At 39.1% G+C, this 144,179-nt stretch overlaps 1 protein-coding gene across 5 annotated transcripts; it reads left to right on the top strand.

The window, feature by feature from the left end:
- The first annotated feature begins 41,335 nt into the window (after window positions 1-41,335).
- Window positions 41,336-137,894, top strand: Homer1 (homer scaffold protein 1). 5 transcript variants are annotated; one of them, XM_038322660.1, is made up of 11 exons: window positions 41,336-42,516; window positions 63,617-63,735; window positions 75,170-75,326; window positions 82,453-82,584; window positions 83,775-83,867; window positions 92,888-93,027; window positions 123,410-123,445; window positions 124,739-124,895; window positions 126,783-126,893; window positions 127,628-127,708; window positions 135,709-137,894. In XM_038322660.1, the coding sequence occupies exons 4-11, from the start codon at window positions 82,483-82,485 to the stop codon at window positions 135,895-135,897; spliced, it is 909 nt and encodes a 302-aa protein (XP_038178588.1). In that variant the 5' UTR covers window positions 41,336-42,516; window positions 63,617-63,735; window positions 75,170-75,326; window positions 82,453-82,482; the 3' UTR covers window positions 135,898-137,894. The 5 variants fall into 5 exon arrangements, with proteins under 5 accessions (XP_038178588.1, XP_038178585.1, XP_038178586.1 ...); XM_038322657.1 differs by lacking the exon at window positions 63,617-63,735; XM_038322659.1 differs by lacking the exons at window positions 41,336-42,516; window positions 63,617-63,735 and adding an exon at window positions 74,679-74,758.
- Window positions 137,895-144,179: the final 6,285 nt, after the last annotated feature.

Here is a 144,179-nt window from a genome sequence, read left to right as displayed (position 1 = left end):
CAGCTATTGGCTGTTCAGATCTTTATTAGACCAGTCAGGTGTTTTAGACAGGCAAAAAAAGTAACACAGCTTCACAGAGTTAAACGAATGCAACATAAAAAAAATGCAACACATCTTTGCATCATTAAACCAACATTCCACAACATAAAAGAATGTAGCACACCTTTGACATGGCACAATATATGTGTGTGTGCATGCTCATATGTGTGCAGGCCTACACATGAGTGGAAGCCAGGCATCAGTGTTGAGTGGCTCCCTGAATCACTTTTCGCTTCACTTGAGACAAAATCTTTCACTGATCCTGGGCCTTAGCTGATTTGTCTAGACTACATGGCTGGGCAACCCCTCCCACCCCTTGCCGTGATCCTGTCTCTGTTTCCCCAGGCTACTGCACCCCACACAGGTACGGGGACCCAAACTCAGGTCCTCACATTTGCACAGCAAGCACTCTGCAACTCCAGCATTAATTTCTTTCCTGCTTAGTAAGACAGACTTTTAAAGTGGTGCCTGCCATCCTTCCTCCTCTTTCTTCTAAAAGGTGTTTGCGGTATGTTAAAACAGGCAGGAAGACTTTTATTTTTATTTGTTTTTTTTGATATTTATTGAGTTCTACATTTTTCTGCAGGAAGACTTTTAAACAATCTGTTCTAGAGTTAGCAAGCAGCTACCACACTTCTATTAGCGCTAGACACTGGGAACACCGTGTAACAAAGTGAAGCACCACAACATGCTCTCTGGCACTTACCTCTGGCGGAGAAAATGACTAGCGGTGATGTGGCGTGGGGAAAGGTGCGACGTTATCCGAAAGAAATGAAACAGGCAGAACGGGAAGCAGGGACTGCAAGGTTAATAAAGTGGGGAGGCAGGCTGAGTCTTCCGGAATGGCTTCATCCTTTCTCTTCTTGATTTAAAAGCGAGAGACATGTCAATTTATAATCCTCCCACTCTGAAAAGGTGAAGTACTGTTTTTAATTCCTTTTCATCTTCTCTAGCCCTCATTAGCGATGTTACTGCAGATCTAGCTTTGCCAGAAAAGAGAAGAAAATCCTAAACACATTTTGAGTTTTGCTGCCCTTCCTGCAGCTGCCTCAGCTCATGAGCGACATTTTCCTTCCTGGGTGGACTGACAATCAAGCACCATGACATGATCCCGGGGGTCGATGACTGCACAAAACCAAGTGTCTGCCAGAGCACGCAGGGCATGGGAACTCTACCCTCTGCATTTGCTCATGTAGGACTAATGCTCAAAGCTCTCAGAGGCTGCTGCCCTTCAGATACAGCAGATAACAACTGAGTGTTCGTGAAATCTCTGGTGGGTCCTCGTGTTGCTGTTCGTCTTCCTTGAGCATCATCTTGCTAACCACAAATCTATAGGTCATCACTTTGATTTCTAGTCAGCCAAACCGGTGCAGTGGCACTGCACTGGCTGTCCCCTGGTTGTCTTTGGAAATCCTGGTTGTCTGGACCTCTGTTCCAAGTAAATTTTGGGGTATAGGCCCAGACCTCAGGAATCTCAAGTGCGCCTGCTCTCTGCCTGTGCTTCCTACAGTTCTGCTCCCGTTGTCTTCCTTCTTGTTTGCCTTTTCTTTTCTTTCTCATTGGTTCACTTAAAATTTTAAACAAAGGCACATCAGTTTTTTTTAAAAGCTCCATTTATACAAGAGATTCATGGGTGAAGTTCAGATACAAGAACACCTGAACTTCAGCCATGAGCCCTTAGCAGCTTCCAGGCCAGCACTTCAGAGATTCTCTCAGGCTTCCGGTGGGTTTGTTACTTCTATAAGCCTCATCTTTTGCCCTGCTCCATTAACAATTACACTAGATCTGCTCTTTCCTTGTACTTCTTATCCCTTCTTGTCTGTTTTAGCTGGAGTCCAGATGGCAGAGCCTGTTAGGACTGGGTGGCCCTGTTGGTGGCCAGCCCTGGCTGTTTGCAGCCTGTGATGCAAGGCAGATCCGGTTACTCAGAGAGTGTCCACTCATCACTTCTGTGGCTGTGGCTCTCCGGGGCCTCATCTCACACTGCCAGGTGGCTGCTCTCCACAGCTGGGGCTACCCTTAGGGTCAGCTGCAAGGAAGCATGCTTTGACCTTCAGAATGGCCCCTAGGCTTCCTGTCTAATAGGCTAATCATAGCATCCAAGTGTGCTTCTGGTACATAAGACATCTTACCATATGGTGCCGTTCCCTTTTCTCATCTTACTTCCCACCATCGCTATCACAGTTCTGCTTACACACACACACACACACACTCACACACACACACACACTCACACACACACACCTATGGCTGCTTTTGTGCTCTAAGGGCATAACTGAGAAGCTGTGACATAGACCTCATGGGTCACAGAAGCAGAACTATTTCCCTCTTTAGAAAAAGTAGGATGATCCCTGCTCTGGAAGAGTCCAGTCATCGTGCTCCAGCAGAAAGACAGTGTAAGCCATACAGCTGATTTTACAGTTGGTGATAGAGCTCAGGCTTTATTGGGAACAGTGCAGTCTGTACAAGGCTTGCTGCCTGTGCATAAGGACCTGAATTTGATTAAAAAAAAAAAAACAGGCACCATGTTGTACTCACCCACAATTCCAGTCCTGGGGAGAGACAGGAGTGTTTCAAAGAGAGAAGCCCCTTGTTGTCCTGGCCACCTGGCTAGCTCAGTCAGTAGAGCATGAAACTCTTAATCTCAGGGTAGTGGGTTTGAGCCCCATGTTGGGTGCCAATTGTTGCAAGGAGTGAGGCCCCTTGTTTGTCCCAGCCACCCGGCTAGCTTACACCCAAAATGACCACATAGAAACTGTATTAATTTAAACATTGCTTGGCCCATTAGCTCTAACTTCTTATTGGCTGACTCTTACATTTTTATTTAGCCCATTTCTATTAATCTGTGTATTGCCATGTGGCAGTGGCTTACTGGAGATTTTAACTGGAATCCATTTTAGGCGAAGGATCCATGTCTTCTCCCTGACTCTTCTTTCTTCCTCCCAGCGTCCAGTTCTGTTTTCCCCACCTACCTAAGTTCTGCCCTATTAACTAGGCCAAGGCAGTTTCTTTATTCATTATCTAATGAAAGCAACACACAAACAGAAGGACCTCCTACACCAATGGACCCCTGAGACTTGCTGGCCAGCTACTCTAGTCAAATTTGTGCATTCTGGGATCACTGACAGACCTTGTCTCAAAGGAAAAGGAGAGAACTGGAAAGTTGACTCAGATGTTAACAGCACTTGCCATTGTTGCAAGGACCCTGACTTGGTTCCCAGCAACCACAATGCATCTCACAACCCCCCTGCAACTCCAGTTCTAGGGGATCTGACACCTCTTCTGACCTCCAAAGGCACCAGGCACACATGTAGTGCACATACATACATAGAGGCAAAACACTCATATGCATAAAACATATCTAATTTTTAATTTTTATTGAAAATAATATTTTCAGACAGTAGTTACCAATCAAGAGAGATAACCAATATTAATTTCTGGCCTTCACACATATGTGCATGCATACCCACACACACTGGCACACACATATGCACATATATACACATATCCAGATAATGATACATTTGTTAGTAACTACATTTAAAAAGAAATTAAGCAGACACAAACAATGCTTTATTTAACCCAGTGTGTCCAAGTTGTTATTGCAATATGTGATGCCGAGAACAGGTAGTGAGTGAGGCATTTTACATTCCATTGCACCGACGGGTCTTTGGATTCCTACCTACCTTTGACCTTTGACCATTTGGAGTAGCTCCATTCTGTGTTCAGCAGATACATGTGTGCTAAAGGCTTTGCCACTGGCCAATTCTAGATCAAACCCTTATCTATACTTGAAGATATGATCTGGAGATGTCTAGTTTCAAGCAACACGCTAGGACTCTCTGACCTTAGTGACAGTGTCTTCCAGCTCATCACAGTGTATTCATGGAGGAGACACAGTAAGACAGAGTTTCTAATTCTGCACAGGTTGCATGACCCTGGGATATCGCTTTGCTTCTCAAGAGTTCATTTCTACATCTCTAGAATAAAATCACAGGACTGGATGACTTTAAGCTGGAATGTCACTGAGACTCAAACAGGCTGACTTATAACTCAGCGCACACTAGTTACTTCACCTAACAATCTGGTTCCTAACAAGCTAAGGTCAAGTATGAATTTCAAGGTCACTCTTGTGCCACCATAACTTGAAAGTTTTTAGAGGTGAGAAGTTGTGATAGTCCCTCCAAATCCATATGGTAGTACTACATTTGGCACAGAGTGTTCAGAACATTATTGCTGTATTCCCAGGACATTCTGAAGATGGCCCGAGAAGGCCACTGTTGAGCAGGGAAAGAAGGAAGAGACTGGCATCTGTTGGGCAGCAGAATAGCTTCCTCTAATGTTATATGAAGTCCGACACACTGACATCAGTCAGCACACCCTGCAGTCACCAAGCCTCAAAATCCTGTTCCTAAGGAGTTCGGGGTGAATACTGAAATAACAGCCTGGGTATATAGTTAAATAAAACAAGTTACTAACATTATTTTTCTATTTCTTTTCATCTTTAAAATGCAGCTACTGGCAAATTTAAAGTCATTTATATGCACTTGTATTATCTAGCAACAGGGACACAGGGAATGGGGAGGAAATGGACCTAGCAACACAGCAGTGGGCAGTTAGGAGACTAGGGACTGTAATCAAGATGAAATGATCAAATTTTCATCTTGTAAGTAGAAAATGCTATGATAAAATCAATATCTTTATTAAGCTTGTCCTGTGATTTACAAATCTTGAAGAAACAGCAGTGTAGGTGAAAAGCAAAATCGAAGCTGTCAGGAACTGAAGCTTTTGGGCAGAGTTTGCCTATGATTACTGTGTTCACTTTTGACCCATTCCATCTCCTGCCCCCTCCTCATAACAAGATCAGTTCTTGTCTTCAGGAACAAAGATCATAGTAAGGGGTGAGAGGTATATGCTGTGGACACAAGTCAGATCTCAGTAGGAGCCCTTTGTCCTTCTGGATAAGATTATATGGCTCACATACAAGTTGATGCCCCATTTCTCCTCTATGCAAAGCAGGCAATTAGGACACAATGGTTTGAAGATAAAATAAGGCAACATACAGAAAAGTTCTTAAGTAGAGCAGGTATCACATGCTACATTCTAAGGTAATCCAGACTATTATTCCCATTCTGAAAAAAGATTCAAGAAGCAGAAGTGTACTGTGCCCATGGCTGCCATCAGAGCTGGTCTATTGTGTTTATGAATATATTGCTGCTATAAATTAAATTAAAAATATTTATAAGAGTACAACTCTAAATCATTCTTGTGGAGGGGAGAAGCAGGGCCACTTGTTCATCCCGGCCACCCAGAACCAAAATGATCACATAGAAACTGTGTTAATTAAATCACCGCTTGGCCCATTAGCTCTGGCTTCTTATTGGCTAACTCTTAATCTTAATTTAACCCATTTCTACTAATCTGTATATCACCACAAGGTTGTGGCCTACCAGCCAAGTTTCAGCACATCTATCTCTGGCTGTGGCTCCATGGTTTCTCTCTAACTCCACCTTCCTCCTTCCATGCTATAGGCTAAGCCTTTCTTTATTCATTAACCATAAAAACACATAGACAGAAGGACTTCTCATACCATTCTTGCTGTGCCACCAAATCCTCCTTGTCAGTAATGCCTCAAGATCAGTGGCTGGGCACCTAGGCATGATGGTGGCACGTCTCCTGGAGCATCCTGCCCAGGCATTTTGCTTTTGCTACTTGATAGTTACACCTTTCAGGACTCTAAACCTGAGATTGTTTATGGAAGCTTGTGTGTTGTTGAGTGTGTGCGTGCACATGCAAGCATGCATGTGAAGGCCAGAGGTTGATGTTATCATTCTTCAACTGCCACTCCTTCTTATTTTTTGGGAAACGGTCTCTCACAGAACCTGGAGCTCACTGATTTGATATCAAGCCACAACATCCTCCTGTTTCCAGCATGGGGATGACAGGTACATGCTGCCATGCCTGGCCTTTTCACATGGGAGCTGGGGAGCAAACTCAAGTCCCTATGTTTTCAGAACAGGCACTCTCGATTGAGCCATCTCCCCATATTCCTCTACAGTGTGAATGGGAGGATGGGGAAAGCGTGGGTGAATGGGATGGTTGGGATACAGGAAGGGTGGATATGGGAGCAGGGAAGTATATATCTTAATTAAGGGAGCCATTTTAGGGTTGGCAAGAGACTTGACTCTAGAGGGGTTCCCAGGTATCCAGGGAGATGCCCCCAGCTAGTTCCTTGGGCAACTGAGGAGAGGGAGCCGGAAAAGGCCAGATCATATAGTCATACAGATGAATATCTTGCATATCACCATAGAACCTTCATCTGGCGATGGATGGAGATAGAGACAGAGCCACACATTGGTGCACCGGACTGAGCTCCCAAGATCCAACTGAGGAGCAGAAGGAGGGAGAACATGAGCAAGGAAGTCAGGACTGCGAGGGGTGCTCCCACCCACCAAGATGGTGGGGCTGATCTAATAGGAGCTCACCAAGGCTAGCTGGACTGGGACTGAAAAAGCACGGGATAAAACCAGACTCCCGGAACCTGGCGGACAATGAGGGCTGCTGAGAAGCCAAGGACAATGGCACTGGATTTGGCTCCAACTACACATTCTGGCTTTGGTGGGGCCTAGCCTGTTTGGATGCTCACCTTCCTAGACCTGGATGGAGTGGGGGAGGAACTTGGACTTCCCTCAGGGCAGGGAACCCTTACTGCTCTTCGGACAGGAGAGGGAGGGGGAGTGTGGGGGAAGGGGGAGGCAAATGGGAGGTGGGGAGGAGGCGGAAATTTTTAATAATACATAAAAAAATAAAGCTATCAAACATGACAAAAAAAGAAAGTGGTTTTGTTCACCTTCCGTCGCCCTGGGAAAATGCATTAGAATTTAACTGGCTTCTAGTTTATATCCTACGTGGGAAACTTGCCTTCCAGGATCAGGTGACTTTGTGAAACAGCTTCTTCATCTGTTCAGACGAAAAATTATAAGTGGCTTAGATTTATTTGTTTTGTACCTTAAAAGACCATGTGACTGAAGCTCGATCCCTAGTGTGATAGTACCTTTTAAAATCTGGAAACTATTTGAAGGTCATTAGGCCAATGGGGATTTATCCTTATGAATGGACTAATGCTGTCTCACAGGAGTGGGTCAGATCTCCCAGGCTGGATTAGCTCCCACGAAAATGGGCATTATAAACAAGTAGTTCTGGCCTCTCTCAATCTCTTTGCCTGTGCTTCTGCCATATGATGCCATTTACCTTGTTTTGATATGGTCAAGCAGATGGGGTTGCTCAATCTTGATTTTTAAGGCTCTAATATTATGGGCTACATAAACCACATTTCTTTGTAAAATATAAGCCTGAGATGTGTGGTGATGGCGCACGCCTTTAATCCCAGCAATTGGGAGGTGGAGGCAGGTGGATCTCTGTGAGTTCGAGGCAAGCATGGTCTACAAGAGCTAGTTCCAGGCTAGGCTTCAAAGATGCAGAGAAACCCTGTCTTGAAAAACCAAAAATTGAAAAACAAATAAAATTAAAAAATGTAAGCTTCGGGTATTTTTTTTTATAGAAACACAAAATAGACTTGAAGCCAAAACAGGTGGGTTCTCTTCCTCTTGATTCATCCACCGTGTTTGCTGTTCCCTCTGGGACAGACTCAGCTCAGCGTATCTTTAGAATCATTGACTGGAGACCAAGGTAATGATCCTGGAAGTTCTTCTTGGCACCTTTCTCAGGGAAAAAAAAGTCAGATCCTTCAATAAAGTAGTTTGATTTTGACCCAGCTATCTGCTATATTTGAACTAGGCAGTTGTCATTTGCCCTATAATTTAAATGTTTCAAAAATTATAATAACATCTAACATTTAATAGCTTTTAAAAGCACTACTAGTGTGTTTTGTTAGCTCACTTAGTTTTACTACCCACTGTGCAGAGCGCACACTGCTAGTTCATTATTCTTATTTACAGACAAGGAAAACAAAGGGCAAAGAGGTTGAGTAACTGCCCTAGATAACACAGAATGTAAATAGTGGAGCCTGGGCCAGAACCTACCTAGGTGTCTAGGCCAGAATCTATGGCCTCATTTCCCCGCGTCACTGTGGGGAACATGACAGCATTCAAATCAAGAAAGGCCTTGTTTTTTTTTTAACCAACTTCTTGATGAAATTGCAAACATGCAGATCTTAAAGTCTGTCTTATTAAAATTATTTGGTGGTAACTGATTGTTATACTAAGCTGAAAGAGTTTGAATCCAGAGTCTCCCCCAGCAGCCCGTGTTCTGAAGGCTTGTGCTGCTATTGGGAAAGAGTGGAACCTTTAGGAGATGGGGCTCAGTGAAAAAAAAAAAAAAAGGTCATTGGCGGTGTGCCCTTGAAGGGAACTCTGGTCTTCTTCCCCTCTTTTGTGCCTCCAGGCCATGCTGAGGTAAACCGACCTCCTTTGCTGTGTACTACCCTACCACGGCATATGAACCTAAAGCCATGGGGCCAGATCACCGTGGTCTAGAATAGGAACTAAAACAAATCCTTTATCTTCATATGTCATCTCGAGTATTTTTCAAAGCAAAACAGAGTTAACACATACAGGAATGTGGGTTCTTTTCAGGGCTTTAATTATTAGTTCTCTGGAAAAAAGTGTTGTGGAATTAGAGTATATTTTATTTATGAACAAAGAATAAGGAAAACAAGATCCAGTGTGTAGTCTTAATGTAAGGATAAAACATATTTCTTAAATTAAAATGAGAAGGCCAGCAAGACAGCTCAGTACGGCTGTGTAGTCCTGACAGCCTGAGTTCAAGTGTGAGCCCCAGAATCCACACGGAGATGAAGAGAATTCATTCCATGAGGTTTTCTTCTGACCTCCACACATACACCATGTCATACACATGCCAACACATATATGTTGTACTGCAGGCATCTCTGGATCCGAGCTGCGCTCACTCACTTGGCAGGAATACCTGAACACGGAATCTGTGTTTTGTTCCTGTGTGCATTTCCGCATTAAGGTCAATAAACAACAAGTATTTGTCAGACTGTGTTTCAAGAGAAACATTCATATTTAAATGAATTTATTTTATTTGAAGTTTCCTTATAGTTGATCAGGCATGCTTAACATGAAAGAAAGTCCGAGAGGCGCACAATCACTGACACCTTTATTTATTTATTTGTTTGTTTGTTTGTTTGTTTAGTGATTTTGAGACAGAATCTCACTATGTAGACCAGGCTGGTTTTGAACTCACAGAGATCCACTGACTTCTGACCCCCAAGGGCTAGGACTAAATAAATGTACCACCCTGCCTGGAAATAACTATTTTTTAAAGAATTCATATTTGAAATACTAAGTGCACAAAAATATGTAATCATTTAGCTGTATTTATTCCAGAGAATTATAGTCTTTAGAGAATGGAATATCTGTGACCCATTATAACACTTATAACTGTGATGCTACTTACATTTATTTTTCATTCATCCTAAAATCTTCTGGGATCTAAGTTTTTATGAGTTTCATGAAATTGACATTTGATTTCTTTTTTACTATTTGACTCATATCTTATGTATTATAATTATAAAACACATAATAGCATTTTGTTTTCTATTTCCTGTCATTTCTGTCATTATGGTTTGTATGAAGAGAAAAACACTGTTTATACTATAAGAATAATGAGATACACACATACTAGATTTTAGCTGAAAAGTGAAGGGTAAAAAACTACAACTCAAACTCAACTGCATTTAGAAACAGCTTAAATCTCACCATTAAAGTAAGATAAAAGCAAAGATACGTGACATTATCTTTTGATTAAAATTCACTGGGAACTGATAAAATTCTAACATGCTATAGGGCTCCTAGGAATCAATATTATCAATCAAGTTTCTAAACCCCAAATTTATGCAATTTCTGCCACTGACTACTTACTAAGCCTAATTAAAACAGTATTGAAGCTTATGCTATTTTAAATAATTTCCTGATTTTTTTTTTACAAGTTCTTTTTACCTCCCATGCTCATGGAATGGCAGAGTCAACAGTTGAAAACAGCTTTATTACAAAAGCAACCTACAGATTCAATGCACTCTCCATCAAAACCCAATCACATTTTTCACAAAACTAGAAAAAAAAGTCTAGAATTTCATATAGAAGGACGAAATACCCCAACTAGCCAAAGCAATCCTGAGTAAAAAGAAACAATGTTGGAAATATTGTAATACTTTATTTCAAATTAAATTACAGAGCTGTAGTAAACAAAAAAGTAAAAAGAAAAAACTTTGTGTCTTGTGTAGACACAAAGACTTGTAGATGCAATAGAACAGAAGATGCAGAAATGAATGAACACAACCACGAGCAGCAACTTTGAAAAAGGCTTGTGCGTGTGTGTGTGTGTGTGTGTGTGTGTGTGCGCGTGCGTGCGTGCGTGCGTGCGTGCGTGCGTGAGTGCGTGCGTGAGTGCTTCAACAAATAATGCTAGGCTAACTGGAGATCTCTATGTAGAATGATGAAACTAGGTCTCTCTCACACCTGTACAAAAAAATCAATTCAAAATGAAATAAAGTCCTTGGTAATGTTAAGACCTGAAACTCTAAAACTGCTAAGGGAAAACAGTTCAAGTTATAGGCATAAGCAGAGCCTGTCTGAAAAGGATGCCACCAGTCAGGAAATAACCTAAAGAACTGACGGATGGGATGCCATGGAGTCAAAACAGCTCTGCCCAGCAAAGGGAACAAGCAAAGCACGTAGAATGGAAAAGATCTCTCCAGCAGTGTAACTGACAAATGTTAATCTCTACAACATACAGATACTAAAAAATCCTTAAACGTTCAATCAGCAAGTATGAAAATCAATTAAATAGTCTCAAAAGACAAGGTACAAATGGTCAATCGATACATGGAAAAGTATTCGACATCCTCAGCTACCGAGAAAATGAGTGAAAACGATACTGAGAGCCCGGCACAGAGGTGCAAACCTGTAATCCCAGCACTAGGGAGTCGAGAGCAGAAGGACCAAACTTTTCCTATTTGGTGTAGGCAAATGACCAGTGGGAGGAGGGGGGTGTGATGGTATAGATACACAAAAATATTAACCATAATTAAACTCATTGTTTTGTACTATAACTAAAGATAGTAAGAGCTTAGTTCACTAGAGTATTTTGGAATCAAGGTTTGGAAACTGTCGTTCTTTGACCTATTCAAATTAGAAACATCTTGGTGTTCACAATCTATTATAAACACAACAGACTCTGAACCAGAGATTCTCTAGGCACAACCAGGAACCAATGGTAAATATTGAACAGAGAATAGAAACCTGTTTTTCTATCTCAGTCTTTATTGTTTCCAGAAGGGATATCATTTAGTTCACCAGTATTCACCCTGGATCCCCACAAGATAATGCCGCAAGGGACACGATAGACTTATATAATCCCACATTTAAATTCCCAAGGGCTCTTTATATTGTGAACGCTTATCACGCTTATCAATAACGGGCGTGTGGAGCCTATTGAACAAGCTCAAACAACCGGAAAGCCACAAGATGCCAACAGCCTTTCTGATGTTACTTCAGGCTTGAGTTAATAATATAGAGCAAAACTTTCCCACAAATATAATAGCTTTTTCTTTCATATGCTTCCTTTGAAGTGGAAAAAACCTGTAGTTTTGTGTTACTGTCTTGGTTTTTGTTTGTGTGTTTGAGATGGAGTCTAACAGGTTAATCTCCTGTGCTCATCGTCCCAACTCTATATCTGCAGTGTAGAGACTACAGGCATGTGACACTGTGCCTGGCTCACTTACTTAAAATTTATTTATTATTTTTATTTTTATGTATGTGTGTTTGTGAACCACGTGCATGCCCAATTCAGAGTCCAGAAGAAGATGTGAGATGCCCTAGAATTGGGGTTATGGATGGTTGTGAGCCACCTGGTGGGTGCTGGGAACCAAAGCCCGGACCTCTGGAAGAGCAGCCAACGCTGTTAACTGCTGAGCCATCTCTCTAGCCCACTTTGCTTTCTGTTTTGTTTTGTTCCTGTCCTTTAATATTCTGGTAGAAAGTTCATTTTACATATGACTAGGTAGTGGCATAATATATAGCTTTAATAACCTCCTAGTTTTTTCTCCCCACATATACATATATAAATATCAGCATTTTAACAAGTATGAGACCAGATGAAGGATATCAGGTAAAGGAAAAATACTCACTCCCCTTTGAAATGGCTCTTTTTTTGTTTGTTTGTTTGTTTGTTTGTTTTTCGAGACAGAGTTTATTCTGTGTAGCCCTGGCTGTCCTGGAACTCACTTTGTAGACCAGGCTGGTCTCCAACTCACAAAGATCTGCCTGCCTCTGCCTCTCGAGTACTAGGATTGAAGGCATACATCACCACCTCCCGATTTTGAAATGTTTTAACACCTCTTGTGGAAACAGTCCACACCTTTTGGGCTTTACTCTCAACAGTAAATACCAACTCTGGTCATTACCAGTACTTCCTTTGTGCAAGTCAAGTTGATCTTGTTAATTATGTTCAAGCCATTGTTACTTATTCTTCTCTGGGGTTTGGAGTGCATTCAACAAACATGTGAACTTTTTGATTTATTGGTCACAAACAAAGGCTAAAATCTCACAGGAGGATAAAACTCATCTTTTTTGCGGCTTATGTTTGGAGGGAGAGTTGCTTCAGCCCTGCGGAGAATCGGCCTTATTTTGCACTTACTTCCTGGTGCTTCAGAGCACTGAGAACAGTTTTGAGTCATTTTTTTTCAAGCCCAACAATTCCAAACCAACTTCAGCAAGCAGAACTAAAACTTCATTTGGCTTTAACAACTCAAATCTTCAATATTTCTTTCCTAGTTTTTCAGAGTCAATCAACCTGCTCATTAATGAGCTTGCGATTTGTTTGAAGTGTTTTAGTCACATAAAACTTTGATATGGTATGTTTATTAATGTAGTGTAAGCTCATTATTTAAAAATTAAGGCAGGGCTTAGATGGTAAATAAAGGGGCGTGCTGCTCAAGCCTGGAGATCTGAGTTTGATCCCTGGAACCCGTGTAAAGTTGAAAGGAGAGAACTGACTCCACAGAGCTGTCCTCTGACTTCCATACATAGACTGTGGTGCACACACACACACACACACACACACACCATGTACATGTGCATACACAATAAATAACAAAATTTAAATTAAAAAGAAAATTTAAATGCCAAAAATCTGTAGGAAAATTAAACTCTTACACGGACAGCCATTGTTAAGCATAAAATATGTCAGCGGTGGTGGTGCACGCCCTTAATCCCAGCACTCGGGAGGCAAAGGCAGGAAGATTTCTGTGAGTTTGAGGCCAGCCTGGTCTACAAGAGCTAGTTCCATGACAGGCTCCAAAGCTACAGATAAACCCTGTCTCAAAAAACCAAAAACCAAAAAGAAAAAAAAATAGTATGATTAGATATGGTTGCACATACCTTTAATACTAGCAGTTGGGAGATGGAGGCAGGAGGATCTCTGAGTTCAAGGCCAGCCTGGTCTACAGTCAAGTTCCAGGACAGCCAGGGCTGTTTCACAGAGAAACCCTGTCTCAAAAAACAAAAACAAACAGAAAGAATGAAATAGTATTATTTCCTGAATGTTTTCCTGAGGTCTATCACATGTCAATACAAAGATAATTTGTTCATCCAGTAGCTCATTGGCCATCACAGACAGGTCTTGGAAATCATACATTATAGGCTTTTTGTTACATATTATGACTATCATTTAATATCTCTGTCATCTCTCTATGTTAGTGTTTATAAAGTTTATTTCATTCTTAGGATTAGCCACATAAAATTCTGTGATATATATGTATCATAATTCACTTAAACAAATTATATCTGGGTTTGTTTTGCTTCACCATACCGAAGTTTCAGTGACTATTTTTAAAACATAACTGTATACAGATACAGTTGGGAGCCAGTGCACTTAATCATTTTAAGAAATAATGGGCCAACACCATGGCTCAGAAGGCATAAGGCTTGCTGCCAAACCTGACAACCTGAGTTCAATGCCCTGCAATATGGTAGAAGGTGAGAACTAACTCTCACAAGTTGTCCTTTGATGTTCATGTGTGCTCATACACACACCTACACAAATGCAATACATGATAGTATATATAATTAATTTTTTTAAATATACAATGGAATGATACTATCTGATTGTAATTCTTATTTACATTTCAGCTCACTATGGGAGGAGAGCAACTTTGTAACAAATGACATTTCAAAAATCTTACTAATACTTTTAGTTCTTAAAGATAAACGCATTTTTATACAATTTGAGATATTGCCCTACAAAAGACCCTCCAACACGTTCTATTTACGAATCACTGAAAGACAGTAACCATTCCTTGAGCAGCATGCAGCTTTTCAGTTTACAAAGCACCTTTGCATAATTATCTCCTCTGTTTCTCACATTGGTGGGATGCATATAGGATAGTTTCATAGAAACAAATGGTGCTGATTCGGAAACTCACACTGCTTGGAGTAATTATTTAGCAAGTAGACCCTTTGTTCTGCTAACTCGGGACTCAAGACTACTGGTCTGAAAGAAGTGCTAGTTCATGCTGGTGCTTTACGTGGAAAGCACTCGTGTGTCGCTTCAATAACTGCGGCTGCTAATCTGCTATCCCGTCTTCAGGCATTTTTATTTAGTTCTTTGATATCTAGAGATTAGACTCACCAGGCATTTATTAGCAAAGTGCCTCAGTAATTGTGGCTCTCCTGAACAAAGCATTTAAAAGACATTTATGCAGCAGCTCTTAATGGGTGAGTTTCAGTCCTACTTTTCCTCATTTGGAATTGGAAGATCAGACAGAAATAGGGTGAAAGACCTCAGGATGTAGCACCAACCCAGGGGGCTTTAACGATTAGAAATCCCTATCTGCCCGCAGCATTATTTCTTATCCCAAGGAATTTCCCTTTACGGAGTGCCTATAATGGCTGGTGTAGTCTTCCTTCATTTCCCACAGTGCTCAGAGGAAGCAAGCGCCTGCTCAGGGAGAGGAAATCAATGTTGTGCTGTCTTCCCTTTGGGGGAGAGGAAACATCTGAATGGTATGACTGTTGCCATAACTGCAACCTTCAGTTGGCTCATTAACAGACCTACCCCATCCTTGATTTACACTGAGAGTGTACTTCAGAACTTCCTCTTTCATACATCTATTGCAGCAACAAGGGTCTCAAAAATCAGCTCTGAAATTCCACAGGATCCTGTCTCCTGTCGAAGCACTGTATGTTAAATATGTCCATAATTTTTTAGTCAACTATGACTTTGCTGAGTGGCTACATTAATGCTTAAAACAAAGCTTGAAACTCTGGCGTTCTGTCAGCATGGCTACAGGAGGGTGCTCTGTTGGGGAATACTGGTTTAAGACGTCTTACATTTGTTTGTGCTGTGGGCTGTTTGCCTAATGATGTAAAGATTGCTGCATCCTTATGTTGTATTTGTTTAACTCATGAAGTTGTGTTACTTTACCTGTCTAAAACACCTGATTGGTCTAATAAAAAGCAGAACAGCCAATAGCTAGGCAGGAGAAAGGGATAGGTGGAGCTGTCAGGCAGAGAGAATACATAGAAGTCTAGGTGAGAGAGAGAAGAAGAAGAGAGAGAGACAGAGACAGAGACAGAGACAGAGACAGAAAAACCAAGCAGCGAGAAAAGGAGGAGAGGAGGACACCAGGTGCCAGTCATCCAGTCACTCAGGCAACCACAAGTTAGAAAGAAAGAACAATATATAGAATAAAGAAAGAACAATATAAGCCGGGCGGTGGTGGCGCACGCCTTTAATCCCAGCACTCAGGAGGCAGAGGCAGGCGGATCTCTGAGTTCGAGGCCAGCCTGGTCTACAAGAGCTAGTTCCAGGACAGGCTCTAGAAACTAAAGGGAAACCCTGTCTCGAAAAAAACAAAACAAAACAAAAAAAAGAAAGAAAGAACAATATATAGAATAAAGAAAGGTAAAAAGCCCAGAGACAAAATGTAAATAAAGAGAAATGGGATAATTTAAGTTAGAAAAGTTGGCTAGAAACAAGCCAAGGCATTCATAAGTAAGAATAAGTCTCCATGTTTTTATTTGGAAGCTGGGTGGCAGGCCCCCCCAAAGAGTTAAAAAAACAAAACACCGCTACTGTGATCTGCCCTTGTCCTACTTTCCCAGTATTATTCGGTACAGGTCAAAGTGTCCCTTCCTTAACCTGTGTAATTGTTAACTCCTTTTCACATATATGGTTTTTTTTTATATCGTTGCTCCCCTCCTTAAGCCCTCCTCTTTTGTACATCTGAATTCTAATCAAGTTTGAAGAACGGGCCCTCAAATAGCACAAAAGCCTTCCTGCATATGACATCCGTGCTGTATGTATGTCTGCAGAGTGCAACCCTCTCCTCACATCCTAATGTCTTTCCATTTCCAATTGTAGTTGAATCATCAAAGGAATAAGGTTGAGAATCAAGCTTTTTAAATCTTCTTTTGTTTTGTTTTGGTTTGGATTGGATTGGTTTGGTTTTAGAGACAGGGTCTCTCCCTGTGTAGCCCTAGCTGTCCTGGAACTCACTCTGTAGACCAGGCTGGTGTCAAACTCACAGAGATTCGCCTGCCTCTGCCTCCAGAGCGCTGGGATTAAAGTCATGTGCCACCGTGCCCACTTGAGAATCAAGCTTTTAATACAGTGATTGTATTGAGTCGAGACAATCACAGTAGGCATAAGTTAGTGTATGTTTTTCCCATGCTGCCATCCCTAGAGCTTTGCCTCTGAACCAAGTGGGGGAAATGTACAGCTTAGTGAAGCTGGGTTTTATTTACTGCACACCAAGTCTACAAAACACCACCGACAGAAAAGTCAGCAGCAGTTGCCTGGGTTCTTGCTCTAGCAGTACATGGGAATGGTAGATAGTTCCAGACTGGTCAACACCTTCCTCTGGCAGGACAGATAATTTGACCTTTCGTATATAAGAATGACTTCTTGGTCCCCATGACATTTGTATACTACAGGACACACTTCCCAGGGTCAGCATTCATGGTGGAGACTTCAGCAGTACTTTCTAGTTCAGAGTGATCTACTTAGCAATTCTAATAAGCAAAAACACTTCTGATTCAAGAAGCTCTTTTACAATGACAAGAAGTAGCCGTAGGTGGGCGGTGGTGGCACACACCTTTAATACCAGTAGGGAGGCAGAGGCAGGCTGATCTTCGTGCGTTCAAGGTCAACCTGATCTACCGAGTGAGTTCCAGGACGTCCAGGGCTACAGGGAAACTCTGTCTCGACCCCCGCCCCTGTCCCATTACAAGAAGCATGTCATATCCTGAGAGTGAGCATTTCCTGTGACGAGTTTATCTCACGTCACACCTGGCTCGTTCCGTGGCCCACCTTACCTGACTTAAAATTCGAGGTTTCACGTCCCATGTTAATGTTTAACGTGTTAATGATCATAAACCTCAAGGATGGAGAATGATGCAAGTGGCTTGCACCTCTCATGGCTCCTAGTATCATTCGTGGTATAGCACAAGATGCTAAATATGTTTTCACTGGCTGATGCCACAGTTGTCTCCCAAATGGAGTTTTTGAGTTCCAGTTCAATAGGTTTTTAAGTAAGAAATGGTGAATCAATGGAATTTACAGGAGAAAAAAAATAAAATCCATTCTATGTAGTTTGAAAGAAGAGACTTAAATGAAATGGCCATACAAATAAATGCGCCTCTGCAAGGGTAAGAAAACAGAAAATTCATGGTAACTTACCCAAGGGCAAACCATAAAAGGAGAACCCTAATTTCACCTGAGGTTGAAGAAAAAGAAAGAAAATAGAACCCAAAGGGGCACAATGGTGAGCACCTATGGGCATAGCCCCTAGGAGACGGACAGCTTTGTGGCTTACATGGTGAGTTCCAGGCCAGAGACCCTGTATTAAAAATAGAAAACAACAAAACTCCAGTGAAATTAAAAAAAAAAAAAAGACAGAGAGAATGAAAGGAAGAACAAAAGCCAATGGAGTCAGGAAAACCCAGTAAGGACTAGCAGGAAGTGGAATGGAAGAATTGACACAGCTACGGGAGAAAGGAGGAGCCAAAGCCAGAGCGTGAGAGATTCTCATCTGCACCTTCAGATCACCCATGTGCTCCTGCTCAAAAACAGCCCTAGAGAATGAGCCAGCAAATTCCAGCGTTAGAACGTTGGGGGAGGGGGTAATGAAGACATGGTGGAGGGAATAGGAGTTGGGAGGACACGTGGGGAGCACGGAAGACAAGGTGGCGGGGAATAGGAATAGGGAGGACACGGGTAGGGCTGGACAGGATTGGAACGGTAGCTAGCACAGTGTCCATTATAAATGGAGACCAAGAGAAAAGGGCTGAAATCATTAAAGGAACAGGAGATGCCAGGAAACCCAAAAATCACGTGAGTGAACTAAAATCTAAGCGAGTTTAGATCTCGACATGGTGTTAATTTTCTTCATTAAATCTCTCTGAATTTAAAGAATGTTCTGTTTTGGTCAATGATTTTGTTTTCTAGCATTAAGCCTGGGAATGAATATGCATATCCATCACTCAACACAATGAATGAGATCTGTTGATGGACATAGTTATCATCATACCCAGATGTGGGGGCTAGCCCACTACTGAGCATCTCCATTTTATTTTGTTTTTGTTTTAATTTTTTTGTTTGGGCTCTGTAAATATTCATTTAATAATCCTATTATTTTAATAAATAATTTTATTAATTTTTTAATTAATTCAATAAATAAATAATTTTTATATTTGTCATTATAGCTTCATGCCATTGGTGACCATGTAGGGGCAGCAAATATTTACAGAAATAGAATCACAGAACTAAAGTACATGAAGGCCTTGTGATCTGCTGTGTTCTTGAACAAATAAATACACAGGCCCTCACAGGTAAGTTCTCTTTGTCGGGGAGCTAGCTATGGCAGAGCAACACCAGAAAACTCAGCATCCAAACTCAGTTACCCAGACACCTAGAAATGCCTGGTCTATTTCTTGCTAAGTAGCAGAGTGGTTAAAGTCAAAGCTTTGCAGTTAGGTGGATGGAGGCTCAAATCTAGCTGGCCCTTAGGCAAAGGACAGTTTCCCACTGATCCTCCATTTCTTCCCTTATACACAGGGATGATAACACTGTAGGTGGGAATGCAAAATGTCCAACTACTTTGTTCAACAGCTTGGCAGTTTCTTGAAATGCTGAGCACACCTCTACACGTGATCCGCCGTTTCACTTTGTAGCATTACACAAGACACAATGAAATGCATATTCCTACAGAGATGCACACATGAACGTTCACAGCAGCATTGTCTATGATAATTCCAAACTCAGGGTCACTAGCTGCTCACCACCAGATTGGCGGAGAGAGAAATCATGGCAAATCCATATAATGGAAAAGTTAATGGCCGACTGTGCAGTAGTATGAATGGATCCTAGCAACTATGTCGAGTGAAGCAAACTCTACGAAGGATATTTGGTATGAGTCTACCTGCACAAAACTCTAGAGAATACAGTTTAATCCACAGAGACAGAAAGTAGACCATGGTTACCTGGGGGTAAGAAACTTTAAAATAAACAAAATTAAATACAAGGTGATTATATAACATCTATCCTGTTAGGAAAATGCACATAAACTATTTAGCATAATGTTTGGCATGTAGTAGCCATCCAATAAATACAAGGTATCACATGCTGATTACAATATTGTTTTACTTTTCTCTTAGAAAAATATTAGTCATGGAAGATGTTTAATGAAATGTATTAGAAAAGCACAATGCAGGGAACATCAAACCGAGACTTATGTAAAGCAAAGAGGCAAAGCAGAAAAGGGAGGAGCTACAGGAAAGAGCAGAGGAAAGGGTGCACAGAGCTGGCAGGGTAAAGGAAAGGTGCACGGGACTAGCAGGGCAAAACAGCTGTTTTCTCCCCGTCTTCACTAAAGAGGTGTAGTTTTTACTTTCAAATTACACACTTCATAAAATTAATAGGTTTTTCCTGCAGTTTTACACATAAATTTTCATTTGATTCACAGAAATGGATATTATTGTATCCAATAAAAAGTTGAAACTATCTGAACATCACAAAGCACTTGACAGTGTTAAGGGAATCTATTTCTTATGATTGAATAGGAAGAGGTACTCACGACCTATTTAATATTCCAGAAAAAGAGGAGTCGCGTAACTTGATATATCTAGGTTTAAATACGTATATTTCAAAGACAAAACAGCAAATGCTTGGACAAGCTGTTAGGGGAAACTCTCTAGTGGGCTGAGAGGTCACCGACCTGAATTCTAAGAGAAGACATGCAGGGACGGCTGTGGAGGCTCGCAGAAGCATTACAGAGCGCTGGGCAGATAACTGAACCTGTAATTAAAGGGCAGGGTCACTGAAAAATATGCAAACAGGCTACGAGGGGAAGGACCCTTAGCAGGTGAGAGAAGTTTATACAGAAATACCATGAGCACCTGGGGAAATAATGACCATTACGGCAAAGAAAGGTGAAATTTATGAATGAAAGACCTCCCCAACCCCAATACTCGGGAAGTGGAAGCAGGAGAGTCAAGATCATTTTTAGCTACAAAGTAAATTCAAGGTCAGCCTGGGTCACATGAAACCCTGTACCAAACAAAACAAACCAAGGCCTCATATGTAAAGGTATTTCCTACTGCTAAATACGATATTTTAAAAACTATGTCATCATTGAAGTGACAATATTTAAACAATATCGAGAGGAAACTGGATTAAGAGGAAAGATATAAAGTATACAAAAAAAGCTTAATTTGAAGAACTATGGAAAACGGCATTCAGAGGTCTCTCTCTGCTGGGACATGTGGATTTAAAACTTCTGCATGTAATCTGGGAGACAGAACACCAGGTACGCTGTTTAGTGCTGACTGTCAGCATCTGGGTATCCCCGTGAGGACTATCTAGTTTAGGTTAACTGAGGTGGGAGGACCCACCTTAACTGTGGGTGGTGCCACTCTACCGACTGGGGTCCTGGATGAAATAAAAAGAATAAAATGAGCTGAACACTGGCATTCCTCTTCATTGGCTCCTGACTATGGATGGGATGTGAGCAGCTGCATGCCAGGACTTCCCTGCCAGGATGGACCACGTCCTTGGACACTGAGCAAAATAAATTCTCCCTTTCTTTTTTTTTTTTCTCATGGTTTATTATTTTTTTTTATATTTAAAAATTTCCATCTCCTTCCCTCCTCCTACCCCCTCCCTCCGCTCCTCCTCCCCCTTCCCTCCCCTCCTTCTCCCCTTTCCCTCCCCTTCCCTCCACCCATACCTCCCCACCCAAATTCTCCCTTTCTGAACATGATTCTTGTCATGTACTTTGTCTTAGCAACAAGAAAAGAAACTAATTCACTAAGTTTACAAATTATCTTAGAAAATGCCAACAACAGCAACGAGAGGAGGAAATCATTGATTTGGGCAGGTAGCTCAGGAGGGTTGCCCCCCTTTTCAGGTGAGAAGACCTTGGAGAGATGCTGCTAGCTATAGGGAAACAATACAGAGTAGAAGGCTCCATGTAGTTGAAACCTCAATGTTCGTTCATTTTAAACTAGGTGGCAGAGGGCTAAGGATAGAAGTGGCCCAGTTTCTCACTGGATCTATACTGGAGGGTGTTTCATCATTCTAAAGAAGTCTTCCTGTAGGAGTTGGGTGGGCAGAACTATGAATATAGACTTTCTCCTTGAGGGTAGCTGTTTTGTGAAGATTGGCTAAACATCTTAGGTGACCTAGTAAACTTAGCTTTGCATTTTGAGAAAGGGTCTTGCTATGTAGCTCTTACTAACCACAAATTTGACAGCCCAGACTAACTTTAAACTCACCATCCACCAGCCTTTGCCCCGACAGCTGGGACTACAGGCTACCTCATAATGTACTCTTTAGCAGCCTCTTAACCCCTGGGTGATCTTTGAAGCTAATTTTGAGTTCTGCAAAGGTCTCTGAAAGATGATACAGCTTGTGAGCGAGGAAGTGAATTCTTAGCAGGCCAGGAATTTCCCTCAGCACCTATGCGACAAATAAATACAAGGTCAAGGAAATTCAGCACAGACACAAGAGACTGGACTATAGTGGTGTGGAGAATTCAGATTACTGAGGGAGAAGTGTAAGATTTTCCACTGGGATGTTACAGGGCCTTTCGTGCTTTCCTTCTGTGCTCTGTAAAAAGCTCACAAGGCCTGGAGGCCTCAAAGGAAAAGAATGCGTTTTTGAAGCATTTTAAAAGTCTGTTTCCTGCCTCTTTAGCCATCCTTCTTGCTTTTGAGGTAGTGGGGCTGGAGTCTAGGTCATCTCACATGCTAGGCAAGTTCTAGACCTCTGGGCTACTCTCTTTACCCTGACAATTGTTCTAAAGCAGGCGACCGAGGTAAAGCTAACGGGAGTGCATGGAGAGCTGTTTCACATCAGTAAAAACACAAAACCACACCAGAAAATGACAGTTAACTTTCAAATACAAAGAGCAAGTGCATAAACACCCAGGGTTTACATTTCACTTAATTATTACAGTGAGCCCCACAGGTACCATCGTTATTAAACACATATTAGTATCTGGGAAACGGAGGGTCACAGATATTAAATAATGTGTTCAGTGTTACCTGGCTGTACTAGGGGAATTCAAACTCAAAAAATCTGCCAGTCTTCACCTTCCATGTTCTTTAGTTTTTTTTTTTTTGGTTTTTTTTTTTTGTTTTTTTTTCTCTGTATATCAGCTCTGGCTAACCTGGAACTTGCTCTGTAGATCAGGCTGGTCTTGAACCCACAGAGAGCCACCTGTCTCCTTCCCAAGTTCTGGGAAAAGGCTTGGGTCACCACGGCTCAACCTCCATGCTCTTCCTGTCCCCGTTTGGTGTAACCGTTCTTAGAGTTCATGGCAGTATTTGGATGGTGATGTTACTAACATAACAAAAGGCAGCTTCTCTGAAACACCTTTTCATCTTCACCATTAATCATCATCTCTACTTTAGAAATGTTTTATCTTATTCGTCACACGGCACACCTTGGCCTTGTTAGTACAACCTCCACTATTACAGATTATAAGAATTCTTTCCTACAGGGACATGCTGCTGAATGTCATGACTGTTCATGTGTTGGGGCTGGTGATTTCAAAGAAATTTGCTTGTGGTGCCCACTCAATTGCATTTTTGAGTAGGTTATAAATCTAGTTAAAACCAATAAAAATATAATTTAAGGATGTTTCAAAAGCAATATCTCATGCCACAGAAGTCTCAAATCCTTTCTTTTCTTCTCTCTCCTTGCCCAGTACAGAAAAGATTCTGATAAAACATACTTTTACCTTTAAAGATAATCGTCCTAATAATTAGAAAAATAATACACCATCACTTGAAAAAATTTAAATATAAAGATATAAAGAAAAATCAAAAATTACATCATCTCAAGATAAAATATGATGAACACTCTAACTTTCTTCCTTTAAATGTATGCAACAAAAATATTAACTCTGGGGGCTGGAGAGATGGCTCAGTGGTTAAGAGCACTGACTGCTCTTCCAGAGGACCCGAATTCAATTCCCAGCACCCACATGGCAGCTCACAGTCATCTGTAACTCCACCCTCCCCAGGATTACATCAATACACATAAAATTAAAAAAAAAATGTTGACTGCTTTGTTTTAAAGTGTGGTGAAGGAATTTCAATAAATTATAAATACATATTACTATAAGATACTCACGTTAAAATTTCAAATGTGTTTTTATTAAATTTAATGCAGTTCTCCACATAGTAATTATGAGAGGCTATGATAACAAGGAAAACTTTATTTATTGAGTTGAAACATATACTGAGAATTATATATTGAAGTTTTAATGTTTGTATACTTAACTTGATTTTTGTTTACAATAATAGTCACTATGTAATAATCAAATTATATATAAAAAATAAAAATATGTGATATTCTTTGAATGCCTCCACATGCTAGGCACTATTCTAAGGATTTTGCTGCTACCAACTCACTAACTTCTTCCAACAATGGCATAAGACAGGGACTATTATTTATCACCCCTTTAACAGATAAGAAAATGTGACCTCAAGAGGCTAATTTAATTGGAGGCTTGGTTTACCAAGGCAAAGAATAATTGTGGACTAAGATGTCTTTGTTTGTTCACTGGGTTATTTTAATAGTTATAATGGTTTAAATAAGAATGGCCCCACAGGCTCAAATATTTGCATGCTTAGTCATCAGGAAGTGGTGCTGTTTGAAAGAATTAGAAGGATTAGGAAGGTGGCCTTGTTGGAGGAAGTGTGTCACTGGGGGTGAACTTTGAGGTTTCAAAAGCCCACCCAAGGCCAGCATCTTTCCATAACCCCTGCCTGAACATCAGGATGTGACTCTCAGCTATTGCACCAGCGCCATGTGTGCCGCCATGTTCCCTGCCATGATGATGATGGACTAATCCTCTGAAAATGTAAGCAAACCCCCAAATGAAATGCTTTCTTTTATAAGAGCTGCCCTGGCCATGGTGTGTCTTCACAGCATTAGAACAGTGACTAACACAGTGGGCAAACGAAGATGACTAATTAGAACTTTGTCATGGAAATACGGTAGAGGGGCAAAGAATGAATAGATGCCGGTATTTCCGGGAAGAGAAGGATAGCCTCAGATGATGTTCTTGTGGACTGAGAATGAGGATGAGCCCTTGAACTGATGGGCATGTTGGTCAATCTGCATCAGAGACATGCACTTACTAAATAGATAACAGAGCTGCTATCTAAGTCCAGGGAGGGCATCACCAGAGCCCACACTTTACTGCCACCTCAATCTACTCCTAGGAATTGCAAAGGAAAAGGGCATTGAAAAGAAAGTAAAAGTCTTCCTGCTCTACAACCCAGTGCTAACAGATGCCATTATATTGGTAAATACCTTTTATACCCTCTTTTAAGGCAGGGTTTCCATAGAGCCAATAAGCTTGGTAGACTGCCATGTGATCCTCCTGAAACCAGAAACCACAGAAGACATGTGAAGAACCACCTTGATGGCATCTCTTATTTGCCTCCCAGTGTTTTCAGAAAATGTGTAAGACTATCTCTCATCTCCTGGATTCTGAGGAGGTTGACTGAGGGTTTTTCTTTTCACTCTTCAAAACAAGTATTTGAACTATCCAGAATTAGGTCAAATTTCACATACTAAAGGCAGAGTCCTCCACAAGATTTCCCTCATTTCAAGTACTGGCTCAAGATCAGGGGATCCTACACAAAAGTCATTTTTTATTAAATAGCTACAAATTTAAGGAGTCCTCATACTTTACAATTCACTGTAAGGACTTACAGAATTCAGGAACATCTAAACTCAAGATTACAGCTTTATTTTAAAAAGATACAAGTCAGGGTTAGGAAGATGCTCTATCAAAAGCACCATGTAAAGGTGGAAGGACAAAGCCAACCCAATAAAGTTGTCCCTCTAATTGTCATGCATGTGCTGAGACACACATGGCCCCCCCACACTTATGAAATAATAGTGAAGGTGAAAAAAATCAAACAAAAGATACAAGTTAGGGTAACTGTGGTCTTCTCCTCCCAGCACAACACTGCCTGTGTGTGTTCTCCTCCCAGCACAGCACTGCCTGTGTGTGTTCTCCTCCCAGCACAGCACTGCCTGTGTTCTCCTCCCAGCACACTACCATCTACATTCCTGCAGTATTTGACACTTCAAGTACATCATTGAATAATGAATGGCCAATCAAAGACGTTCACCTGAGTCTCAGTGTCTGGAGGCTTTATTAGGGATACTACATAGGGATGACTGATTGACCACATGACCCAAAAAACACTGTATCAGTTACTCTTCTTGGCGTTGTGATCAAACACCTGATAGAGAAGCAACTTAAAGAAGGAAATGACCACTTTAGTTCACAGTTTGTGGGGGCATTACCGCAGGGAAGGTACTGAGGCAGACAGCTCCCCATCAGTAGGAGAATGCAGCGGCTGTGCACACCTATCTGGGTGGATTGTGAGGTAGAGAGAAGGCTGGAGTGCATCTGGGACATAAAACCTCAAGGCCTGGCCCTTAGTGATCCACATCCTCAAGCTGGACCTCACTTTCTAAAGTTCCATAACATCACATAACAGTGCCACTGCCTGGAAACCCAGGGTTTAAACAGAAAGGACATTTCATATTCAATTAATAAGACTCCATCCTTGACCTCCATAGCCTCATGGCCATTTCATAATGTAAAATTCATTCTGTCTAACTTCAAAAGTATTATAGTCTTTCAGTGCTGATGTTGTTCCAAAGTCCCTTCTTAGACACAAATTATAGCCTTAGTTCAAAGTACCTGTGAAATCAAAGTTACATGCTTTCAATAAAAATTAGCACAGAATATCCAAATTTCAAAAGAAATGTGGATATAGCAAAGGAAATTAGACCAAAGCAAGACCAACCTCATCAAGACACTCATCAAACTCTGCAGCTCCAGATGTCTAACATCTGGAGCTCATTGTGAAATATCTGTGCTCCAAAAAGCTTTGGTATCCCCTCTCCAGTTGTGTTGGCTGCAGCACATGTGGCCTCTCTCTTGGACTGCCTGAACGTTTTGAAATTTCCAGTGCCCTGGATCTCAATTACAACTGGGGTTCAACCTCCACAGCTTCACACTCAGGAACCCAACCCTGCTACATAATTGTTGGGCTGCAGTGGTTTTCTGGGATCCTGGTAAAGACTCCATGATCCCTCTACTCTTGTGTCTTGCACGACTGCACAACCAGCATATGTGGATAGTGCCAAATACCACTGCTGGGTTGTAGCCTAGCTCTACTGGATTGCAGCTACAGAGGCCTCTATGTGCCTTCTTGCCAAAATTCCTTTCCAGGGGAAGACATAAACAGTGCCTTCCTCTTTTCCTAAGGTCACAGCAACAAACCAAGGCATGATTCCATCAAAGTTCACTCTGGGCTAAGTTTATTGGACCTCCCTAGAAAGCATAGTAGAGAGGTTACTTAGGGGTGTGAGTGGTCCTCCCCCAACAGCCACATCTGAAAAGCTTTATGCAGCAGGGATGAGGAACTCCTCATACCGCACAGACGGAGCATGTCTTCCCTATGCTAGTCTTCCCCAGCCTCTGTACGCTCCAGCACCTCCCCCAGGACACATGCGGAGTTGCCAGGTTGTAGGAGCAGCTGGATACTCAAGTAAAACTTGAGTGGGCCCCTCTCTCTATGTGGCGGTTTAAACTTTCAGCAAGTCCAGCTGGTATGATCGTTTGCAAGGGGCACACAGCTGAATGCTTCAAGATGGCAGTTGTTTAGCTCAGAGGATGGTCACTCATAACAGCCTACAAGGCTGAGTCTGTGAAATTACTTCCCTAGGAGGCCCAGATAAATCAGAAAACACTGCGTCTGTTTTCAAATGAAAAATTTCCAAATGGATTTGTACTGTTATGTCTAGGAGTTCTCAGAGGTTAGGGTGTTGTCCTCAGCCATCTTTCTATGGTCCAAGTGTTCAGTTTGAGGCTTCTTCTTAGTTGCACTACTCCCTTTAAGAATTACTTCTGCTTTGTCTGGTCTTGTTTGTCCATTCTGTCTGTGACTATAACCACATTCAATGTCCTTGCCAAACTATGTTTTTCATATTTTTTTTTTGTTCTTTCTGCTGTTTCACTGTAAATCTGGGTAAAAGCAGTGAGCAATAACAATGCCACAACCTGAATGTTATGCTGTTCTGAAATTTCCTCTAATGAACAATGTAGTCCATGACTCTTTAATTCAACCTCATTCAGAATTTCAAGGCATCCATAGAATTCAGCCAGCGTCTTTGCCAGCATACAACGTAAAGAGCCACCAGCTCAATTCTAGGTGAAGTCCTTGTTCCTGTTTAAAATCTGAGGAGCCCAACCTTTACTGTCCATATCCCCATCAACATTCTGGTCTTCCATATCAGAATTGCCCATTAAGCTGCACCTTCAAACTCACATCCTTCCTGTAAACCAGTTCTGGAGGCATCTGAACATGATGGTCAAGTTTATCATAGCAATGACCCTGTTATTAGCATCATATTCTATTGCCATTACTTTTCTTCGGAAGGACCAAATATCTGGGAAGGGCCAACCTAAAGGAAGAAGGATTTACTGTTGCTTACAGTTTGAAGGGATAGAGTTTATGATAGGGAAGGGATGGCAATTCTGTGGCATAGGGTGTAGCAGGTTTTCTTGGACTGTCAGCCCCCAAATCATGACTTATTATTAATTATGAATGCTCGGCCTTAGTTTAGGTTTGCCCCACTAGCTCTTATACTTAATGTAACCTCTTTTCATTTATGTTTTTCCTCAGAGTTTTTTTTTTTTTAAACCTTTCTTTCCTTCTGTATGTCCTACTTTCCTGCTTCTTCTGTGTCTGTCTGTCTGGCAGTTGTCTGGCCACATGTGTCTCTTTCTTTCTCCTTATTCTCTCTCAAGCCTAGATTCCTCCTCCTACTTATTCTCTCTGCCCTGCCTATCCCTCTTCTGCCTAGCTATTGGCTGGCCATTCAGCTTTTTATTAGACTAATCAGGTGCCTTAGGCAGGCAAGGAAACAGCAGCACATCTTTACATAGTTAAGCAAATGCAGCATAAACAAATGCAGCACACCTTTGCATAGTTAAAGCAATATTCCACAACAATAGGGAGCTTAAGACAGCTGCTTGTTCACATCTGGGTAGATTAGGGGTTAAAGAAAGGACAGCACATAGAGTTGGGGTATAAAGTGGCTTCATGACCCACTTAATTCAGCTAGGCTTAACTTTCTAAAGGTTCAACAAACTTCCCAACCAGCAACAAAATAAATGTTCCAGTGGATGAGCCTATAGGGGACAATTCACATTCAAACAACAACAATCATCAAAAATAATAAAGGCGCTTCTACATCTTGGGAATTCTAGAGATTTTGTTTCCCTTCCAGGAGCTAGGAACAAAGGCCAGCCAAACTCTATATTAAATGATATTTTCTCTTACTGTTAGCTATAATTGTAGTCTATTAAACTGCTCAGTTGCAGCGTGGAATTGGCTCCTTAGCAACAGGGCATTGTCACTGAGTCCCTTTTGTTTCTGTACAGTCCAATAGGACAAGGGACATGACAACTTTGCTGTGCTTTCTTTTGTTAGCTCTATAAATAATAAATTGTCTGAGGTTTTAGAAGGGTTTATTGTTTCTCAATCAGCCAAATACGTTGGCCTTTCTTGGCTTGTCATTTATAGAAATAAGAAAGATTTCAAAGGGACAAGTGAGGGAAAGTAAATCATTCACTTTGTCTTAGAAATTTGACTTTTAGGGGCACAAAAATGGAAGCTGGCATGGTGGTAGGGGTTTATGAATCCCAGATCTTAGAAGGATGAAACATAAGGATTACAAGTGAGGCTCCTACAGTAAGTTCTAGACTAGCCTGGGTTACTCTGTCTCAAAAAAAATAAAACTAAAAAATAAAGTCAAGGAGATAAATAAATAAACAAAACCATGCAAATGAACCTCTTCAGCAGGCTATATATGATACACAAGCATGGAAGAAAGTGGCAGAAGTTGTAATTGGCTATGGCCAATAATGCTAGTGGAAAGGATGATTTCTTGGAAGAATAAAATACAGAGAAGCTAATAAGAAGGGACTCTTGTGTTTGTTCAGACTTGTCACAAAATCTCTTAATAAAAATGAATTTAGGGGTGTTATATTCGGCTTCTTCTCTGATGAAAGTATCTCTCCTATGCCATCCAAACAAAGTCTTACTAGTTGTTGCTTCAGTGAATCTAAAATGGAAGAGATAGCCAGTCATTCCAAGTCAGCTGATTCTATTGATATAATCATTTTTGGATTCTTTCTCATATTGAGTTGAAGCATGCCTTCTAATAATCTTTGCTATTGATCTGTCACTGTTTCATGGCGTATGTATTCACACAGCTATTAGCTATGCTTTGTGACAGACCTTCTGTGAAGTCAACCAATTAAACACCTGCTTCCATCCATGTTCACATGCTTCCATCCATGCTCACATGCTTCCATCCATGCTCACATGCTTCCATCCATGCTCACATGCTTCCATCCATGCTCACATGCTTCCATCCATGCTCACAGGGCCTCGCCTTGGTACTCGCCACTTCATTCTGCTATCTCATCAGCATCTCTCATAAAACAGAATATACAGCTCCAATTTCATCAGTGAGGAGCACAATGAGATTATTGTTTCTAATAAAATAGGTCATATCATTTTATTCCTTTTATAAATGTATTTTGTAAACTTATAATGTTTTCTTCAAACAATAGTATGAGGGAGAAAGGAAATTGGAATGCACATTAATGTCTCATTCTATTGTAGTATAATTGAATTTTGAACATCTATTTGAGTTGGAATCTGGATTTCAGTAGTCAGCATGGCCTCAAACTTGTAATCCTTCTGCCTCCCAAGTTCCATATATGCATTTTTCTTTTTCCTGTGTGCGTGTGTGTGTGTGTGCCTGTGAACTGCGTGTAGGTCATAGTGCATGTGTATATATATGCATATGGAAGTCAGAAGTTGAATTTTCCCTCAATCACTTCCACCTTATTACTATTTTGTTTGTTTCTTGTTTCTGGAGACAGGGTATGATTATGCAGCCCTGGTTGCCTGGGACTCTCTATGTAGACCATGCTGGCCTTGAACTCACAGAGATCTCCCTGCCTCTGTCTTGCAAGTGCTGGTAGTAAGGGCACATACCATCATTCCCAATTTTTCACCTTATTCTTTAGGACAGGGTCTTCCACTATTCCTGGAGACTGCAGATTCAGGTGGACAGTCTGGCCAAAGAAATCCAAAAGACCCTTCCACCTTTGCCTCCCCAGCACTGGGACTGTAAGCACAGGCCGACTTGCTCAATGTTTGATATGGATGAGGGGATTAAATGAAGGTCCCAAACTATGCACTTTACCCACTGGGCTAGCTTTCCAGGCTTATATCACATGTATCTTTAATAACATTTAAAACAATTTGGTTCAGTTTTAGGTTACTAAAATAATTCATGCTCACTGTAAAAAAAAATTCAAGCAATACAAATAGTATTAAGGAAAGAATAGAAAAACAAAACAAGAAACTTAATTTCTAACTCTCAAATCTATATTCACACAGCCCAAAGGTGACCACGATTTGCTGTCCATCCAGAATTTCCTCCTGTATTAGGCCTCTTTCCACATCCGCACTCAGGATCTACCTTACTTTTTCGGATGGCGGCATTGTGTTTTATTGCAATGGTTGTGGCATCGTTTAGTTAGCCAGTTCTATATAGATGGAGAAACAGTTAAATCCTTTTTCATTTTAAAGCAGTACAAGAAAATCTTTGCGCATGTTGCTTTGAACACTGAAGAAAATACATCTGTAAGATAAATTCCTTGAAGTAGACCCGCTGTGTCAAGCTTTACCTATCTTCAAAGGCATATCAATTTATGTTCCTATGGTGTGGATAAGCTTGTCTTCCCATGTGCTGAACTAGAAAATAACCATTTTCTGATGACTGGCAAATGGAATATAATGTGGTCTGACTGTCTTCTATCTTTCCCTCCAGATTCACCCTGCGCTCTTTCTTCCTTACCCAGGATGACAGTCACAGGCACTGCCTGTAGCTTCCTGCCTGTCAGCTTTAAGAGGGAACAGAGAGAGGATTGGGTAATAAGGTGGACTGACCACTTGCCAGCTCTCTGTGTGGTGGCTGTGACTCCTAGGCACACACACAGCTGCTCAGGAAGCCTTCTTTGTCTCTGCGTCTCAGGCACTGCTTTCCTTCCCTGACCTTCTGGGCACAGAGAGGGTGGTCTGTCTTCCTGCCCTCTCTGTTTTTACCACCTATCCCATCTTTGAAAAGGGCAGTGTTCTTGGCAAGCTCTCCTCAAAGTACCCAATTTTCGTTCTCTGACTCCTGGAACTTCCGTCTCCTAACTTTCCCTCAGCTATGGATGACCACACTTCTAACTCCGGGGCTCTAGCTACTCCAGATTCTGTTGCTTCTCTAAATGGTTGAGAGACCTGTTACAATTATGTTCTTCTTAAGGATAGCAGAAAATCATTCATTCAGCATATAACAACGTACTGAGCACCCATTATGTGATAGACATTGTCTTGTTATAGGCTCTGAAGAGGAGATGCAGGGTTCCTCAGAGTGAGGGGTGTGGTTAGGGTGTGTGTGTGTTGAATGTGTTTCTGGTGCACACACACACACACACACACACACACACACACATGCATGTGGAAGGCAGAGGTTGACATGAGATACCTTCTTCTATCACTCCACATTTTAAAAATGATTAATTTTATGCATATGGGTATTTTGTCTGCATGTATGTCTATGCACCATGTGTGTGCCTGCCTGGTGCCTGTGGAGGTCAGAAGAAAGGTGGATCCCCTAGGACTGGAGTTACAGACAGTTGTGAGCTGCCATGTGGGTGATGGGACTAGAACCAGAGAGTCCTGTGAGAAAGCAGTCAGTGCTCTGAACTCCTGAGTTCATCTCTCCAGCCAACCCCATTTGTTTATTTTTAAGGCAGGGTCTCTCACTTAATCTGAAACTCAACCAATTGGATAGACTAGCTGGCTGGCGAGTCACTGACATATGCCTGTCTCCACTTCCCCGTGCTAGGATTACAGGGGCACATTGCCAAGCCTGATTTACATCCATGCTGGGTATCCAAACTCAAGACTTCAAGCTTGTGCAGTAAGCATTTTAGTGACTGAGCCATCTCCCCAGCCCTGTTTTCATCTCGAGATGTGTCTGTTCATTTCATTTGCCCATTTATTGATTGGGTCATTAGTGTCTTGGTCTATTTTTCGATGTGTCTTTCCAGATTCTAGCTATTAAGCTATCAGATGTATAGCAGGCTCTCCAGGCTGCCTCTTCAAGCGCATGCTTGTTTCCAAGTTTGTGCATCCCATTTATCAGTCATTGCTATTGTTCCCTGAGCTGTCAGAGCTATCTTTGGGAAGCCCTGGTTGTGCCTGTATCCCGAAGATCCTTCCTAGCTGCAGTTTCAGGCCTTGCACAAGGTCTTTAACACATCTTGAATTTATTTTTTACAGGTGAGAGACAGAAATATAGCTTCATTCTTCTACATGTGGATATCGTTTTTCTAAAACCACTTGTTAAAGAGGCTGTCTTTTCTCCAATCACTGTGTGTTTTGGCAATTCTGTCCAAAATTGATTGGCTGTAGTTGTGTAGATTTACTTTGGGGCACCCTATTCTATTCCATCGGTCTATGTGTTTTTGTTCCAATACTGTTATTTTTGTGGCCATGGCTCAGCATTATAATTTAAAATTTATTATTTTGATACCTCCAACATTGGTATTTCTTTCTCAGAAATCCTTTTTACTATTTGGGGTCTTTAGTGAGTGCTCTGTCATGAAACTTAGGATTGCTTTTTCTTTTCTTTTTCTTTCTTTCTTTCTTTCTTTTTTTTTTTTTTTTTTTGGTTTGTTTCTCTGTAGCTTTGCAGCCTGTCCTGGAACTAGCTCTTGTAGACCAGGCTGGCCTCTGCTTCCCAAGTGCTGGGATCAAAGGTGTGTGCCGCCACTGCCCAGTGGGATTGATTCTTCCAGTTCTGTAAAGAATGTCTTTGGAATTTGATGGGGATTGCATTGGATTTACATTTTGGTAAGAGAGCTACTTTCGCAATATTAATTGTGCAACTCCACAAATGAAAGAGGTCTTTCCAGTTTTAGTATCATTTATCCATGTTTTTCTTCAGTGTTTTGAAGTTTTCATTGTGAGACTGGAGAGATGACTCAGTGGGTAAGAGCATTTGCTGTGAAAACAAGAAACCCAAGTCAAATTTCTAGGCCCCAAGTAAAAGCTGGGGATGCCATTTGTGCCTGAAGTCCAGTGTTGGTCAGTAAAGACAATCAGATGATGACCCAAATGATGAGCTTCAGGTTCAGTGAGATAGTCTCCTCGCATGCACACATGTGCACTCCCAACACAAACGTGTGCATACATCATGCACCTAACAAACTCATAAGAGACGGTGACATCTTCATTTTGCAAGCTTTTCATATCATTAGCTTGTTTTATTCCTAGGTATTTCTTATAAACGTGTGGTTGGCTTGTTCAACAGGCACTGACCCTCTGCTTCGCTGCAAGATGTCTAATTTTGTTCATACGATACACAGATCCAGGGATGAAAGAAATATATCTAACCTAGTCATGAAAATCCTGTTCCAAATCGTGAAAACAGGCATAGGTATATATATCCAGTTCTGACTAAGAAGACATAAAAGAGAATTTGGCGGCAACACCGTGAAAGGTAATTTTCCCTCCTTTCTTTTTTTTTTCCTCCTCCTTTCTCTCTTTATATGCTCCTTGTCTGGAAAGGAAGTCTGGAAATGCACCAATCTGACAAATATGAGATAATAAGCCAGATTTAGAAGACAACATGGGAAGACAGCAATGTGAGGGACAGTAAAGATACCAACAACACCGTGGACCTTTCAAGTCCACTGCAGGATGACCTACCCCCAGATCTCCCATATGCAAATAAACAAGAGCAAACACAATGTGTTCCTAGCGCATCACCAGTATTTGGACTTTGTGTTTCTTGCAACTGATAAATCAGTCCACATACTGGGAAGTGGTCTTCAACTTAACAGAGGAAACAGGGACCACAGTCATGTACTTTCTCTTCAGATAAGACATGAAATCCAGATTTCCTTCTAAGTATTAAGTGGTATTAGCAGATACTTGATCAACAGAGGAAATATGCTTTAATCAAATAAAAACATGATAAAAACAATTTATCATTAAAATAACAGATGTTGTGATGATCAATGTTAGGTGTAAACTTGATGGGTTAAGGGACACCTAGAGAACTGGTAAATCATTATTTATGGCATATATATTAAGGCATATATATTTTAGTAAGACCACTAATTTAAATATGAGTCTCTTTATAATTTTTATATTTTTTTATTTTACTAAAATCACCAGGCACCATATTTTTTAAAAATTTCTTTATTGAATTTTTGAGGGTTTCACATCATGCATCCCAATTATGTTCACCTCCCAATCCCCCATATCTCCCCTCATCCCTGGTGTGCTGCCCCCCCCCCCCACGAAAACAAAACAAGGTAATCAAGCAAGCAAACAAAAGTAACAACAAAGAAACCCCAATAAACCAAAACAGAACAAAAACCACACCAGGAACAGAAAAATCTCTGCATTCCTCTCCTGCCTCTCCATCACTTCTTCATTTGTCCTGGTGGCACTGGAGGCTTCAGTGTGTCATATAGTATACCTCTCTGTCCCATCAGCTTGACTGAAGGATGTTCATTGCAATGAGCCATGGGTCTGGTTCAAGGCCTCCGGTTTTTGGCACACCATCCTCACTGGGTCCTCACCAGAGCTCCTCTGGGATAGCCCGTGGCCACTCGAATCTTAAGAGATCTTGCGGGTATCGTTCCACAGGATCAGTCCCTTCATGACCTCCATCAGGACCCAGATGGGGTAGATGCTAGGGTGGGTCAAGCCAAGGACCAGTTGAGTCTGGGTGTTAGCCAGGCAGGTCAGAGAGTCACTGGGGACACCTGACTTGAATGTAGTGGTGCAGTCAACTCTCTTACATGCATGCCCTCAGGGTAGGTTCACCCTCTCCTATGCTGAGGGGTGAGGGACCCTCTCTCCCGAGCACAGGGGCCAGCTCTCCCAGGACAGCAGACAGGGCTGGCTCAGCATAGTCCTCTGATTTCACCTGTCATGATTCCTAAGGCCTTCTGAGGTGACATGGGCTGGCGATAGATATTAACATAGACCCCAGCTGTGGCTTGACCATGGACCCAGACATGGTCCTTAGCAGCAGCCTGGGCTGGGAGGACATCCTGGCTCTGGGTGGAAGGAATGGGCACTCAGGTGGGAATGGTTCTGGCAGTCGTGTGGCTGCCGGACATCACCAAGACCTCAGGTTGCAGCTCCAACCACCAGGCATCATCTAATATGTGTATGGTCTGAGTAGAAGAAAAAGACAGAGGGAAGAATGCTCTTCTACACTAGAGTCTGGACAATCATCCCCTACCTGGAGACATCAGGATGACAGTTTCTCGGGAGTTTAAATCCGGCCTGAGTGGCGCTATTGGTGTCTCTGGTTCTCAGGTCTTTTCTGCTGAAAATGAATCATTGTGTCAGCCCCTTGCGCAGATCGGGACTTTATGGTTTCCATGAACTATGAGCCAAATCCTATAACAAGTGTCTCAGGTCATCCATCATCTGTCTGTATGTGTGTATATACCCTATTGATTCTGCTTCTCTAGAGAACACTGATTGCACTGTAATATTTAGAGCAATTACTATCTGAACCAGATTAAAATAAATTATTAACTCTTGAAATATTAAAATGGGGAGAGTTTTTTGGACCATTTGTGAGGAAGAGAGCTTTTTTTGTTGTTGTTTTGTTTTTTCAAGGCAGGGTTACCTCTGTATCTTTGGAGCCTGTCCTGGAACTAGCTCTTGTAGACCCAAGCTGGCCTTGAACTCACAGAGAACCGCCTGCCTCTGCCTCCCGAGTGCTGGGATTAAAGGCCTGGGATTTAAATCTGCCCAGCTTGAGGGAGAGAGCCTTTAACATAGCTCTCTCTAGGTATTGTTTCTGTCAGCTCCAGGCACGTCAGAGTCTTCCCCAATTCCAAGCAGCTTCAGCCTCATTTCTCTGAAAAGAAGGCAATTTCTTTTTACAAGCGTGGCTGTCCCGAATACCTTGGGTGCTGTTTTTATCCTAGCTGGCACCCACCAAGAGTCACGAAATGAGGTAGCTCATTTAGAATATTTTCCTCATGGTTGTTCTGTTTCCCCATTCAGGAAAAAGATTATTGGTTACCATGGCGATCAGCTTCCACAGCATTCCATGCTAAGTAACTAGACAGGTGCAGCTTTACTCTACATTCTTTACTGTAGGTCCCTGAAGATCGCCATGGTTTCCCAGCCTGCTCTCTGTGGCTGCTGCTTTAAATGTCCAACAAAACAAAGTCAAGCCAGATCATTTTTGAAAGGCACTATATCCCATGAATGTTAAAAAAAAATAAACAGACTGCACATCAATTTCCTGTAATTGTGGGGTTATTATGATCAATTCCTCTATTGTAGTCAGGTACCTAACTGAAAACCTTCTGGAACCTTCCTTTTCAAGCCTAGGATTGTATTTCTCTGACCATACTTGGAAAATCAGCAATGAGATTACAATAAAATCAAAGCACGGGGAATGCCATGAGATTACTTGCCATGCTCTACAACATAGCTTTCTGGTGGGTAATTATTAACTCTCTCTCCCTCGACAACTCACAAACTGCTCTAAAGAACAAAAACTAAGTATGGACGCTCTCAGATTCATAACTGTCTGAAGACTTCACCTTGGAGGAAAAGGGAAACACCTATATTCCCACTCTTGAGCTGCTTTATACTAATTTAATCGAGAGTCCTTTGAAAAGACTTTTCAACTACCCTAGTCCTATTGAGAACGAGACTGGTAACAATAATAAAAGATGGCTTTACACAAGCCAATTCGACTTAATGATGGCTTTGGTGTGCTAAATCATGGAGCATGTGGACTGAGACGTTTAGCATCCACTAGAAAAAATTTCCAATTTTTATTCTTTTCTTAACATTACTTGTAGCCTTTGCTGGTTAGTTTCTTAATAATCATCTGTCTTGAGCTAGTGGGATTTCTATGTACCATCTATGTATTATGTCTGCTTGTGACTTTATTTGAAGTGGCAGTGGCGCTTTGTGATTAAAAATAGGATACTCCAAAGGGATTTGCTATTACCTAATGTTAGTCAATTAAAAATAAATTCTGGCTTTAACTCCTTTTTTCTGCATTTTTTTCTAGCTCATGAATGACTTTTCATTAAAAAAGACCCATTTCATGACACAGCTATGAACATCCCATTGGAGGCTACCATCTCCTGCTAAGGGCATGGAAGTAAACTCAGAAACTGAAACAGATGCCTTCGCCCACAGATTCTAAAATCAGAGGGTATTCATAAACCGCCCCACAAATCTGAGAGCAGGGTGGGAAACAGGAACTGTTAAAACCTGAAATGTTACTGAAGTACTTTCTTCCTCTTCCGGCGAGAGAAATGCGTTCCTTTCTAGGAAGTTCAGTACTTACTTAACAGATCCATAAATTAGAATTGGAATTCATGGCATAACAGCTCATTTAGGGGAAAAGATAGTTACTAATAGATGAAAAGCACTATAATGGTTCTCCAATGCCTCTCAAAACTGTACAGGAATTGTAACAAAGTAGGGGGGGAAAGGCACTTATTTTTCTGATGACATGTTTCATATCACATGTTTCAAGGTTTTACTTACAGCTTTGGTTACATACATACATATTATATACATACAAGTACTTCTTGGTATGTGAATCACACACAAATGGGAAAGAAAAGAATTGGCCAACTGTAGTGAGAATTGACTAGAAGAAGCTGAAATGATCACATACATTTTGAGTAATTATATCACTGTGAACCCTCAGATTTATTTACAAAAAAGTTGCTCTCTATCAGCTGACAAGAGGTAGCTGTGAGGACACCCCGCCCCTGTGAGAAACAGACACTGAGGAAGGGCCCATATGCTAAAGCACAGAAGCAGCTGACTGATGTCTCAGCAGGTGGGTAACAATCAGTTTGGTAAAGAATACAAACAGGAGGAAGTTGTAATCATAAGCGTAAATGAGGTGTTTGAAAATGGCAAAATAAGAGTTAATTAACACCAAGAGAAAGACCCAGAAAGGGAAAATTAGTTCAGAAGAAAATGGTTTTTAAAGGTTTTTGTTGTTGTTGTTTTAGCATTTTAGAGAGTAATAACAATTTGCATTCTAACTTGCAGGGATCAATGATGACGGTATTTGAATAATGGCATTATCATTGCTTTAGTATTTTATCTTTAAGTAAAAAATTCAATTTGTCTGAAATGTACCAGTTTCTATCAGTATGATGACAATACATATCAGACAAACTGGCAAGCAGATATTTGTTTTTCATTAATCTTTCATCATAATGTTTAAGAAACCAATAACCCTTTGTTAGCACACAAGTGTAGGTTCAGAGTTGAGATCCCCAGCATCCACATAACTGCTGAGGAGGATGGTATCCTACCTGTAGCTCCAGTACTGGAAAGGCAGAGACCAGACACTCAGAGTATGCTGACTACTTAGATTAGCCCTACTGATGAGCTGAGTTCACTTGAGAAAGATCCTCCCTCAATCAGTAAGGTGGACAGCAATCGAGGAAGACCCTGACATTAAACCTATGGCCTCCACTCTTGTCATGCATACATGTGCTAGCACACACATACATACACTTGCACGCACACACATAACAAATATATACTTGTGTAAGAAAACAGAGCTTTTAATATTTCAAACTTAAAGCAAGATCATAATTTTATAATGTGAAGAAAAGTGACCATGTAGTCTGATAAGTTACAAACTGGTCCTAACAGTTTTTGCTGGTGTTTTTAAATCTTGGGTTCCAAACTCAAGCAAGAAAATGTCAATTGTCAATGCAGAACAAACAAAACAACAACAAACAAACCAAAATTGTTGTTCCTTAATTCAGAATCATGTGTAAACATTAAAAACGTATTAAAAACCACATGTAGTAGGAAAGCATGTCACACTCCTGTAACTGCACACTCAGAGGGGACTGGGAGTTCAAGGTCAGTCTGGGCTAAATACTGAGACACCATCTCAATCAAACAAAAACCACTACTCCCGGCAGAGTCTATAGAACTTTAGCTGATTTTATTTTGAACTGCATTGGTATTGATTTATAATTTTTCTAAGGACAGCTTCATGGTTTGGAAATACTATTATGTCCTGAATTTTCCAGGTCACTTCAGGTTTTGAATATTCTGTTTAATGTCAAATGACTTTAGTTTGTAAAATATGGTCACTGAATTTCTAGAGTTACTGTCATAAAAGTAAAGTAGTAAAGGCCTTTAGCAGTGTGTAGCAATTCTATTTCTGGGCTATGATTGTCGAGTTAAATCAAAGTTAAGTTCAGCCTGTGAATCTACCTAATAAAAGGGTCTCTTAGAATAATGAGGCCATTTTAAAACTTTATGATTTTAAAAACACGGTTTTCACATATATAGCTATAAAGTTATGTATGGCTAATCATCCTTTCTATATAGAAAATGAGAACGTACTTGAGAGTTATTGTGCTAATGTATGTTTCTGTTAATTAAAAAGGATTGGGTGACAGGCCTTTGTTTCCAGACTGTAATTGATATTCTTAGTAGGTCAGAACTGAAGGGATTTATTGGCATTTGCGAAACTGCAAAACGATAATTATCTGAGGGATCTAAGTTTTACTTTAAGGAATTTGATTCATTATGCCATGCAGAACCATGGCTATGTTGCGAACGGCAACATTTAGAACATTTGGGAACTCCCCTCAGCTTTAATTACTATCCTTTGTAACAGGAGGTTTGTTCCTAACTCCACTTTTTTTTTTTTTTTTTTTTTAAAGAAGTTCATGCCATCAGGAGGCGGGAAGTTCAGAATGGTTATTTTTGACTCCTAAAATTAACGGTGATTTTCCCCAAGTCTACCAGTAGTGATCACTCTCCCTCCCACGTTTCCCTGCAGGTTGGGATGTGAGCAGCCTGGGGATGCTGCGGCGAACCCACTGGGAGAGGGAGACAGGACATTACCGGCGACACTTCGGCACGGTTGGTATGAGTGATTCACTCGCGTTTGGCACATTTGTGCCAAGGAAACCTCCTTCCGCCGCATTCTCTGAGCTCTCCTCCTACTTTCTCCAGCGCTTTAGCCTTTAAGGAGAAGCGAGAGCAGGTGGGCACACAGCCGCTCGCCCAGCCCTCCACCCTCTGCTCCTTTCCCTAATTTAGCAGTACTTCCGGCCGCGTGACATCATCCCCCGCACAGAGTGACGTGAGCGGAGGGTGACGTGTGTGCGGCGAGGAGCGCGCTGACGTTGCTATTTAAAGGTCCTCCAGCGGGGAGGATGGAGACACTGCGCGAGCACCCGGCGTGCGGAGCGGAAGAGGCCGTAGCGCTCCCGAGCTAGCGCAGGAGCCGAGCGCGCGCAGCCCGCCCGCCGCCGGCCGCTAGGGGAGGGGAAGGAATAAGGGACGGACCGACGGACCGTCCGGCTAATCCCCTCCGGGCCTGTCCCTCCCCGCCCTGCTCCGAGCCCGGGCCCCGCCTCCGCCGCGCCCCACCTCCTCCGCCGGCCTGCGGCGGCGGCGGCGCTCCGCCCCTCGAGCCGGGAGGGCCGCGCTCCCGGCCCCGCCCCGCCCCGCCCCCTCTCCCGCTCGCCTGCCGTGCTCGCCTCACGCCGGCGGCGCGGACCGGGAAGCGGCACCCTAGGCTGCGCTCGGTTCGGAGGCGCTCTGTGGAGGCTGTGGCAGCGACGGGCGCCAGGCCGCCCCGGGGCCGGCGGAGGCGGCCGCTGAGGGGAGCGTGAAGAGGCAGCGGCGGCCCGGGGAATGTGAGGCGGCACGGAGCGGGAGAGACGAGCCGGGGTGGGAGCGCGAGCCGCGGCTGCCGTGCCTCGGACGAGCCGCGTGCCTCTCTCGCCTCAGCGCGCGGCCGCCAGGAGCTGGGGGCTGGGTGCCGGGGACCGCGCGGGGCTGGGTTCTCTGATTCATTCATTCTCCGCCGTCTGAAGCCCGAGGCCGCCGGTGCTGCGAGGAGAGGCGGGAAGAGGGGGCGGCCGCGAGCGGGGCTCCATTGTGCTCGGCGGGGGCCGGGAAACCGAGGGAGGTGGGCTTGGGCCCCCTGCGCTGCTCCCCGGCGGCCGCTGCGCCCCCAGCTAAGCGCCAGCCTGGAAATGGCTCCGCTGATGCTCTTGGAGAGAACGAATCGATCCTTCCCAGCCTTCTCTGCCTGCTCTCCACCTCCTCTCTGCTCCGAGTCTTAGGAGGACGAACATTGAAAGGACGGATTCCGATGTGGTGTGCCGTGCACATCGCGAGCGGCCGGGCTTTGCACTTCGAGATTTTTTCTATATGATTTTTTTTTTTTTTAATGTCAGCGAAGGGAGACAGGGGCATTGCTGCCTCTAGGATTTTTTATTAAAGTGCACGTCGCGTTGGTTTGCACGCTCCACCCCTAGGGACCTGGTGTGGTGAAATTTGAACCCACCGCCTTAGCCCTGAGAAGGCCGAGTTACCTGGCTCCCTGGAGTGGCGAGGGGGACGTGAGCGAAATGACCAGCGAACTCGTTTTTTATAAGACTCGGTGAAGCTGGATTTTGTGTTTTCCTTCATGCACATATGGATTTTGTGGAGTAGTTGAGTGCTGTATTCTCCGCGCAACCTTTTCAAATTCCAAATAAGCAAATGTTTGAACGTTTTGGTATCGGCGCGAGTGAAATCCTTTTGCCGACAAGAACTAACTGAACAGTCAGCATCGTTGAGTTACCTCCGGAAAAGATCTCGGGGGTTGAAAAGCAACTGCAAAATAACAGACGGAGAAAATTCCTTGGAAGTTATTTTTGTAGAAACTTCAGAGCAAGTTTTCATTGGGCAAAATGGGGTAAGGATTTTGTGCTTATCACAGCTTTAAATCTGTTTGTGCGTGTGTGCTGCTGAGCGGTGGGGGTGGCTGCTTTTAAATTCTCTCCCTTGCTCAACGGGTTCTACTTTAAAATAGAGATTATATTTGTGTTGTTGTAGAGCGACGCCAGAGGTCCTAATTAGAACGTGTAATGTTGTTTGTTACAGTCTTATTAATGATCTGTATGAAGAGAATGCACTGGTCTACCCTGTACCTCTTCATTGGTCAAACCGCTGTGTAGGTTACCAAAATCTTGCCATCTTAGGTTTGGTTGACCTGGTATCGTTTGAAGAGAAGAGTTGCATTCTTCCAGGACTTTGTAGAAATAATCAGTTGCACAAAGGGACGATTGTAATGAGTAGTTAGACTACAGTCCTTGAAACCGATCCCTCGTAAGTTGTTGCCCTCGTTGTGCCCGGTGTTTTATCCTTGAACACCCGAAGCTGAATGTACAGCGTTAGCTTACTGGGCATTTAAACGAAAATCTCCGCGTCTCACTATTGCGGTCTCCACAGTGTGGTCGCTGGAGAGAGCAAGCTTTTGATTAAAGGGACTTGTTCACTTTTTCTGCTTTTCTCTTTTAAGCTCAGACCTTTAGCTTGTGTCAGCAGTGTCAGATTTACATCCTCAACATAAGCCAGCCGAGAGTGCCTTTTCCAAACTTTTAATTCTAAATACTGCAGCTTAATAAAATGCGAGGAGCTCCTCTTTATTTAAGCTGGAAATCCGTGTTACGGGAGTGGTGATCTATTCATTTCTTTAGGGAATTGTTAGTGCTGTCTCTGAATTCTTCCCGTGGTCGAATTAATATCGATAAATATGTAGTTCAGGGACAAGGTTTGGAATGATGGATTTTTGAAATTCATTGTGACGGCTTATTAGGAGCACACACTTTAAAGTTCTTGTAGTTTCTTTTTGTTCTGGCAGTTAAAATTTGAAGTTTATTAGCTTATACAACTTTGAAAATGTAGAACACGTGTCACAGGAGTCCTTCCTCAGATATTAATTATGGATTGATAATTACATTTTTTAATACTTAAATGACAAGGATAAGAATGTAATTAAAATACCTTGCTCTATTTCTGGTGCTGCTAGTAGCTTAAATTGCTTAACCTTTATGGACTGTATTCTTATCTGTAAAATAAGGAGTATAAATCAACCTGTAAAAATGATTTTTTTCTCCTTTCCTTGACTTTTTTCTTCTAAACTGTTGAAACACTTATGCTAGAAAATAATGGTGTTTGAAAATGTTTTGAATTGGTTGCACCAATTTTAAATGAGAAAATACGAAAAAGAATATTAATATTGGCTTCCCTTGATTATATGTAGCTCCACGTTTAAAATGTGTTGTTAAGTCTTGTTGGAGTATCACGTGCACTCGAAGCTACACACAAAATCAAGTGGCAGTTTTTCATCAAGAAGACTGAATTTTCCAGACTGGAGTGGCAGCAGCATGAAGAGAGTCAGTTTTCTGTGTCTCTCATATTACATGAATGTCCACTGTTTTACCAAGTGAAGACTGAGATTAATTTAATACTAAAGGAGATTAGTGTTTGAAATATGACTCTAAGCTACCTACATGAAACACATTTAGACACTTAGCATAATTTGTTTATAAACAACTCACTAGCCTTTCTGTTAGAAGTATTTTAAGGGGCTGGAGAGATGGCTCAGGGGTTAAGAGCTCTTGTGCTCTTTCAGAGGACCTGGGTTTAATTCCCAGCACCCACATGGTGGTTCACAACCCTCTGTCCCAGATCTGATACCGTTCTTTGATCACTGCAGATGCCAGGCTTGCAAGTGGTGCACATACACACACACACACACAAACACACACACACACACACACACACACACAGGCAAAACACTGAAACACATAAACTAAAATTTAAAAAAGGAGTAAAACAATATTTTAAAAATGACTGTAATAGAGTCCTGATTGGTGAGTAATATAATTTGAGTTTGTGCCTCCAAAATTTTTTAGGTGCCAAAACTTCATGGCCAATGTGATGATAACTAGTATTAAGAGATCTAGAAAGAAGGGATGGAGATGTGCTCAGCAGTTAAGAGCACTTACTTTTATTTTCCCCACAATCTGTATTTGGGAATGTGGCCCTTTCTTATTGAGGGTGATTTGGCTTATCTGCACTGTTGAAAGAGAAAGGGTTGGTAGAAGTAAACAAGAATGTCCTACAGCAAAGGCATCTGCCGAAGTGTCTACCCTTTGTAAGTGAATAAGCATAGCCATCTGGGCCTTTTTGAAACAGAAGTTAGTATTATATGACCTTTAAAGTTTTCCCAGGCAGTCCTAAATTACCTTACTTAGACGAATATCCAAAATTTCATGTGGTTAAGGAAGTTTATGTATTACAGATGGATTTTTGATGAATGTTATGATTTACATTAGCTTTAATTGTGGGTTACAATTAAGGGGTAAAGGAATTATTTTCTTAAACTAAAATAAATGATTAGGCAGGAAAAAATGACTCCTGTAATACTAGTTTATGAACTGTGGAAAAGGAAAAGAACAGCTGAAACCAACAGTTGGCAGAGTCTGTCAAAGTTGCACGCACTGTTTTTAATTGGAGTGAGGTCAGCTCAAGGATGGCTGTGTAAAAATAGGTATGGCAGACACCTTACAAATAAAGACAATTGTATGTGTGAAGTGAAGCCCATGAAAAGCTTGAGTCTCAATGAGCAATGCCTGTAAGGTTGTGCACCCCAGGCATACCATAATGTTCTTAGTGAGTCTGGAACTCTTTCAGAACACTGGAGAAGGCAACTGATAACAAGCCACTCCAGCCAGTTATTTTGAGCTACTTTTTGTTTTTACTTAGTGCAGTAGTGCCTGACTTTATTAAGAGTTAGTTACATACAGAATGGGAGTTTCCCTACTAATGGGTGATGAGACTTTTGTTTGTTTTTCTGATGTCTACCTTACTTTTCAAACTTTGAGCCTTTTCTTCTTGCCGTGAACTCTTAAAGGAAAAGAATGGAAATGGGCACTGCTACATTGTTACCTGGAGTCTTTCTTTGCTGAAGGATGAGAAACTGAGTCTTGTTTTACTTAAGGCTCTAGGGGTGGTAGCAAACACAAGGAAATGTTGATCTGCCTGTCACAATAGCAGTGCACTTTGTAAAGGTAACCGTCTGACCTTTCCTAACAATTTAAGTCCTTAGTTCTTTGTTAATTTTACCAAAGGTTCAGCACCAATTATATGGCATGTACTCAGCTGAGTACTGTTGAAGAGTCAGTGAAGTGTACTTCTTCCCTAAAGGAGTTGGTAGTTTAGAAGTGGGGAAGCCTGGTTAAAGTAGATGTGAGATGATGAAAGAGCACACAGTATGTGTGTGTGAGGGGACGTGTGCTGCTGTAGGAAGGATAACACGACTTTGGAGCCGGTGATATTAAATACTAAAAGGTGAGTTCAGGTAGGCCTTGTAGATAAATGGGAGAGTGTTTAGATAGAACAGTGATGGACAGAACCACTGCATAAAAGCCTTACTCGCATGGACTCCTTTGGATATAGAGTGAGTCTCCAGAACTTTATCCAGAATCATGTGAGCCAATGAAAGCTGGACTGTGCAATAGACTGGGCTTGAAAACTCAAGAGATATGACCCAGCCTGATGTGGCGTGCTGTACACATCTAGTCCTTGGAAAGCTGAGGCAGGAGGATCTGGAGTTTGAGGCCAGCCTGGGCTATAGGAAGAACCTACCTAAAAAACAAACAAAAACAAAACAAAACAAAACAAGAAAAAGACAAATTTAAAAATATACCCTGGCAGCATACATTTTTATGCTGTGATATTTAAAATGATAAAAACACAAAATAATATTCTTACTTTATTTGATGCAGTCTGATAGTTTCTATTCAGTTATATTTCATTTAATTTTCAAGAAGTGATAGTGAAGATCAACTACTTAGATTTAATAAGCCCGTGGTAGCAGCTGGCAATTTGAAAAAACATTGTTCTTGGTGGTCTGATAGGAACCATTTCGGGACTGTAGAAACACTAAGGTAAAACAATGAACTCTGCTGGGTAAAGGATGTGAATAATGGAACAGCCTGGGAAGTTCCAGCGTGGAGAGGGAGTGGTTGAGAAATGTGTCATGGCCAAAAGAGTCAGGCTGTGGAACTGGGGGTTTTCAGGTACAGAGGTAGTAATGTGGGAAACTGCAATGTGTGCTCAGAGAGGAGTGGGCACTCAGACTCAGGGGAGCGGTGAGTGAATGCATTGGAGTGTTAACAAGAGAACTGTCCTTGTTCTTACCTTGCTGGCTTATGTTACTGACAGTCAAGATTAAAAGGCATTAACATCTCAAAAGATCAAATCTCTGTTCTGCCATTTGAGTTTTCTCTTTGTCTTGGATATTGCTAATGGAATAGAAGAACAGGAAAATGAATCCCAAATATTTAGTATTATCTGGAATCGTCAGTTCCTACTATAAGGTTTAAGTGACTGTTTTAAGTAGCCCTCGTATGTTTGGGTAGGACCTGTCTAGTCAAATGTAATGTGCAGGCTTTTGTTTGTGTTGTTTGTTTTTAATATCTTACGATTTGCTCACACACTTTGTTGTGACAGTGCAATTTACAAGATACATTATGTTGTTGAAGAAACAAGATTTTCCTGGGGGTCAGAAAGACTTTTATTTTTTTCTTAAATGAGTGATTTTAAGGTATGTAAAGAGTATTATAAGAGTTCAAGTTAATTACAGAAGAATTTGTATGTAATAAGGTAATTTTAGGTAGGCTTAATCTGTGTACAAGACTTGAGAACAAAACAAAAAAATGAGATCTGTTTTTCCTTGAGACATAGGACCTTGCTAAGTAACTGATTGGCTATCACAGGGTACTGGCATTACAGGTGTGTAAAACCACATCCTGTAAAGCCTCTAACCCTTCCTGAATGGTATTATAGGAGTATAGATGAAACTCAACAGCAAAAACCCAGTCAACAGTATATGAATAAAATTGTGTATCTAGAATCTTTCTTTAAGGTCAAAAAATCTTAAAATTTACAGTACATTTTCTCCTTATTTCAACACCCTCCTCCTTTCCTTCCTCTTCTCTCCCTCTCTCTCTTCTCAAGCCTCCTTCTGTATGAGAGAGGTTTATCATGTGGCCTGGGACTTGTGATCCCTACTTTGAGTGTTAGGAGCGTGCTACTGCCCTCACTTGACTTTATGTTCTTAATTTAGCAGTTCATACTTATCAGTAGCCTTCCCTGTCCTTGTAAATCACGTGTGGTGGTCGATTTTGTGTTCCCAAGTGTCCAAGGAAGGAGGGGGGGAGAGCACGGGACTAACTCTTGTTCCTTGTTTTTGTTTCTTAAAGTTTTGAGAAAAGAGGATGGAGTAATTGGCATATATCTTTTTAATAGTTTGACTTTTTCTTTTACTTTAATTTTATTTTTTTATCTTTTTTTTAAACTTTCCAGACATCTATAAGAATGGATCTTAAATCCATTATGGCCTTTGTATAGCAAAAATAATTTTTAACTCATAAAACTGAATTTTATTTATACTTTTCTCTTTAATGTAGGCTGATCAATTTTTTCTCATTGTTTTTCATTAGAAATTAAAATTGTTTGTGAAATCTAGAAAATGTCTAATCATTCTTTTATCCTTATATGGTCAACCCTTGCAGTTTTTCCAGCTTTTGAAAAGTCATCTTAATCTCTGTGAAAACTAATATTACTATAAAATTAACTCTGCCCAAGGAGTATCTTTTTGTGAATGTGTGTGTGTTTGTAGTGTGTGTTTTTATGTATGTATGTTTGCACATATTCAGGAAGGGTGTGTGTTCGGGTGCAGGTAGTTGTGTGTTAGTGTGTTTGTGGAGGCCTGAGATTGATATCGGTGTCTTTCTCGATAGCTCTCCACCTTAGACTGTAGCAGGGTCCCTTGCTGAACCTGGAGCTTGTAGTCCAGCTAGCCCACTTGCTTTGGGGATTCCCTGTCTACTTGTTCCTTCCCAGGTTCTGGGATTATCCCACCCACCTGGTTTTTACGTGGTTTCTGGGGACTCAACATCACACTGGGCTTCACATTTGCTAGGCAAGCCTTTAACCCACGGAGCCATCTCTCTAGCTCTGGATATTTTCTTTCAGTATTCTGTAAAACATGAAGAGCTCTTTCACATTCTTTGAAATGAAAGGGTTAGTACCAAGTCCTAAAACAGAAAGGTTGTGAAAACTGACAGCTTTTTGTAAAACTGCCAAACAAGAATTAGAATGGAAATGAAATCAAAAGCTGTGTTTTAGGATCATGGATAACATGCAGTTTTCATTACTGTATAGAGGTAGTTAAAGTCATTGTTACCATGTCTTCAGTCTAATGGCATATCTGGATCCACGTGGCCACACACTGCAGCGTCCAAAAGACCGTGAAAGAGCTTGCCCTTGACTTTATCGTAGAAGGACTTGTTCCTAGTTCCACATTGTTTTTAGTTGTTGAGTCTTAATAAAATAGTGCTCAAACATCCTGGAAGTATAGCTCAGCAAGCTGAGTCCTGGACGCAGGAGACAGGGCGACGGGAGCCTTAGCTCTGACAGGTATTTTCATGACTAAAAGTGCTCTGTGCTTCACAATGAGTTTGTGACACCGCACCATACTGTAAAATCAGCTGAAAGAATTTGAGTGAATTAAGTCCCATTTTTAGTATACAGAAAAATCCCAATTTCTAGTAATTTGGATATGTCAGTTATTTTTTTTTTTTTAATGTAGGTAGATTGTTAGATTCTTTTTTGTGCTTAAGTATGCCTCAGGTTTACTTGGGAACTTATTGCTTTCCTGTTTTAAATGTTTGTGAGAAGTCTCAGGGTTATTCTGTAAGGTATCTCTGTGATTTGGAGTTTTCATCTCTGGTACTTTCAGTTTTTCCTATTAGGCTCTTAATAATGATCACTAGTAAATTATCTTGAATGGAATTAACTATCAAAGATCTCAATATTTCAACTTAGAAAATATTACCGTGTCCTCCAATATTCCTAAACTTAGGAAGTTACTTTGACCTACCATCCCTTTAGGTTTTTGTATGCTGCTTTCTTGTGTGTTCTCTTGTAAAATGCTGTTGTTTCCTATCTGACTCTGCTGTTTCAAATGTCTGTCTTCTGAATTTTAACATAGAAATGTGAGTGGTTTGCTTAATTGTCCTGCCAGCTTCCATCATACTTAATAAGGAATCTACCTACTCTCAGCATTAACCAGGGATCACTGTATAGGTTCAACTGAGAAGAGCTAGGCATGGTGTTACACACCTTTAGCTCCAACACTAAAGAGGCACATCTCTGAGTTCAAGGCCAGCCTGGTCTATAGAGCAAGTTCCAGGAGAACAAAGAGAAACCTTTACTCAAAACAAAAACAAAAAAACTGAGTGAAAAGACTCTCGTCATCCTTTAACCCAACTTTCTTAAGATGTGCTGTTGATTAAAAAAAGCAAAAATAGTTCTAGATCTTGCAGGATGCCCATTTATCTTCTCTGCTGATAATAATAGATATTATTTTGTTAAATCTTTGACAAGTTCATGCATGTATGCTATGTATTCTGAATATATTCACCCCGTTGCCCTCTCCTGTATCCTCCCTTCCCAACTAATTTCCTCCTGCTTTCATGTGTTATTTGTGTGTGTGTTCCTGCACATAAAAGCGTGTAGGTAGTCAGTGCTGCTGTGTGTTCATTCTTGATGAGATTGCCCTTGTCATATCTAGGAAGCAGCATTTTGTAGGACTCCTATCCTCTAGACGGTGATTCTCAACCTTTCTAATGCTGTTTATGTTGTGGTGACCCCGCAACCATAAAGTTATTTTTGTTGCTATTTCATAATTTTAATTTTGCTACTGTTATGAATCCTAATACAAATATTTTTGGAAATAAGGGTTTGTCAAAGGTGTCACAACCCATAGGTTGAGAACCACCTTTCTAGCACTGACCACTGTTTTTGCTTCTCTTTCTTCGATGTTTCCTGAGTTTTGGAGGGGATGATGTAGATGTCCAGTTAAGCGTTGAGCATTCAACAGTCGTTTATTTTCAGCATTTGACCAGTTAAGAATCTCTGTGTTGAAAGCCAGCCACTTTAAAAGGAAGCTTCTCTGGCCAAGGTGGATTGCAGTGTTAATCTAAGGCTATAACTACAAACATTTAGAATGCAGTTTGGTTACGTATCTATTTAGCTTAATATAAGTAAGCTACAGAATTGTAATTGTGGCTTTTCATTTTTTATTTTGTTAACATTAAATATATGTGTATGCATTACTATTTCAATGTTAATGTAGGGTAAAGATACTAATGACATCTATATAATGACTGTCTAATTTTATTTTGTGACAAATTAGAGTATTCTGATAAATCAGTATTTAATCCATAGGTGAAGTTACAGGCTTTTAATGTGGCAGGAAGCTAGTCCAAAGAATATTTTCAAAGATGGTAGAGTTTGCCATGATGCAAAAGTATATAATGGAGCTAGAGAGGTGACTCAGTGGTCAAGAGCATTAACTGCTCTTCCAAGAGGGTCTGGGTTCTATTCCCAGCACCTACATGGCAGCTCACAGCCATCTATAACTCCAGTTCAGGGATCTCATGTTTTCTTCTGGCCTCTGGGCACCAGGCATGCACGTAGTACACAAACACGCATGCAGGCAAACACATAACAAAATACAAAATATACAAGTTTATTTTGGGGATCACATACATAAAGTGTGTGTGTTGTGTGTGAGTGTGTATGTATGTGTACAAAAAAAAGGAAAAAGATGAGAAAGAGACTTTAAAGCGCTGCCATGTTTCTGGGAAGACCAATTGTGAAAGTTGTCTTTCTGAATTGCTTAATTTCTCTAAAATGAGTACATTTAAGTTTTAATGTTTTCTCTTGAGATTTAAGAATAAAGGTATTTAAACAATGTTAATAGCTATAGTATAATACTACCACACCCAGTAACTGTTCATACATACAGTTTTATAGGCATTTGTATCAGTTTTAGCTTCTACATGTAAAATCTTAGTTCATTATTTTCAAGATTGACTAAAGAAGTAGTTACTGTACTTGTCCAGCAAAAACTGCTTTAAATGTAAGGATTATTGGCAGTTATCAGAATCTTAATGCTATCTGCATCTTTATGGGGAAAAGCTCTAAAGGAATATTTGACTAATGGAACGTTCTACAACTGTGAAATGATAGAGCATGTGTTGAACTTGGAGCCGCTGAGAGCTCTTAGTTCAGGGAACCTAAATGGATGCTCAGTGATTACTTGGAAAACTGTTTTTAATACTTCATAATTTTTCTAAAACATTCAAATTTAGTACAAGCTTGGTTATTGGTAGATTCCTTATGCATGTCTCTTGTCATCCTTTAAGATGATGAAAACCCTGCATTTTACTTTTATTGTATTTAAATCTGATAAGTTTTGACATCATTACATGTTTGCTGTAGTATTTACACTGTTAACTTTTAATTGAAATTTTTATAAGCTAACCCTCCTTTTAGTTATTGGGCACTTCAGTCTCTGGAATACTTATGCAGAAAGAATCTGCGTCTCTGAAGATCTGTCTGATGAGGGGGAAAGGGACACTTGAGATGTCATTTTGGAACATTTCCCCTGTGCTTAAAAGTACAGACCTACACGTTGAGGGTCAGGATATAGCATATTGCTGCTCCTGAAAGACGTGGTCTCTCTGTTACTTGATTTTCTAGCTTGTAAGGAAAAGCTGGCCTCTACTGTACCAGATTAAAATTTGTCATTATTCTTTAAAAAAAAAAAAAAAACCTTTTATTTCATGTGTATGAATGCCTGGCTTCATGCATGCATGCACACCACACACTTGCCTGTGGAGGCCAGAAGAGGGATCCTTTGTTACAGACTGTTGTGAGCTGCCATGTGGATTTTGGTAAACAAATCCTCGGGTCTTCTAAGAGCAACACATGCTCTTAAGTGCTGAGCCATCTCTCTAGCCCCCAGGTTTGTTTTGGAATTACCTCCTCCTAAACTCTAATACAGTCATTAGTTCTTCAGAACATGTGATGGTGTAAGGTAAAAGGAGTAGAGATTAGCGAGGACTATGAGAAAGTGAAGGGAACATATACTTCCTAAACACATTGTTTTTAAAATCTTCTAGTCAAGGAAAGATATCTATAGCCTGATCTTTTATTTATTCTGCAAGCCTCCCCCTTTTATTAAAGCAATTGTGATATTTTAGCTAGGTCATACACAGTTTTGAAATGCATTGCCTCTTGGCTACAGCAGGAAGAAGACTAGATCATAGTATGATGCTGGGAGAAATTAATAAAGATTAGTTGTTCTCAATTGTAAGCCCATATCAGCACCACCTAGAGAGCTTGTTAAAAAGAAAACACAGATTGCTGGGTTTCCTTTACCCTCAGATTTTTATTCAGTGGGTCTGAGTGGGCTCACTAATTGTTCTAATGAGTTTGCAATGAGGCTGCTGCTGGTGTAGACACCTTACTGAGGGATGCCGCATTGCACCAGTGAAACTCACAAAAGTGAAAACTTTTGTCTATTCAGAAAGCTTACCTGATTCCTAAAGTGTCTGTCTCCCAGTCCCTCCCAGGCTCTTTCCTTAGGCATGATCCACACACTTTAAAGTTAGAAAAACCATGATACAAACTGGGGGCAGGAACACCTGGTTTAGCTGCCGACCTATTCTTTATAAGCTAGAAGATCCAGGACAGCCAGAAACTGATCCCTATGAACCTGATTGTTTTTAGCCACCCTAACCAGGTATGACAATTTCCTATTCAAGGTTTTTGCTTTCTGGCATTTTTAATGTATTGTTATTAAAACTTCTTGAGATGGCATTGACTTCTGACGTTTTCTGCATTAGGAGGAAATATGATTTCATTATAAATTACTGATTTTGATTAGTTTTAAGTTGTGTGTCATAAATATTAGGCTTATTGTTGTGTGACTAACTAGCAAGATTTTACTGGCTTAAAACACCAGTAATTTTTATTTAGAATTTTTGTGGGCCAAGAGTCTAGGCATTGACAATTAACTGAATCTTCCTCATAAGGCAATCCAGGTGGAAGCTAGGCTTGGGATGATAGACATTTTCTCTTGTATTCCTGTAGTTTTCAACAGAATTAATTTCTTTGCTTGCTGTGTCTTTCAAACCTGTCAAGGAGAATCTTTTGATTGGCCATTTGCCTGCATAGATCCAGACCACTTAGGATAATAATCTTCTTTTTGATTAATTCATGGTCAGCAAATTTGTGTTTATTATTTGTGTGCACCCCCTACTCAGGTTCACCCACTCTCTAAAGCAGTGGTTCTCAACCCTCCCTTTAATACAGTTCTTCATGTTGTGGAGACTCCCCCCAACACACACCATAAAATTACTTTCATTGATATTTCATAACTGTAATTTTGCTTATGAATCATAATGTAAATATCTGTGTTTTACAGTGGTCTTAGGCAACCCCTGTGAAAGGGTCCTTTGACATCCTCCCCTCAGGTTTATGGAGAAAGTGTCCATCAGGGAATGGCCTTGGAGGCCATCTTAAAATTGGCACATCATACCCAGTACCCATGGTTCTTTTTTCCAAGTCTTTAACATTTAAGAATAGCCTTCTGTATTTCTACTCCAAACGAACTGGTACTCTATGCATCCCAGATCTTCCCTTACAGTTTTATTTCATTTACTGGGTACTATGCCTTTTGTATTTTAACAACACATCCTTCTACAGTATAATTTCCTGTGAAGGGCTAGATAGAATACAAATTTTTTCAGATGCTATATTATATGTGTGAAATTGTTCTCTCCTAGTTGTTGAGGGTCTTATATAGAAAAACAACTTTCTCTTACTTTTCTCAAGTCCTGCACTTACTCTGTTCTATCCAGTTTTCAGTGCTGTTGAAACTTGATTGTTTCTCTTCTTGTTTCTTGATGTGTGGTGCTGATGCTCCGGGCCTTCGTGATGATAGTTCATGGGGCGTTTTTCCTGAATGCTGTTGTTTATTCATCCGTTCATTTGCAGTTCTGTGGATTAACCCAGGGCCTCCCACAGGCTAGGCAAGTGCTCTGCTCCTGAGCTGTATGCCCAGCTCCGCTGTTTGGTTTTACTTTTTAATCATTTGTTCTTTAGTATTTTAGTGGGCAACTCACCTCCCTAAATTTGCAGAGTTCCTTATATTTTTAAGGAATAATTTCCCTCCCTTTCTCCCTACTTCCCAAGCCAAGGTCTTACTCGGTAGCCAATGCTTTAAACTATCCTGCCTCAGCTTTCTGAGTGCTGGGATTACAGCTATGTTCTGCCATGCCTGACTAGAAATATTTTCTTGCCCATTTTCTCTTTGCTCTTTATGAACTGCCTGTTTGTTGGATGGTAGACTTCATTCTTGCATGCTCTTTTAATTTCTTTAAAGAAGATTAATTGCATACACATACCTCATAGCATTCTGAGAAAAGGTAAGTGTATTTCCCATTACATTCATGGGGAGAGGGTTTTTGTTTTATTTTTAGGGGAGCTGGTTCCATTTGTAGCCTTTTTTCTTAATGCACCCGTTTCAAGTACTGCTCCTGTTTGTGGGAAAGGTAGTTGATGTTAGGGCTGAGGTAGAGATCCCGTTGCTCTCTATTGAAATTTCAGCCCACCCCCAGTTTTAAGTCCCACACCTTCCACTCTTTGCAGTCACCTTGCTTCTGCTCTGACCTGCAGTTGCTCACTTAGCTCTCTTTTTGCTAATATTTTCACACTTCTTGTTTTGCCAACTCAGGTACTAAATAATTTGTTTTCCATATTCGAAAATTTTACTTTCTGTTCTTTGATATTATAGATTTATACCTTCTTTTTACTTCACTTTAACTTGAATGGAATTTTTAAAAAGGAAGATAAATGTGTGTCATTAATTTACCATGTTTGATCAGCCTTTGGGTCTTGAATTTATATAAGGCATCTTTCAGAATGTGTTGATAGTATTAATTAATTGTCTGGAGTTTGACTAACTCTAAAATCTCTGACTAACATCTGAAAACTCAAGCCTAATTTAAGTACATTTTAAAATTAAAAACTTAAAATTGGGGGATGGAGTGATGGCTTCGTGGTTAAAAGCACTTGTTGATCTTTCAGAGGTTCTCTTTCAGTGGACCTGGGTTCGATTCACAGCACCCACATGGTGGCTCACAACCAGCTACAACTCCCCAGCAGATTCAGGGGATCCAGTGCCCTCTTCTGGCCTCCTTGAGTACCAGACACACATGGTACATGGACATATTTGAAGACGAAACACTGATACATATAAGTAAAATAAAAATAATTTAGAGAGAGAAAGAACATACACCACCATGCTTGACTATTTAAAACAAAACAAAAACTAAAAACAGCCATCAGCATTAGAGTAACTTGTTCTCCCTACTGTGCTAGACAAACTGAAGTTCAGGTTGCCCTCAACGCCCTTGTTTTTTTTTTTTTGGATTTATTTGTTATGTATACAGTGTTCTGTCTGCATGTATACCTGCAGGCCAGAAGAGGGCACCAGATCTCATTACAGGTGGTTGTGAGCCACCATGCGGTTGCTGGGAATTGAACTCAGGACCTCTGGAAAAGCAGTCAGTGCTCTTAACCTCTGAGCCATCTCTCCAGCCCCTCCCTGAGTGCTTGTTAAAAAAACAAAAAGCACTTAGTTTATGTCATGAGCCATGCTAGGCACTGGCAATACAAGGAGGAGTAGATAGGCATGTAAACAAAAACTCTTATTGCTATGATTTAAAAACTGCAAGAGGTTTACACTGAGTTTGGGCATGCAGAAAAGGAAGTTTCTTGGATGGTCAGGTGTTTCATATAGCCAGCTAAGGTTGAGTTGAGACTTAACACACAAACATAAATTGGAGGAAGATGTGAATAAGACGGTTAGGACATTTTAGGTGGGAAGATAGTGTGGGTAGTTTCAGAGTATAAGGATTCTTGTTAGAAAGGAAAGGTGGGTAAGAGAGATGTGAGCAGCAGGCTATCTGGGGCCAGTTCCTGACTGTCATGTTAAGAGGATTGTACGTTTCCCTTAGGCTAGTGGTTTTCATGTATTTTTTATGTGCCCATATCCATAAAAGATTTGAAGCATTTTTCTTCATACATATGTATTTATAAATTATATGTCCTATGTGTGTGTATATTTATATAAGCACATTTTGTGTAATAGGCACATAACTTTTGTAATAGGCATATTTATATATAATAAAATATAAAAGTAGACATGAAAGGAGGGGAAAACTGAAGCTACTGCTCTGAGTGATGGTGACCAGTAGAACAGTTTCCAATGTTATTACCAGCCTTGCATTTTAGATTTGCCATTCAGACTACAGTGTGGGGAAGTGTTATATTTGAGAGAGGATATGTGTATAAGAAGTAACTGGGATCGAAAGATACTTAAATTTAATTCCAAAGTAGGTTCATTGCCACAGTTTAGTCAGGAATAATTGTTTGAATTAAAACACTACCCTAGGGCATGGACTCAAGAGATTTAAGTGGTGATTGTCTTTTAGAGTTGACATAAACTAGATAGATTTGGAGACTAGGGGAATAAAGAAGTTGACTTTTGTAACCATGAATTGAGGAGTGAGGCAAGTTTACATTGGAAAGAGGTGGTGATTGACTAAAAGTTGATGTATATGGTCATCTGCATTGGGGATATCTTATAATTGGTTATTCAGGTCTGATATTTAGTAAAAGCAGAACTTGGCTAGGAACTGAGTTTTGGGAATCATTAGAATATATAAGTATTGGTTGATGCTATGAATGTGGATGAGCTCATTCAGGGTATTTATAGAAAAGAACAGGCTAGGCTTCTCTGGGAATCATTTTAGGAGTAGGCAGAAGAGCTGAGAGAACGTCAGGTAAAAGCACATGTCACACAGATTAAGAAAATGAGCTTGAAGAAAGGAGTACCTGGGACCAGATGAGCAGAATGACCAAGTGAGGTAAGGGGTGTCGGTGAATTTGAATTAGGTTTTTAAAGGCTTTACCTTTTCACTCTTTGCAGCCTACACTGGAAACCAAACTGCTGCAGAGTGAGGGAGCAGGATGAAACAGATTAGAAACGTAGATGTCTACTTGAAGGAAATGTATTTGGGGGCTAGTAAGATGGCTGTGATAAGGGCACTCACATAAGGGCCCAAGTTCAGAACCTCAACATCATGTGAAAATGGTTAGAGACTTGTAACCTCACTAGGTTATAGCTGAAGTTAGGAGGGTCCCTGGGCTTGCTGGCTAACAGCTGGTTCCAGGTTCAGTGAGAGACCCATCTCAAATAAACCAGAACATGAAAGAGCAGAACACCTACCAAGCACTCATTCTCTCTCCCTCACAAGAATATCTGTGAAATATATTCAAAATTCTCTAAGGTTCAGGAACTTGAATTTTGTCCACAAAAATATGAACAAACATTCTGTGAGGAGAAATAACTAACAGGAGATATTTTAAAAATAATAAATGGATAATTGTTGAAGGTGGGGCAGGATGTGATGTGGCACATGGGTGACGTGGTTAGCAGTAAGAGAGATGGAAGTCATGGCTATATTGTTTGTACCCTGAAGGATAGGAGACACTTGGGAGCTTTTTAGTTCGTCGACTCCTTTTTTTTCAATTTGTTTACTGGTTCATCTAACCTATAATGTGTCAGGCACTGTTCTAAATATATGAGATCCATCTCAGCAAAGCTTGGCCTTTATGACTGTTATGTTCTAGTCACTAGAATCTAGTGAATGAACAGTGACACAGCCATCTTCTGAGTGTAGAGAATGTGGTTACTTAAAGAGCCTTGGAAAGGCGGAAAATGGGAGCGATTGCCAGCCATGACCATGACCAGGGCCCAAGTGAGCTGTGAAGTTTTGAGGTCTTTGAAAGCAGTCTAAATGTAGGTAACTGCTGTGCCAAGTAGGTGGAAGAACTTTCATGGTTTCCGTTCTATTAAAACATGAAAGGACTCTGTCTAATTTTTTTTTAGTGTTCTGTTCAGGTTTTTTGTTTTGATTTGTGTTTTGAGACAGGGTCTTAGTCTTGTAACTGGGTGGCCTGAAATTTGCTGTGTAGATGAGGCTGGTCTCAAACTCAATAGAAATCTGCCTGCCTCTCTCCCCCAGTTTCTGGGTTAAAGGTATGGGCTACCACACCTGGCCTCAGTTCCATCTTAACATTTTCCCTTTAGTTGCCTGTTTTCTTCTTAGAGCCATTCTGTAATCTTGGAAGATAAACTTCATAAAAAATAGTCTGCTGGAAAAAGCATCAATCCCTTCTTTTCCTCCCTTCCTCTTTCCTATTCTCCCTGTAACTGGAAATAGGCTCTTTTTGGATAGTTGAAGCTGCCCCCACTCTGTGGTCCAGGCTGGCCTTGAATTCATATTCCTCCTGCCTCAACCTTCTAGATGCTGGGATTACTGGTGTGCATCAGCATGCCTGACTCAGATAGCTGACTTGCCCTTTCCATACTTTTCAGACATCAAACCTATAGTCCGTTTTCTACTTCTGTAGTGTTCTGTTCATGACAGGACAACTTGAGCTGGTTCTTTAAATGTTTATGTTAAGAAGCATGGTAGAAAAGAAATATTCAATTGCTTTTTAAAACTTTAAATAATAATGATGACAATATAATATAGGAACCAAAATAATGTAAAGTTTTTCTTTTTTTTTTTTTTTTTTTTTTTTTTTTTGGTTTTTCGAGACAGGGTTTCCCTGTAGTTTCTAGAGCCTGTCCTGGAACTAGCTCTTGTAGACCAGGCTGCCCTCGAACTCAGAGATCCGCCTGCCTCTGCCTCCCGAGTGCTGGGATTAAAGGCGTGCGCCACCACCGCCCGGCCAAAATAATGTAAAGTAAAAGCTACCACACATTTTGAGATTTTTAAAAAAATTTTTTCTTTGGTTTTTCGAGACAGGGTTTCCCTTTGTAACAGCCCTAGAGCTGTCCTGGAACTAGCTCTGTAGACCAGGCTGGCCTCGAACTCACTGAGATCCACCTGCCTCTGCCTCCCAAGTGTTGGGATTAAAGGTGTGCGCCACCACTATTTGACGATTTTAAAAGAAAAATTTAACAAATAATTACACACAATCTGCATAGACACAGAGGAAACAAAAATGCATATGGCCCTACCCTTATGGAGTTTACGGTCTAGAGGTGGAGGCAGGCATTATGATTAATGTTTGCAAGATATATTTCTATTTTTTTTAACTTACATGTGTCTATATTTTAAATGGTTTTACCATAAGTGTCATAGTTTTATTTAGGTAATAAATAATTACAATATAACCATTTGATAATCTCTGCCTTTTTACTGGAATATTTAGATTGTTTACATTTAATTTGATTGGGATTTACTTTATAATCTTTAGGTTTTTTGTTTCCTCTCTGCTTTATTTTAGATTTCTTAAATGATTGTTTTTACCTTTTCTGTTATTATTTGATAGTTATTTAGTTTTTTATCAGTTTTATTTTTATTTATATGTATATGGAGGGTGTGCAGGTGTGTGGAGACCAGAAGAGGACGTTGGGACCTCTAAAGCTAGAGCTATATGTGGATGAGGGCCACCTATCTTGAGTGCTAAGATCCATAACTCTGGTCTTCTGGAAGAGCTGGAAGTGTCCATGCATATGGAGGCAGAGGTTAACATCAAGTTAACATCAGTTGTTGTCCACAGTTTTGAGATAGGATCTCTTATTGAACCTGGAGCTTACCAATTGGCTAGAATGGCTGGGCCAGCAAGCCCAAGAGTTCTTTCTGGCTCTGCACTCTCAGTGCTGCTGTTACAGGTGTGCACTGCTGTACTTAGCTTTTGTAAAATGTGGGAACTTTGAACTTAGGTCCTCATGGCTGTGGTGGTTTGAATGAGAATAACCCTCATATACTCAAATATTTAAATACTTTATCCTCAGTTGGTATAACTGTTTGGAAAGAATTAGGTGTGGCCTTTGTGTTACTGGAGATGGCGTTTGAAATTTCAAAAGTCAGAGAGTGTCTCAGTTTCTCTCTCTTTCTCTGCCTTATGCATGTAGATCAGGATCAAAGTCTATATGTCTGCCTGTCTCCTGCCATGCTCCCCACCATGATGATCATGGACTCCCCTCTGAAACTGTGAGGCATCAAATTAAATGCTTGTTTTATAAGTTACACTTGCTATGGTGTCTCTCTACAGCCTTAGGATAGTAACTAAGGCATGTGGTATGTTCTTAGTTACTTAGTTACCAAACCATATTCTCAACCTCTACAGTTTTTTTTTAAATCTGGAAAAAAATTAAATGTGTTATTTAACTGGTACATAAGACACCAAAGTTACACATTATTAAAATAAATTCTTAAAAATGTTTAATATTAAAATACTAAAATGATATTTTAGTGTATTTCTTGTATGATTAGGTTAATGAGAAGGGGAAATGCATTTGCATGTAAGGTTTAGCATATGTATAGCATATATGTATAGCATATCTGTCTATGATTGGTTGAAATCATAATGGGAAACCTATGGATGTGGAAGGCCTACTTCATAGCACCATTCTTCCTTTGTGCTATTGTTGTATGTTTTATCTCTGTTAGTGTTATGAGCCCTACATTAATATTGTTATTTTTACTTCAGCTGTTATCTTTTAAAGAGATCTTTAAAATAAAAAAATTTCACGTATCTTAGTTACTTTTCTTTTGCTGTGAAGCAACATAACTTACAAAAGAGTTTATCAGGTTTGTTTACAGGTTCAAAGTTAGTCCATGACTGTCATGGTGGCCACAGGCATGGTGCTGGAGCAGGAGCAGTAACAGTAGCTGAGAGCTTCCATGTTGAGATAACGACCATGATACAGAGAGAAGAAAAGCCAGCTGGAAAGAAACCTCAAAGCTTTCCACCAGTGACACACCTCCTCCAACAAAGCCTTACCTTTTAATCCTTCCCACATCATTCACCAACTAGGAAGTAAGCATTTGAACATAGAAGCCTATGGAGCATTCTCATTCAAACCACCACACTCCATTCCCTGGCCCTCATAGGCCTGTAGCCTATCATAATACAAAATGCATGTAGTCTTTCCCAGTCTCAATACTGTTTAAAAGTTTCAACTTCTCAATTGGACATGGTGATGCACAACTTAATCCCAGTACTTGAAGGCAGAGGCAGGTGGATCTCTGTGAGTTTGAGGCCAGCCTAGTCTACAGAGTGTTCAGGACATCCAGGACTACACAGAGAAACACTGTCTTGAAAAACCAAAAAATAAAAATAGGTCCAAAGTTTCATTGAGAATCAAGGCAATCTCTCAACTGTAGCCCCCTGTAAACCCAAAAGAAAAATATATACTTCTGACATACAGTGGCACATGTATATCATCATCCCAAAAGAAAGAAATGAGGGCATAATGAGGAAATACCAGACTAAAGCAAGATGAAAACCCAACAGGGCAAACTCCAAATCCTGTAATTTCATGTCTAATGGCAAATGCCCTTCTAGTTTTGCTGACTGCAACACACTTCTTTCTCTTGGGCAACAAATGATGCTCACGTGGACAACTGCATCCACATAAAGCCAGAGAGAGCTTGGGAAGTAATTCTAGACAGAAAAGCTTGTCATTGTGACTAACAATACCAGCAATAGTAGATGTTAATAAATGTGTATGGAGGAATGAATAAGATGCTTCCATGTTTCATATTTAAAGATTATCACCTAGGAAAGTTCATTTTCATTGGGGTGGTTGAAACTGCTGGGAAAGGGCCTCATAAAGAAGTTTGACTTACTCAGTTCATAATTGTCTTTGCTGGAATGTTGTTGGCAGACATGTGATAACCCAATAATATAGCTTCAGTTACTGTGTAGGCTTTTTAAAAGTTACTTAAGGCCGGGCGGTGGTGGCGCACGCCTTTAATCCCAGCACTCGGGAGGCAGAGGCAGGCGGATCTCTGAGTTCGAGGCCAGCCTGGTCTACAAGAGCTAGTTCCAGGACAGGCTCTAGAAACTACAGGGAAACCCTGTCTCGAAAAACCAAAAAAAAAAAAAAAAAGTTACTTAAGTTTCATAAGATCTGTGTTAAGAACAGGAGTCTTATCTTATTGAGATTTCTATATGTTGATCTTTGAAATGCAAAATTTGATATCTAGTCCAAAGTGTCCCATATCTGCTTCAGCTGTTGGTTGGATTTCATAACATGACAGGAGGAATATGCAAATTTGACTAAAAATTAGCTTTATATATGTGGTAATACTTTGTAATTTTCCCATCACTTTTTCCTACTTTGATTTTATTTCTTCCTGGCGAAAACAACAATTTACCCTTCCAGCATTTATTGACTACCACTGCCTCCCCCTGGGCAAGGCATAGGTTTGGTGATAGCAGTGAACTCAGGATTCTACTATAATTCTTCCACTCAGTGATTCAGTATATGGCTCTAGCACCAGACTGTAGTGAATATCGGTGATTCAGTATGCCCAGCTAATTACATACCCTTTTCATCCATAGGTACCTCATCTTCAAATGGGGGGTGGTGATAGTAGCTGTTCACAAAGGTTGAGAAGATTATTGCAAATGGTGTTCAGAATCATGTGTGTTCAGAGGACAGACTCTGGAAATTGTTCATTGTGACCACAGATTTTACCACATCTTGTAAATATAGGCTTTTGTCTTTAGGCTTCAGAGCAGCATATTTAAGTGTTTCAGCTTGCATTATCTGATTTGTGACTTCCCTCTGGCATAAATGATTGAAGTTACTGAACAGTGTCTTGTGTGCATCTTGATTTATAAGATGAATAGGGTTGAGATGCCACTTAATTCCAACTGCAAAAGGTTAAAACTATCCAGATTTTCCTGTAACTATTAACCTTTTTGGTTCATTGTCTGGTACATAAGCCCTTCAGTTTTTATTATATTAGGTCTTTGACCTTTATTACACAGAATTAGTTTCTGCAGAAAAATTTTGATATTTTTTAAACAAGTATTACAAAACTGGAGAGTTGAAAGTAGAGTGTTGAGTCTGGGTGTTGTGCCAGTACTTGGGAAGTAGAGGCAAGATGATGGGGAGTTCTCGGTCATCTTCAGTAATAACCCTGGGACATGGCAACATACTAGTGGCTGCATCCATGATGGAAGTTTATGGGTCCTTTCTTATACAGGTACCCATATGTAACTGCTGTGATTTCATGATGGCATGAAATGCATGGCAGTGTCATCCAGAAGACATTTTATAGCATCTCTTCCCTGTCCCGGGGCTCTTCACATTCTTTCCACTTTGGTAACTCAGCGTTCAATAGTCACTCATTCTTGGCATAGTTGCTATTTCTTCATTAACTAATATCCCCTGGAAAAAGAAGCTACAATACTGACTTTTCGGACAAGATGCACCCCCTGGTGTAATAGTGGCATGACTATTGTTGGGGGTAAACAACTTTTTTCTTTTTGGATTTGAGGTCTGCTCAGCAAAAGGAATTAATGCCTGGCCCTGCAAACCTGGTCGAAAGTCCATGGCTAGCAGGTCATAGGCTTTAAGATGAAACTTACCATTGCTGTGCTGCTAAACAGATGTGTTATCAAACCGTCTTCTAAATATTATTGTTTATACTCAAAAATTAGTGCTGTTCTCAGCCTTGGTCAGAGAAGTTTCCATAGCACCCTCCTGGATGATGAAAGCCAGCCCTCAGAAATGAAGCTTTATTTCTCTGTGTCCTGCAGCCTAAAGGTGTGCTCTTCAGCTATAGGGTCCTGCCACTCAGTTCTAGCTGGCAGTCAGGTCAGTGTCATACAATACAATAGTGTGTATTGTTAGGGTCCCTGGGGTCCTTGGCCTACCACAAATGGGGAGGTATTTTATACTTGGCACTTGGATTTTTTCTTTAATAATATATGTCTTCTGGGAACAACATTATCCATCTGTGCAGGATAATTAAATCCATAATCTTAAACTTTTTTCACTAGCTTACAGAATATTAAGTTTCCATGTGGCTTTTTCATATATCTTTAGTTAGGTTAACTCCCACTACACACACACACACACACACACACACACACACACACACACACACACTTCACTTCCTTCTTTCCCCAAGCCCATTCCCACTTAAACCTTCCTAACTTAGTATTTCCTACTTTGCTTCCATATCGCTGTATTCTACTATTTTCCTGTTTAACCCCCTTCTTGTGGCCCCTTTCTGGAACTTTCTTATATTAAGTATAGGGTCTTGTTTGTAACCTCAGAATGGCTTTAAATATTCAGGAGGCATGGGCTGGAGAGATAGCTCAGAGGTTAAGAGCATTGCCTGCTCTTCCAAAGGTCCTGAGTTCAATTCCCAGCAACCACATGGTGGCTCACAACCATCTGTAATGGGGTCTGGTGCCCTCTTCTGGCCTGCAGGCATACACACAGACAGAATATTGTATACATAATAAATAAATAAATATTTAAAAAAAAAATATTCAGGAGGCTGCCTTAGCCAGCCCTTTGAGTACTGGATTTATAGGCCAGTACTCCCATGTCCTCCTGAGAACTAAAAGTCTTACTTTAGTGAATGGTTCTTATCCATTTCTATTCTGTAGTGGTAAAGAATTTAAGTTTTCAAAAACTTTGAACAGTTTGCATGCTATTAAATAAACACTTCAAAATTCCTCATCTGATAATCAAGAATGAATTAAAAACATTTGTAAAAAGAAAGTTTGTACTGAACATGTATAGTTCTTGTCAGAATTATAACTACAACATTTTTTTTTTTTTTTTTTTTTTTTTTTTTTTTTTTTTTTTTGGTTTTTCGAGACAGGGTTTCTCTGTGGCTTTGGAGCCTGTCCTGGAACTAGCTCTTGTAGACCAGGCTGGTCTCGAACTCACAGAGATCCGCCTGCCTCTGCCTCCCGAGTGCTGGGATTAAAGGCGTGCGCCACCACCGCCCGGCTAACTACAACATTTTAATTATGTTTCATTTGTAGTCTGTATTATAAGCAATCTAAAGATAAGGTATTTGGGAGGGTTGTGTTGGGGCTGGATGCAAATATTATACCACTTTATATACAGGACTTTGGATTTTTTACCCATGAGGGTCCTGGAGTCAATCTTCTGTGGATACAGAGAGACAACTTTAATAGCAGAAAAGTGAATACATTTAATACTGGAAATAGCATGGTGTCATTTTGTAGACTTTGCATTCTTCACCATATCCTGTCCCCTTTATAATGAAACAGTCTTTAATGTGCTGCAGTGTGTGATTGTTGTAGCATGCTGTGATTTGTACTGCTGTTCATCGCACCTTCATTGTTTAATTACGCCTTCTTCATTTTAATAATTTACTTTTCTCAAGTGTTCCAAAAGGACACTGAACTGAGACTTAAGAGTTCTTTTTGAATAATTTTGTCACAAGGTAAAATTTAAGTGTAGATATTGCCACTTTATTTAGTCTCCAGAGTATGGCTTTTATGTATCTAAAAATAACTTTTTTAAATGGTTGGATGAGATAACATCAATTGGGGTTTGGATAATATTTATTTAAATGTTCTAGAATACCTGCCAGGCACAAAGGCTTTAGTAGAATTGATGCTTTTCCTTATAAATTCGTTAAACAAGTGTCTGCACTTAGTTAGATCATCATCTTGTACACTGTGTTCACTTGAGAGCTGGTCTGAAAACCCTCTCTGGTTATAGATGATTGCCTTGCTTTCTTTCTTCTTAGGTGGTTGGTTTTCTTTCTGCTGATGGCATCTCTTAGGGTGAGCTCGCAGGTTTATAGTTAGCTAGAAAAGTAGCTGTAGACTTATTGTGGGGTAGTTTAGTGCTAGCTTTTTATACACGATGAATATAATTCTGAGCTGATAAAATTGATTGGAAAGGCTTACATCAGTGGAGATTTGGGGGCTGATTTCTTTTGAAAAGAAAGAAGCATTTTATAGGTAAGAGTGTCTTCAAGTCTATTTTCTTGATGAATCAAATATCCTGGAGCTATATAGTATTTTTAACTGGTACTAATTTTAAAAATTAAGGCATTTCATATTCTGTCAAGCCTAAAGTTTCATAGCTCAGATTTACTTTTATGTTTGTGTGAATGTATATATGTGTATATATGTACATGTGTATGAATATGTATGCATATGTATACATATACATGATCACAAAAACAGCATTCACAGTTTTTAAATACAGATAAATAAATTGGATTGAAATTGTTTGTTGAACCATGTTTTGATTTGATGAGTCAAATTACTTGTAATCTCACCACCGAGAAGTCTTTAAGCATTTTGGACTTATTTTATTCACTTACTAAGTATTTTCCATATGCCTGATATATCAGTATTTAAGTTGCTGGAGCACAGTAATTAAAACAAACAAAATTCTCTTATTTGAGAAAGACGAAGGAGTTATGATTTTTTAATATAGATGTTGAAAGGTCATATCTTAGCAAAGACCTCAAGGAGACATAAGAAGATGCTGGGAGGATCTGAGGGAAAAGAGCACTTTAAGCAAAGTCCTTTAGATAGGTGGTGGGGGGTGTGTATGTATGTGCATTGAAGGATGGGGTTGGTGTGTCTAAAACATCAAGAGGGCAAATGCTTCTAAAGCCAAAGAGGACAAGGAGCAAATGAAGTTAAAGGGTATGGTAGTTTGGGAAGGCCTGGGAGGTATGACCTTGAAGGCGATGTGTCATTTGAGGTGGGCTTTGAGCTTTTAAAAGAAAGCAAACTCTCTCTGCCTGTTTCTTGTGAGTCAGATGCAAGCTCTAAGCTATAGCTCTAGCGCCATGCCTGCCTGCCTGCCTGGCTATTCTGTGCTTTTCACTATGATGGAAGCTCACCCTCTCAAACTGTAAGCATCCCAATTAAATGCTTTCTTTTTTATGTTGTCTTCGTTATGATGTCTCTTTACAACAATAGAACAGTAACCAAGACAAAGTAGGAGCTGGAGCCACATCCAATGAGGGTTCTTCCTCCTAGCAGCATATGAGAATCACCTTGGAAACTTACAGATCATTCACTGGTGCTGTGCTGAAGGGAGGCTGGTTTCTGTTGTGCAGCCAGAGTTGAGAAACAGTAGCGAAACATCACTAGGCTACATTAGGAAGGAGATGTTGAAGCTGATGAAGAGTTTGGAGGAATTTTCCTACTGTCTCTGATTTTCTTGTTTTAAAACCATATGTATTAGGAAATTTCCCAGACATAGAAAAGTAGCTACTAACTCTTTTTCAATAGCCATCTGCATGTTACCATATTTGCTGACTTTATTTTTTTAACATTTTTATTTATTTATTTTTATTTTATGTGCACATTAGTCTGTGTGAAGATGTCAGATCCTCTGGAACTGGGATTATAGAAAGTTGTGAGCTGCCAAGAGGGTGTTGGGAATTGAACCTGGGTCCTCTGGAAGAGCAGCCAGTACTCTTAACCACTGAACCATCTCTCCAGCCCCCTGCTGACTTTATTTTGTCCCTTCTCCCAACCTTTTTCCTCTATAATATTTTAATGGCTAGTTTGGTTTTTACAAGGATCATTCTTGTTTCTGGGCTAAGAGAAATAAGAGACAGACAAGGCTTAAAAAATTCTCCCTCCCTCCCTCCCTCCCTCCGTTCCTTCCTTTCAGTCATGCAGACACAACATGCTATATTCATGTATTATGAACTACTTTTATTTATTATATTGAACATTTATATCATTGACTACTCTGAACCTCATGTTATAGTTAAATACTACATTAGAATGTGCCTAAGTTATTCTTAAACTATGAAACATTTTTAACTCATACCCTTTTGTATTAAGCCATGGTGATAGACCATGTCTTAGGGTTTCTGTTGCTGTATTTTATTAATACTTGACCAAAAGCAACTTGGGGAAGAAGGAGTTTATTTCATGTTAGAGCTTGTAGTCCATTATCCAGGGAAGGCAGGAATCTGGAGGCAAGAAATGAAGCAGGGCTTCCTCTCTTACTTAATTACTTAATCAGCTTGATTGCTTAAAGCACACAGGACTACCAGTCTAGGGGGTGGGGAGCACCACCTACAGTGAGCTGAACCTTCCCACATCCGTCATCAGAGTCTACCACAGGCTTGCCCATAGGCCTGTCTGTCAGACATTTTCTCAGTTGAGGTTTCCTTTTCTCAAATGACTTAACTTGTGTCAAGTTGACATAAAACTAACTTCTACAGATCTCTTAAATAAGTCTGTGCATATCTCTGTGATTAGTTACATAATATAAACTACCTGAATAAAATTACTTTGTCAAAGGGTGCATACAGAAATCTTTGTAGACCAGGCTGGCCTTGAACTCACAGAGATCTGCTTGTCTCTGCCTCCTGAGTACTGGGTTTAAAGGCATGTGCCACTACCGCCTGAGACTCTAAGGGCTTTGAAATATATAGACTCTACACCCACTGACTGCTTCTGCAAGGGTCAGTTTCCCTTAACTCTCACTGACATTGAATTTTGTCCAGTGTTTGTTTTTAAATCCTGTTTTGATAGGTGCAAAGGTAACTTGAGACTTCACTTGCAGTTTTTTGATTGCTAATAAGATAGACTTGAATTTTCTCTTACATACATTAAAAATAATATCAGTTGCTGGCTGTGTGACTTTAAGTCATGTAGGACCCTTGTTTTTATCTTGTACACTTGCTTCATAAGCTACTCATGAATATTAAAGCATTTTTAAAATTGAGACTCTTAAGCTTTTTTTGCCCACGGTTCATAGTTTTTTGTAACCAGAGTTTCATGGAACAACACATATCCCCTTATGAAGTCTGAATTATTTTGTGAGTTTATGTTCATATTCATTTTAATAAATGCTTTACTGACTGTTATTGATCACAACCTTCTGGTTGTGGCCTAGAGTTTGCAAAGCAGTGCTCTGAGTTATGTCCTCCTGGGTCTTTATCCATTGGGATCACTCCAGTATCTCAGAATTCAGCTTTCCTTTAGGGCAGTAAAGCTGAGCAGGGAGAAGGCCCCAGACCTGCCTTGCTGTATACATTTGAGTTTCTATGATGCCATACTAACTGAGCCATTAACATGAGTGTTGGGAGATATAATATATTTGAGAAGAAATAATACAGTACAAGAATTATATTTGCAGACTCCATAACTGAGAAATATCATTAATAAAGGAATTTCACCTATGATTTTGTTGCTTTAAAATATAACAACATTTGCTTTTAATATAGCCCCCTTTAAGCAGAGAAAAAGAATGAGAACTGGGTAATATAGGAAGTTATTGTTGGGGTTTTTGTCCTGCCCGGTTTCCGAAGTTGTTAGGTCCCAAAGAAATCACACAGAGGTCTACACTAACTATAAACTGATTGGCCCATTAGCTCAGGCTTCTAATTAACTCTTATATTAGCCCATTATTCTAGTATATGTTAGCCACATGGCTCGGTAACTTTTTCAGCGAGGCAGTCACATCTTGCTTCTTCTGTGGCTGGGCCCACAACTGCGTCCTCTTCCCAGAATTCTCCTGTTCTCATTGACCCACCTCTACTTCCTGTCTGGTTGTCTCGCCTATACTTCCTGCCTGGCTACTGGCCAATCAACGTTTACTTAAAATATAATTGACAGAATACAGACCATTGTCCCACACCAGGAAGTAGGATGTTAAGGATGTGTGGCTGCCTTATATAAAGTACCAGATGTTCACTGTGGACTTGCAGTGAATGAGGATGGAGTAGTGCTGGGCATTATTTGAAAACTACTTGGTAGTATCCCTAATCAGTAGTACAAATGTGTTTTTACTCTTGATGTGTAGGTTAAATATGTTTTGCCTAAAAGAATTTTCTTAGACTGAATAGGTTGAACATTTTAGATGGCTAAGGTAAAAACTTCAGGCATTTGCCACTCTCCCACTGTTCCACATTGAAAAAATTTAGAGAAATGTTACAAAGTTTACTATATAAAAATAAAAACTATGTTTTATGTTGAAGAAACAATTTATCTTTCTTGGGAAAAGAGCAGAGTATATCTTTTGTACCTACAGTGGTTCTCAGCCTGTGGGTCAGGACCCGCTTGGGAGTGACAAATTAGATATCATGCATATCAGATATTTACTTTGCAATTCGTAACAGTAGCAAATTACAGTTAGGAAGTGGCAATGAAATAATTTTATGGGAGTCACTACAGCATGAGGAACTATAATTAAGGATCATAGCATTAGGAAGGTTGAGAACCAATGCTACATTGCCTTTTTAAAATAGTTGCCACCAAATTAGAATAATAAGTAACTCAGCCCTACTCTGGTGAGTATTGATCTTAATTACTGTCTTTATAATAAATATAGTTAATACTGGACATATGAGATATTTCCATAAATATGGTCTGACGTCATGTTTTTAAAATTTTTTTAAGAGAATGTTCCTTAAATAAACCACAGTCAAACGCATAATAATAGGAATTGTTATGTGGTACTTTTTTCTTGATTTGTACAAGAAACACCAAATTTTTTAGTCAATATTTTGGTTAAGTGTGTTGGGGTAGGGGAGGGAAAGGAATTGAGATTTGGTGCTATAGTTAAGCAGTTTCTATTAGGAAAATTGGAAAGATAAATCTTTTTAGAAATGTCAGTGCTTGTGCTCCTGCTTGACCGAGGCTGCAGTGCCGCTTCAGTGGTACAGACCTGTGAGCAAGTAATGCACATAGCATCCGCCCACGCCTTGATGCACCCTGCATCAAGTTTTAATCTCAACAGTACCATTCTTCTCTTGCCACATCAGATGAAGTCCAAACTAGAAGTTTTGTTCTGTTATTTTACTCTAATCAAGTGGGGTGTTTTAGTCAGGTGTGTGTGCCTTTTGTGCTTCAGTCATGCTGTCAGGCTGCTCTAAATGCCTGCCCCTTTACTCCTCCTTGACTCCCTGTGAATAATAGAAACACCTTTGTGTCAGGTCCTCTAAGTCCATTGGACTCTAAGGTCCTAAAAATTGTCAGTCACTCGCTCTTTGGTAGTCTTTGAAAATGTTCCCTAAAGCAGCATTTTCTCAAGTTACATAAATGTAGCTTTTCTACAATGACATTTTTAAAGTACTTCTGCAAGGTAAAAAAAAAAAAAATCAGTAATAGTTAGAGGATTATAAATAAAAATCGTCAGTTCTCTGTGCCACACCCTCCTTCATCCAGCCCCATCGTAAGGGACAGCTGCTTTTAAGAACCCAGTCTTGCACAGCTCTTACTCGACTGTGTCCTGGTTAATAGTTTTGAATGTTAAATCTCTGTGATAGAAAAATGAACTGGGAGTAGACTGTGGCAGCACTCCACATTCTCCTTTCTACTCTTTCCTCCTTCCTCTCCACTAATCTCAGTACAGTTATAACTTGAGCTATCGAGTTCTACTACAGTTTTAAACAGGGCAAATCGTGTGTACTGTGGAGTGCTTAAGAAGATAATGTTCATTATCTTCTTAAGAAGATAATGTTCATTATCTTCTTAAGCACTGTTCAGCTGTTAGTCTGTAGCTAGCTAGGCTGGAGTTGTGCAGGACCAGTAATCATATTGGGGCAGACAGGTGAAAACAAGTTCCGGTAGCTCATTTGTACATTAACCTCTTCCATTCCTATTTGTGTGGTATTTTAAGTAGCAGCTATTTCACTTAGGAAACCTGTTTGATCACAGCAGAAGCCTGCAGCTAGGCTGACTCATTTCTTTAGTTCACAATCAAGGAACTAGATTCTTTGATTTCCCATGTACTATTAACTAAGAATGTTGCCCCTATGTTCAGTTGTATCTCCATTAGAGTGTTAGGATGGCTTCTTCAGGTATAGTTGTTATGTGCAGTGTTTAAGACAAGATTCTTTTTTATATGTTATCTCTTGGTGCACACTCATAGAAACCTCCAGCAAATTACTGAGCAATTTCATTGACCAGAATCATTGCTTCAGAGATCCATTTATAGACCAACTTATAGCAAGAATGGAATTACAGAGGCAGATAATATATCTGAGGTTTGTTAGGGAGGAACTAGAAGGATAATTAGTGGATAGTCAGTCGATAGTGTCTTAATGGTCAAATTCTTAGTGGAAAGTATTAGCAACGATATTTCCAGTAACCAGGCCACTTTCTTTTGAAAAATATAGTAGAAAAGGAGTTATTTGAAGTTAAAAATCTTCTTTATATCTTTGAGTGTCAATTAGTACTTAAATATCTGAAAAGGATGTTTGTAATGTAGGCACTAAAGGTAGACTAAGAAACACCATTTCTCTTCAGTTTGATTGTAATTATTGAGCCTACACTTTTGTACTTTTTTGGAGCAAAGCTTTATCGAGTAAGTGCAATATTTGCAAAAGTATAGATTTCGGTAGTCATCTTAAAGAGCATTAATTATCATTGGTACATTTTAAAGTAAGGCTAGTCAAATGACAAATGTGGACTTTTTCTAAATCTAAATTTCAGTAGCCCCTGGAAAGTGCTGTTTCGTTCATTCTTTTATGTGCTCGTTTCTTAATGCACAGATGTTTGAGATCTAGATATAATAATTGTCAACTCTAGTGAATTTGAATAAGACTCGTTTTTCTAACAGAATTCCGATTTTTTAAAAACTTTCTCCCCCTCAGTTGTCTTCTACTTCCAGGTTCCCATGTTTGTATTTAAAGTTTTAGAATCTATCACTGAATATAGAAGTGTAACTAGTGGTTAAGAGCACTGACTGTGCTTCCACAGAACCCAGGTTCCATTCTCCGCACCCACATGGCAGCTCACAACTGTCTGTAACGCTAGTTCCAGGGGATCTTATGCCCTCATACAGACATACAGGCAAACACCAATGCATAAGAAATAAAAATAAATCATAAAATTACATTAAAAAAGAAGTGTAACAGAATTTTAGCTCTGTAACAACATTATATAGAATTTTAAAATTATTTTATACTAGCTTCCTAAAGTAATTTAGTGAACCAACAGAAAAACACCCCAGTAAGCTGTTCTTATTAATATAACATATACAGTGCTTTCAACCCTTGCTGTCTCATTACAGAGTATAGCAAATTATCAAGAACCCTAGGCTTATCTCTAGGATTGACACTTTGTGTATGTATGTGTGTGAATCTGTTTGTGCATATATAGTTTTGCTTTTCTAAGTTAGTTTAAAACATTTCATAGTGAGTCTGTTTGCTATTTAATTTGAGGTTGATGCTGTTTCTTAGAATGGTTGCTTTGAGTTTTCTTAACAATTAACTTAAGAAATAATACTGTAGTCATTATTAAGTAAATCCTCAATTTTGTATTTTCTGTCTATATATGTATTTTCTAGTGACCATTATTATAACATTAATAGCAATGTCAAATACCAAGGCCAATTTTATTTTTATAGTCTGTTCTATAGTCTGTCCTACTTGTCACCTAGAAATAGTTAATTAACAAGCACTGAAGCTTTGCTCCTAGGGAATATAATATCATGTTCCTATAAGCCTCTGATCACATGTTTATAAAGCAGTTAGTGCATACCATTGTTTCATGTGCATTTTCTTCATGTGTTTAGTTATTCATAATGTTTGCAGCTCAGTTTGGTCTTGAATTTACAAGATAATCCATGCTTCCCAAATGCTAGGATTGTAGGTATACCGCACTATACCCAGCTAATGTGTGATTCCATTATCAGTGTCTTAACATTGAACATGTGACCAATTATAGCATGAATTGTGCCTGAGTTAAGCTTATCTAACACATTTTTTTTTCATAAGGCACATTAACTTGCATTTATGAGTATATAAAACTTAGGAACACTTCAGCATTATACTGAGAGGCCATTTTAAGCAGTGAATCTATAATAGCACAGCAGTGCAAAAACCATGGTACTAAACAGAACACTGAAAAGACACCTGCTTGTATCGTTTGAGTGTTGAAACAAAACGACAGTATTGTCTTGTTCATCTTCAGGTGGAAAAGTACATGTTAGGTGACTCATTTTTCCACAGCTCTGTAAGACGCGGTTGGGGGGAGTCACAAGTACTTACTTGAAAGACTATTAATTTGGTTCTCTAGTGCTGTGATAAAACAATAACCAAAAGCTTGAGGGAGAAAATTGTTTATTTGGCTTACAGCTTCCAGTTCATTATTGAGGAAAGCCAGGGCAAGAACTGAAGCAGAATTCACAGAGGAATACTGCTTACTGGCTTGCCCAGCTCGCTTTCTTATACAACCCAGGATCACTCTGGAGCCGAGCGCTCCTCCCCCCCACCCCATCAATCATTAATCAGTTCCTCAGAGACATGTCCAAAGGCCATTCTGATGAATGCAATTCCTCAATTGAGGTTCTCTCATTCCAGATTACTCTAGTGTGTCAAGATGGCAAAACCTTGCAGAGTTACTGATGTCTTTTAGTGAGTAGCTGAATTCATGTGTACAGAGTCTCTGAGTAGCAAGAATTGGCTTTTTAAAAAAATGTTGTTATTTTATTGTACATTTTGGAGACAGAATTTCTCTGTAGCTTTGGAGACTGTCCTGGAACTACCTCTGTAGATTAGGCTGGCCTCGAACTCACAGAGATCCGCCTGCCTCTGCCTCCCAAGTGCTGGGATTAAAGGCATGTGCCACCACTGCCCGGCAGCTGTAATTACTTTAAAGAAGTTTATAATGGAATACTTGCACTTTTCATATTGGAAAGAAAGATTCTTTTATTTGTGGGTATGTGTAAGTTTCTAGTAATGCAGCCAGTCACCATTATGGTTTTATGTCTTCTTGTCTAATGAAGTAAAACTGTTCTCAAGCTATTCTTTGTCTTCTTCCCTCAGGGAACAACCTATCTTCAGTACTCGAGCTCATGTCTTCCAGATTGACCCAAACACTAAGAAGAACTGGGTTCCTACCAGCAAGCATGCAGTTACTGTATCTTATTTCTATGACAGCACAAGAAATGTGTATAGGATAATCAGTTTAGATGGCTCAAAGGTAGGTCACAGTTACTTCAAATAATCTTGCTTTCCTCAACATAGAACTTCAATTTCATTCATATTTTAATTTTTATTAAAATACTCCTTTTTGAATTATTAAAGCCTGACTTTAAGAAACAAAAAGTGGTCATTCTTAGAGTAGCAACATTTTTTGTCCATCAAGTTTTTTGAATAGGCTTACTCTCTTATTATATTTTTATGAAAAAACATACTTTTCAGATATATGGTAGATTAGTTTGTTTAATGAGCATTTCTTGTATCTCTGTTTTGTATCAATGTTAAATGGTAGGAAAATACTGGTGAACTGTGAATTTCCATATTAGTCACTTTTCATTCTTACAACACCAGCTTTTGACTACCTGCGGAGAAAAGGCTTATTTAGCTTACAGTTTTGAAGCTAATCCAAGGGGGACCAGCCCTTTCTCCTTGGTTACAGTGTGTTGCTGGGTCCTAATGTCTTCCTCGCGGGAGGGAGTGAGAAGGCACAGTGACAACAAACTCAGATGCCGGGAGTCAGGTAGAAGGCTTATACAGACTTGTTTATTTAACAATGGGGAAAAACTTATATAACATCCTCCCAGCACCCAGGCATTCTGGTCTGTTGACAGTTGACATCTCATGCTCACCTCTCATTGGCTAAGCATGATCAGGACCTCTGACAGCGCCTGTTCCTAGGCACTTGGAAAACACCGCTTGGTATCTCTTTATTGGCTAGGCACAGACAGGACCTTTGATAGCTCCAGGCAGACTCTAGGTTGACTCCTTTTGGTCAGGTAGGCCTTAACTTCCTACAACAGTGCTGTATAGTTTGGTAATGATGATTCTTTTATGGATAATCAAGTGATTACATTTTGAGCCACGGTGGAGCTTAATGGGCCCAGGCATGATCCCTTTATGATAGCCCATTCAGGAGAATTGAAGTTCTTAAAATTATTTTTCTAGAGCACATTCTCAGTGACCTGATGTTGACCTACCTCTAGATAGAACACTTGAATGTTTAACAATACCTCCTTCAGATCACTTCTTGGGGTGGCATATAGGGCTGAGAATCTGGGTTTGGGTCCCAACACCCATACAGAAGCTCATAGCTATCTGTAACTAGTTCTGGAAGATCTGACACCCATTCTGACCTCTCCAGGCACTAGGCACACACATGGTGTACATACATACAAGCAGGCAAAATACTCACAAACATTAAATTAAATAAATCGAAAACAGCAGCAACCAAGATCCTTTAGGAGAACACAGTTAATGCTTAACTAACCCTAACAACTTCTGTACACTTGAACCATGAAGCCTGTCGACTTCAAAACTAAAGTAACAGAAGTGTTAAGACAGAAATCTTAAAATCTTTGCTTTTAGGAGAGGTAGATGGTGTAACATTTATGATCAAGGACCATTGGGTTCCACCCTCAACTCTGTTATTTACTGTTTTGACGTTGAACAAAATGCTTTCCTTTTTTCATACCAGTGTAAATAGTCGTAAGGATTAAGGAAGTTTATATCGGCAAAACACATTTCATCCTTTGTGGATAGTATGCTGTTCAGAAGGGAGAATTTTGTATAACTATCAGGTTCCAAACATCAGATTCTGAGGTTTCCGTCAAGTTTTCTTGAAAGGTCTTTCCAACTTTCCATCAGTTCAGTGTAGAAGTTAGGAACACAGAATAGAAGCCACCTCATTGGAATTTGCTACCCTGTGACCTTGCACAAGGTATTTGAATTCTGTGCATCTGTTTTCTCACATATAGAAAAGATCTTAATAGTAGTAATGCACTATTCCACCAGAGCATTGCTGTGAAGAGAAAATACATTCTAAAAAGCACAGTGTGCAGCAATGTGTTGACTCTGGGTGAAGGTGCTGGTCACCTAGCCTGACAACAGTGGAACCCACACATTGTCCCCAGACCTACAGGGCATGCATGTGCAAATACACACAATATAAACACATTTTTAGAGTAGCAACACCGCCACAAAGTGTACAATGTTTATGGCATTTGTCCTACATATACTTAATATTACTGGGATAATAATTTTACATATGACATAGTATGGTTTGAAGACTAAAAATTCATTTAATTTAATGCTAAACTTGTAGTCTGATTGTTTTCATTATGCTCACTCCTTGTCTTTTTAACTGTCTTACAGGGAGGGCTGGAGGTGTACACGCATAAAGCCTTTGGTTCAGTGTCAGTCACTACCATTCCCACAAAGAAAAAAGAAGGCAGGCAGGGATAGGAGATTTATTTCAGGAACAGACCTTGTGTTGAAGTCTTACTAGATTATAGGACCTCAGGGCTATATAGACTTTGTGTCTTACATAAGTGATTAAACTGTGTTTCTCCAGATAGTTCGTTGTCTTTCCACTTTCACGTGAATGACTTAAACTTGAGATGATGATAGTAAATTTCTGTGAAATGTTATTGACAAGTAACTGCTTATAACTGTTTGGTTTAGTGAAATACAACAGATATTAAATATTATCTCAGGCTTTAGACTCTTAATTTATTTTCCCTATTTGAACTCTCAGTTTCTGTAATCTCTTGTGTCACTTGACCTAAACTACAAGTATATTGTGCTTTTATTAGATGGGGTTTAAAAGGGTTTAAGGCCAACTGAAGTAGTCCATGTCTAGGAAGGAAAATTGCACTGAAATAATTAAATACACTTCAGTTCTTTCAATATTTTTTCTACTGTCTCATCTCCATCTCTCTGTTTCATGATTGCCTTAAAAGCTCAGAGTACCCTAAGTAGAAAATGTTCATTTGTTCTTGGTGCTTGAACTGGACACATGAAACAGTTGATTTTCTTTTTTGTTTTTGAGACAGGCTTTCACTCTTTAGTTCTGGTGTCGGGGACCTACCTCAACAAAAATACTAATTGCCAGGGTAAGGGTGTGAGGATTAGAAATATAAGTAAAGAGTACAAAGGATGCTCAACCGTGCCACAAGGACATGTGCTCAACTATGTTCATAGCAGCTTTGTTTGTCACAGCCAGAACTTGGAGACAGACAACCTAAATGCCCCTTGACCAAAGAATGGATAAGGAAAATGTGGTGCATTTACACAATGGCGTACTACACAGTAGAAAAAAATAACAGCATCTTGAATTTTGCAGGAAAATGGATGGAGCTAGGAAACATCATTTTGAGTGACATAACCCAGACTCAGAAAGACAGTTATCACATGTACTCACTCATGGGTGGTTTTTTAAACATAAAGCAAAGAAAACCAGCCTACAAATCACAATCCCAGAGAACCTAGACAACAATGAGAACCCTAAGAGAGACATACATAGATCTGATCTACATGGGAAGTAGAAAAAGACAAGATCTCCTGAGTAAATTGGGAGCATGGGAACCTTGGGAGAGGGATAAAGGGGAGGGGCGAAGCAGGGAGGGGAGCAGAGAAAAATGTAGAGTTCAATAAAAATCGATAAAACTTTAAAAAAAGTACAAAAATGTGAAAATAATAAAGTAGAAACTGTAGAATAGTATCGGGAGGGAGTTTCAGTGAATACTGAAATCTCCCGTGTTTAATTTCCCATTGCTTAAAATACCCCAACTCTAAGAGGTAGGAGTAAGATAAAAAACTGCATTAACATGATACAAGGAAATGAATAGAACCAGTTGAAGATTGTGGGCTACATCCATAGTTAAACATTCTGTTGCTAGAACAAACTAAGTCATGCTCACACCCTAGACCAAAACATTTTGTAGGCAATTCACTCCCTGGGTGAAATCTCCTTAAGGGATTTATCTCCTTAAGGGAACTGGAGCCTTAGTTGGATCCTTAGACTTTTGTTTGAGGTAGAAACATATCTACTTCTCTATTCCTGGAGTAGAAGGGCTGACTATTAATCACACCTGTTGACAGGAACCTTGAGAGAGGAACTCTCAGGTGCCTAATTCTAAGTAGGGCCTTTGTTTGAGGTAGAAACACAATAACCTTGAAGGAATAGAGCCAATTCTCTGACCTCTGGTCAGGGTGGGAACAGGCTCACATTTTTGTGCTGCTATACTCTGGCTGGCCTGGAACTCAAAAGTTTACCTGTCTCTGCCTCCTGCATGCCAGGATTAAAGCAACATCCTACTGCTTTAGTTATCTGATGATGGTTATCTGATGATGGTCTAGAGACCCTAGCTCGCCCTAGCCAGGTCCAGAGCACTCCTGGCGCGAAGTGACACGTCTCTACATGTTCACCTTAAAGACAACAACTTGAGGCTTGAGAATTGTTTATTTTTAAACACTAGTTTTTTTTTTTATTTCTTAATTCTACTCAAAAAAGAGAGTGTGTATGTGTGTGGTGCACACACTTTTAATCTCAGCACTTGGCAGGCAGAGGCAGACCGATCTCTAAATCTGATGCTAGCCTGGTGTACAGTGTGCATTCCAGGACAACCAGGAATACACAGAGAAACCCTATTTCAAAAAAACCAAAAAAATTTCTTAATTGTGTTCTAGTAAAAAAAAAAAATCTAAGAAATAGATTTCAAGCATAGGTTTATTTGAAGTTTCTTCCATGATTCAAGGCAAGGACTAGAAATACAGAAACAAGGAGAGGTTCAGGATGGAGATTAGAATGAACCCCTTTAACAAGACATAATGAAGTTAATTTGAAATGGTCGAAGTGAACCCTGGTGTCAGCACATTGGTCAGTTTTTCTTGTTGCTTATTAAGTGTATTATCACCCCATTTTTTAGAGTTATTGGGGTCTGATGCCAAAATGCTTTTTTGATCTTGGTTAACACTTAGGTTCCTCCATAACCATTTCGTGGAGAACACTGAAGGCCCACCAAATCTAGACAATGCTTGCTGGTCTTTATCTGCTTGCCTTTACTCTCTGTCATATCCTTTTAGGGATTTCACAGCTATTGCAGGCATTGAAATTCCATTGTTACTATTTCTTTGTTCTGACCAACTCTTATAGTATTAAATTCATAACTGTATTGCCTCTCTTATTGTGTTTCAAATTTCTAGAATTGTACTTGGTAGCTAATAGGTACTCAGAGAACATCAAACAAATCATTCATCTTTTGTTGTTTATAATCTTCTTTCTTGTTAGTACTTTTAAATTTTTTAGGTTATTTTAATTTATATGTATGAGTGTTTGGTCTGCATTTGTGTCTGTGCACCATATGCCTGGTGCCTGAAGAGAACAGAAATGAGGATCAGATCCCCTGTAACTGGAGTTACCGGTGGTTGTAAGCTACCGTGTGGGTGCTGGGTATCAAACTCAGGTCCTCTGCAAGAGCAACAAATGCTCCAAATTGCTTACCAACCTCTCTATCCCCTAGACTTTTATTTGATGACTGCTCCACAAGTTAAAATAATTGTCAGCATGTTTTACATTCCTGAAATGGTGTGCTAGTGGAAGCTGTTTTGAACTAAATGGTGAGGGAGCTTTATAAATATAAATATAGAGATTTTCTACAAAGATAAAGCTCTCATAACAATAGATAACATTTTCTTTGAGAAAGGAGGGATCCAGTTTCTCTTGTGCCATCTTCCTTTTCTTTGGCAGAACAACTATGTCTGTATATCCTCACTACAACTTCATCAGTTCCTAATAACACATGAACATTTATATTTGTAGTGTTTTACTTGGTAAACAAATTTCAATTTTTTTAGAAAATGCTGGATTTTCATTGCACATTTACTAGTTTGCTAGATGCCAATTCAAATTTGACAACATAAATGTTTTTGTTGTTGGTGCAATTATATTTCTGAATTTTAGGGAGCACTAGACTACCCACCTATAAATGTCCCTTTCCTTTCCGGCACCTGCAGAGAACATGAATTAATGTTATGATACCTGAAATGTGTTAAGATCTCCAGAGTTAATCTTTATTAACATGCTAAAAATGCTATGTTTTCTAAGAAATTATGTGTGAAATCAAAATATTGCCACCAACCTGTTTTTTTTTTTTCAATAAGAAAAGAAGTTAAAATTTTTTTTGGCATTTGTTTTCCCCTTGAATAGAGAAAATGTCTTCTAAATGATTGAAAGTCTTTTTTGTATGAAAATATATTTTGTGTAAATTAGATTGTATAAAGCTTGATTATGCGTTAAAATATCAAAATATCATACATTATTTTATTTTGGTTTAATTTTATGTATGTGGGTGTTATGCCTGCATGCATGTCAGTGCACCATATTCATTCTGGTTGGTTGATGTCAGGTCCCCTGGAACTGGAGTTACAGATGGTTTTAAACTGCTATGTAAGTGCTAGAAATTGAACTCAGGTCTTTGAAAGAGTGGCCAGTCTCTTTACCCTCTTAACCCCTGAGCTATTTCTCTAGCCCCTTATACATTTATTTTTGAATGATTCTGTTAAGACTAAAGTATATTTGTTTCTAGAGAATAGCATCTAGAATTAGTGAATACTGATCCTCAACATTCCTAGGGAAGAATTTTCAAAACTGTTTGAAGGCTCATTGGTTGAACACTTGCCTTGTATATGCAAGATCCTGAGTTTGATGGCCACTCTACCAAAAAGGGGCAATTGCTCTAAAACCAAGATTAAACAAACTGCTTACATTTGTCCATTATCAACTTGTAAAAGCTGATTTACAAGGTACATCGTTGGGGCTTGGGTGCTACCTCAGTCAGTAAAGTGTTTACTTGTGCAAACATCAGGATCTGAGTTCTATCCCAGCACCCATGTAAAAAAGCTGGACTCCATGGGGATATGTTTGTAATCTTGCTCTGGGGAGGTTGAGACAGGTGAATTCCTTGGCCTTCTAGTCAACCAATTTAGCCTAATCAGCAAGCCCCAAGTCCTAGTGGGAAACCCTGTCTCAAAAACCAAGTTGGACAGCTTTTGAGGAATAACATTTGAGGTTGTTTGGCCTACACAGGCATATGTGTGCGTGCATCTGCGCGCACACACACACCCTTCCCCTCACACATACACACAAAACCTTTAAAGTTTTTTTGATCATTAAAAGTATATCTATAGTTCTACTAGTTGCATATTTCCACATCGCCACCACTACAGTTTTCTTTATACATTTAACTTTGTGAGCTACAAGTGATCCGATTTTTATGTAGCTGAAATGGTCTTATACTTAAAGGCCTAGTTGCTTATTTTTGGCTGGCTACTGTTATTTTATTTTTCAGGCAATAATAAATAGCACCATCACTCCAAACATGACATTTACTAAAACATCTCAGAAGTTCGGCCAGTGGGCTGATAGCCGGGCAAACACTGTTTATGGACTGGGATTCTCCTCCGAGCATCATCTTTCAAAAGTAAGTATTTAAGTAGATTTCTGAGAAAATCATCATAATTTACATGTCCTAACATACAATCCTCACTCCTTGCAACACAATAGTAAGTGGAGAATACAAAATACAGGAGAATTAGCCGGGCGGTGGTGGCGCACGCCTTTAATCCCAGCACTCGGGAGGCAGAGGCAGGCGGATCTCTGTGAGTTCGAGACCAGCCTGGTCTACAAGAGCTAGTTCCAGGACAGGCTCCAAAGCCACAGAGAAACCCTGTCTCGGAGAAACCAAAAAAAAAAAAGAAAAAAAAATACAGGAGAATTTGTTTAACTTCTATAGTGAGACAACTATAGTGACTTTAAAATAAGAATATTAATATATTAAATATTGTATAAATATAAATATAATATAAAAATATAATTGGATTCTTCCTAATTTTACATGAAGATTTATAATACACATTCAGAATAGTCACCACTGGTTATTAGGGCTTCTTATAGTGAATTAGCTTTGTGGCAGGAAGTAAAAAGTGGGAACTACTCTCCAGAAGGGATTTTGATAAAAAAAAATTAACATCCTTTATTTGGAGATGGTCTTAAAGATAAGCAAACACAAACTCTTCCAAATTATGAAAATTACAGTTGACAGGAATATAGATTTCATGTGAATTTTCTTATTTGTTCCTTAATATGACAGCAGTCATATATGTTATTATTTGTTGAGAAAACTCTTGATTTGCTTGAATATAGAGTCTTTGAACTGTCTGCAGTACAGACTGAGATCCAATCAGCCCCAAGAGGAATTTCTTGGATAATGTTGATTAAATGAATTACAGTGGCATGAAAGACTTATAAAATGCAGAGTGTCACCAGACTGAATGCTGGGAACAAGCAGTTGTCTTGCCTGTAAAGAAAGCCACCCCATGCTTGCATTGGGCATCTCGAGTTCTTGTGGAAATTACACAGAAAGAATGAAAATAGAGAATGGAAAAGTGCACAGGGAAGAATAGCCACAAGATATGAGGAGGTTAGGATGAATAGTACTCACCTTGCTCTCTAGATTCTGTGTCCACAAGACATAGGGATTTATGCTAAAACTATTCTGTTTAAAGGGTTTGCCCTATGTAGGAGTCAGTTCAGAAACTAAAAGAAACTCAAGGAAAAATGAGTTCTGTGGCATACTACTACTTGGTTAACGCATATAGTCTCTGCGTTCAGTTTGCAGAAAAGTTTCAGGAATTTAAAGAAGCTGCTCGTCTTGCAAAGGAGAAGTCACAGGAGAAGATGGAACTGACCAGTACACCTTCACAGGTATGTGTCATGGATCTGATTTCATGTGTGAGCTTGCTCTCTTAAGATCATCATACCCTTTGTGCCAGAGTGAAATTTGGAAGAATAATGGCAAAATTAATTACCAAAGTATATATATAGAAGTGTGCTGTTCAATTAATCTCTGCTACAAAGAATACATCAGTGTCTACAAGAATATTTTTAAAAATCATTTTAACCCAGATAACTTTTATGCACCTATTGTCTTAGTTTGAGTTTTTATTACTGTGAAAAGACCATGACTGCAGCAACTCTTAAAAAGTGAAACATTGAATTAAGTGGACTCCCTTAGAGTTGTACAGGTTGAGGCCATTCTCATCATGGTGGGGAATATGGTGCTGGAGCTGAGAGCCCTACATCTTGCAGGCAAAAGGAAGTTGACTGAAAGCCACACTGTGGGAAGCTTGTGCAAAGGAGACCTCAAAGCTTGCCCCCATAGTGACTCACTTCCTCCAACAAGCCCACACCTTCTAATAGTGCCACTCCCTTTGGGGGCCAAATTCTTTCAAACAACCACATTCCATTCCCTGGCCCTCAAAGGCTTATAGCCATATCATAATGAAAAAAAAAAGGCATTTAGTTCAGCTTCAAAAGTCCCCATAATCTATAACAGTCTCAAACTTATTTACTATTCTAAAATTCAAAGTCTCTTCAGAGATTCATGTACTCTCTTAACTGTAATTCCTTATAAAATTAAAATCAGCTGGGCAGTGTTGGTACATGCCTTTAATCCCAGCATTCAGGAAGCACAGGCAGGTGTATCTCTGTGAGTTCGAGGCTAGCCTGATCTACGTACAGAATGAGTTCCAGGACAGGCATCAAAGCTACACATAATAAACCCTGTCTTGAAAAACAAAACAAACAATAATCAAAAAGCAGACCAAATACTTCCAACATATAATGGCACATTTTATACACACACACACACACACACACACACACACACACACACACACACACACACATTACTGTTCCAAAACACAGGGAAAGAAACATAGTGAGAAAATACTGGACCAAAGCAAGACCGAAAACCAGCTGGGCAAACTCCAAACTCTGCATTTCCATGTCTGATGTCAGAACACTTCACATGTCTAGCTCCTTTCAGCTTTGTTGACTGCAACACACTTCTTTCTTTTTTATTGGTTCCACTCCCTTTTTGTAGCTCTCCTCAGAAAGTATCCCATGGCTCTGGCATCTCTAACATCGTGGGGTCTCCAAGGCAACCCAGGCTTCAACTTCACAGCTTCATGCAGTGGTCTGTCTACTAGGCCTCCATTCAGGGACACCCATGACATGTGCCTGGCCTCAGCGGCTTTATTTCGTAACTTTTCTTCTATTTTTAGCTCAAAAGCCAGAACCACAGGACCAAAGCTTTCAACTTCTGTTGTTGCTGATACTGGAACATGGCCCTCTTGTTTAATTACATCTTTACCAGCTTTCTGCCCTTCACTGCCTAAACTTGGCTGACCTCAGACTCAGAGATCCACCAGCCTATACCTTCCCAGTTCTGCGATTAAAGGCTTGCCTCACCACATCAGCTTTAAATTTTTCTTTAGTTCCTTTTTACAAATTGGAAATTTAGCTGGGTGGCATCTTACCCTGAGGTCACCACTCCCTTTGTTCTATTCCTTTATCTGTTTATCTCCTTGAACACAGACTTTAGCTCTGTTACACTTTCTGGTGTTCTTTTTTTCTTCAAAGTTTTTATTTTCTAATTTACCCTGCTCAACTTGCTCCTTTTCATTATAAGTCTTCATTAAGAGTTATCACTAAAAACCACATGGCAGAGTCTGTATGAGGCTGTTTTGAGATTTTTTTCTGCTAATGAAATTAATACAAAATTCTTCACTTTAGCTTTAAGCAGACTTTTAAGACAAGGGCAAAAAGCAACCACTTTTTCACTAAAATATTACAAGATCAGTGTCTGGACAACATACTAAAATTCTTCTCTGAAACATTTTGAGTGAGCTCCCAACAGTTTAAATACTTTTAGTACCACTGTCTTCCTTGTTCCTATTAGTATGGCCCATTATGCAGTACTTAAAGCATGCTACTGCTTTCCTAACCCAAAGTACCAAAGTCCAAATTCCTCCTAATAAACACATGGTCAGGACTATCAAGCCACTCTTTTTTTTTTTTTTTTCTTTCCGAGACAGGGTTTCCCTATAGTTTCTAGAGCCTGTCCTGGAACTAGCTCTTGTAGACCAGGCTGGCCTTGAACTCAGAGATCCGCCTGCCTCTGCCTCCCAAGTGCTGGGATTAAAGGCGTGCGCCACCACTGCCCGGCTTCAAGCCACTCTTGATACCAACTTTTATATTAGTTTAAGTTTTTCTTGCTATGAAAAGACACCATGACCATGGCAACACTTAAATAAAACATTGAATTGAGGGAACTCACTTACAGTTTCAGAGATTCAGTCCATTATCAGCATGGTGGCGTGCAGACAGACCTGGTGCTGGAGCTGAGAGTGCTATATCTTGCAGGCATCTGGAAGTTGACTTAAAGTCATACTGAGCAAGATAGACTTTAAGCCCGCCCCCACAGTTGCACACTTCCTCCAAGAAGGCTACATCTCCTAATAATGTGATTCCCTTTGGGGCCATTTTTTTTCAAACCACTATAATACCTAACAACAGAAGAGCAAAAGTCCAAGATGATCAACCTTTGTTTTTGACCATGGTCTTTTGTATAGGCAAGGTAAGACAAATTTGCTCCTTAGTGGAACTAAAGGAGAGCACTCATGTCCTAGAAGCTAGGTGTGACACACCATGCAGAGCCACTTGGGAAAGCCCAAAGCAAGTTGTTAAGAGGCAGAAACAGCAATGGAAATCTATGCCAGACTTTGTCTTGGGATTTTATGGAAAAGTAGAGAAACAATAAAATAATTTAGGGTTGGTTGGTTTGAGCTATTTTTTGGCTCTCAGTTTCTGTTGGCTCTAATCTGGCTCTGGGGTGATTAAGACAAAGGAATATGTTTCTGCAGTATTAGGCCAGATAAAGAAACTGGTTTGTTTGATACTAGCATGGTTAGTTTGGCATCAGAGTTCTGTTCCTCACTAGGCTCCTACTTTCTCAAAGTATTGACTAGTTCTAGGGGAGAGGAATAATTTATCTAGTCAAAATATTGCAAAATATTGGTTAATTGTGGTGAGTAGAATTGTTTATGTGCAAGGTTGACAACCTGAGTTCTTCCCCCAGAACTCACAAAGTGGCAGGAGAGAACCAACATCCATGCCCTCTGTACCCCACATGCCTGCCATAGCTTGTGCATCCCCAACATAATAATCATTTATAAAATAAAAATTGCAAAATATAAAACATTTTAAATATAAGGCATATGATTGGTTCTTCCTGATGTTAAAATCTGCTTACATCTAACTATTTGGCAAGCCTCACTAAGTATAAAGAGTTCATTTTTATTTTAATTTGGAAAGTTCTGCTAAATGTGCTTTCCTCACAGACTAAACGTTTACTGTGAATTGAAAACAAAGTCCATTCTTCCATACTTGCAGCAACCTGGTATAATTTGGGTTATCTTTGTAAACTCTGTTGAATTTCTTTTTCAAATGCTTTGCTACTCCAGTGATTCCTTTAAGCATAAAGCCATTTAAAATTATGTGCCACTATGTATTGGGAGTTCTGATTCTTTTAGGTGAATGATTTTGTTGTTAACAAAAGATGCAATACAAAGCACATTCAGTTAGTAAATACAGAAAAATATCAATAAAGCTGTAGTGGTTGATACATTGTCATTGTATTTAGTTACTGTTTCTCCAGTTATAACTTACTGTGCTATAATTAATTGTAAACTATTACAGCTTAGTAAGCTAATTTCTTGTCTTTGGTGGAAGAAATGTCTTGAAGCTTTTGCTTTGGTCAAACGGATGTAGAAAAGATGGTCATATTTGAAAAAAAAAGTCATGATATAAAAAGAATGAGCTGGGCAGTGTAGCGCATGCCTTTATTCCCAGCACTCTGGAGGCAGAGGCAGGTGAATCTCTGTTAGTTCTCGGCCAGCCTGATCTACAGAGTGAGTTCCAGGACGGGCTCCAAAGCTACACAGAGAAACCATGTCTCAAAAAAAAAAAAAAAAAGTAAAAAAAAAGTAAAGAAGAAAATGAATAATATGTTAATAATTTGTTCAGCATTTGAGATATAGGCCTTAATTTATCTTTTCAAATATTAGAAGTCTATTAACTTACTGTGTAGGAGCCAGAGAAAAAGTAGAAAAAAAATTTTTTTCTTCCTCCTCTTCCTTGCATTTATGACAATCTAATGCTTCTGTTTTGTTTGAATGGAATAATTTTAATGCAATAACTGGTGATAGTAGATGGTCAAACCCTTATTTTTATTTGAGGAGGTACACCATATTAGTTAAGAATATTTGAGTGTGTGGGATAGGATATAGCTCAGTGATATATATATATATATATATATATATATATATATATATATATATATATAGAGAGAGAGAGAGAGAGAGAGAGAGAGGGAGAGAGACCCCTTGCTTACCAGACTCTAGAATGGATGCCCAGCAGTACAAAGGAAAACAAAATGAGATGGGGAGCTCAAGATGGTTCAGCATGTACAATCTCTTGCTGCGTAAGCCTGATAACCTAGTTTGTATGATCTCTAGAACCACAAGGTGGAAGGAGAGACCCAACTCCTGACTCTAATGCCTCATGCTGTAACACTCAAGTACCTCTTCTTTTCCTTTTTCCCTCCCCCTGCTTCTCTGTCCCTCTCTCTCCCTCCAAACTTTTATTCCCTGTTTACCCCAACAAATACACAACAAACACAAACAGTAAAACACAAAAGAAAGCATACACATTTTCAAGCCAGATGAACTTAAATGGTTTTTTATTTATTTTATTTTTTGGTGGCTGGAGAAGTTTCTTAACCCAAGAGTGTTTATACATTTTAGCATGAGTTTTATATCACTCTATTGAGAGAGTTGAGTAAGATAAGGATAATGGCAACTCATGGTTAGTGAATAATGTGTACTCAAGAGCCAGGCTTGAATTTTGGCACTATTCTTTATTAGCTTTATGAGTTAGACCAGAAGGTGGGTGTGGGAGGGCTGTGCATAAAAATTAGGAATAAGACCAACGAAGTCTTTAAACGGTACCTGGCACATAATAGTTGTTAGGAAAACATAGGTGCCATGTGTTTTAGGGTTTCTATTGCTTTGATAAAACCATGACTAAAACAACTCGGGGAGGTAAAAGTTTATTTAGTTTTTATATCCTGTGTCACAGACCCTTGAGGGAAGCCAAAGTTGGAATCTGGAGTTAGGAACTGAAGCAGAAGCCATGGAAGAACTCTGCTTTTTGGTTTGCTCAGCGTGCTTTCTTACATAACCTAGGACCACCTGCTTAGAGCCAGCACTGCCCACAGAGAGTTGGGTCCTCCCACATCATTTATTCCTCAAGAAAATGCCTCACAGGCTGGCCTACAGGCCGGTCTAACAGAGGTGATTTGTTAATTGAGAGCTCATCAGATGACGAGTTTGTATTGAGTTGACGAGAAACAACCAGCACAACATGCACCAGAATCCTCCTGAAGACTTGTGAGAGCACAGTAGAGTTTTCACACTTAATAGGTCTAAGATGGAACCCAGAAATTTGTATCTCTGATTCCTTTTCAAGAGCTACTGATGAAATTGGTTGTAGGTAAGGAATGCTATAAATAAACAAGTCATTCGATCCATCTTCAATCCCTGAAATGAAAGGAGTCTGGCATTTAGACAGAAGTTAGCCATTTCATATTCTTATCCTCTTGAGCTAAGGCTGTATCTACTCCTGGCTTAGTATGGAGAGTTAAAGCTAACATGAGCACTGTAGTTGTTAAGTCAAGCTGTATGGGCTGCAGTAAGTTAGGTGAAGTCTACAACAGTAGAAAGGGAGTGGAACAGATTGGGAGAGCAGGAGACTGTGGGGTACAGACTCTTTTGTCTGTTGGAATCAAAACCAATAGTTGATGAATTAATCAAGAAAGAACTAAGGCTTGAAGAACAGATCTGTAATCCCAAATATTCTGGAGGTTGAGGCAGGAGGATAGTAAAGTATGCCTGGGCTACACACTGAATTTAGAGCCAGTTCTTAAATAAATAAGACATCTTAAATAAATAAGGTTCTGTCTTAACATAACAATAAGTAAAAAACAGGGTTGAGCTCATTGATACAGTGCTTGCTTAATGTGCGGGAGGCCCTAGATTCAGTCTTCTTAGTGGTGGAAAATGTGAAGAAAATGTTTTAAAAGATTCTTAAAATTGTTATATTAACATTAAATAATTTTATTCTTCAATATTTTAATCTCAAACATTAAAATAGGTTGTTGACTTGAATCCTACCTTTATCTTCTGTGTTTGATTCTAACAAATTTACTACACCAAGAGTTAGTTGTTATGGGAGGTCTCTGCAGGATGTGAAACCAGCAGGGAAATGATCCTGGTGAGGGAAGAATGAAGCTCGACTCACCTGATTTAGGTGACCGGTGCTGGGCCAAGACTCTGAGAGTCTGACATCAGCTCACATATTTTTTGCCATATTTAAGCACGGCACAATTTTGGAAAAAGTTTTCAGATTACAGTTAACTCATCCCCTTGAATACAACAAACCTTATGAAATGTTACAAAGTGTGTATGACCTCATCCCTAAAATGGATTCTGTTGACTTAGAAACAGTACTCAAAATAAGGTCTAGGGAGAACGACTAACGTAAACATAATCCCCTTGGGAGTCAGGATTTGGCCTGGCCCTAAGATAACATAGAAGTCAGTTAGGCTGTTGTAAAATACAAGTGACATCTCTCCCAAGGATGAGTTTTATGGCCTAGAAGCAGTGCTCAAGGTTTTAGTGGGAAGAAAGGTCTGGGATTAACATAGTATTCTGAATGATATGGACAGAGTCTAGTTCAATAGGTAGCAAAGGATTACCAGATTGTAAACTACATTTTCTCCCAACATTCTGGGAAAACGGCCAAATATCTTCTCCCTTTGGAGAGATTAGCAGTGTGTTTAATTTTCCTGCCTTCTCCAGTGCTTCTCTGTGTGCACAACAAATGACCTTTTTGCCCTCTACACATTTTCTTGAATTTTGAGGTTTTTTTTTTGCTTTGTTTTGTTGTTTTTGAGAATAGGTTTATTTTGACTTGCAATTCAAAGGGATATATATATATATATATATATATATTCATTATGGCAGAGAAGATGAGGCTGCTGGTCACATTGCATCTGAAGTCAGAAAGCAGAGAGAGGTGAATTTGAGGTTGTTAAATAGAGCTAAACCTTGGCACTTGCAAGCATACCTGAATATTCTATTTTTATATCATTTCTCTGATATATGGTATGATAAATATAGTGTATTATATATGATTAATTCATTTGTGAGTTTTATTTTACTTTATAGCCATTTACTTTTCAGACATTTTAAAGCATTTCATTTGTTTTTAATTAAAATAACTTCTAGCTTTGCATTCAGATTTCATTAATTTGCATAATATTTAATCCAGTTATTAGTATTGTAAATATAGTTGGCATAAACAATCTTGAAGGCAAATACACCTGGCTCCCATTAGACAGTTACTATCTAATGTAGTTACTGGGTACAAAATATGTAAGCAGAGTGAAGAGTGACCTGTTAGTCATGAACCTCAATCAGATAGTGCATCTCACAATATTACTTAGGGGTTGTTCTTACAGAGGACCAGAGTTCAGTTCCCAGCACCTATGTCAGGGAGCTTACAACCCCAAGTCACTTCGGCTCTGGAGGATCTTACACTCTCTTCTGTCTTCTGTGGCTGCATGTATACACTCACACAAACACACACTAGCACATAAAAATATAATAGTATGGGTTGGTTCAGACTCAGATTTTCTTTTCCTTTCCTTTCAATTCCTCTTTTTTCCAATTTTTTTTTTTGTGTGTGTGTGTAGGGAGGTTCTAAATGTTTACTATTTTTCTAATCCCTAGTACTGACATTAAATTATAAAATGCCTTTAACATAATTAAAAATCTGTTAATATGCTTGACTTTATATTTAGAACTCTGAAAAACTTTGAAAAGTCTATGACTTTCAGCAGTCACAGAAGCAGTGTCTTTAAAGTCAGATAGAAGCAGAGGAAACCCATGGCCTTGCTACATGCTGGGCCCGCACTGGGCCCTGTCTAAGAATGTTACAGTTGTCAGAAGCTGGGATTTCAGAGATGGTGGCTCTGAATGGTGGCAGACTATAGGGACTAATTCACACCGGAAGATGACAGGATACTTGCCTCAACTCCATCTTCTTTATGTATCAGAATCATGAAGTTTCTCCCCAGATTTTCCCTTCAAACTTCTGCACAGAAGAGTAGGTATTTACAGTTTTGCAGAAGTATGAAAGAATGAGGTGGGTGAATCTTTAGTGGATGTTTATTAGATAATAAAGGGCCTGTTTTAGTTCAGCTGGAAAGGATGAAACTAAGGAACTCTTCGGGCCTTATTAGAATTAGTACAGAGTCTGGTGAGGAAGGGTGGAGCTGGTAGTGCCCCCACCCTGCTTACCGCACTGTAGGTGGTAATAGTCTTTTGTTTTTCTAAGACAGTGTCTCATTTTGCTGCTCAGGTTGGCCTTGAAGCACATTATTCTCCTGCCTTTTCCTTTTGAGTGCTGGGATTGTAGGCAAACACTATCCTGCCCAGCTGCCATTTTTCATTCTGAAGTAATTTTGTGAATACCATTTATTCTATTTGGTTTCTTTTATTAACACAAATATCTTTAGGTTTTTAAAATTACATTTCTAAATTGTTATCTTGATAATTTTAAATTATATTATATTTTATTAATTTTCTTATGAGTTGCTTTCTTGAAAAAATATTTTTAATCTAATTTAAATTTCAATTGCTATTTGATTTATCACAAGGAATTCATTTAGATGACATTGTGTGATTGAACAAAAGTAAAACATTTTTTTAAAAAAATCTCTTACTCTCTTTTCTCTCTTTCTTCTTCTTTTTTTAAAGGAGTCAGCAGGAGGAGATCTTCAGTCTCCTTTAACACCAGAAAGCATCAATGGGACAGATGATGAAAGAACACCTGATGTGACACAGAACTCAGAGCCAAGGGCTGAGCCAGCTCAGAATGCATTGCCATTTTCACATAGGTACACATTCAATTCAGCAATCATGATTAAATAAGATGTATAAATGTCGAAGCTTATTTGGTTTCAGAAACAACCTTTGAGTGAAAATCTCAGGTTAGACTTCTTTAATTAATTTATTGTTTTTGGTTGCTTAAATTGACTGAATGAATATTTCCATTATCTATGTGGAAAAGGAGGTATTGAGTTAAGTATAGGAGAAACTTTTTCAATGGAACAAAACATAAATCCCTTCTATTTTTAAAGACCCCTTTTGTTAACCAGATTGCCGTTTTCATGTATGTAACCTAAGACTTACACATTGTAATTAGAAGCAATAGGATTCCTACTCTGAAGTCCAGCTTTTCCATTGTCCTAGAGGTGTCATAGCTTGATTTCACAGAAGACAGTAGATACCAGGCATAACCCTGTGAATAGTAATAGCAGGTTGCTTTGTCTGCCAACAAGAGAAAAAGCTTGAATTGCTTCTGAATTTTTAAAAGAATTCTGTATTCTAAAAGATACAGTGTCCTAAATGTATTATAAACTAGTTGCATTAATTATTGACCACGTGGTATTATTAGGCTGTAATGAAAACTGTGAAAAGGCGCTATTGAAACCATTTTTTATCAAAGCCTATCTGTAATCTGCCTTAACATTAATTTTTACCCTTATTTGAAAGCTTTTTACTAAATAGCTTATGTAAAATTAAGAAAATAGTTTTGTTTTGTTTTTTTACTGCACATTGTTTTGGAGGGACCAAGCTTTAAAAAATTAAATTCTTTGACAGATTAAAAGTTGCACAGTGAGATATTTCAAGCTGTCTTAAGTAAATTCTAATTTCGATTGAGCTGAATTAAGTAATGGGGCATAGGACTAAACATACTAGACAAGTAGTAAGGAATCTCATTAGGCTGAGGAGGAAGGAAGTCAGGAATGATTTTTTAGAAAAAAATGAGAAATTTTGAATGTAAGGTTGCTCTAATACTAATTCTACATAAGATAATAAGAGTTTTTGAAGTAAGTTGTTCCTGATTTGAGTTACTGGAGTATACAGAGAGCTGAACTCAGGAAAACCTTCATCCCCTCAATCTTACTTCTAGACATTCATGTCGATTTAGTGAGCAGTCTTTTAAAAAGACTGCAGTTCTTTGATAACATTACAAAAATTACATCATTTAATTATAAAAATGGTATTGTAATACAGAATTTTAAAATATTTTAACTATATTAAGGAAAGGAAATTTTTCCTTTCTGTTAAGTTATATTTAACATTTGCATTTAAAGGACTGATCTGTAGCGATCGTAATTATATACTTAACACCTAAATTGAGTCATCTGAACTGAATACTGTGGCATTAGAAATAACAACTTTTAAATTTAACATCTATAGAAGCTACTTCTAGTTTATACACTTAAAATTTTCAAAATGTTCACTGTTTTGCTAATCCTTAATATTGCTATTGCTTCCCTAGAATTGGTCCTCGCTAATGATTTTTTTTTTTCCTGTTTTCATGAGTGTCTGTTAGGAATCACTTTTACCTTAAAGATACTGCTTCTGTGACTTCCATGATTTGTCATGGAGGATTTGACATTGTTCTAAATAGGAAACCTAGGAGATTAATTTAATCTTAGTCTATGTTGAAGGCATTTTATAATCAGACAGTTTTTCTTAATATGTTAAGAATTCTCAGTATAGGATTTTATAAAAAAGCATTCATCTACTTCCTTGACTGAAATAAAGATTTTCATGGGAGGTGGATTATTTACAGCTACTGCAAGAATTCTTGCTTTTTAAAAAGATAGAAGATGGTATTATTCAAGATTTCCTAAACTATGGTAGTTTCAGATCAACTTAATAGGTTTTCCATGGCTTCTGAAAAAGAAGGCAAGCAGAAAACATCAGTTGAACGCATTGTATTGTCAGTGTTATGCATATATATGTGCATGCTGAATTACAGTGTAAAGCATCACAGTTTGAAAGCACATGCCTTTGACTTAGGAGAAAACTAAATCCTAAAATTTAGTTTATGTGTCCTAGGTCCAGTTGCTCCTTAATAATTACTTTGATTTGATAGCTCAGTTCTTCTGACTCTGCCCTAGTATGTATATATGTATACATATCATAATACATACATAATAATTTTAAAAAATTTATGTGTATGAGTGTTTTGAATGCAGGCATGTCCATGCCTGGTGCCCAGAGAAGCCAGAAGAGGTTGTAAGATGCCTTAGAATTGGAGTTATAGATGGTTGTGAGCCACCATGCAGGTGCTGGTATCTCAACCTTGGTCTTTCTTCTACAAGAGCAGCAAGTGCTCTTAAGCACTGAGCCAACTCTCAAGCCTTCCTTCATTGTGTTATTTTAAAAGCAAATTCTAGATACATAATTTCATCTACAATAGTTTATTAAACTTTTAAGGGAATATAACTAAGCTAAGACAGTTTTTATTTTACCTAATTCAGTGGCATAATGCCTTACCTTGAATCATTTACTATTTTCTTTGGTTTTTAGAAAGTATACTGCTAAATGGGCTCTTAAGTATTCTTTAGTTAAGTGCTATAGTACTGTTTTATGTCCCTGACATAAACTATGCAATAATAGTCTAATCAAATATGTTTTGAGGAATGAACACTCTTTGGTCTACTTCCATAAGTGCTTTCAGAAACTTCAGATATGTAAAACAGGAAGACCACACGGGTAAATGTTGGCTAATTTCTGTGAGGATATGTTGTTAACTCTTTTCTAAATTACTTTTTTCTTTAAAATTATTTTTAACTTTATTGTTTATCCTTTTGGGGTTGAACAAAAAATGCATTGACAAACTGAAGTGACTTTTTAGGGTGTAATTTAAGACCATAGTCTTAAACTAGCTAACTAAAATGTAGTTATACCCTAATAGACTAACCTGTATGTATGTGTGTAAAAACATTTTCCTATCTCATACAAGGTAATTGTTTGCTTCCTGGTGTCATTTGTGTGGAATTTTGGAATGTGTTATCTCTTACAATAAGTGGTTGGATTTTTTAAATTAAGATTTAAGACAACCTAATTCTCTCAGAAGTAGTTAGTTTTATATTATTGTAGTGCTGCTGGAATGTGATACTGAAATATACTACTGAAAATTAAGAAATTTTATTTTGTTAATTATAATTTTGATTCTCAGATGCAGTATTATATTGATAAATAACTGCTATCATCTTTTTAAGAGTTCAGAACATAGATCAGCAGTTTGTGAAGCTATTTTTGTACTGACATTTTAATAGGTTGGCTACCATAATGGAAAATAGGTTCTTTTAAGGACTGATTATATTTGGAGTCTTCTAATGTTTGGATAGTACATTCTTATGGTGCTGCTGGACTTTATGCATTTTGGAGGTACTGCATGTATCTTCTATTCTGTTAGAGATTTTTTTTGCCACTTCTTGTGTGTTTGCAATAACCCATTAAAAGGTATATACAAAAATATTTTCTAGTATATTGCTTTTTACTATAAAACAGTATAATAGTAAACACCTGGGTTGATCCACTCCATTTTTATCGATTATCTAAGCTTCAGAAAAGGGACTAGATTGAAGTTACATCTAGAGGTTTTTGTGCAGTTTTAAAAACTAAATTTCAGGGCTGGAGAGATGGCTCAGAGGTTGCTTGCTCTTCCAAAGGTCCTGAGTTCCATTCCCAGCAACCACATGGTGGCTCACAACCATCTGTAATGAGGTCTGGTGCCTTCTTCTGGCCTGCAGGCATACACAGACAGAATATTGTATACATAGTAAATAAATAAATATTTAAAAAAACTAAATTTCATTGGCTATCTTAAGTAACATTTTAAGCAATTTTTTAAAAATTAAAGTATATTTAAATGAGCTAAAATACTAAAATGTACTTTTTATAAATTAAATACAGTTTGTAGTTATTTGTAGATCTTACAAATCAGAAAAAAGTGAGTACTGTTAACAGGCCTAAGTTCTGCCTGTTGTGCTGGCACCTGCCTTTAACCCTAGCTCTCTGGAGGCAAGGGTGAGTAGATTTTATGAGTTCCAGGTCAGCCAGGATTATACAGTGGAACCTTGTCTCAAAAACGGGTCTAATTTTCCACTTACTGTGTATATCCAGGCATGTATTTCTCTCCTTTAAAGAGAACCTAGAAGATTATATGTATGAACTAAAGTAAAAATAATTGCTGTAGGTAATTTTTGTTTGGATAAATCTATAAAACTGGAGTTTAATTTTATAAAAAGTGAGTTTTATCACTGATAAAATTATAGGCAAAAATTTTACATTGTACAATTCCCTTATCTGCTACAGTTTGACTTTGCATTGTCAAACTTCAAAAATTATACTAAATTTTTTAAGGTTAATATGAAAGCTAAGATAACTTGAGATCATAACTCAGCAATTTAGAGATGCAGAATTTACTTTACCATAATTGTGAAAGGGTAGCATTTATAACAAGTGCTGTCTTGTTAATTTGCTGCTTAATACTGAGCTGCATTCTCTGAGAACTGAGAAGCAATTTGTGTCTTTTAAAATAAAATGCAACAAAGAATATAGTTTTATCATCAAGATTGTTAAGTAGTTTTCTGAGCAGATACACCTAATTTCTGTCTTAAATTTTTGGAAAACTACCTTTCATTTTCTTCTGAAGTCATCCAAGATTTTGTGGAAATGTTAAAATTTGCTAAAGCCTTTTGTAAGGCATCATCACTCTGTATAGGTTATTTATAAGAAGAAATGTTTCTATGAGATCCTGACATTTCTAAGCTACTTCCAGTGTATGATTAGTTCCTTCCTCTTCCCTTCCCTTCCCTGCTGTTACTGTTAGTGAGGAAAGATATTGCTAGTTCATCTATAATGTTGTCAGCTTCTTTTTGCAGCTGTCTGATTGGAGTTAGCTATGTGGTAACTGGCCATGGATGAGATTGATGTAGATTATGATCCCTTCCCTTGGAGGACTTTTAAAAATTCCTCCTTTCTCTTTCTGTTCTTAGCAAACCATTGCATAGATTCCATTGGAGAGAGGTCTGCTCTGGCACATAAGGAAAAATGCTTTTACTTCTATTTGACTTTACTTTTTAGAGAATTAAAGATTAAGACCAAGATATAACAAACCTAGGGGAGAAGCAGGCATGCTGCATACATAGGTGAAATTTGTGATATAGGTGATGGTAAAGAATGATGAGCTCTGGTTAAGTGGAGTGTGCAAGATATTGAAGGTTTTAGAAGTGAAGGCAGAGGGATGTTATCTAGTGATCAGCTGATCTCTCATCTAGACCTTTGAAACCAACCTGAAACAGACAAATGCTTGTTTCTTCCATTAGACTCGCACATCGCATGGAAATACAATGACAGTTTGCTAAAGTATGTTGAAAGTATGCTCCAGTGACTTCCTCTCTTATGGAATATAGGAAGTATAGATACAAAAGCTATTGAAATGACCATACATTGCATTTGTTTATATCACTTTGCCATTTTACAGTTTAGCTTGTTGACCAGTAGAAGGAACTTTGGCCATTATGTAGTTCAGAAGCCACTTGATTTTACAAATGTGGAAACAGAATCAGAGTCACCTTATCTGATTATTATTCAGAGAGATCTCCAGAAATTTGGTCCATTAGAGTCTAACATAAGAAAGTGTCTCTTTCTAAACACTCACCCTCCTCATTTTTATTATCGCTTAACATGCTTGCCTCTTCATGTATAACTCCCTGTTCAGAAATTCTCAGCTTTCCAAGTAGGCCGCATTGACTTGAATTTCTAACTATCTGTCATATATTTCTACTTATTTCAGACAAACAGTAAATAATGAATAGTTTTTTAAACAAATAAATGGCTCTTTGCAGTTCCTGTTGGGAACTGAGGAAATAGAACAAGGTATAAGATTCAACTTGTTCATTAACATAAACAGACACACATATTTAGTAGAACTAGCAAAGATAAATATTTGAGGATATCAGCTTAATGTCATGATTCCAGCAAAAGACTGTTAATAGTCCCGTTACTATTCATTTATTTGTTTGTTTCCCATTTGTTTACTTATTTGTTTATTTGTTTTTTTTGAGGCAGAGTTCCCTGTGTAGCCCTGGCTGTTTTGGAACTTACTCTGTAGACCTGACTGGCCTTGAACTTAAAGAGATCCGGCCTGCCTCTGCCTCCTGAGTGCTGGGATTAAAGGTGTGTGCCACCACTACTGGACTCTGTTTACTACTTTTATTGGCAACTTTTTATAGCAATAATTGACAATGCTTAACAATGCTGTTTAATATGCTGTTTAATATTTACATATTAAAATGTACAATTCAGCAGTTTTAATATATTTACACAATTCTACAACCTTAACTATAATGAATTTTCACCACTCTCCTGTCCCTTGTCCAAGAGGAAAACAAATCTCTACCCATCAGAAATGACCCCGTTTGCCTATGCTTACATACTCTCATTTCCAACACTAAACAATCACGAATCTACTCTGCCTGTGTATGTTTCTCTCTATTACTTATATTTCATGTATAAGAACTCTATAATATGCACTGAGTCATATGTTCATTCAGTGGTGACTATTTAAAGGAATCGCCAGACTGTTGTGGTAAGCAGCTGCACCAATTTGCACTTCCTTCACCAGAGTATAAGTAGCACCAGGACTTCTTTTTGTTTGTCTCCTTCAACCTTTCTGGTACTGCCATTGAACCTAGAGCCCCAAGTGTGTTGAGTCAGCATTCTGCACTGAGCAACACCCTTCTCCCTCCCCTCATCTTTCCTATGAGTGACATCATCTTAGATGAATTTGTGTTTTATTGTGATTTTGATTTTCCTAATGGAAATCTTTAGATATGCCTGTAGACCACTTGTATATCTTCAGAGAAATGCTACTCAGATCCCTTACCCACTTTCAGTTAAGATTTGTCTCTTTATTTTTGATTTGTGAGAGTCCTTTATATATTCTAGATATTAAACTTTTATCATATAAATGACTTGCAAGTGGTTTCTCTAATTTCGTAGGTTGATTCTTATTTTTGATGTGCTTTACAGTTTTAGCATCATTGACCAATCTGAGGTCAAAAGATTTGCAGCACACTTTCTTCTAAGTTTCAGCTCTTAAATTTTAATCTCTTATCCATTTTTTTTTTTTTGCGTGTGATATGAAGTAGAGACTTGCCTTCCTTCTTTTATATGATTATCTAGTTTTCCTAGCACTAATTTTTTTAAGGCTATTCCTTCTCCATCGAAAATACCTTAACATTCTGAACAAAGACCATAAAAATGGAATTTTTTTTCTTGCCTATTAATAAGTTCTATCCTTATACCAGTACTACATTGCCTTCATAGTTTTAGCTTTGGATTAATCTTTAAAATTGGGATATATGTTTGTATAGTCCTCCCCTCCCCTCCCCTCTTCTCCCTCTTCCTTCCTTCCTTCCTTCCTTCCTTCCTTCCTTCCTGCCTTCCTGCCTTCCTGCCTTCCTGCCTTCCTGCCTTCCTGCCTTCCTGCCTTCCTGCCTTCCTGCCTTCCTGCCTTCCTGCCTTCCTGCCTGCCTGCCTGCCTGCCTGCCTGCCTGCCTGCCTGCCTGCCTGCCTTCCTGCCTTCCTTCCAATTGTTTATTTATTTGGTTTTTTTTTCAAGATAGGGTTTCTCTGTAGCTTTGGAGCCTATCCTGGAACTAGCTCTTGTAGACCAGGCTGGCCCTAAACTCACAGAGATCCGCCTGCCTCTGCTGGGATTAAAGGTGTGTGCTGCCACCACTGTCTGGCCCTTTGTTTTGATTTTTGAGTCTCTAAAAATTTTAAGCAAAGTTTATCCTACAGAAAATCCCTTTATATTCCTACAGTGAAACTGTTTGGAATTCTAATAAGGATTTATTAAAATTAATGTATTAATTTTAGTAGTTTTAAAGTGGATTCCTTAGGATTTTCTGTGGAGAAAATTTAATGTTCTGCAAATTGATATAACTTTACTGTATTACTTTTTATCTAGGTGCCTTGTATTTCACTTTCCTGCCCTAGCTTACAGTAGTACTTAGATTAGTAAGTACTAAGAACATGGAAGCCCTTACCTTGCTTCTGATGTTAGGCAAAACAGTCAGGGTCTTTCCATCAAATATCAACTGTGCAGGTTTTGTAGATAAATACAAGTTCCCCTGTATCCCTAGATTTTTTTTTAGCATTTTTTCATCATACTAATTCCTGTTAGTTATTTCTTCTTTTATGCCCCACAGTGTGATAGATTTACTATTTTATGTATTTTCAAATTAAACATTATTTATGGGTTATTTAAAAGGAAAAAATAAACTTGATAAGAAAAAATCTTATAAAAATACTAATATTGTTAAAGAATATAACACTGGTCATCACTTTTACTACATTCAAATGTGAAGATTTTTGTTTGTTTTTCTCTCTCCATCATATAGGAAGTAGTTCTTATGCAGGGAGAATATGAATAAAGTTCACTTGCTACCTGATCTTTAAGGTTTATTGTTATTTTGAATATTAAAGTTATTGATTTGTCATATAATTAATGCTCTACAAATGGCTTTTTTTGTTATTGCAGCATGTCAGCTGGTTGTTTTAAATGATCACTTATATGATCAGTACTTTTCCTTATGGTACGACATCAGCTGGTTATTTTAAATAATAACTTACATGATCAGTACTTATTTTGACAGTGTTCCACCAGGTTTGCTTTGGAGGGTTTTGTGTTTTGGAGCATAGGCATTTTAAGCGTTTAGTAAACTTCTGCATTTATCTTCAAGCAATGCAAGAATGCTGTGGTTATCTCAGGACATTTTTAAAACTTTGCATGCATAGTAGAAGTCCTAAAGAAATTAATGTTAAAAACTTTTACTCCCATATACCTGAGACACCAAAGGCATTTGTTTAAACTTTCAACATAAAAGTAGTCCGTGACACTCTTTTAAAAAAAAAAAAAAGATTTATTTACTGTGTATACTGCGTTCTGTCTGCATGTATGCCTGCAGGCCAGAAGAGGGTGCCAGATCTCACTTCAGATGCTTGTGAGCCACCATGTGGTTGCTGGGAACTGAACTCAGAACCTCTAGAAGAGCAGTCAGTGGTGCTCTTAACCTCTGAGCCATCTCTCCAGCCCCCAATGACATTCTTGAACTGTAACCTTGGACAGTTCTGCAAGATGCTTTCTTTCTTAATCCAAAATCACAGCTTTAGTGTCTGTAAATGTGAAGTTAGTGGCATGGCCTGTTAGAAAATATGTTTTTAAAAAACTTACTTGATCCTGCGGCTTAATACATTTTTGTAACTAAGTTTTTCTAGGATATGCTTATTTGTAAGCTAAATTACTGTTAAAGAGACCACCTCAGGACTTTCTTATGTTCTACAAAATACAGCACTCCCCCATCCATTACAGAGAATGAGAAGTATTATTTTTTTTTTCAATTATGCAGTGAAATAGATGATGTGTGATGTCTAATTCCAAGCGCACTGCTGGTGTATATGCCCTTTGCTTTGCTTTGCTTTGCTTTGCTTTGCCTTGTTTTGTTTTGTTTTGTTTTGTTTTGTTTTGTTTTGTTTTGTTTTGTGAGGTGGGATCTGATTCTATAGCTCAGACTGGCCTTGAACTTTCTTCTTGTCTTAGCAGAATTACAGGTGTTTACCCCCCATACCCAGCTGGTAGTCAATACCTCTTTCAAGAGGTATTAACTCTTTTGTCACCATTACAAGTGGCCACAAAGTCTTAGGTTCCATGACAAAGATAGAGAAAGATCTTTAATGGGATTTTAGGAGCCTTTTCACATATAGGGCCTGCTAGTCAAACCCTGAACTCAGACTAGACAGAGGAGAATATTTGAGTTTTGCTGGAGAAAGATATATTGGGTAGTGAGAAATAAATACAAAATATCACATACCTAAAGAGATTCCTATCCTTTTCCCCACTACCACTTTTTTTTTTTTAAATTCTACTCGAAGATTTTTTTTTCTTTTTATGGAAAAGTTGAACTCTTTATTCCCTTTTATCCTATACTTATTGGATAATGATTTTCTCAACTTAAAAAAAATCAGTTCTCCAAGATGGATTTTCCCCCCTACTGTGAAGACAGCCAGTTTTCCTTGCTGGAGAACTTCTCTGGCCTTGGTTATTTTTTTAACTGAGTGAAGTCACTATTTCCCTTGGAAGAAGAGGACCTGCAGTTTATTCTAGTGGAAAAGATATAAATGATCCCTGACTGAGAGAAGCTCCTCGAAGAAACATGACAGTTTTAAAAGACCCAGTCATGTAATGTTAACATTGAAAAATGAAAAGAAAGTACTTCTTTTAAAGAAGACACCTGCCTGGATCCTATGTGGGAAAACAACTAAATTCTTTGCCATCTAGAGAAAGAAGAGAGACACTTGAGAAAACATTTCCTATTTTAGAACTTTGGGAAATGACATAATATTTGCTTCACTAATTTTCAGAAGACCGAAAAGCCCTTGATGGAGGAGGAAAACAGAAATGTTTGTTGAGAATCAAAATAACTTCCTGATGAAGATAGTTAAAAAAAAAAAAAAAAAGAACCAAGCAACCTGGTTTTCTTGGACTTCTAAATAGAACTGGTTTACAGTTGTTATTTCTTTTGAAATTTATCTAATATAGCAACTTTTTACATGTAATCTTGGCACATGTAACATTGCTCAAGCACATATGTTGTCATGTATCCACCTCCCTACCTCACAGGGATGTTGTGAGGCAAATTTTAAATCTTCCCAAAAAATGTCTATAAATAGTAATACATGCCTATTTCTTTGTTGATAGTTTCTGTTTATTTAAAAATTTATTAAGTGCCTTATATCTATAAATGAGTATTAGGTAACCTTTTGAAAGATAATTGCGTTGTATTTGATTCATCAGTGATCATCCTGTACAAAGAATAATTTGGTTACATAAGGTGTTAAAGTGATTCATTTACTAATGAGCTTTTAGACAATAATAATAAAAGCCATGGTAGAAATGTCTGGGTTTCCCTTTTATTTAATTGCTCTTACTACACAAATAAAGATTTGATGAATACTTCATAATATATTGAAAGAAAATTTGTATCTGTTAATCAGAAAATAAGGAAGTGAATCGAAGGATTCAAGCTTATACACTGATATTCATAAACAAATAAAAATTCTTTCTTGTACAGTTATATTGTTGAAATATTATTTGACAACTAAACCTATGTACTGTAAAAAAGGGAAAAAGGGCAGTAGTTCTCAACCTGTGGGTCATGACTTCTTGGGATCCAATGACCCTTTCATAGGAGTAGCCTAAGACCATTGGATTTACAATTATAACAATAGCAAAATTACAGTTATGAAATAGCAACAAAATAATTTTATGGTTGGGAATCACGACAGCATGAGGAGCTATATTAAAGGGTAACAGCACAAGGGGATTGAGAACCACTGCTTCTAGTTGCAGGTGTTGGTCTGGTTGTTGGTTGGTTGTGCAGTGCTGGGGACGTAGGATGCAGTAGGTCACATGTGTTAGGCAGGCACTCCTAACACTGAGTCATACCCTTGTACATAATACCTTTTAATAAACTGTACAAACTTCACTAGATTCCCACTACCTCACTATCCTATATACCCTAGATTACTCAGAGGATAAACGTGTAGGAATGGGAGCTAAAGAAGGCATCTTTAATAAATTACTGTACTGAATTTCCTTCCCTCCTGTTCCATTCTCTCCCACAACCTGTGTGTGCATGTGTGTGTTTCTTTGTTTGCTTTGTTTTTGCAGTGCTGAGAATCAAACTAGGATCTTTACATATTAAGCAAGCTTATTACTTGTGAGCGTTATTCACAACCTGATTGTCCATTTAATAGTTTTGTGATCCACAGTCGTTTAAGCATTTTGCTCTAAGTAGGCGGAAGTGGTTCATACTGTAGTTTCCAATCCCACTGGAATATCCACGCTTGAATACTACAACAAGCATATTTGGGGGAATTTTTTTCTCTTACTAAAAATTATATCAACAGTGAGCAATGCAATGATTTTGATAGCAATCATTAAATAATAAATAAAACTATAAGAATTAATAAAGCCCCTCAAAATTAATCTGAATCTTTTATATACCAAAAATGTAATTTTAATTTTAAGACATCAGTTATTGCTTTAAAATGTTTATTAAAAAGGTATCCCAGTGCTGGAGAGATGGTTAAGAGCATTGCTTGCTTTTCCAGAGGTTCTGAGTTCAATCCTCAGCAACCTCATGGTGGCTCACAACTATCTATGATGAGTTCTGATGCCTTCTTCTTTTGTGCAGGCAAACATGCAGCAGAACACTGAATATATAATAAATAAATCTTTTTTAAGAAAACTGTATTTGAAAAAAATAGTATCGCCCATATTGAATCTAATATATGCTTGCTTTTCTAGCTGAGGTATTATGGAAACAAGTGTTAAAAGCTTATGAACATGTGCTTCGGAAACAGTGGAGACATACAATGGTACCTTAGCAGTGTTGATTTCTCTAATATTTAAAACAATGCTTTCTTCAACCAGTTTTATTATGGGAATAATTTATAGGATTCTTCTTGAACCTAATTTAATTCAAGAAATTAATTTTATTGGCGATATGAATTTGATTAAGAATTTTGGAATATAAAATACTTCAAAATCTGAAACTTCAATATGATGCCACAAATGGAAAATTATTCATCTGACCACATGTGGTAACTTGTAGTCAACGTTCGTTCAGACAAACCGAAAATCCTGTATAAGATAATCTTCAGACTGTATATGTGAGATGTATATAAAACATACATGAATTTCAAACCCAAGATACCTCATTATGATATGAAAAAATTTTAAAATCTGGAACACTTCTAGTTCCATGTATTTTAAATAAGGATAATGTAATCTGTGGTGAAATGGTTTTGTCATCATTTTGGTCTCTAAAAGTACAGAATGTTCTTAACAAGAATATAGGGATCACACTTGGGTTCTTCTGCCTCCAGTACTATTCACTTCAGCAAATGTTGTCTTCAGCTGTTAGGAAAAGGGGAAAGGTTAGGATGTGATTTCTAAGTAAGCGAGACTTGATTTCCTTAATGTGACCCTGTCTTTAGTCAAGCAATGAGTAAATAGGGCTGGAGAGATGGCTCAGAGGTTAAGAGCACTGATTGCCCTTCCAGAGGTCCTGAGTTCAATTCCCAGCAACCACATGGTGGCTCACAACCATCTGTTAGGAGATCTGATATCCTCTTCCGACCTGCAGGCATACACGCAGGCAGAATACTGTATACATAATAAATAAGTAAATCTTTAGAAAAAAAAGAAATGAGTAAATATATCCTCTGTCTTTGGTGGCTGCATCTGAGAGTCAGTACTGGCTTTATAACTGCTAAGACATGTAATGTTACTGTGCTATATAAAGGAACCTTTTTCATACAGCAAATTAGCTAGCTTTGCCTTTAAATATAACATTAGGAAAAGGAGTATCCTATGCTTTGGCATAATATGCACACATAATTGAAATTATTTAAATTCCTTCCAGATGGCACTACAGATTCAAAGTGTATATCAGTTACTACTTTTCAACATTAGATTCATGTAAAATTAGAGCACTATACTAAGATATCAGATGAATTCATAAGCTCTTGGAATGGATTATTATAATGAGATAAGTTTAGAAGCATATTGTTAATCTGGTAACTAGACTTAAAAATTGAAAACAGGTTGATAAATAGGTTATAGGTTGAATTAAATCTCTTATACTTGAAAATTTGGAATTTAGCACTATTTTTAAAAATGATCTATTTACTTTGTGTGCATTAGTGTCTTGCCTACATGTCTGTGGGGTGTCGGATCCCCAGGAGTTATATATAGCTTAAAGTTACAGTTTTGAGCTCATGTGGGTGCTGGGAATTGAACGCAGGTCCTAGCGGCCAGTGCCCTTAACCACTGAGCCATCTCTTCAACCCGAGTTTAGCAGTATTAATAATAGCCTGGGAATATAGTTCAGTGAAGTCCTGACTAGGTGGGCTCAGTCCTAAGCATGTTCACACACACACACACACACACACACACACTTGCACACGTGCACACACACAAATATTAACTGGCCAGCTGAAAATAAATTTGTTCTCTAAAGTGGCTTTCTTAGCATCACTTTTACCAATTTATGGAAAATGATAGCATCAGATTCTTTGGGCAAGCAAGTTGTGAACCTTTAGTGAATGATAGAATACTGTATCTGGAAAAGCAGTATGGACATCTAGCACCCTAAATAGTGCTAATTGATGCTTTACCTGTGAGCCACACCTACCTGTCCAGTACAAGTTCTAGACTAGAGAAGTAAAGTATTTTATGCAGGGGCCAACAAAGGTCACCCTTTGTGTTTAATTTACTGAAATTCAGTAATATCAAATGAAATGCCATTTTTGTTGTTTTTAAATTTTATTTCCTGGGGAGATATTTTGTAATGATTTATTTATGAATGTTAGTGTTTCAGAGTCTGAATGCCAAATCACATGCAGTAGCCTTAGTTCTTTTAAAGAACTAAAGTAATAGTGGGGTATGTGGAAGTCTGCTCATTAAAGGGTAGCCAGGTTTATATTTATCCTGTTTTTATAAATTGTTGTTTTCTGTTGTCTTATGAGAAATAGAACAGACACCATTACCTATTTTTTCCCCCAGAGGGGAAAAATATGAAGCATAGAAGTGTTAGGGATAAAAAAACAAAAAAAAAAACTATTCTTTTTTATTCTTAGACAATTTCATACACATATACAATATATCTTAGTCATATCCATCCACAGTTCCCCCTTCATACCTTCTATCCGTCTCCCTCCTTCCTTCCCTCCCTCCCTCCCTCCCTCCCTCCCTCCCTCCCTCCCTCCCTCCCTCCCTCCCTCCCTCTGTCCCAACCCACTAAGCTCAGTTCAACCAGTCTCTTTGAGCATGGCTGCAGGGCCATTCATAGCAGCTTGGGCAACCTACCAGTAGTCATACCCAGGTTAAGGAACTTTTACAAATCTGTAGGAATAAGAATTAGAACTTGGCTGATCCTCTGCAGTCTTTTTCTTGGTCTGTTGTGAAGAAATTTTAAGTCTCTAAAGGACACCAAACTTGAAAAACAATTAACAGAATTTAGTCATTTATGTGGGACAAAAATAGGATTGCCTAAAAAGTACAATTGAAATGCAGTGAGTATTGAGTCTGTAGACATTTATTCATTTGAGGACATGATATGAATTTAGATTAAACCCATATGATCATGTTCATTTATTTAGTCATTTTTTTTTTTTTTTTTTTTTTTTTGGTTTTTCGAGACAGGGTTTCTCTGCAGCTTTTTTAGAGCCTGTCCTGGAACTAGCTCTTGTAGACCAGGCTGGCCTCGAACTCACAGAGATCCACCTGCCTCTGCCTCCCGAGTGCTGGGATTAAAGGCGTGCGCCACCACCGCCCGGCCTAGTCATTTTTTTAATTTCTTGACAGTTAATGTATTTGATCATGTTCACCTTCATCCTCTTCTCTTAGCCCTATCTCCAGTCTCTCTGGAGCACTTCTTCCCAGTACTGTCCCCCTGCTTTCAGGGGTTTGTCTTTCCCCCAATAACCTGTTTGATAAAGAGTATTTGCACATGTATGGGTATAATGTTATTTACTGGATCATGGGCAGTTTGCCAGTGGCTGTACCCCTGAGGAAAAATGTCTCGTCCTTCCCTGGCGGCCATGAACTCATTACCTGGGGCGGGGGGGGGGGGGTCTGCCTCATATGTCTCTTCCCCATCCATCCTGGAATTTGACAGGCTCTATTTGTGCAGATAACCCTTAAATGCCATTACAAGGCAGTGGCCATGCCATGTCCAGAAGACATATTATAATATTCCTCTCCATCTTCTGTCTCTTGAATTGTTTCTATTGCCTTCTTTAATGTTAACTGACCCTTAGTGGAAGGGTGTTACAGCGAGGTCCCATTTTGAGCTGAACACTTGGCAGTCACTCTCGGCACCATGACCTAATAAAATTTTCTGCCTTAACCACTGCCCACTGCAAAAAGAAATTGGTCTAGTATCAGGTTGAGAACACCATTAATCTCTGGGTATAAATAAATATTTTAGAAGATGGCTTGCCTTTGTGTTCTTGTTATAATTGACATATGTCATAGAGTCTAGTGCATATGCTTATGTGTTTGTAGTCATAGTAGTCTTGAGTATCTGATAGATTATATTTTCAAAGAATTATAGGGCATCTTTGTTTGCATAATGTATGAGTATAGGCCACAGTATAATGTCCTTATACATGATTTCTTTGCTCTATGATTAGGTAATGTAATACTAAGATTACATTCTGTATATTTACCAAGTGGCTAGCTGTCGATCTTAGATCTTAGCTTAGAACTAAGCAATTCCTACCTTAAATCATAGGATCAGCAAACATTGGTACTCATGTCCTGAGAGTTCTCAGATTTTTGTGTAAGCATATTGCAACCCATGTGCATCTAGAGAAACATCATAAGAAGTTGAATCTTCAACATAGCTGCAAAGGTATTATGCAAAATGAGCATTTCTAGAGGTTAGGGGTATTTGGAAGGCACAGTTATGTCTGTGTGGTATTTTGTGTGTCTGTGAGTGTGTGTACATGCATGTGTGCATGTTCACTCACATATATAACCTCATGCATTGGATGTCATATGACACATTGTAAGTGCAAATTCGTCATCCATATGGCTTACATATTCTCCTGCCCTCATGGTGCTCCTAAGAACAATTTCATCCACCTTTATAGATGCTTGATATATGATTTCTATCAAATGAGTATTGAGATGGGCTGATGAATGCATACTGCCAGACTGGACTTGACCAGTGTATGACATTTGTGCAGGTTCAAGGTAGTTTTGCCCTCATCTTGAGATCATAGAAATGACATATGGAAAGCTAAAACTTGGAAGAAGTGAAAATTTTTTCCTACTTAGCTTTAAGAGTAAAAGAATAGGAGGAAAGATGTATTTTTAAGTTTTCTATCCTCTTAAGTGTTTTGAGGATTTGCCATGCTTATTCATCCTTGAATCTCACTGTTACGGTGCATGAAACACTGTCGAGGCTTAATAAACATCTGCTGAACAGGGGTCTCTTCATTATTAGACCTCTTTTCCCTCCCCTGTTAAGGTGGAAAGCCCTTAAGGATGATGGAAATATCTCCACCTGAAAAATATTAGAAAATCTTATTGACTTACCACATTTAATACATTGATGACTTGAATTAAATTTGTAAAATATATATACTGGTAGACTGACTACATAGTAATCATCAAAATGTAACATCATAGATCAATAAAACATAAATCTTTGTGTGACAGTGGCACTCAAATGCATATTGAGTAGTTGCAGTTATCTAAACTTTAGATCATTAGTTTTAATCCTTACAAACATAAGTAGGAATTGTAGTTTGTAATAAGTATTGTTTCCACTTTACAAACGGGAGAACTTGCAGAACAGAGTATAAGTCATTTACCCAGAGTCGTCCTGGAAATTGCAATCAGAAACTTCCATTCTATTCCATCTTTTAACTGAATTATACATGCTAAGGAAATGTACTTGCAGGGATAAAAGCATTTATTTTGCCTTTTGTTTTCAGGTACAGAGTAATATAATTGTTGTATTAATCATTTTTATTTTCCTCCCATACTTGTTTTTTCGTATTTACAAGTCTAAGTCTAAATCAGTGTACAGCTTCAACTTGCATTGCCATTATCAAAGCGTGGGGCAGGAAAGGGAGGAAAGAGATGAAAAGAAAGGAGTCGGGAAGGAGGAAAGGAAAGCAGGTTGCTTGGCTGACATACGTTGCTTGTAGCTACTCACCACGTGATTACTCACCACGTGGCTACTCACCACGTGATTACTCACCACGTGATTACTCACCACGTGGCTACTCACCACGTGATTACTCACCACGTGATTACTCACCACGTGACTACTCACCACGTGACTACTCACCACGTGAAAGTGTACAGCCTATCATGGCAGAGACAGCACAACTGCAGAAGCAGTTAGGACACAGTCAGTGGGAACCTAAGGTTACAGCACATCAGCAGGCGGGGGTGAGGTGGAGGGAGCACAGGCTCAAAGTATAGCCTGGCTCTAACCCCAGAAGTGCCCTTCACCTCTTAAAGGTCCCCAAAGCAGAAAACCAGCTGGAGTATTCAAACACACGAGCCCATGGGGAGCAGTGCAAGTTCAAGCCATAGCATTCCACACCTGGCTCAGGACCATCTCCTAATGCAAAATGAATTCAGTTCAACTTGTTAAGTTTCTGTACTCTTACAATTCCAACACATGCCATAGTCCACACAGTCTCTGCTGTTAGCTGTGAGCTCCTGTGAAATAAAAAACAAGTTACCTGCTAGGCTCCTACAGTGGCGCAGAGTAAACATTCCTATCTACAAGGGGAGAATTGGGGCATACCCAGGCAGACCAAAACCAGCAGAGCAAACACCACACTCTGCAGCTCCCCATCAAACCTTTGCAGCTTCTGATAATAGCATCTTGGCTCCCAGCAGACTTTGGCAGCATGCTCTTTTCCTTCTAAGATACAAATCTTAAATGTAGATACTAACTGAGCTAAACCTCTTTTTTTTTTTTTTTTTTTTTTTTTTTTTTTTTTTTTTTTTTTTTTTTTTTTTTTTTTTTTGGTTTTTCAAGACAGGGTTTCTCTGCAGCTTTTTTAGAGGTCCTGTCCTGGACCTAGCTCTTGTAGACCAGGCTGGCCTCGAACTCACAGAGATCCGCCTGCCTCTGCCTCCCGAATGCTGGGATTAAAGGCGTGCGCCACCACCGCCCTTAGATAGTGTACATCTTCATATAAAACTCAGAAGCCAAAATACATAAATGCCCAAATTTCATCAAATTTGTCAGACAATTCTAAGTTTCTGAAACTTTGTGAAGGAGAGGCACTTCTGATTACATTAAGCGTGGATATCATTTAGCACTACTGAGGTCTTCTGTGGGTATTCTATAAGTAGTATCAGTAAGTACAATCTAAAATAAGTTTATCTTCTTGCATTTCTTTATTTTCTTTTATAAAAAATGTATCTGAAAGTGTCATTTTACTTTCAAAAGATGAATGCTTTTATGGTGTGGGAGTAGAGTTCAGTGGCAGAGCATCTGTCCAGTACACATGAGCCCCTGGGTTCAGTCCCCAGCAAACTTAAGGTTAATGACTTTCAGTTACATGATTCTTGAAGAACCAGCATGGCAGCTAGACATCCAGGTCTCTGTTCACATAGTTCCCCCGAAGTCTTCTACAAACCACGGACAATTATAGAGGCACAGTTAACCTGGTTGAGAAGTAGGTAGTCAGTTATCACGGGGTGCTTGTTCCAGCAGGCTGTTTATATGGGTGAATACAGCATATGAAGAAGGCTCTCATAGGCTTGGAATGTGTGGGTTTAGGGCTGCTTTTTGAATGGTAACTGGGTAAACCTCTGGATCTGTGTTTTAGGAGTAAGCTAGTTTTACCACAGCCCTCATTTGTCCATAGAAACCAGCCTACCAAGTATTAATAGACGTAAAATAACACTCTGGGCAGTCTGCATCCAGTTGTGTTGTAAACCTGTTTACGTTCATGTAAAATCTGCATATTTTCCAGTCCGTTTGCACAGTGTGGTCTTCAAACTATTTAAGAATTTCATCCCAGGGCCTGGAGAGATAGCCCAGGGGTTAAAGCACTGACTGCTCTTCCAGAGGACACAGGTTCAGTTTCCTACACCCACATGGCAGTTTATAACAGTATGTAATTCCTGTTTCTAGGGGATCCAGAACCCTCTCTTCTGGCCTTCTAGACAACAGGTATACAGACTTAAATGCAGCAAAACACCCATACACATAAAATAAATTTTAAAAGAAAAATGAATTTTACCCCAGATTTGATATTTTAATTTTAGACCAACATGTTCTGTTCTCACTAATTATTACCAATCCATATACTAAAATCACTGGAATGTAGTTTTTGGTTTTTCAGTGATTTCTGCATAGCATTCATTCTTAGCACCGTCATTTGACTGCATACAGCCAATTATGGATTATCTTTTAGGCAGTGAAGCAAAGGGAGCATGTGGAAAGAGAAGTTGTAGCTCAGTGAGAGAAACTACAAAACAGAATCCTAGTTCAAGTCCTGATCCTTCAACATACCTGGAGTTGGTCCTCATCCGCCTTTGAGTATGATAATCTGTATTAACTCAATAGTATTGAAATTATTAGTTGTCATATGATAGTGTCATGTGAGAAATTCTTTCAGGAGGTAAACATGGTGGCACACACCTTTAATCTCAGCACTTTGAAGGCAGAGTTATGTGGATCTCTGATTGTGAGGCCAGTCTGTTCTACATAAGAGTGCCAGGTCAGCCAGGGCTCATAGGAGAACCTGTCTCAAAAACAAACAAACAAAACCAGACAAACAGAAGTTCTTTAAAAAAATCACAGATTACTGAAAGGATTATTTAGATCAAGGAAGACAGTTTCTGTGATGAGTATGCCCAAGTTTGTTTGTCACTGTTACTGGAAGAACAACAAAGAAAATTTTCTCCCATGTTATCAATTGTATCATCACCCTATAGCCGAAATATTGGCTCTTGCTAAACTAACCTGGGGTGGAACCAGTGTGACTCCATTACCTTAGCGAGTACAGTGGGCTTTCAGGGTTATAGAGGCCTTGGCCACTGTCCAGGCTGATCAGGGAGGCTTAGGAAGATAAACCAAGGGGCTGGAGACATCGTTTTGGTGGTTATGAATACTGACTGCTCTTCCAGAGGACCCGGGTTGAATTCCCAGCACCCACATAGCAGCTGATAAGTGTCTGTAAATTCAGTTCCTGGGCAATCCGACAACTTCACACCATTGCACAGACAATAAATAAATCATAAATTTTTTTAAAAAAAAGGTAAACCAAAAATTTCTCCTTGACAATAGCATTCAATAATAAACTTTTTTTTCTTTGATTTATTCTTAAGACCATTTGCATAGGGCCTTTAACCAATACCCTTACCTTTACCTATTATTTACATAGCTTAAATGTACACTAACATTTGGTGATAATGAATCTGCCTTGAATGACAACAGAAACAGAATTTTGTTCATGCCATCACTCAAGCATTAAATAGTTTTGTCTTTTGATTATAGCCTCTTCAAAAATAAAATTAAGCTGTAAATAAATGTTTCTGATTCCAAGTACCAAATAATGGCCATTAAAATATTGATTACTATTGTCTCCAAAAGATGAAAGGTTTTCATAGCAAAATATTGGGAAACAGATTTTACTATAAAATATCCATTGTCTTCCACCCAATTATGGCTTTGACAAAATCTCTATTAATGCTATCTTTTCAATTCTACCAGTGTCTAGAGTGATTTCTGTTATTCATGTTTTTTTCCAGTGATACTTAATGGTATGCCAAAGAGTTTTTAATATATTTATTGATTTATTTTTATTTTATGTGCACTTGTGTTTTGCCAGCATGTTTGTCTGTGTGAGAGTGTTGGATTTTATGGAATTAAGTTGCAGACGGTTGTGAGTTGCCTTGTGGGTGCTGGAACTTGAACTCGGGTCCTCTGTAAGAGCAGCCAATGCTGTTAACTCTCCAGTTAATTTCTGTTAATCTTTCCAGTCCCACCAAGCAGTTTTTACAGTGGATTTTTCTTAAGGACTTGCTTTGCAAGGATATTTATTTTCATGCCCTTTGGAAGCTAAGTCAGCGCATAGTTAAACTATTTTATCTTGAATATGTTATAGTCTAGCAAGTGGAGGACAAGTTTGAATTTAGTAGATAGACCTCACTTTTGCAAAAGATAAATATGTGTTCATAAGAGTTGAAAGAAGCATCATTTTTCATTTAATAAATAAAGCTCATGTCCTGGAGACCTCCTCAATAGAGAATTCTGGGGGAAAGTTTCTAAAGAAAGCTCTTAGTTATTTTTGTTGTTTGTTTTCAAAAGATAAATCAACATAAACACTGACTTATATTAATATAATAGACTTGTAATTCCTAGTACCAGCTTGGGTCAAATTTCTCTTAGGTTTTGTTGCAAGTTACCAATGAATCAAGTGAATAGTTAGTTGCCCTCTTTTGCATAGATCTTCAATCCTCTAAATTTACTGATACAGGAAAGCTATTTTTATGTGAAGGTATTTAAAATACTTAATCAAAAAGTGGGTCTTTTACAAGTAAATATGGTTGAGAAAGAGTTTAGTGTTCTCATCTAGCTCCTGACAGAAAATAGGCTGTTGTAAATTTTCAGTAGGAATCTCTGTGAACTTTAACACCTCATATTAAGAGCCAGCACTGAGACTAGAGTGACCATAAAATTGGGACTTCCTGTGGTCCTTTAGCTTAATGTCTTCCCTCAACCACAACTACATTAGGACAGAAAGCTCCAACCACAGGCCAGGCCGGGAGTATACAGATGTGGCACACATCTAAAGTACATGTCTCAAGAGATCTGTGTGGAAACATTGTTTACACTACACAGAGCACAATTATGAGATCCAGGACATTCTGAGCACCACCATGACTCTCTCCATCTTAGTAAAAATGGAGCAAGAACTAGATATTTTTGTGTTCTCCAAAAGCTACTGGGAAGCAGCACAGTAGTGCTGAATGTTTTATGAGCTAAACACATGTGATTCAGATTCAAGTTTCACTGTCTCCCCTTTCGCCATCAAAACTCAATCACAGGCAGTACTTCCGACAATGAGTTCTGTTTACTTATTTTCTTCTTCATTAGCTTGCTGAAGTTACTGAGTTCTGCACCAAAGGCTTAGACTTGTCATAAATAATATATCTACAGTACCAAGGAAGAAAGCTTAAATCATTCAGTGAGTGCCTGGTGTTGATTTGACTTAAATTATGTCTATTTTGGTCATTTACATCACCGATCAAAGTGTCTCTTTAAAATGTTTAACATGATAACTCCTTTAGACAAATAAAGACATTAATACAAGCTACTTTTAAAAATTAAAATTGTGTGTGGTTTATGCATACCTGCGGTGGTGGAGGTACATGCATATGTGTGAGTACAGAGGCCAGACATCTATATTGTTTGTCTTCCTGTTTTGCTTTCCAGCTCAATTTTTGACAGGGTCTTTTACTGAACCAGGAACTCCCCATTTTGGCTAGACTAGTCCCCAAGATCTGCTTCCCCAACTTGGGGATTGCAGGCATGCACAACTGTGCTCAGCTTTTTACATTGCTACTAAGGATCCAAATTTAGGTCCTCATGTCAAGCACCGAGCAATATCCCCAGCACATGCTAGCTACTTCTGTACACATGTGAGATATATTAAATGGTTTTAGGAATTCTTAGGACTTTATCATGTGCAAAGTCCCACTCTTCTGTCTTCTGATTCACTTTTTGATGCCATATTCATTCATTCATTCTTTTTTCTTTCTTTCGTTCGTTCGTCCATCCGTCCGTCTGTTCATTCGTTCTTTCTTTCCATCCATCCATCCATCCACATACCTACCTATCAATTACCTACCTACCTACCTACCTACCTACCTACCTGTTTATTTGGAGGCAGCTCATTACATAGCTTAAGCTGGCTGGGAACTCACTCTGTAGCTCAGGCCAGCTTCAGGCTTGTGGGAATCTTTCTGATTCATCCTTCGTGTACTGTGATTGGGGCAGAGGATCACAGGCTTAATGTCATAGCAAGAGTCTTACACCCCTGCCCTGAGGTTAGAGGAAGAGCCTCCAAAGAAGTACCCTGTTTAATAATAGTAAAGTGAGAGGCAGGTTACAGGGTTGAAAGTAGTAGGAAATTCCCTCACATCTCAGGCTATTTACCTGTCAAACCCCAAAACCCTTACTCGTGCACTTCCTTTTGGCAGATGTATTACTTACTTATAAAGAAGATCACTATGCTTTCATTAAGTAGGGATTTCTGTCCTTTAAAAAAAAGCCAAGTTTTATTAAGAAACAAAAATTTGCTGTGCAGTGGTGGCGCATACCTTTAGTCCCAGCACTTAGAAGGCAGAGGCAGGTGGATTTCTGAGTTCAAGGCCAGCCTGGTCTGCAGAGCAAGTTCCAGGACAGACACCAAAGCTACACAGAGAAACCCTGTCTCAAAACAAACAAACAAACAAAAAAGAAACAAAAATTTGCTAGGCAGTGGTGGTGCATGCCTTTAATTCCAGCACTCAGAAGGCTTAGGAAGGCGGATTTCTGTGAGTTCAGGTCAGCCTGATCTACAGAGTGAGTTCCAGGACAGCCAGGACTACACAGAGAAACCCTGTCTTGAAAAGAAGAAAAGAGAAGAGAGGGAGGGAAAGAAGAAAAAGAGGAAGGGAGGTAAGGGGGGCAATAATTTCCCATGCATGCACACACCTTTAATCCCAACACTCTGAAGACAGAGGCAGGCAGAGCTCTTTAAATTCAAGGACAGCCTGGTTTACTAGGGCTGTGTAGAGAGACTTTGTCTCAAAATAAAGAAAGGAAGAAAGGAACAAAGGAATGAATAAAATGAAAATCCTGACTCTAAATAGTTGAATGCATTTTTGTTGTTTTTAAGTGGAACTAGCTTGGACCAATAGTTAATACAAACATGTTTGGATCAGTATTAGTCGCTTCTTTTCCCTCCCATTTGGGGTGGGGTGTGAAGCAGGCAGACTTCAAATCAGTGCTATGGATTGTTTCTACTTGGGGATTGGCTTCATTCTTGATACAAAGAAACACTTAAAAAAAAGACTGTTTGTACCCTATTTTTAAGTATTTGAAAAAAGGTTATCTAAATGTTTTTCTTAGTGCTACATATTTAACATGGATAGAGTACAAACAAGGGGTGACCATTTTAGAGACTCTGATAACAGACCCAGAGCCTGGCAACCTATCTTAGAGCGTGCAAGTAACCATTCACGGTGGCTTCTTCTCATGCATCGGGCTCTCGTTTTGAATACTTTAAGAGAGTGTAATATTTTCCTCACAAAACTTTGAGTTTAAATAAATGGAAACTTAATTTGAAATCCAGCATAAGGGAACTCTCTGGTGATGGTTTTGAAGTGTTCTGAATGCCTTGTAGATTTGAAGCCAAGAGAAAAGGACTGGTCCTTTCTGAAGGGAGACTACCGAACACGCGAACACACGCACGAGAAGGAAGGGCTATTTTGCCTTCCCCAGCACTCACAGTGTTTCAGTTGTCTCTGAATCACTGGACACATTGGCTGTCTTCCTGAGTAGCTAAGGTGTAACCTTCAAAACTGTTGACGATAAAAGACAGAGTCACCCTCAAGAACACCCACAGTGTTTTTGTTTTGGTGGAAATCAGACTCAGGGCCCCGCACATGCAAGTAGGGAGCAACCTCCCCAGCACTTTTTAAACTGATATTTCTAAAATGTAAAGTGCCAACTTAAAATTACACTATAAAGTTAATCCAAAGATATCAATTACTACTAAATATTAATCTAATAGGTAGGAAACCAGTATCTTAGGGTTGAAGATAAAAGAACATACTTTTTTTTAAATTGGAAAGAATATTAAAACATATAAATGCATATAAGAAACTGAGATAGCTTACTTGTAGAACTCCCTTTGGTATGACAATCTTTGGCATTTGTAGAAGTTGAAATTACATGTCATTATAATAGAGGCATTTACATACTTGGTAGCCAAAGGAATATGTGCATAGCCGCAGAAGGAAAACAAAGAAGATCAATAAGCACACACTAAATTGTATTTCACTGTTCTTTAGAAATGCAGTGACCCAAGGAGCAGCTCGGAGGAAATAGGAATGTTCTTTGAACAACTCGGGTTTACCGTGTGATAAATTTTGGTTAGTAGGCAAATAACTTATAGATCATGCATTCGTTTACCTTTTAATCAGCATAAGAAAATGTAGTCACCAGGGGCTAAAGAGATTGCTCGACACTTAAGAGCACTGACTGCTCTTCAGAGGACCCTAGTTTGATTCTTAGCATCCTAGCTCACTGTTCTTCCAGGTCCATGGGATCCTGTACCTCCTCTCCTCTGGCTTCCTTGGGCACTTCGTGTAAGTGGTGCATAGATATACATGTATTATACACATAAGACAGTAAGGAAGAAAACCTAAAAACGTAAAAACTAAATACTGAACTGTTTCCCTATAGTGCTCATTCCAGGCTACCCGAGTCTTTGGTTTGCTGGTCTGTAGCCTTGTGCACTGTGCAGTGTTTGGGGGCTCTGAAGAGTAAGAAAAGATTAATGAAAATCCCCAAGACAGCGTGACTGTGTCGTGGCTTACCACTCAGTACATTGGAACACACTCTTGGAAATAGAAGCACATTAAGAGACTGGGTGCCTTTAACTTTTTCTCTCCTGTTTCTGTGACTTAACTTCAGTATCTTCCCACCCCAGCCACTTGCTCCTTGTGCCTTCTCTGCTGCTTATCCCTGCTGCTTGACTCCTTCTCCCCCTTCTATTTCTTACCACCGTCTCCAGTGGTCCTCACATCTCCTTTTCTTATCTGGTAGCACAGCTGGTCTGCTTCCTACCCACCCAGTCTCTTCCCATGCCAGGAAAGCAGAGCTTGCAAAACAGTTCTGAGACAGGTCTGAAGAAAGTCCTTCCAGCTCCTCCAATTATGTCATCGTACGGTCACAGAAAGGACATACAAAAGCACATAGAAAGCTTTTCACTGTATTTTTGGTAGTAGCATAACTTCGTTAAAGGAGCTACATACAGTGGCATTTCCCCTTTCTAATGTGTAAATTTGTATATATTTTAGTAGTTTATACATTTGTAAACAAACACTAAGTTCTCTGTTCTATAACTGTCTGCTCTTTTCCAATCAACTCCACTGGCTTTTTGTAATTTATTTTTTATTTTGCAAATCTGATATACAATACTCACTAAAAAGTAACTCCATACTCCCTGATAGCATTTTTGTGTTCCCTGGTCTTGACTATGTGCCTCAGATACGAGTGGAGACATACAGTATTTGTCTTTGGGGTCTTGGCCTTTTGTATGTAACATGATGTCCTTGCAGTTCATCTGTTGCAGTAATTCAGAATTTCCTTCCGTTACATCTACCTATATACTTCATTTTGTTGGTCAGCCAACCACTGAAGGACACAGGGCTGCTTTTGCCATTTGGCTACCATGACTAACCCTGTTGTGAGAGTAGGTATTTTATTTTTCAGCCTTTATATCTTTTTTCTAGCCTTTATATCTTAAAAATACTTCTTTAACCCTGTTTTACTAGTACAGTAGCACATTTTGTTAGGTAGTTACAGTATTAACCTTCATGTTTTGTGGTTTCATTTTTCTACTTTAGTTTCAGTGAGACTGGTTTCTAATAATTTCTACAGTTATGTCAAATTCCCTGACTCTGTCAGAACCATTTTTATTTCTATTTTATTCTGACACTGCCACTTGATTCTTGCTTGTAGTTTCCATTTCTCTGCTGAAATTCACAATCTGATCTAGCTTGATGTCTCCTTTTCAAGTGAAGCCTCAGAAGGCTATTCGCCATCCTTGCTTAGTGTGCCCTGCATCTCTGAGTAAGAACCCCCGCGTTGCTGTCTCTCTTGACATTGGCTTCATTTACTGCTCTTTGGTACATATAATGTATTGAATGTCAAATATTACATAAAAACAGCAATTTATAGTAGTTGTCCCTTAATCCATGGGGGATTGGTTCTAGGATCCCTTGTCAAGACCCAGATCTGTGGGCCAAGTCCTTTCTGTCAAGTGGGGTGCTTACATATATATCCTACTGCACACTTAATTTGCAGGTGAAGTAGACTGTTGCGGTATATATACTATATAAATAGTTAACACTTTGTTATTTAGGAAGTAATGCTGATGAAAAGTATGTTTATGTTCAGTATAGATAAAATAAGTTTTTCCTACCTAATATTTCCAGCCAGTAATTGATGGAGTCCATAGATATGGAAAACCAGCCTCTGTATTTCCTCCTATACTTAGGCATGACTCTTTCTTATGTTAGCACAGGAGTTGGGTCATTCTGCTTAGGGATTAAACTAGAGTTTGATTTTCTTTATCCTTTTACCCACTTCTAGGATCTTGTGCTTAGGGTGCCTGGCCTCCCTCTTTTCTCCTTCTGTTTATGCTCTGCCTGCCAGCCCCACCTGTCCTTTGTCCTGCCTCATTATTAGCCATTCGTTCAGCCCTTTATTAGACCATCGGGTATTTTAGACAGGCTAAGAATCACAGCCTCACCGAGTTAAACAAACACAGCATAAACATAAGCAACACATCTTTACATTGCGAAACAAATGTTCCACAGCATAAACAAAAGTAACACACCTTAAAATAATATTCTACAGCGTTCATCTATGCAGCCAAAGATTGTGGTAAAGAGCTTACTAAAGTGTAAAACTTCCCTATGTCCATGTGTGTGTGCCTTCCAAGAACCTTAGAAATACTTTTTAATAGCTTTCTTGCTCACAAACAAGTATCATTCTATGCGTGAAATTTTATAATTACTTTGTTGACATAGAGAACAAATACATTTACCTGGATTTAACCATAGTATTCTGAACATTTATGGTTATATATTAAACCCAAGCCTCCTTAATCTAAACAGTCAGCAAATTTGAAGATACTGGATGTACTGAATAGTTTTATGTCAGCTGGATGCATACTGGAGTCATCTGAAGGGAGGAACCTCAATTGAGAAAAATGTGTCTATGAGATCAGACTATAGGCAAGCTTGTAGAGCATTTTTCTTAATTGATAATTAAAGGCGGGGCAGCCCATTGGGGGTGGTGCCATCCCTGGGCTAGTGGTCGTGGGTTCGATAAGGAAGCAGACTGAGCAGGCCATGGGGAGCAGGCCAGTAAGCAGCACCCCTCCATGGCCTCTGCATCAGCTCCCACCTCCAGGTTACAACCCTGCTTGAGTTCCTGCCCTGACTTCCTTCACTGATAGACTATGGCATAAAAGTGTAAGCCAAAAAAACCCTTTCCTTCCCAACTTGCTTTTGGTCATGGTTCTTCATTGTAGCAATAGAAACCATAACTAAGACACTGGAAAATCCTAGGGTAAATTGGAAAATGTTGCGAACCTACTTTAAATATATACTTAGATGGTCCTATCTTTCCTAATAAGTACATTGGTCGTATGAATTAGGTTCACCCTAAAAAACTCATTTAGCCGTACTTCTCTAAAAGCCTATCTCTAAATACAGTCATACTGTGATACTCTTACGAGTTAGGACTTCAATATATAAATTTAGGTTGTTGGGCTACCACTGAATCTAATAAAAGACACTGAAAGCCTAGTTCACATGTAGAGATCCTGCATGATGACAATGTCGAGCAGAGCCTCATGGTGCAATTAGATATTCTGTGTCTTTGGTAAACAACAGTCATGTGAGGCTTGTGGCTACTGACTGTATGTGTGTTGTGCCTAATGAGACTGAAAACGAATTTTTAATTTTATGTATATTAAGCAACGTAAATGACCGCATGCAGCAGTGGCTAACATTTGCATAATGCTTGACCAGTCTACTTAACATGCAAATACTGGAGGACCAATATAGTTAAAACATGGGTTCAGTACCACAGTCATAATAATTGAAATAAATAGACATAGATTGAGTTACCAAATTTTGTTGTTTTGTTTTGATTTTTGAGATAGGGTTTCTCTGTAGCTTTGGAGCCTGTCCTTGAACTATCTCTTGTAGACCAGGCTGGGCTTGAACTCACAGAGATCTGCCTGCCTCTGCCCCCCGAGTGCTGGGATTAAAGACTTGCGCCACCACTGCCCAGTAAATTACCAAATTCTTAATGGAGTTTCTACCACTAGAATATAAAATAAAATTGAGATAATAATGCACTAAAATGTCCTCATTCTTTCTCTATAAAGATGTTGTAGTTCATCTTTAGAATGATATTCATTTTTGACAGGTAGATTTGAGAATAAGTCTTTAAAGTCATTTTCATTTTTAATTTTAAAGTTTTGATAATTGCATATAACAGATGTTCAAATTAGTTCAATAAGTTTTCAGTTACCAGATTGGAGTCCATTTAAATGAAACACTTCTGGGTGAAAATTGGTAGGGAGTTTTAATAAAAAGTAATTCATTAGGAGCAGGTGAATAGGTTAATGTTTTTCTTAGAAAGTCTAAATCTAAAAAGTCATTCCACAAAAGAAGAATTTGAAAAAAGTTTCTTTTTTAAGAATAAAAATAGTTTGTTAAATTGATAGCTTCCTTTATTGCTTCATTCTGTCCTTTAGTGTTTTGATGAGATACTTATTTGGAAAACTTTAGGAACTCTTAGAACTAATTTTAAATTTACAGCAAAGTTATAAAAACTGCAGTCACCTATACCCTTTTTCTGATATCTCTTAATTAATGTCTTATATGATTGCAGTATGATTGTCAAACTTTGGGAATCAGCACTATGTAGTAATACTAACTAAGTCTTGGTCTTTCACTAATGATCCTTCTTTTTGTTGTTTCTTTGGCAGTGCTGGGGATCGAACCCAGGGCCTCTCCCATGCTAGGCAAGTGCTTTACCTCTAGACTATACCTGCGACCCCAATGTTTTTTGGTTTGGGTTTTTTTTTTTTTTTTCTGTTTTGGGAACCTATCCAAGGATTCTTCAGTGTATTTCATTGTTATCTCAAGTCTCTGCTCTGGTCCTTGGTCTTTTCTTCATAGTTTAAAAATATTTAAAAATGTCCTTAAATTTGGGTTTATATGATTTTGATTTTTTTCTTATTTGTTTGATTAAAATTTTGAGTTTGTTTGCTTTTCTTAAAACTGTCATTGGAAATGATCTGCTACCCTTCTCTGTCAGGGGGTTATAATGTGGATGTATCTTTTTTATTTTTTTATTTTTTAAAAAAGATCTATTTATTTTATGTGTATGGGTGCTCTGTCTGCATGAACAACTTTATGCCAGCAGAGGGCATCATCCCACTAGAGATGGCTGTGAGCCACCACGTGGGTGCTGGAATTGAACTCAGGATCTCCAGAAGAGCAGACAGTGCTCTTAACTGCTGAGCCATCTCTCCAACCCCAGTGTGGATGTATCTTAAAACTGGTATTAAGCTTTAGAAATTTTGACGATGGAAACTGCCTTCTTTAATATATTACAATTACTATAGAATATCAGTCTATAAAAACATGTCTTGTGATACAAACTGATACAACATATGCAACCATTGATTAAAGAAAGCTATAGGCATCACTGGTTAATGGGACAGAATTAGTAGAATTTCATAAATTGAAATAAAGTTCAGTAATTAAAAAGAGAAACCATAGACAATTCTCCATTGGAAAGTTAACAAAGTAATTATCAAGAGAAGGGCCTTCCCAAAGAATAGAATTTCTTTTGTAATAGAAGTTATTAGAATCAATTTCTTAATCTAACATATCATATAAAATCATTTTATTATAGTTACTGTAATAAATATTTCTATTTGAGCATTTGAAAAATAGTAATTAAAAAAATACTACACCACCCGTTACACAACCTTACTGCCATGTAAGCATCCTCATATGTTCCCACTGAGGAATGAAACTAGTAGACTTTGGTGTTCTTAAACAATATACTGCATTTTTATTACTTTTGACTGGGTATATTATATGTGCATAATATATATTAATATATGTGTATCATACTTGCCTGTAAACAAGTATTCCATTCTGAACATACTTTTTTGTCTTTATTGTTTGGGGTTGTCTTTGAAAACATTTTTAGACTATACATCTGATAATAGAGTTAAATGTTGTTGTTCATTTAGAAACGATACTCAGTGAAATGATAAAATTTTCTCCTTATTTTGTTTTAGTTCAGCAATCAGCAAACACTGGGAGGCTGAACTAGCTACTCTCAAAGGAAATAATGCCAAACTCACCGCAGCCCTGCTGGAGTCCACTGCCAACGTGAAACAATGGAAGCAACAACTTGCTGCGTATCAGGAAGAAGCAGAGCGGCTGCACAAGCGGGTAAGGACAGGGCTGTGCCAGCCCTGGGAGTAAAGGTTTCTGTGGGGAAGGGAAATTCGTGTGTAGTAGAGCACATGGGAATCTTCTGGGATATTCTTTAGTTGTCAGGAATGTATATGAGCTAACTTAAGAAAAATATTTCTCACAGTTGCATGGCAATGAAGACTATATAGCTTTTGAAAACAAATGAACTGATTGTAGTTTTAATTGTTCTGATTGTAGTTTTGTTCATTTTGCCACAGGCTATTTTTTGTTTTTTGATCTGTGAGAAAGTAGTCCAATAAAGCCGTTGCATTGTTACCAACACTCAAATTTCCTTTAGAACATTTTTAGTTAATCAAACATAGACAACTGGTGTATATTAAACAATGATTCCGAAGATTTTTAATGTGTATATGCGCATGTGCAAGAGCGTGTGCATGTGTCTGTAAAATATCTGCATGTGATTGTGGGCGAATGTGTGCCGTGACTCCCTTGTTGAGGTTTTGGGACCTGAACTCAGAAAGTCATATTTGTGTGGTACTTGCTTTTCCTGCTGAGCTATGTCTCCAGCCCATTCCCAGTAGTTTTTATTAGATGTTCCACATTATGAACAGGAAGAAGAGAGCTTTGAGGCTTCCAGCAGAGGGGATCGGCTTTCAGACGATAGGTGCTGAGTTCACTACCGTTAAGATCAGAGTGATCTTCAGAGGGACATTTTAGTTCAGTCAAGGAAACAAACAAACAAAGAAAATTGGACATGAACACCATTTATTCTTAGGTTACAGTTCGAAGTGTACATCCTAGCCAATTAGGTGATTTACATAGGTTACAGCCAATGACTGAAAGACACTAGGATTGAATTTACCAGTGTGGTCTAAGGTTGCAGCTCAGTGGTACAGTGCTTGCTTCACATGTGAGAGGCCTCATTAGTGAAAAGAAGAAGAAAAAGGATTTGATATTATAAAAAACAATTGGAAGACTTTGAGCGTCAAACAATGAAAGACTCATTTGTTAGCGGTTCCAAGATACGTAGAAGAGAGACCACAGTTGTGATTAAATCCTCTGTAGGAGCACTGCATTGTTCAGACCTAAATAATGAAGGTCTGTGTAAAGAAGCATATTAGTACCTAAGTAGAAATGAAGCTAGGGTGTAAAAAAAACACTTGCAGAATAGAGGGTGATTTGCTATTGAAAGTTCAAGCAAGTTTGCTTTATCCTTACTTTGTCAGCGGGACTTTAAGAGTGTGGCGTATGAAAAGTTGTGGTAGGATGTCTGCATGATTTCTTCTTGGATTAACTGGGGTAGATAACTTTTAAAGACACTGAACTTTCTCCCATTATCTTTAAAAGGTGTCAAGCACTCATTAAAAAATATTACTTGTTGGCACTTGGTAAATTCTTAGTGACTGAAAAACTATTGTCCTTCCCATAAGGGGCACAGTTGACATGAAGTCATTGTAATATCTAAGTTTTTAAGGTGTTCTTAAGCATATCTTTCATTTCAGATTTTCTTGTATTTGTTGGGGGGGATCCTTACTTATGGAAGGTCAATTTTCAGAACCCATATTTACCTGAATGCTACAAATGGGGGAAGCAGACAGTCATTAGCTGTACCTGTATGAACTTTAAGGAACTTTCCTTTCAGGAATTCTTTGTAGTGATTAATCAATCACTTGTTTTCCATAACCCGACTCTGACCATCATTTGAAAATTCATTGTCCCCAAACTTTGTTTTTTGCCATTGCCTAAAATATTTATGTTTAAAGAATTTATTTTATGCTAAGAATCTTAATAACCTTTCATATTGTAATTCAAAATTCATTAACTTCTCAGGGGCTTACTATGACTTTAAGAAACTCTTTGAAATTGCCACTTAATTTAACCTGTGTTCTGATTTAATTGCAGGTCACTGAGCTTGAATGTGTTAGTAGTCAAGCAAATGCTGTGCACACCCACAAGGCTGAGCTAAATCAGACAGTACAAGAACTGGAAGAGACACTGAAAGTGAAGGAAGAGGTAGGCCCCACTCTGCAACCCTAACTACGATCCAGATAGCACTATGTACAGCATAGCAGACTGGGAGGTCTGAAGTGCTGTCTGCGGTAAAGTGAGATCATGGGCTTCTCTTTTAAAGATAAAACTTTCATTGACTATTAGAAAGCTTGTTCATGTTTTCCCTCTCACGTTTCTGTTATTAACTTTGTTGGACTATGGCTGCCTTTTGTGTGAGAGTTGTATTTATATCAGCAATAGGAAACCATTAGAGATTAAATGAATTTTTGCAAGTTGTTGCTTTCTTTGATTTTTAGTCAAAAAGAGCTATTTCATATACCAAGGGAAGGACTATATCTCAAACTTGAAGCTATTTAGTGCTGTGCTAAAGCCATCAGATTATACTTTTGATAGAAATCATTCTGAATTGGCATGTACTATTGCTCCTGTAGTCCCAGGACTAGGGGCCGAGGCAGGAAGATTCTGCGTTGAAGCCAACTTTGCTATATAATGAGTTAAGAGAATGGAGTAAAAGACCCTGCCCCACCACCCTGCCCCACCTCCAGGAAAGAAAGAAGGAAACCTGACTCTTCCAGGGAGCAGACCTCTACAGGACACATATCCCTCTGAAAGTCAATAAAGGATGCTTTTAATTACTGTTTCCTCAGAACTAGGAAATAGTTTCAGAGGAAAATTAGTTCTTCCTTCTCCTTATTATAAGTTAAATGTTGTTAAAGACATTACTTTACCTTTTCCAGGAAATAGAAAGATTGAAACAAGAAATCGATAATGCCAGAGAACTCCAAGAACAGAGGGACTCTCTGACTCAGAAACTACAGGTGAGCTAAGCAGAAACGGTACTGGTTCTATACAGAAAGTACTTGTCATTCTTTCACATCATAGTGGCTTTTTAAGCTTTCGTTTTTGGGGTTTTGTTGTTGTTGTTGTTGTTTTTGTTGTTGTTGTTTTTTCTGATTCATGCCTAATGCCCAGTGTTGTAGACATTCCTTGATGACTTCCTTTAGGTAGTTTGTAATCCTTGATGGCTATTTAGAAAGTGTTGTTGCAAGTAATTTGGAAATTTCTGCTTTTATCATTAAAGGGAAAATATCTCAAATGGATTTCATTTAGTGTAGGGACCTGCTGGTGTTTTGTGTGCCTAGCTACTGTTTGAAATCTGGCATTCTTTGTGCCCTAGCGGAACAGAAGTTAATGCCTTTTCCCTTTCGTCAGTCTCAAGCAAATTTGTCAGCTTTTTCCTGCATAGCTAACATACTTCCTGATTCTAGTTGACATACATACATCCTGTGTTGCTGGGAGTCAAATGTGAAAAGATTTTTCAAAATATATTACTAAGTTGCCTTTTGCCAGCTTAAGCTAACTGTCTCAAGAAGGGAAACAAGAATGTTCATAAAGTGAGGAGTCTGCAGAGGCTTCTGAAGAGGAGCCTGGGAGCCAGGGAGAAGAAGGACCAGTTGATAAGAAGACTCAGCACTCCATATTCAGTGCTTGCTGTGTACAGACACTGTGCCAAGCACTCTTCATATTCTATCAGAATATCACAGTACAATGCAGAGGAACCCAGAGCTTGAAGAAAACTCGAACCTATAGTTAGATCAAGACAAACTCTAATGCCTCTGTCCTTGACCACAGAACTCTGCAACAGTGGTGACTCTTCAGAAAGAAAACAGACTTTTGGCCAGGCATAGTTTTGTACACCTGTAGTCCCAGCACTCAGGAGGCAGGGCAGAAGGATTTCTGTGAGCTTGAGGCCAGCTTCAAACTCTAAATATGAGTTCCAAGATAGCTGGAACACAGAGAGACCTTGTCTCAAGGAAAAGGAGAAAAAGAAAACAGGTTCCTTACATGGAATAGCCCTATCCCTGCCCCCTTGCTTCGCTTGTTCATCAGTCTGAGAGGTGAGATTACTTGTTTTGGTATATCCTGGTAAATGTTATTTCTAGATTTTAACTCTCTGTGTAGAGTACTGGTTCTCAGCTGGCAGTTCTGTATTGTAAAGATCACTTACTAATGTGTGAAGGCATTTTATATCTTCATCACTAGAAGAGTGTCACCCTCTCTCTCTCTCTCTCTCTCTCTCTCTCTCTCTCTCTCTCTCTCTCTCTCTCTCTCTCTCTCTCTCTCATGTATGCAATATTCTGTCTGTGTGTATGCCCTCAGGCCAGAAGAGGGCACCAGACCCCATTACAGATGGTTGTGAGCCATGTGGTTAATGGGAATTGAACTCAGAACCTTTGGAAGAGCAGGCTATGCTCCCAACCTCTGAGCCATCTCTCCAGCCCCGAGTGTCACCATCTCTTTGTACTCAAGGCAGTGACGCTTCTTAATGGGCTTGGTCATCTGACCCTAAATGTCAGGCTGGTACAGCTGTGTATGATACATGTAATTGGGACTAGAGGGAAGAGAATGGGTGGTTCAAGCTAGTTTCCCTCCTGTTTATTTTGGTTTTTGAGTACTTTGTGGTACTAACCTTAACACCATGCTGGCTAAGCTATCCACTGACACACATTTCATGTTGACAGGTTGGGTATCCATTTTAAGTTCAGAGGTGTTGACATGTTTAATCAAGACACATAGCTACCAAGTACTGAAGCCTCACTTTGTTTGATTCTAGTTTGCTCTTTATATGTGTTGTAGTTGCTCTAAAACCAAGGCAATCTACAAAAGGAAGCATTTAATTGAGGGCTTGCTTACAGTTTCAGGGGGTGAGTCCGTGACCATCACAGTAAGGAACGTGGCAGCAGGCATGCAAAATGCTGGAACTTATATCTTATTTGCTGGCGGTAGAACCCCACCCTCAGTGATGAACTGCCTCCAGCAAGGCCACACACCTCCTAACCCTTCCCAAAACAGTTCCACCAGCTGGGACCAGCAATCACAGAAATTAGCCTGTGGCCATTCTCATTCAAACTGTCACAGTGCTCCATAATGATTCTTTTCAAAATGTTTGTCAATGTAAATTTTTCTCATATTGACATTGATCCACCTCCAAATAAAAATTGACATGTTTATTTAATCTTCTTAACATATTGAACTCACATTAAGCATCTATATTGATATTTCTAATTGTATTTTATTACTGTTGAGTAATAGTTTAATTTCACAGCAGGCCCCTAAAATTGTATCAGCTATTAACACGTCTTTAGTTTAATTTCAAATATTATGGTGAAAACACTCTACATAGGACATCTATTACAAAAATATCAGTGCTCTTGAGTCTCCATTATAAGTCGGCCGAGAACTAAGACGTCCGTGGCGGTGCGAGAGCTCCAGACACTGCAGTGTTTCCTGGCAGTCGCCTCACCTGCAGAGCTGCCCCGCCCCCTGCCGTCCGTATGCATCTTCAGGGCGTCCATTATGCTTTCACCTCAAGAGCGCATGGGCTGTCCTTGCTCGAAAGCTTAAGCTGCCAGGTCACCATGTGCCTGCCTTCTCCCCGCAGTCCAGGCCCTAGCTCAGATGTTAATTTCTCTGAGTTGACCACTTAAGCATTGCTCTTCTGATACCTGCCAAGTACCCCATTCCCAAATCTGCTTTATTCTGTTTCCACGTACTTATCACCATTCAAATGATCTTATTTACTTCCAACGTATTTTTTTATTGATTTTTATTGAGTTCTACATTTTTCTTTGCTCCTCTTCCTGCCTTCCCTCTTCCCTTCAACCTTCCCCCAAGGTCCCCATGCTCTCAATTTACTCAGGAGCTCTTGTCTTTTTATCCTTCCATGTAGATTAGATCTATGTAAGTCTCTCTTAGGGTCTCGTTGTTTAGGTTCTCTGGGATTGTGATTTGTGGGCTGCTTTTCTTTGCTTTATGTTTAAAAAAACACCTATGAGTGAGTACATGTGATAACTGTCTTTCTGAGTCTGGATTACCTCACTCAATATGATGTTTTATAACTCCATCCATTTGCCTTAAAAATTCAAGGTGTCATTTTTTCTGTTGTGTAGTACTTCCTTGTGTAAATGTACCACATTTCCCTTATCCATTCTTCCATCAAGGGGCATTTAGATCGTTTCCAGGTTCTCACTGTGACAAACAAAGCTGCTGTGAACATAGTTGAGCACATGTTCTTGTGGCACGATTGAACATCCCAAAAGTGGTATTGCTGGGTCTTGAGGAAGGTTGTTCCCTAATTTTCTGAGAAATCGCCACACTGACATCCAAAGGGGTCTAGAATCCTGTCCTTTGTCATGCCTGTCTTTCTCTGAAGAGTTTCACATTGCGGTGCAAGTGGCTAGTCCAGGCTCATCTCATAGTTTCTCATCCATGATCTTAGAATTAGCCATTTTTCTTTCCCTGAAGTCTTTTTTGTATGTGCTTGTGGTGTGTGTACTTGCATGTTTTGCTGTGTAGAGGTGTGCACATGCATGTGGAGGCTCATGGTTGATAAGAGGACTCTGTGCTGCATTGCTCTTCCACTTTATTCACTGAGGCTGGTTTTCCCAGTCAGACCCTGAGTGCGCCTCTCTTTCTAGCCTTGCTAACCAGCTTGCTCTGATAATCCTGTCTCAGACATTTTACGAATGGAGTTACTGCCTCACCTAATGCTTTAGGTTGGGTTTCTATTGCGACAAAACACCTTGACCAAAAAGCAAGTTGGGGAGGAAAGGATCAGCATTGTTGTTAATCACTGAAGGAAGTCAGAACAGGAGCTCAGACATAGCAGAGTCCTGGTGCAGGAGCTGATGCAGAGGCCATTAAAGGGAGTTGCTTACTAACTTGCTTCCCATGTCTTGCTCAGCCCATTTTTTTATAGAACCCAGGACCAGCAGTCCAGGGATGGCACCACCCACCATGGGGCTCAGCCCCACTGAACACTAAATGTGAAAATGCCTTACAGCTGAATCTCCAGGAGGCATTTCCTCTGATGACTCTAGCTTGTGTCGAATTGACATACAAAACTGCTCAGTACACCTACCTTGCATTTATATGGGTTTTGGGAATTCAGACTCTAACCTCACACTTCTGAGTGTTTTAACCATTGAATCATTGTCCCAGTTCAGAATTAGTCATTTGTTTTGAAGACCCTCTCTAATTTCTTTTGGGAAAGAATAATATTTAGAAACCAGCATTCGAACCAGGTAGTGGTTCTGCTTTGTAATTGGTTGGGGGAATTTTTTTTTTTTTACTGAATTCTTTTTAGTATTTGTATTGATTGTTTTATAAATGAGCATATTTATTTAAAAACACCTTTGCATTTTTGTGTACAGAAGGGCAGTTTAAGATGATTAAATTCATAGTTCAAACACCCTCTTTTGAGGGACAATAGTAGACAGGTTGTGTATGCTTCAGTGTTTTAATTTTTCTTTATATAACAAGAGCTTAAAGTTTTTTGTCTTGTTTTCCCCTTTGCTGTTCCTAAAGGCTCCTTGCCTCTTGCTCTTTTCTGAAGTGGTGTTGCCTTGCCAAGACTCCTCTTCAGGTCTCACCTGCAGTCGGCCTCAAATGTGTGGTCTGCTCTGTTCTACCAAGCCAGCGTTTCCAGCTGTGGGCTTATGGAGGTCTGCCTCTCCCACAGTGTAGTCCACTGCACAGCCCCCACAGTCCCTCTAGAAAGTGACAGCTTGAGGAACAGGCCTGCAGAGATTGTTACTGAGGTTCTCTGATGTCAGAGATTTGATACTTGTGGTGTTCTCTGTAATATCGACGTCCCGAAGTCTTCACAACTTTTAGTCACTGTCTGTTCTTGTGGTTTGTGGAGGGTGACTGGCGGACATTAGCCTACAAGCTCTTGTTACCTTGTCCACTCAGAAATCTCTTCTACTTCTTTATTCCCAACATCGTCCTCTAGAAAGCATGCTGTATTAAACGAACCATTTTACCTTTGCTGAGTATTTTATTTCCAGTACCTAATAGGAGATCTCTAACAATTGTTGTTAAATAACTTCTCCAAAATACGTACATTTTTTATCCAAGTTTTTCTGTGTAGAAATGAGTTACTGATCCTTTTCTTATTGATTTAAATGTCCTGTTATGTGTAAAGGTCTAATAAAACATTACTATATCTTAATTACATACTTAATATCTTAAGTATAAACTGTATTATCCATAATACAATTTTTGTATGACTTTTATTTAAGATTGGATGGTGCAGAATTTAATTGTAGACAAAAATTAAAGATACCTGGTCACATTGGCAGTGGTTATAATTACATAATCTTATATTTTTTCTCTGATGTTTGAGTCTCTAACATATAACACATATAGAATATGACTTTTGTCCAGTAGAATTTTGTACTTTCAGGTTTTGGCCATTAGAGAACTCTGAAAGGAATTTGAAATTCTGACCTATAAAGTGCTTTTTTAAAAAAAATCTACACCATGAGATGGGTGCCCCTCACATGCCTTAAAAGACTAGGAAATTAGCCGGGCGGTGGTGGCGCACGCCTTTAATCCCAGCACTCAGGAGGCAGAGGCAGGCGGATCTCTGTTAGTTCGAGGCCAGCCTGGTCTACAAGAGCTAGTTCCAGGACAGGCTCTAAAAAAGCTACAGAGAAACCCTGTCTCGAAAAACCAAAAAAAGAAAAAAGAAAAAAAAAAGACTAGGAAATTAATAGACAGCAATGATGGTTGAAGACATGCTTGCAGAGAGAAGCAAAGGCCAGAAAGGGAATCGGCAAGCATGTGCCCAGGCCGGGAGTGGTGCTGGCTGAGGCTCTGGTCACACCTTGCTGGCCTGTTCTCTAGGTTGTCTATTCTCCCCACCTGAAAATAGACCAGTCCCCTCTGCGTTGTGCTAGTGCTGTTTGGTTATTTAACTAGTAAAAGTCTTACAGACACATGTTGGAGCTGGACATTCATTCTAGAGAATATGATGCTGTTTTCACAACTGAGGAGTAGTGGTTTGTGTGGCTCCACTTGAAATGTTTGGGTGCTTCATTAGTTGGCATGAAGAACAAGGGAGCCTTTTGTGTCTGAGGAAGACTGCAGAAGGCAAACTGGGCCTCGGCTGTGAAGTGGGCATGACGCTGAATGACACTTGGTCTATTTCTGTAGCTCTTAAGCTTGTTGCCCAAGTGCAGTCATGAGTGGGATTGTTACATTTGACCACAGGATCTGTTTCTCCCTCATAGTTTACAGCCTCCATGGATTTAGCTTCTCAATTTATAAATACAAATTTCTGATTATTAGTTATCTTCACTTCGCAGATTATTCAAAGAATGATTAAAAACATGCAGCTTACATAGAAGTGGCCAATACCAATTAGAAAATGCTTTGAGATTCGATGGGGTCTTTACACTCTTCATTTATGAATTATACTGTTTCTCTTAGTCCTCCCACACGTTGCAGCTTATCTGGGGAGTATTATAATGTGGCTTCAGTCTTGTTCAGAATTATCACTGTCAAATCATGTGATTGTGTTCAGAATTATAAACTTTCTTTCATCTTCTCAAGTCAATTTACCCATGTCTTTTTCTCAGAACTTCAGTGTTTTTACTAGATTTATGTATTTATTATGTGTATGTGCTACAGATGTGTGGATGTCGAAGGATAACTTTTGGGAGTCTGTCCTCTCCTTATACCATGTTTGTCCCAGGGATTGAACTCAGGTTGTGAATCATTGTTGTTGTGACAGGGTCTCACTATGTAGCTCTGGCTGTCCTGAAACGCACTATGTAGACCAGGCTGGCCATGAACTCACAGTGATCTGCCTGCCTTGACCTCCGTAGTACTGGGATTAAAGGAGTACACCATTAAACCAGCTTAAGTTGTAAGTTTTGGAAACAAGTGTCTTTACCTGTTGAGCTATCTTTTTGACCCTAAAAACTTCTATTCTTGAGAAAAATGTGAGAAAAATTAATGTGGAGGAAAATATTCATAATTCAAAAACCAGAATTCTTTTTTTAAAAAAATAGATCTTTATTTTTATGTGTATGGATGTTTTGTCTGCATGTATGTGCAATACATGCACGCAGTGCCTCTGGAAGCCAGAAGAGGGCATCAGATCCCATAGACCTGGAGTTGAGATCGCTGTGAACTGCCTTGTTGGTGCTGAGAATTGAATCCAGGTCCTCTAGAAGAGCAGCCAGTGTTCATATCCACAGAACCATCTTTCCTACTTTAAATTTGACCTTTAAAACTAAATTTAAATCATTAGTCATGTAATTTTGGGTTTTTGCACTTGCCTCATTATATAATGTTTAGAAACATTTGTCATCCTTAGAAACATCGTGAAAAGCATTAATAATTTCTAAATAATCCTTAGTGTGCTGGCATTTAGACCACATAAAAATTTTCAAATAGTTTTGTATTGTCATAAAGTTTTATTTTCTTGTCATTTTTTTGTTCCTTCCTGGATTTTTCAGCCTGAATTTGTCATCTTTATTCTTCTGATGCATGCAGTTACTGTATCTTCATTATAAGCTTCTAGAGCTGAGAAATTGTATGTTTTTATACACATGTTCCTTTAATCCTGAATACAGGGTCAGTATCAGACAGTCTCACAATCTCATTTTAGGGAGTTGTTGCTTTTGAACTCTTTCTTTAGAGTTACCGGTCAGGGGGACAGCCTACTGTCAGTTACAAAGGAGCAGCAATAAAAGTGAGGTGTAAATAATGCGCAGGTGGGTGTTCTGCCTGCCCTGAGAAGTCCGAAAGAAAGCCGTGCCTGGAGTGAAGCAGTGACTAGCGGCCCTTTCTTGTCAGAAGGACAGATCTGTTCTTAGTCAAGCCTGGCTCTCTGAGGTGGCTGACTCCAAATCTCCGTAAGTTGTGTGAACTTGAATGTCAGACTTACTAGAAGATTCGAGGGACAGCAGAAAGTTGTCTAGAAATGGACTGACATGGACGTGTGTGTTAACTTTTGTTTCTGAAGGAAGTCGAAATTCGGAATAAAGACCTGGAGGGGCAGCTGTCTGACCTGGAGCAGCGCCTGGAGAAGAGCCAGAGTGAGCAGGAGGCTTTCCGCAGTAACCTGAAGACACTCTTAGAAATCCTGGATGGAAAGATATTTGAACTAACAGAATTACGAGATAACCTGGCCAAACTACTGGAATGCAGCTAAGGAGAGTAAATTTCAGTGCCAATTGATGAAAAGATACTGTCTGTCTTCGTAGGACTGTTTGGGCTTTGCACCAAGATTGCACAAAATTTTTTGAATATCATCCCTCCAGGAGGAGGTGTTTTGAAAATTGGAATTGTATATTTCAGTATAAATTTTAGAATTTAGCTTGTAGCTAGTTGGGGAAAAAAAAAGACATGAAAAACTTGAACTACAAATTACCTCCATGTATATTGGCCATAGTTAACTGGAAAGTTCTAAGTAGACACTTAATGCAATCTTTCCCCCCTGATATTAGCTAATGGGAGAATTAACAATGTCTGGGTCCTTTCTTCTTTATTTTGTTCAACACAGTGAAGATTATCTGCTTTTTAAATTAATTTATGATATCTACAGCTGTGTTTTGTGCAAAAATTTAGTAATGAAAGCCCTGTCTTTTGTTGTTATCTGAATAATTTCTCAGGATATTTTTGCACTGCTGAGAAGCAGGGCCATTACCAATTAATTCTTGCCAGGTGTGGGAGAGAGGTACATCTTCAATTGGAAATCACAGAAATGGGTGTCTGGAGTTCTTCCTTTTTTACTGGGAGTGTTTTCACTCTGTGACTACTCTGGTACACTCTACTGTTCTCCAATCTTGTCTGCTGTATAGTTTACTTTTCCATATTGATTCATGTATTTATGAGAAGATACTGTCTCCCATTTTATTACACATTTTAAAGCCAATTAAACAAAGGCAGCTGAGTCCCTCGGATATTTTTCTTTTTAAATTTATAGTAAATTTGACACACAGAACTGAAATACAGCAGTCCGTCCTTGGCGGTTTAGGCTAGCAATGTTAAGTATCTTTACAGAAAATATGCAGTTACACTTATTTATATATTTGGCAAGAAATCTTTTTTGAGTGATCAATGAATTTCAATTTACGAGAAATCATGGCTATGGGGGCACTGTTTATTATAGATAACTTTAAGTCAAATAGCTGATTTCAAGGAGGTCCACTTCCACCTAGCAGCCAATCAGAGGACTGTGTCTAAATTGTGACCGTGGCAGATGGGTCTTCACCGAAACCATGTCTTTATTCAAACTTCACAAGGCAATATTTTGAACTGTTAACTAGGCATTTCAAAACGGGAAATACCTTCAGTAGTTTCTTCTCGGAGAGCTAGTTTTAGTGTTGTTTTGATGTAATTTTAAGACATTTAGCAAACATGCATTTCTTTATATGATACATTTCTTTAACAGAGCTATTTTAATAGCAAGCCAAGTGCTGTCTGCTCTGCCCGAGTAGGGATTGCATCAGAATGCATATATTCTTGCTGTACAATGCCTGTGATTTTGAAGAGCGTTCTTTTCAGTGGATGCTTGAGTACCTGACTCCGGAGTCAATGAATGCACTGGTTTTTTGTTTGTACCCCCAAATGATTGAATTTTTAAGTATAAATCAAGCAGATTAACCCATTTTTTCCACTCATAAACAGATTCTTAGTACTAGTTTTGTTTTATATTTATGTGTATGTATGTAAATACATACATATATATCAATTTATATTATAGTGAGAAGTAAATGGTTTATTTCTAAAGTTAGTTTCTACAGTGAGGTATCTCTAAAAAATCTGTATCAGACACACATATAATCATATGTCCTATAACACCACGTCAGTCATCCCCATCTATTTTAGGGTATTTTCCTTATCTGTTTGTTATAGAGAGAATAATTTAGGTACACATGCTCAGAGCTGAGATATTTCTCTGATAAATCAGGTAATAAAATTTATTTGATGGACAGAATTTTGAAAACAGATATGATTTTATCTATGAGTTTCTGAATATCAAAGAATACCAGGTTTTAATTTAAGTAGAGGATTAACACTAGGGATCAGGGAATTTAGTTATGAAGAGTTTAAAAAAATCTTAAAAAAAGAAAAAAAAAACAGTGTAAGCTGTTGATATGGTAAGGGAATTATTTTAATGATGTAATAAAATATTTTTAAATTTTGGCATAGTGATCATTTAATGGGAAAATAACTCACCAAAATGTCTCCACTTGAATTGTACTGATAATGTGAGGCATATGTGTAATTCAATATATACATATACCTATATGTATATACAGAAATTATTTTTAATATTTTCCTACTGCTGTGAAATTTAAAATTGGAAATTTTGTGAGTGTTTTCCATTTCCAATAGAGCCTAATTGTTTCTTTTTTTAGTAACTTAACACTTTCTCGAGGGCTGCACCTGTAACTTCCCAGCTTGTCAGTAGACATGTACAGTACTTGGGATGAGGTGGACACAAGCGCACATATAAATAAGCCTTCTTATTACACTAGAGGAGCATCTAGAACTCATCGCCTCCAAGTCATAGACTGTGTGCCTACTGTAGCTTTCTCCATTGCTGTATTATATAAACATTTGCATATTAAAATTTGATTTTTCCCAGAGATAAATATTATATAATGTATCTATATTTAGATCAGACTGTGGTAATATATTGATCAGAACTAATGTTGGGGACGATAGCCTGAACATGTGGACTTGCAGCGACCCAGGAGGAGAGCAGAGGTCTAACCCATTTGTGTGTAAGTTATTACAACTATGAAATCTTGTACAAAAGCAAAAACTGGAAAAAAACAAAAATACAGTTTTTATTTTGAAATACAGTTGTTCTCTGGAGAATGTACTTCCTCTTTTTTTCTCAGTCTTTTAAGGATATTTAAAGCATTTAAGCAATGGCAGCATTTCCTTCAATCCTACAGGTGCTACTGGATTTTGCATTAGTATGTGATGTTTTAAAATCCTAACTTTGACATAAAAGGTTTTATAAGTATTTCCCTGCCTGGAAAATTAGTTTTTATTCTTCTCTCCTCATTCCCTCCTCTCGCTCTGCCTCTCTAGACTAAAGACGAGCATTCATGATACTGCATTACTTCTTGTCCCTAAATGAAGTTTGCAGCGCATCCAAACTCTGATGCTCCGTTGTCTTTGAACTGTTGGAGCAGTTAGAGAAGAACTTGTCCCTTATCTTTTCAGGTGGCACTGAAATGGTAAGCCACCACATACCTTTAAAAAGCCATGTCTTTGCTCTGTTCAAATTAAATGTATCCTTTAGCAGGTGTGTCTCTGCCGTCAATGTCTTTGTCTGCCTCTGGAGTGTGGGCTTGGGTTGCTGCCTCCTGACCCCTACTGTCTCTGGAACTGGAACAGAAGGCAGGACCTGGGGAAAACCTGTGGGTTATTGTCTTGAGCCTTTCATTTATTTGATACCAAATAATTTTAGCATTTGAAATTTTGTGCTTAAAAACATAAAATAGACTTCATTGAACCTTTTAGCATAATCTTCTAGCATTCGTAAGGTAAAGTGGCATAATTTCTTTTTCTTTCATGGTGCTGGGGGTTAACCCCAGGACCTAGCACATGCTAGGCAAGTTCTGTGCCACTGAGCTACTTCCAGCCCTATATAGAATCACAAAGAAGAAAATTTCAGGTAAGAAGTAGTTGACTTTGACACGTTTTTTTTTTTTTTTTTTTTTAAAAATCTTTAATAGAATACCACACCATATGGTTAGTAATAATAAGTATTGCTAAGAATATATGTGTGTGTATATATATACATACATAATATATATGTGAATATATATGTATATACATACATATATGTGTGTGTGTGTATATATATATATATATATACTTTTATTTTAGACTTACTCATTCCATTGTTCTAAAGACAACAAAAACTTTTTTAAACTGGGAATCATAGTTCTTTTAATCCCAGCATTGAGAAGACTGAGGCAGGAGGATTGAGAGCTGGAGATTATCCTGGGCTATATATAGTAAGACTTTGTCTCAAAAATAAAGAAAAATAAGTTTAAACCTACTAAGCAGAGGGAGTTCAACACTGACAGTTTCACCTGAGAAATTCCGAGTCAGCACCACACTGCCTGACAATCTGTTAGGCCACCAGGTAAAGGGGTGGCTTTAAAACAAACAAACAAACAAAGGTACACATATAAGTGTTTTGCATACATATATGTATCTACCAAGTGTATGTCAGGTGCTCTCAGAGATCCAAAGAGGGCATCGGATTTTCTGCAACTGGAGTTACAGAGCTGCCATGTGGGTGCTGGGAACTGAACCCAGGGCCTCTGCAAAAGCAGCAACTGTTCTTAACCACTGAGCATCTCTGCAGCCCTAATTCTCTGAGAATTTCATTCATGTTCCCCAACGTCTCCCAGATCTTCCCCCTCTCTAGCTACCCTACCTCATGGTCTTTGTTTTGAATGGGAGAAAAGAATGGGGAAGCCACTATACACATGGAATCTGATTCGTGTTGGCCAGTTAAATTGCTCCTGAGCATGCGGCCTGCCTCACACTGGAGCTGATGGACTCTGTCACTCCAGTGGAGAGTCGTCCCTGTCCCAGCAGCTGTCCGTTGCAGATAGCTTCTCGGTTAGTGGTGAGACTCTGTGTCCACTTCTCCTTCCCAGTATTTGGACTCTGTCTTGCTTGAGCTTGTGCAGGTCTTACTGCACTGTCACAGTCTTTGTGAGTTCATCAGCCCGGTTGTGTCTAGGATATGTCTTCCTTCTCCTTAAAATCATCCACCGCCCCTGACTCTTAAAATCTTTCACATAGATCCTGAGTCTAGAGGGGAGAGGTGTGATAAAGACACCCGATCAGGGCTGAGATAGTATTAATGAAAGCAAGGACCTGGGACTGGCTAGGTCATGGGCCCTAGGGGAAAGCCTACTCCTGTTATTCTGCTAGATGAATGTAGCAGTAAAGTGACTTCCGATGACACAGTACTGTGCCCGTAGATGAGTGCACTGCTGCTCACCTCATTGAGAAGCTTCTCCTTGCAGTAGGTAGCGATTAACGCAGAGACCACACACAGCCCGACAGCATGCAGCGTAAGAGACTCTGGAGAAGGCACCTTTCAAGGTAGCCACAGGTGCTGTGTACAGATAGAATGCATGCTTAAGCACAGGCTAAGACAGGCATGAAATCCTTAACAAAACAAGAAATGGAAAAATAAGGAAGAGAAATTTTTTCTTTAGGTCTTTGTTACTAAAGACATGTGAGCCATGAAGAAAACTGCATCTGGACAAGAATAAAAGACCAAAAACACCCAAAGACCTCCTACGGATTTTCTCTTCTGTTGGTACTGAGGCTGGAGAATAATTTGAGACAGGAATTGGGAACCACTTAGGCCAATACAGATCCTGTCTCTCTAAAAATAAATAAAAGGGGATGGAGAATTGTCCCTGCCATGAATGCAGATCTAGCAAACAGGAGCATCAGAACCAGTGTTTACCTGAGTTGTATCAGGATGGCCAGACACAAAGTCCTCCCCCAACCTTAATCCCTGTTTTGATGCTGCTTTTATTTAGTTTTTGTTGGGGTCTCTCTGTTGTTGTGGGTTTTTTTTTTTTGGAGACAGGGTCTCTCTGTATAGCCCTGACTAGCCTGGCACTCACTGCATGACCAGGCAGGCTGCCCCAGAACTCAACAGAGCCCCGCCTACCTCTGCCTTCCGAGTGCTGGGATTAAAGGTGTGTGCCACCACACTTAGCTGCTGCTGCTTTTAACCAAATCATGATTGCTCTGAAGAGTCTCAAAGTCCCTGAGAACATCCTTCCAGTCATTAGGATTTATAACCCGCTCCAAGACATAAGCTTCCACACTCACCATTCTTTGGGATTCTGACCTACTTTTGTCAGATACACACAGAAATAGGAATAGTACTCTGCCTCTTCATAATAGCATTAAATGAAAATTCTAGGTGTCTTCATAAATGCACCTCCTAGGCTGTTTCTGTAGTGTGGCAAAGTCTTTAGGATCTGTCAGCATGTTTTCTGTTGCTCATGTCTGTTGTGACTGTCTTGCTGAGTACTCAGTACTCTTTGTACTTAGTACCCTTTGTACTCTTTGTACTCAGTACCCTTTGTCTGTGTGACTTTTAAATGAGACGTTTTGTTCTCCCTGGCTTTTTCTCGGGTGACATCTCAGAGAGCATGGCTAGAAATGAGATATGCTCGGTGTGGACACTTCTCAACAAGCTTGCATTTGGAGACGTGGGCAAGGAGCAAGGTCCAGATGATGGGCTGTGCTGTGTTCACAGCCACAGGTCGGTGTCTACGCATCTGTCAGGAGGTAGAGTTCTTGATCATGTTTCTGCTGCAGATTTTTCTTCTAACTCATCTGCCGTGCTTCTCTAAAATATCTTTTAGAACTCATTTTTTGTTTGCTTGGTTTTTTTTTGTTGTTATTGTTGTTTTGGAAAAAGTCTTATGTAACCCAGGATAGTCTCAAAGTTGATAGCTAAGGATAGTCTGCCAAGTTGTGTGGTTCCAGGCGTGTGCTGTCCTGTCAGTGTCTGTGTGGCCCTAGGGCTTCGCCCATGCTAGAGGAGCATTCTGTCAGCTGAGCTACAGTTCTACACTGTTAGGATGCTTCATGGCCTTTTCTGATGCTTACAGCGCGTGTTGCCATTGTGAGTTACATCATGCTTTTGCAGGTGTCTTATTCATGAACCACGTTTTAGTCTCAATTTAAAGAAAAAACTTAAAGATTTCCAATGACTTAATGAGTAATTGTTCATGTGTAGAATTTAAGTCCCTTTATTTTAAATAACATCTTAGTTTGAAAACACATACTAGTAGTCCCAGCACTTGAGAGGCTGAAGCAGAATTGCAAATTTTTGACCACCCTAGGATACGTAGCAAAACCTGTCATAAAACAAAATAGTAGAAGCTGGGCTTGATGGGCCTTACCTTTAATCCCAGCACCCAGGATACAAAAACAGATGGATCACTGTGAGTTGGAGGCTAACCTGATCTACTAATAGAGAGACCCTGTCTCAAAAAAATGAAACTAATAAGCAAACTGTAGGGACTCAGTTAAGAGCAATAGTTTTTATAGAGGACCCAGGTTCAATTCCCAGCACCCACATGACTGCTCACTACCATGCATCACTTAGTTTCAGGAAATCCAGCATTCTCTTCTGATTGCCACAGACACCAGACATTCACACACTGCACAGACCCCAGACGTGCACACAGTGCACAGACACTGCACAGACACCAGACCAGACATACACATAGTGCACAGACACTGCAGACCCCAGAAATGCACACAGTACACAGATACCAGACATGCACATAGTGCACAGACAATGCATGCAAAACACTCATACACATGAAATAAGTAAATCTTTAAGAAACAAAAGCAAGGCCAGTCTGGTCTTCAGAACTAGATTCAGGACAGCCAGGACTATACAGAGAAACCCTGTCTCAAAAACAAACAAACCCAACAGCAAACTGATAATCAAGGCCTTAGGAAGACAATTCCGCTCCTGGGAACGCATTCCTAGCACTGAGGGAGATCACTGGGATATACTGTGCTGTTCATTCTGGATGACTAGTCAGTGCTAGCTCTGTAGAAGCTAAGTCTTCTCCTAGTTGATCTAACCATTAAACAATGAGTGCAAGTTAAACCTTAAAGTAGGCTGAAAGCACTTAATATAGTCCCAGTCAGACCACAGTCATGATTATTAAATAGAGTACCTGCATTGTGCTGGGTATGGGGCTATAAGGGCCTCCTGGGTCATGTGACTTTTTCTCTTATATCAAATTAGATTTAAATAGAAATATAACGTAAGCATAACATTCAACATTTGAGCCTCCCCTCTCCCTCAACCCCAAGACAAGTTTTTCTGTGTCTCTATGTAGCTCTGGCTGTCCTAGAACTCACTCTGTAGACCAGGTTGGTCTCAAACTCAGAGATCTACCTGCCACTGCCTCCCATGTGGTGGCATTAAAAAAGTCAGCCACCATCACCTGGCAAAGTGGATGAGACAAGACAGAACTCTGAGTTGATGTGTCACATTCTCTGCTATAGGCCTCCCAACTCATCTTTTTGTTTATTTACTTATTTATTTTTGAGGCAGTTTCTTTTTATAGCCCTGATCATCCTGGAACTCACTCTGTAAACCAGGTTGGCCTTGAACTCGACAGAGGTCCGCCTGCTTCTGCCTCCTCAGTGCTGGGATTTAAGGCATGCACCACTAAAAACCCAGCTCATTTAAACCATTTCTGAGAGTGATTTTAGATACTTTCATGTGTTGTTATCACCACTGTCCGTTTACCTTTCTGTCATCCCTGATGATGTACCTTACACCTCTGTACATTCTTGGATGCATGGACTCATACAGTGTTTGTCTTTTGGGGTCTGACTCGTTTCACTTAGCCTGGTATTCTCAAGCTCCACTCACGTTGTGGCTTG

This window comes from Arvicola amphibius, chromosome 3 (assembly GCF_903992535.2).
Source record: "Arvicola amphibius chromosome 3, mArvAmp1.2, whole genome shotgun sequence".
Taxonomy (NCBI): domain Eukaryota; kingdom Metazoa; phylum Chordata; class Mammalia; order Rodentia; family Cricetidae; genus Arvicola; species Arvicola amphibius.
This window is presented reverse-complemented; position numbering and strand designations above follow the sequence as displayed.

Coding starts and splice junctions, on each gene's coding strand:
- Homer1 (XM_038322657.1), top strand. Junction 83,868..92,887: donor TGACCAGTACACCTTCACAG/GTATGTGTCATG, acceptor CTTTTTTTAAAG/GAGTCAGCAGGAGGAGATCT. Junction 124,896..126,782: donor CAGAGCGGCTGCACAAGCGG/GTAAGGACAGGG, acceptor ATTTAATTGCAG/GTCACTGAGCTTGAATGTGT.